Here is a 144,179-nt window from a genome sequence, read left to right as displayed (position 1 = left end):
AAGTGTTTGATCTGGGCAAGTTTACTCTTTGCTGATCTTAATTTCTCTCTGAAGACCTTGGGGGCGGGGGCATTAGCTCCAACCCAGGCATAACAACTCTTTGTTGGCAGTGATGAAAACCTGCAGGCTCCTCCAGGGAGGCCACCTTACCTACCAACATCAGTGCCTTTGTTCCCAGCAACACACTCTAGCAACAAGGGATTTCACTTTTGCTTGGGCAGCTGGCTGATCCCTCTTAGCTGGCTAACCCACTGTCCTAATAATCAATTCATCGAAAGTTACACCTCAACTAAATTTGACTTTATTCCTATCATCTTCCCCTTGCCTGGAACAATAGTGCAATTAATCTATTATTGGTTTGGAGTATGTTATTTCTTTATTGGCTTACTAAGAAACATTATCCTATATGCTATTGGCTTGTGAAATATTATAATTCCCACAGCAAACCTGTATTAAATAAATTCTTGCCAAGGACAATCTCCATTTCTGAGCATAATTTGCCACCCAGAAACAAGACAGAAGTAGAATTCAAGGATGCTAATTTGCCATCCTATGCTTGGAAAGCTATTTTTTAGACAGTATAGCCTTCTTCATCAGTGAAAACTAGTTGACCATACCAGTAAGCCATCACACCAAGGACACATTACAATAATTTCCAGGTTTTAAAGCAATTTGTTTGTTACAAAAAATAAGGAGAAAGAAAATAAGAAAACTAAGTAGTATTAAAGAGGAGGATTAAAGTTTTAAAATTTTATCATATTTAATATTCCTACCACCCAGTGTTCTCGTATGTCTCTGAGGATATTTTCCTCAAATTAGGTGATTTTAATAAAGCAAATGACATCTTGTCAGTAAAAGTAATATTTTTATGAATATTAATATAATTTCCAGTGGAATTATATTTATATAATTTCTCATTTTAGGAGATTTAATAGCCCTTATGACTAATTTCTTTCCCAGAGACTTCTTTCTATTAAAAAAAAATCAGTTTTTTCTAATGGATTGAATTAAAGTTTTTCTAAATCTCTTCAAGGGGATTTGACAAAATTATACATTTTTAAAACAGCCTCAATTTTTAGCATATATTTAACCTTTTAATTTTTTTAGCTTTTGCCATATTTTAAATGTTTGCTTCTAATAACATTTTTTAAATTGAACCTATTAAATCTGTTGGAAATTCCGGAAACTGAACAATGGTAAACAAATTATGAAAAGCAAAATAAAAGTCAAATAAAATTGAGATTATCCACAATTGAGCCTTTTTGGATAATCTGAGTCAACTTCAGACTTTCTCATCACTCTGTTCTAGTTGCTTTTAGATTATCAGTACACAGTATCTGACTATCACACAATATGAAGCATGGAAAGCACCTATGTATGTATGCTAAGTGCCCATTGCTCTGTGTGCATGAGTGAATCCCCACACCAACCATAAGTCTTGTTTGGAATATCTCTAATGTGTTGTGTTTACTCTCAAAGGAGTGAGAGTTATACATATTTAATATACAATAAGTTTGGGGTTTGGGTTTCTTTTCCAGTTTAGGTTTAGAATTTGATCGGGAGTGTCTAAAGGAAAAGTCAGTTTTATTATTTTTTTTTTAGTTATTGTGTGGAAGATGGAGATGGGCAAGTTGTCTCAAAATTACTTTTATTACCGATATTGTATTAAAAACTATTGGCATGAATATTTGTTCCTAATATTTATGAAATTTAGAGATTTAGAGAAATAGTGATCAAGTCACATTCTATTGATAGATTGGCATAGCAAAGATATTCAGGGTATATGGTTAGAGACCCAGGGTTTTCTCCTGCCTTACAAGCCACTTCTTCTGGGCTCTCGTCCTCTGCTTTTTGGAGTGCCCCAGAAATCCAACCTCAAAACTTCTCTAACTAGACTCAATCTGTAGGTGATCTTGTCTACTACCATGGTTTCAAAAATTATCTATAGTTTTCAAATGACTCCCTAATGTGCATTTCTAGTACAAACCATCCCTTGAATATAAGGCTCAGATACCCAACTCTCTCTATGGCATCTCCACTTGGTTGTTAAATGGGCATCTTAAAGTTAAAATATACAAAACTCTCCCCACAACTCTCTTCTGCTCCCAATATTTCCCACCTCAGAAAATGGACACCACCTAATTATTCAGGACCAAAACTTTAGAGTCAACATTACACCTTTTCTATCCCATCCTTTCCACTTCTCACTTTCTCACGGCCACAGCCACAGCCACAGCCACCACCTTTTGCCTGAACCACTGCAAATCAAAACATTGGTCTTCTTGCTTTCTATTCTGAGGTCTTCACACTACAATCCTCACTATAAGGATTACTAGCAATCTTTTCAAAATTTAACTGGTCATGTCAGTTTTCTGCTCTCAACACTTCTTAGTTTCTCATAAAACTTAGAAAAAAAAAAATCCAATGTCCCCCCCCGCCATGGTCTCCAAAGTCCTATATGATCTGATTTCCTGCCATTGTCCTCTCACTCACTCTTCTAGCCATCCTTTCCATTTTGGAAAACATCAATCATATTCATAATTCATTGCCTTTGAACTTAAGTTTTCATTGCCTAGAATATTTTCCACCAGATACTTATAAGGCATGCTTCCTCATTCTTTTTTTTTTTTTTACATCTTTATTGGAGCATAATTGCTTTACAATGGTGTGTCAGCTTCTGCTTTATAACAACGTGAATCATTTATACATATACATATGTTCCCATATCTCTTCCCTCTTGTGTCTCCCTCCCTCAATATTGTGAAAATGACTATACTACCCAAGGCAATCAAGAGGTTCAATGCAATTCCTATTAAATTACCAATGGCATTTTTTGAAGAACTAGAACAAAAAATCTTAAAATGTGTATGGAGACAAAAAAGACCCTGAATGGCCAAAGTAATCTTGAGAAAGAAAAACGGAGCTGGAGGAATCAGGCTCCCAGACTTCAGACTATACTACAAAGTTACAGTCATCAAAAGAGTATAGTACTGGCACAAAAACAGAAATATAAATCAATGGAACAGGATAGAAAGTCCAAAGATAAACCCACACACCTATAGTCACCTACTCTATGACAAAGGAGGGAAGAATATACAATGGAGAAAAGACAATCTCTTCAATAAGTGGTGCTGAGATAACTAGATAGCTACATGTAAACAAATGAAATTAGAACACTCCCTAACACATACACAAAAGTAAACTCAAAATGTGTTAAAGACCTAAATATAAGACCAGATACTATAAAACTCTTAGAGGAAAACATAGGCAGAACATTCTCTGACATAAATCACAGCAATATTTTTTCGATCCATCTCCCAGAATAATGGAAATAAAAACAAAAATAAACTAATGGGGCCTAATTAAACCTAATAGTTTTCAGCTTTAAGAATATTTTTCTCTTCCGTTGGATAAAGAAGATCTACAAAAAATCAACACTAACATCATATTTAATGGTAAGAAATGCAAAGCTTTCCCACTAAGACCAGGTAAGGGACAAGGATACGCCCACTTATCACTTCTTTCCAACATCATACTGGAAGTTCTAATTAATGCAATAAGACAAGAAAAAGAAAATAAAAATGTATACAATTTGGGAAAGAAGAAATAAAACTGTCTCTGTTTGCAGATGACATGATTATCTATGTAGAAAACCCAAAAGAATCACTCAAAAATAAAAAACCATCGTGGAATTAATAAACAATAATGGCAAGTTTGCAGAATACATGGTTAATATGTGAAATTCAATAGATTTCTTATATATCAGCAATAAACAAGTAGAATTTGAAATTGAAAACACAATACTATTTACTTTGGCACCCCCCCAAAATTAAATATTTATTATAAATCTAAAAAAATACATGTAAAAGTTCTATCTATATGAGGAAAACTACAAAACTCTAATGAAAGAAAACAAAGAACTAAATAAATGGAGAAATAGTCCATGTCCATGGACATAAATACTCATATTCTCAAGATGGCAGTTCTTCCCCACTAGACGTACAGATTCAACACAGTGCAAACCCAAACCCCAGTAAGTTATTCTGTGAATGTCAAGAAACTAATTCTGAAGTTTATATGAAGAGGCAGAAGACCCATAATTACCATAAACCTATAGTTATTTAGATAGTGTGATACTGCTGAAAGAATAGACAAATTAATGTAACAGAATAGAGGACCCGGAAATAGATCCACATACATATAGTAAACTGATCTTTGACAAAGTAGCAAATGCAATACAATGGAGAAAAGATAGTCTCTCCAAAAAATTGTTGTGAAAAAATTGGACATCCACATTAAAAAATTTTTTATTTATAAAATTTAACCCCAAATAGATTATCAACCTAAATGTGAAATGCAAAACTACAAATCTCCTAGAAGATAACATAGTAGAAAATCTAGATGATTGGGATATGGTGATGACATTTTAGACAACACCAGAGTCACAATCTATGAAAGAAATAATTGATTAACTGAACTTCATTATAATTAAAAGCTTGTGTTTGGTGAAAAACAATATTAAGAGAATGAGAAGACAAGCCACAGACCGGGAGAAAATACTTGCAAAAGATACATCTGATAAAGTTACTCTTATCAAAAATATGCAAAGAGCTCTTAAAACTCAACAAGAAAACAAATAACCCAACTAAAAGACCAGCAGATCTGAATAGATATCTCATCAAAGAATATATACAGATGGAAAATAAGCATATTAAAGGATATGTCATATGCTTATATGCTCCATATCATATGTCATCAGGGAATGCAAATTAAAACAGTAAGCTCCCATTACAAATCTATTAGAATGGTCAAAATCTGGAACACTGGCAATAGCAGATGCTAGTGACAATATGGAGCAACAGGAACACTCATTCATTGTTAGTGGGAATGCAAAATGGTGTGGCCACTTTGGGATACAAAACTAAATATACTCTTACCATACAATCCAGCAATCATGTTCCTTGGTATTTTACCCAGAAGAGCTGAAAATTATGTTCACACAAAAACCTGCACATGGATATTTATAGTAGCTTTATTCATAACTGACAAAACTTGGAAGCAACAAAGATGTCCTTCAGTAGGTGAATGAATGAATAAATAAACCGTGGTTCATCTAGTCAGTGAATATTATCCAGTGCTAAAAAGAAATGAGTTATCAAGCCATAAAAAGGACACAGAGGGACCTTAAATGCCTACTACTAAGTGAAAGAAGCCAGTCTGACAAGGATACACAGCATATGATTCCAACTATATGATATTCTGAAAAAGGCAAAGCTATGGAGATAGTAAAAAATTAGTGGTTGCCAGGGGGTAGTGGGGAGAGAGGATGGAGCACAGAGGACTTTTGGGGCAGTGAAACTATTCTGTAGATACTATAATAGAGGTAAAATGTTGTTATACATCTTTCCAAATCTATAGAATGTACAATACCAAGAGTGAATCTAATACAAATTATGGACTTTGGGTGATAAAAAATAAGTCAATGTAGGTTCATCAAGTTAACAAATGTGTTGCTCTGGTGCAGAATGTTGACAGTGGGGAAGGATAGGTATTGGGATGTGGGGTGCAGGCAGGAGATAAATTGGAACGCTTTATTCTTTCTGCTAAGTTTTGCTGTGTTGACAAAAATTCAATTAACTATCAAGTGAAAAAGAAAAAAGCAAATTTTATTCAAGCCAAACTGAGGATCATAACCTGGGAAGCAAATTCTCAGAAAGCTCTGAGAACTGTTAGAAGCCTGTTAGAAGTCAAAGGCACAGTCATAAACATTTTTGAGACATAGGATCATACATCGAAATGACATACTGATATTTTATGTAAAGTTCATTAAGGGTACATAGTTCAGGTAAACATGTACAAAGCAAGCAGCAAACAAGTCACCATGACCCCCTACAGTGCTGGAAAAGAACACTATTCTTTAAGCAATTACATTGCTAGCTTTGGAAGAAAGAAAAAAAAATCTTTACAGTTGAGCAGGCACTGCCATCTTTGAGGAGCTCTGGTTAATGTGTAATGCAGATGCACACTGCACATTAGGGAGGTAAGGAGGAGGCCCATAAAACACAGAGAGAGAATTTTATGTTTAATTTTTTCTTGTCCTGCCTTAAAATATAAATTTTATTTCATCAGTTGTGAATCTAAAATTGCTCTACAATATAAACCCATTTAAAAGGGGAAAAAATGCTTTTCCTGATATTTATAAGTTCCTGTCTTAAAACATACCCACACTTCTAGTTAATTCCCAACTAATCAGATAAAACCCTCTTTTTTTGATAATTGCATCCTATTCACATGTTCTTTCTTACATGACAGTGTACGCTTTCCTTCTAGGGTGCTTGAAGGTCTTATCTGGCATACTCTAATATCTATATTTGGCTTCAGCAGTACCTCTTGATAAAAAGCAAGAGAGGTTATGATAAATTTTTGGTCTCAATTCTTCCATTCTTCCTGTATTCATGCCTTTTTAATGTAACTTTGAAATTCTTCCTATAGAAGGTAAATATACTTCCTGCCCCTAGAGTTTGGACTTGGCCGTATAATCTACTTTGGTCAGTGAGTTAGCAGACTTGATGCAGGTTATGTGCTTGGCTGGTTGGGTCACCACCATTCTTCTGCCATCACCATGAGAAGAGGTTGAGAGACACATAAAGCAAAGCCACCCATCTGACATGAAATGTGAAGCTAAGCTACTCCAGCTGAGCTGAAAGCTTGTGAGCTAGACAGAATGTTCATGTTGTTTGCCACAGAAGTTTTGAGTTTGTTATGTAGTACTAATTGACTATTACACAGGCCAAGAGCTACTCTCTACTATCAACTCATATGCAACTCCATCCCTAACTGCATATATAAAACATAGAGTAGTCATTCAATTTATTCATTTATTCATGCATTCATCCATTTATATATTTAAAATTCTTATTGAGTTTCTACCCTGTGCCAGGCACTGCATGATTTAGATATTGGCTAGGAATGCATATAAGCATATACCTCAACTACGTATGTGGATGCACATATGTAAGCATATATGTGTGTGTATAAATTTTATGGCATATATGTGTATATACATGTGCAATTTTCTGATAACTGCTTATAACAAATTACAAACAAAAAGTGGCTTAAACCACACAAATTTATGATCTTACAGTTCTGGTGGTCAGAAGTACAAAACTGGTCTCGCTGGGCTAAAATGAAGGTGTCGATAGGGCAATATATATATATATATTTATTTATTTATTTATTTGTTTGTTTGTTTGTTTGTTTGTTTGTTTTGCAGATTCTAGGAGAGCATCTGTTTTCTTGGCTTTTTCAGCTTCTAGTGAATTCTTGCTTTCCTTGGCTCATGGCCTTCTTCCTCCATCTTCAAAGAAGTCAGCAGTGTTGGTCTGAGTCCTTCTCACACTGCCATCTCTCTGGTTCTTCTACTCATAAGGCCCCTTGTGATTACATTAGCCCACTCAGATAATTCAGGATAATCTTTTCATCTCAAGGTCAGCTGATTTGCAACCATAATCTACCTACACCTTAATTCTCCTTTGTCATGTAATCTAACATATTCATAGGTTCCAGGGATCTGGGTGGGTACATCCTTGGGAGGCCTTTATTTTGCCTATCACAATAAATAAAACCATAATAAATTCACATGTGTTGTCAGATTTCATCTGTATATCTTCTTTGAATTCTCTGAAAATAAGAATAAAAGTTTTAAAACATTTTTTAAAAAATACATAAAGCTATATATTAAATTCTTAGGGCCAGATGTATTTTGGAACTCAAAACTTTTAGTATTTAAAAGATAATTTAAAGATTGCAAACCAGTGATGTCTGCAGCAATATTCCATATTCAAGCACATTAGTCTTTCTGTGAGAAATGTATGAATATTCACCCCAAGTGGGATAAATAAAAACTATAAACAACCTCATAACAGTCGAGGCCAAGATTTGTCACTAAATGAATTCTGCTCAGGTCAGAATTTTGTTGCTATGTGAGCTATGAAAAAAACTTAGTTTTGAATTTTGGGGATTATAAAAGTGCAGATTGTATGTATGCAGAAAATACAGTAGAAAATATGCAAAAATATTAATAGTTGATTTCAGCTTGTTTAATATTTTCTGTGAGTTCCTAATTTTCTACAGATATTATTAATTTTTTTTTTTTTCGGTACGCGGACCTCTCACTGTTGTGGCCTCTCCCGTTGTGGAGCACAGGCTCCGGACGCGCAGGCTCAGCTGGCTCACGGGTCCAGCCGCTCCGCGGCATGTGGGATCTTCCCAGACCGGAGCATGAACCCATGTCCCCTGCATCAGCAGGCGGACTCAACCACTGCGCCACCAGGGAAGCCCTACAGATATTATTTATCCTTTGTTTAAGATAATTTATACTTTAATAAATTTATCAAAAAGTAAGCTCCATAGAAAAATTTATAACACCATGAATTTTCATAAGGTAAGCACATTGTGTAACCAGTACCCAGATCAAGGAACAAACCATTACTGAAAGTCCAGAGGCTCCTTTCTGCCCTGTAGTCCTTCCTCTAACACTACCACCTAAGGGGAACTACCCTCTGTTTTTATTATAAGTTTAGCCTGTTTTGAACTTTACAAAAATGGAATCATAAAATATATACTCTTTTGTGTCTGGCTTATTTGCCTTAATATTATTTGTGCAAAATTCATCTGTATTATTATATGTAGTTGCTAGGTTTTTTTTTTTTTTGACTCTCAATGACTTAGGTAGCACTTTATTTTCTAAATATGCATGGTTTATTTATCCATGTTAGTGTTAATGGACATTTGAGTTGTTTCCATTTGAGGGCTATTAAAATTAATGCTGCTATGAACATTCTTGGTAAACATATGTGCACATTTCTGTTGAGTGTATACCTAGAGCAGAATTTCTACACTACATGGTTTCCAATGCTCAGCTTTAGTGGATACTGCCAAGCAGTTTTCCAAAATTATTGTATCCATATATTGTTTGTATAATCAGGAAAAAACAATTAAAAATATAAAACAAGGGGAAAAAATTCTGTTTATTTCCTAGAAAGAGCACTTGATTGTATCACCCATGATGTATATTTCAGTTCTGGCCCTGCACCAACTAACTCTGTGAATTTGGGCAAGTCACTTTTCCTCTAAGGGATGAGTTATCTTTAACAAGAAGTTTGGAATAGATGAATGCATGAGATCCATCCAAATCTGAGTCTATGAGAAAGAGTGGAACAGAGGCTCTGAAGTTATATGTGCTACTGTTCCAGCTTCCACACTACCCTGCAACCTCCCCTTCCAGGGCCTGGGACTATCTCTGGGGCTATTTTGTTATTTATGGTATCTTTTTAAAATGTTCAGTTCCCTTTGCTTTGCTGGACCAGTATACAGACTTTGAGGCACAATGATTTGAAATTTAAGAAGAGAAGCCAAAGATCAAGATTAAGGGAGATTTAGAAATGTGGCATGAGTATTAAAGTAGAACTACCTTCAAATTCCCTGGGAGAGAGAGACTCTTAAATGAATAAAGGTAACAGTGGCAATTTCTGAAAGTAGCACTGACAGGGTGATGACTAAAAAGGATTTGTGGGATTTAGCCATTTAAAGTTCACTCATCCTGGAAAAAGTAGTTTTCCTACAGTCCGAAGTCATATTATCTGAAAACATGAGTTCCCAAACATGCTTACAAATACAAATGTACAGCCCACGCCTCTGTCCCACTAAATTTGAATTTTTAACAGCTTGTTATTAGGCTACCAAGTAAATATCTACTTGTGGACTAGAATTTGGAAAACCCTAGTACAGTATAGAACTTCTAGAAGGAAAAAAGAGAATAAGAAGAAAGCATGGAACAGAAAGAGAATGCACAGTTGAGATTTTTAAAGTTTATTTTATTTACTCATCCATTCAATCTTTCACTTACTTATTCTGTAGATATTTATTATTGTGCAAGTTATGTGTTTGGCACAGTACTAGGTGTCAGGAATATAAATCTCAAAAGATAGAATTCATCTCTTAAGAACTTTACCATCTAACATAAGGGAGACAGACACATAAAGTTCATCCGGCAAAGGTTTATGAGGGTTGTGAAAGAACATGTACAGGATGTATGAGGCCCCTGAGAATAGAGGGAAGGATAGGAAAAGATAGGTGTTCTGGAGAGAGATGACTGCAGAACTGGAGGTGTAGAATTGAGGTAAATGTAGAAGGACAGTGTTTTGATCAAAACTAATCAATGAGCAAAAAGTTTCAGTTAAGCAAGATGAATAAATTCTAGAGACCAGCTGTACAACATTGTGTCTATAGTCTGCAATATTTTATTGTGCACTTAAAAGTTTGTTAAGACAAATACTGTATGCTAACACATATATATGGAATTTAAGAAAAAAAAATGTCATGAAGAACCTAGGGGTAAGGCAGGAATAAAGACACAGACTTCCTAGAGAACGGACTTGAGGTTATGGGGAGGGGGAAGGGTGAGCTGTGACAGGGCGAGAGAGAGTCATGGACATATACACACTAACAAACGTAGTAAGGTAGATAGCTAGTGGGAAGCAGCCGCATGGCACAGGGATATTGGCTCGGTGCTTTGTGACAGCCTGGGGGGGTGGGATAGGGAGGGTGGGAGGGAGGGAGACGCAAGAGGGAAGACATATGGGAACATATGTTTATGTATGACTGATTCACTTTGTTATAAAGCAGAAACTAACACACCATTGTAAAGCAATTATACCCCAATAAAGATGTAAAAAAAAAAAAAAAATTCTTAAGAAGGTATATCTCATATTAAGTACCCGTACTACAATAAAATAAAAAAAATTTAAGACAAATTTTTGTTAAGTACAGAAACCCACTCCAAATACTCCAGTTGAAAAGGAATTTACTAAAAAATATGGAAGAAAATCAATCTCTCTCTGCAGAACAAAACAGCTTGGCCTCTTGAGAGTGGCACATTGATGTATTCGCTCTCTCAACCTCTTTCTCTAAGGCAACATCGTCTCTCAATTCTGCTTCTTTCCAGTCGTTTCACTTCTCCTCCTTAAGACTCTTAGTTTCTGCTTTGCCATCATTTCAGTTTCCATGATGCTTTGGCTTGCTGGTGCCAACTAAACTCACTTTAAATGATCTTTCTGTCCCCATGACCACTTCTGGTTTTGTCCCTCTCCATGTCTGTTTTTGTACATCCTAAGGTTGTTTGGTACAGCCCCTTCATATCCCAAATCCAAAATCCTGGGAAAGAGAATCCTATTAGCCCAGTTGTATCAGTTACCCATCCTGATATAGTCAGCTATGCCGAGATGGAGCAGGGTCTCTGGATATATAAGACTTTTTTTCTTCCGTGAGTCATGCATTCTCATGAGAAGGGCTTGCAGGCAGGCAGGCAGGCAATGATAGGCAAGTTGGTATTTATCACTTGAACAAAATAGGGAAAGAGAAAATAAATGATGACACAAAAATGACATAGAAGAGCATGTTCAAGAAAATCTAAGCACTTCATTATGATTATTTAGAACAGAGAATGCTTAAGTATTTAGAGTAACTAGAAAATCGGTAGAAAAGACTGAAAGAAAAAGTACTGGTCCAACTCTCCACATTTTATTACTAAAGAACAGTATCTATCATAAAGTATCTCTTCCTGAAAGGGCAGGCACCAAAAGAAGTAGCCCAATGAATTTGCATGAAAAAGAAAAAGTTGTGAAAGATGGCATTGAGAGTGGGATCATTTGTATACCCTACACTAATTCTTTGATTATTTGCATGTGGTTTTTGAGAACTGCCTGCTCATTCCACTGATTAAGATGCCAAATGTGGTGTTCAGAAAGTATTTTCTTTCTACTATTGTGGTTAAATTTGACCCTGGATTATAGTACTTGTTAATTTGTTATTTAGTGTCTATGTCTTGTTAGTTTTTAACTAAACAGAATAAGTTTCTGGTAACAAGAGAGAACACCTCTGCAGAAACACACATCAATATTTCAGAGAATGTGAAAAAGTTTTGAGGGTACAAACCACAGGGGGCTTCCTCTTTCTTAGCCCTGCCATAGCAATAGACAAAGTTTCGGTAATATTGCATACATTAGTTTTTGGGCCAATGTGAAATAAATTAACCTGCTACATTATTGCTCTGGAGATTTCTTTAGCTTGTCCAGGTAGTAGATAAAATAGTTTCTAAAGTCCTTCAAATGTACACTTGCTGGTCTGTTTTTTAGTAAAACTGAATGTCATAAGGGAAGGAACTATTTGCCTATACTTTATCTTAATTCTTTTAAATATCTCTATTTGAAAATTGAAAATATACAAATTTAAGTAAAAAGACTGGGAAATATTAACTGCTGTATTATTCCTACAAAAGAATGGATTTCTTCCATCATGTTTCAATTCTGTTTTCATGTTTCAATTCTTCCATCATGTTTCATCACTGAATTTGATTACTAATCACTAAAAGTTAGATATGGGATAGACTTGGATCCTACTTTACACTAGAGTTTATGTTGTTATTAAGTTCACTTAGGCCTTGAAATACAGCCTTCTTAGTAAAATGTCTCTGAGCTTTATTTTAATTGCTTCATTATGCAAATAGTTTCTCTCTTTCCAAATTAATCCAATTTAAAAATGAATTCTTAGCCCAATCTTCAGCATAGGGAAATCCAAACTATTTTATTTTTATGTATAGGCACTTACAATAATTTGTCCTTGGGGAGGGATGTCAGTTTTTATGCCCCCCTGCTCTTATTCCACATTTCTCCATGACAGAAATCATGACTGGTCCACACTGATTGTGTCTGGTTGAATTATGACCAACTCATCAGCTAGATTACTGACTTAAAGATGGATGAAGGCAAATTGAGAGTTTAGAGAAGACATAAACATATTTAGATAATTCTGGCATTTGCAGAATCATCTGCAAGCAACAATGATTTTGCTGCAACCTGAATTCAGGAACACTTCACTGAGTAATAATAAGAAAAACACTTATCTGTAAACCAAAGGCTGTATCTGTCATAATTTTCTTCCTGTAGATGTGTAATGCATAAATACTAGGTTCAACATTTATGTTTCCTCCCTTGTCCTTTTCCAATTTATTCTCTGCGTAGCATCCAAGTTCTATAAATATATACATACAGACAAATTATAATTAGAATAAAATACAAAAGCCATACTTTTACCTGTAAAACCTTACATGTTTGGCAACTACCTGTTCTCTGGCTTCATCTCAGGATACTCTTTGCCTTAATAAATTAAGTGACATGAGCTGATTTTCTGGGTTTTGAAAATGCCAAGATTCTCTTACGTTGTTTCTTCTGCCCATAATGCTCTTCTCACTATTAGCGTGGCTGGCACTTTCTCATTTTTCAGGTCTCATCTCAAACCTTATCTCGAAGAAACCTTATGTTGTGGCATATTTAAAGTAAGTTCCTTTTTATTTCCTTTGCAATCACATCTTATAACCACCCATGATTGCAAGAACATGCTTATGGCACGTTTGCAGAGCAAGGCACAGAGTAGATGCTCAGTAAAAAAATTTAACGAAGAATAGATAATAATTATGACAAGCATAAGCAGAATGAGCATTTGTCTCTTTTCCTGAGATACAATCATTCCTAATAAACTGTCAGAATAACTTATATAAACAAGAACAGTTTTTGCACATAATTTCCTTCATAATATTTACATTCTTCACACCTATTTCTTTTGAAAAAGATTAAAATGAACTCCAATAGTCTGATGAAAAATTCTTCTCATAGTCCAGAACTGGGACAAAGTTTGTGTCGTCACATGTTCTATACAATTCTGTATAAGATGATTAGAGCTATAAAATTTAATGTTTCCTTTTGGTAAGACAGCCAAGTAGCTCAGGTATGAACTCTGGTATAAGTTTTCTAGGCTTCCCTTCTTTCCTCTGGGTTTTTTTATATTTTGATGATCTACACCTAATATTCTGGTCACCAATTATAGTGTGTGGAGGTTTTTTGCTTCTTCCCATACCTAGAACAGCACTATTACAATCACTGACCCTGTAGAACTATATATTTGGTCAATCATTTCAAGTCGCCTAGTCATTATTATTTTTATTGAAGGTTCAGTCCAAATTACATATTTGGTAATGCAAGAAACAATAATCTTATAAAATAGTCAGAATAAAGTAATATAGTAGTACTACCTTATAATAGTAATAAGGTCATAAGTAACAATTTAAGCTAAGAACTTCCATCAGGTGTGACCCAGCATCTCCCCAGGCCATCTGACCAGTCTGTTCTGCACCAATTGCTATCATTGAGGAAAATGATATATTGGCATTGTACATAACGTTCAACAAAGATGTCTGAACATACAAGGTGAGTGGTTGGCCATTGTGACCCCCTACAGGATTGAGAAAGTAATGTTATCTTCTAAGAAGTTACATGGCTGGTGCCAGAAGAAAAAAATTGATCATTACAATTGAGCAGGTGTTTTTGCCATTGGAAAGATCTGGTTAACACATAATGCAGAAACACGATGCACACTAGATGGAAGGGAGGAGAACAAATGGGCAGAGAAAAAAATTTGTTTAAATTTTTCTTGTCCTGTCTTAAAAGATGAATTTTTATTTCATCAGGCCCTATTCCTTCTTCTCTCTCTCTCACATCTATCAGGACTTTGTTCAAACCACAACATAATGTGTTTATACTTTTATTGAAAGTTCTTGTAAGTAATTTTATTGCAAGAAGATGGAGATTAAAGTTAAGTCAAAAAAAAGAATTATTTACTAAAGGCTTCATGTACACAACAGTAATTTAGAACACTCTTGAAAAACTTCTAAAGTAATAAATAAATCTCTCCAATATACAGGTATAGATTTAAATAGCATATGGAACTATATGGAATTACATTTCTTTGACCATATTGACTGACAAAACCAGTCATTAAGTATGATTATACTAAGACTTAACCAATTCCCTTACATAAAGTGCTTACATGATTTTTATGTTGTGCCATAGGTTATTAGCTTCCAAGATGCTTCTGAATTTTAAAAACAATAGCTTACATGCTATTCCAAAGGAATATTTTGAGCTTCGACCATGTCACATGGCTCACTTCTCTTCAATATTTTGGTGAAGGGGAAATCAACTTTATATATAAGTAACTCTATTATTGGGAATGTTTACCAAAACAGGTACAGTAATGTGACCTTGGGTACTCAAATTGCATGCCTCAAACCTTTCAGGCAGGCTATACATTCTTGTTCCTTGTAAATTAATTGAATATGCATATTATAATGGCAATGTCAAACACTGAAACATGCAGGCTGACACCAAAAATAGATCTTATTTTTATTGAAATATTCAAGAACTTTTGACATGTGAATGGATAAGAGGGCATGGTCAGGGCAATAAACCACAGCTTACAGTGCTGAAGGGCAATCAAGGCAATAGTGTGGTAAGAGCTGATGCTCTACAAACATTGTGAGTTATTGTCACACCGTAAGAGTAAATGTTCTATAATGCTGTGGACTTGTATCATGTCATATTGGGTCTTTTAATCTCTTCAAGTTTACAATAGCAATTGTAATATTTCAAAGTGTGAAATGAGCACAGAAGTGTTGAGAACCTAGTATAACTTTCTTATAAAAAGAAAAAAGCCACAGTCTGGGTATTTCTCTGAAGTACAAGTGAATTTTATTTCAAACCTTTGTGTAGTTAAAGCCAGACATTAATCCCTTTATGCCTCATTGTCTCCAGAGAATTCCTTTTGCCAAACTCCATCCAGCATGTGTCAAAGGAAACACCCAAGAGTAACATCACTTTTTTTTTTCCTAGAGATTTTAAAGCACATTAGAGACATCATATCATTCACCAATAAATACTCGAGTATGTATGTCTAACAGATATGGATTAAAAAGAAAAATATAATCACAACATAGTTATCCCTCCATATCCGTGGGGGATTGGTTCCAGGACCCCTGTGGATACCAAAATACCCATATGCTCAAGTCCCTTATATAAAATGGTGTAATACTTGCATAAACTTACACACATCCTCCTGTATACTTTAAATTATCTCTAGATTACTTATCATACCTAATAAAATGTAAATTCTATATAAATAGGGGCTGGCATGTGGCAAATTCAAGTTTTGCTTTTTGGAAATTTCTGGAATTTTTTTTTTACTATTTCCAATCCAAGATTGGTTAAACTCATGGATGTGGAACCAGGTGATAGTCATCCTGGCAGGTGTGAGGTGATATATCATTGTGGTTTTCATTTGCATTTCTCTGATGATTAACAATGTTGAGGATTTTTCAATGTGCCCATTGGTCATCTGTACTTGTTCTTTGGAAAAATGTCTATTCATGTTTTCTGAATCAAGTGTTTGTTTTTTTGACATTAAGTTGTATGAGCTGTTTATATATTTTGGATATTAAACCATTGTCAGTCATATCATTTGCAAATATTTTCTCCCATTCAGTATGTTTCCTTTGCTGTGCAAAAGCTTTTCAGTTTAATTAGGTCCAATTTGTTTATTTTTGGTTATTGTTTTGTTTTGTTTTGTTTTTTGCTTTAGGAGACAGATCCAGAAAAAACTGCTATAATTTACATCAAAAAGTGTTCTGCCTATGTTTTATTCTAGAATTTTTATGGTTTCTCTTCTTACATTCAGATTTTTAATCAATTTTGAATTTATTTTTGTATATAGTGTTAGAAAATGTTCTAATTTCATTCATATGTTGATTTTTAGTTTTCCCATCACACTTATTAAAGAGACTGTCTTTTCTCCATTTCTTTTCTTGCATCCACTGTCATAGATTAATTGACCATAAGTGTGTGGGTTTATTTCTGGGTCCTCTATTCTGTTCCATTGATCTATATGTCTGTTATTGTGCCATTACCACACTGTTTTGATTAATGTAGCTTTGTAGTATAGCCTGAAGTCAGGAAGCATAATAACTCCAGCTCTGTTCTTCTTTATCCAGATTGTTTTGGCTATTTGGGGTCATTGTGTTTCCATACAATATTTTAAATTATTTCTTCCACTTCTGTGGAAAATGTCATTGGTATTTTGATAAGAATTGCATTAAATCTGTAGATTGCCTTGGGTAGTATGATCATTTTAAGAATATTAATTCTTTCAATCCATGAACATAGTGTGTCATTTCATCTATTTTTGTCATCTTCAATTTCTTTCATCAGTGTCTTATACTTCTTTGAGCACAGGTCTTTTACCTCCTTAGGTAGGTTTATTCCTAGTTATTTTATTCTTTTTGATACAATTGTGAATGGAATTGTTTTCTTAGTTTCTCTTTCTTATGGTTCATTCTTAGTATATAGCAATGCAACAGATTTCTGTATATTAATTTTGTGTCCTGCAACTTTACTGAATTCATTGATAAGCTTTAGAATTTTTTGGTGGCATCTTTAAGATTTTCTCTGTATAGTATCATGTCATCTACAAACAGTGATAGTTTTCCTCTTTTCCAATTTGGATTCCTTTTATTTCTTTTTCTTCTCTGATTGACATGGCTAGGACTTCCAAAACTATGTTGAATAACAGTGGCGAGAGTGGATATCCTTGTCTTGTTCCTGATCTTAGGGGGAATGCTTTCATGTTTTCACCATTGGGAATGATGTTAGCTGTGGGTTCGTCATATATGGCCTTTATTATGTTGAGGTAGGTTCCCTCTATGCCCATTTTCTGGAGAGCTTTTAATCATAAATCGATGTTGAATTTTGTCAAAATCTTTTTTTGCATATATTGAGATGATCATATGGTTTTTATACTTCAATTTGTTGATGTATTTTTATTCTTCAAATTGTTGGTCAGTCAATGTGCAAATCACATTGATTGATTTGCAGATATTGAAAAATACTTGCATCTCATCCCTGGGATAAATCCCATTTAATCATGGTGTTTGATCCTTTTAATGTATTGTTGGATTTGGTTTGCTAATATTTTGTTGAGGATTTTTGCATCTATGTTCACCGATGATATTGTCCTGTAATTTTCTCCTTTAGTCTGGTTTTGGTATCAGGGTGATGCTGACCTCATAGAATGAATTTGGAAGTGATCCTTCCTCTGCAATTCTTTGGAATGGTTTGAGGACAAATGTTTGTCTTCTAAATGTTTGGTAGAATTTACCTCTGAAACCATCTGGTCCTGTACTTTTGTTTGTTAGGAGTTTTAAAAATTGCTATTCAATTTTATTAGTGATAATTGGTCTGATTGTATTTTCTATTTCTTTCTGGTTCAGTCTTGTCAGGTTGTACATTTCTAGAAATTTGTCAATTTCTTCTTGTCCATTTTATTGACATATAATTGTTCATAGTATTATCTTATGATCCTTTGTATTTCTGTGGTGTCAGCTGAAACTTCTTTTTCATTTCTGATTTTATTGATTTGGCCCTCTCCCTTTTTTGCTTGATGAGTCTGGCTAAAGGTTTTTTTAATTTTATTTACTTTTCCAAAGAACCAGCTCTTCATTTCATTGATTATTTCTATTGTTTTTTAATTCTTTATTTCATTTTTTTCTGCTCTGATCTTTATGATTTCTTTTCTTCTGATAACTTTGGGTTTGTTTTTTCTTTATCTACTTCTTTTAGGTATGTATTTAGGTTGTTTGAGATTTTTCTTGTTTCCTGAAATAAACTTGTATTGCTATAAACTTTCCTCTTAAAACTGCTTTTACTGCATTCCATAGATTTTGTATTGTTGTGTTTTTATTTTCACTTGTCTGCAGGTTTATTTTTTTCTTTGATTTCTTCAGTGATCCACTGGTTGTTTAGTAGCATATTGTTTAGCCTCCACCTGTTTGTGTTTTTTGCAGTTTTTTACTTGTAGTTGATTTCTAGTGTCATAACATTGTGGTCAGAAAAGATGCTTGATATGATTTCAATTTTCTTAAATTTACCAGGACTTTTTTTAATGACCTAGCATGTGATGTATCCTGGAGAATGTTCCATGTGCACTTGAAAATAATGTGTATTCTGATGCTTTTGGGTGGAATCTATTAAGTCCATCTAGTCTAATGTGTCATTTAAAGCAAATCTTTCCATATTGATTTCATTTCTGGATTATCTATCCATTGATGTAAGGTGTTAAAGTCCCCTACTACTGTATTACTGTCTATTTCTCCCTTTATGTCTGTTAATATTTTCTTTATGTATTTAGGTGCTTCTATGCTGGGTGCATATACATTTACAATTGTCATATCTTCATAGATTTGTCTTTATATAACTTTCTTCCTTATCTCTTGTAACAGTCTTTGTTTTAAATTCTATTTTTTGTGATATAAGTATTGCTACTCTGCCTTTCTTTTTTTTAATTTAATTTAATTTATTTAGTTTTATACAGCAGGTTCTTATTAGTTATCTATTTTATACATATTAGTGTATATATGTCAATCCCAATCTCCCAGTTCATCCCACCACCTGCCCCACAATTTCCCCATTTGGTGTCCATACATTTGTTCTCTACATCTGTGTCTCTATTTTACTCTGCCTTTCTTTTGGTTTCCATTTGCATGAAATATCTTTTTCCATCCCCTCACTCTGTCTTTAGATATGAAGTGAGTTTCTTGTAGGCAGCATATATACAGGTCTTCTTTTTGTATCCATTCAGCCACTCTATGTCTTTCTACTGGAGCATTTTGTCCATTTACATTTAAGGTAATTATTGATATGTATATTCTTATCAACATTTTGTTAATTGTTTCATTGTTGTTTTTTTTTTTGGTAGCTCTTTTATTTCCCTTTCGTCTTCTTTTGTTCTCTTCTCTTGTAATTTGATGACTATCTTTAGTGTTATGTATGGATTTCTTTTTCTTTTTTGTGTGTGTATCTATTATAGATTTTTGATTTGTGGTTACCATAAAGGTTATATATAGGAATCTTTATACATACATGATTGTTTTAAATTGCTGATCTTTTAATTTTAAATGAATTTTAATGACCCTGCAATTGTACTCCCCTCCTCACAATTACTGTTTTTGATATTGTATTTTACATCTATTTATTTCATATATCTCTCAAATGCTTACTGTGGATACATATGATTTTACTAATTTTGTCTTTTAACCTTCCTACTAGCTCTGTGTGTGGTTGATTTACTACGTTTACTGTTTATTTGCCTTTACCAATGAGCTTTTTCCTTTCATAATTTTTGTTTCTAGTTGTGGCCTTTTCTTCTTCACTTAGAGAAGTCCCTTTGACTTTTTTGTAAATCTGGTTTGGTGGTGCTGAAATATTTTTGCTTTTGCTTCTCTGTAAAATTTTGATCTCTCCTTCTCATCTGAATGAGAGACTTGCTGTGAGAGTATCTTTGGGTTTAGGTTTTTCCCTTTCATCATTTTAAATATATCATGGCATTCCCTTTTGGCCCACAGAGTTTCTGCTGAAAAGTCAGCTGATAGCCTTTATGAGAGTTCCCTTGTATGTAAAAATTCTTGCCGTTCCCTTGCTGCTTTTAATATTCTCTCTTTATCTTTAATTTTTGCCATTTTAATTACAGTGTTCCTTAGTGTGTTCCTCTCTGGGTTAATCCTATTTGGGAATCTCTATGCTTCCTAGACTTGGAAGCCTGTTTCCTTTCCCAAGTTAGGGAAGTTTTCAGCTATTATTTCTTCTAAGCATGTTCCTCTCTCTTTTCTCCTTCTGGGACCCCTATAATGTGAATGTTAGTGCACTTGATGTTGTCCCAGAGGTTTCTCAAACTGTCCTCATTTCTTTTCATTCTTTTTTTCTTTTTTCTGTTCAGCATCAGTGATTTCCACTATTCTATTCCATTCCTCTATAATCATTTAGTATACTGTTGATTCCTTCTAGTTATTTTTCATTGTAGTTACGGTATTCTTTATCTCTGTTTGTTTTTTCTTTGTATTTTCTTACTCTTTGTTTAAAAATTCTAATTTCTCACTCTGTGCATCCATCCTTCTCTCGAGTTCTTTGGTCATCTTTACAATCATTACCCTAAACTTTTTCTTGGGTAAGTTGCCTATTTCCACTTTACTTCATTCTTCTCCTGGGGTTTTATCTTATTCCTTCATTTGGAACATGTTCCTCCATCACCTTATTTTGCCTAACTTCCTTTTTTTTTCCTACATATCTGGTAGGTTGGTTACATTTCCTAACCTTAGAGAGGTTGCTTTCTGTAGGAGATGTCCTAGGCATCTCAGCAGCACACTCCCCTCTTGACATCAGAGCTATATGCTCTTTGCGGTTCCTCTTATACGGGCTGCATCAATTCTTATTTTCTGGCAGGCTGACTACTTTGGCCAGTCTGGTAGGCTTGGTTGGCCCTGGTCCAGTTTTTTGCCTGGCCTTGCCTTGTGTGGATGTTGACAGCCATTGTGTGGTAGGGCTGGGTCATGATGCAGCTGGCTATAGGACCCTGGGGGGCCCTGGGGCTAGTGCTGGCTCACTGGTGGACAGAGTTGGGGTACAGGAGACCACAGGGCTGGTGCCTGCCCACTGGTTGGTGAAGCCAGATCCTAAAGCTAGTACCAGCCTACTGGCTTGCAGAGCCACATCTTGGGGTCTGGCCGCAGGGTTTCCAGAGGTGGTGTCAGGCTGCTTATTGGTGGGACTGGTTCCTGACACAGCTCGCTGAGGGGCCTATGGTGTTTTGAAGCTTGTGTTGGCCTGCTAGAGAGTGGGGCCAAAGCCCAGCCAGTCTCAGGGTAGGTGCTAGCCTGCTGGTAGGTGGGCTGTGTCCACAGGCTTCAGGTTTGTGGCTGTCCTGTGGTCTGTATCTGTCCACTAATGGGTGAGGTTGGTCCTTTAGCAGGCTAGCTGGTGGGCAGGACCAGGAATTCTGGGGCTGAGGACTGCTCGCTGGTGGGTGGAGCTGGGTCCCAGGTCTCTGAAGGTAAGACCCTGGGGGCCCCTGGTATAGTGCATACACACTGGTGTGTGGGGCCAAGTCATAGGCCCTCTGGTGGGCTGGGCCATGTCCAGGGGTGATTTGGGCTCAGGGGATCTTAAGGCAGTCTGCCTGATGGTGGGTGGGGCTATGTCCCAACCCAGTTAATTGCTTAGCCTGGGACATCTCAGTGCTGGTGCCTACAAGCTGTTGGGCAAGGGTGGGGCTAAGTTCTGAGTCTAATAAGCTAGAGAAAGTATTCTAAAATGGAGATTGCCAGAACCAGTGTCCATGTGGTAAAACAAGCTCTCAGAAATGGTTGCTGCCTGTGTCTATGTTCCCAGAGTGAGCTCCAGTTGCCTCCTGCCTCTCCAGGAGACACTCCAGATCAGCAGTTAGGTCTGACTCTGATTCCTTTCAAATTACTACTCCTGCCCTGGGTCCTGGAGCATGTGAGATTTTGTATGTGCCCTTTAAGCGTGGAGTCTCTATTTCCCCCAGTCCTCTGAGACTCCTGAAAGTAAGCACCACTGGCCTTCAAAGCCATCTTCCAGGCACAAGACCTCTAAACAGGGAAGCCTGATATGGGGTTCAGACCCCTTACTCTTTTGGGAGAAATTCTGCAATTCTCCCATTTGTGGTCACCCTCCTAGGGGTATGAAACTTAACTATATCATGACTCCTCCCCACCTACCAGTCTCCTTGTGGTTCTTTCTTTATATCTTTAGTTGTAGAAGATCTTTTCTGGTAGGTTTGGATTTTTCATCAATAATTGTTCTGTAAATAGCTGTAAATTTGGTGTGTAGTGGAAGGAGGTGAGGTCAGGATCTTTCTACACTCCCATCTTGACCTCTCCTTCAAATACTTGATTCTTTCCCTTTATCAGTTTCTAGAAAAACCAACTGGTATCTAACAATTATCCTAAAGTTGCTAAAGAGATTTTTTTAAAGTATCATTATAAACCCATATATTATATTTTATATTTATTTCAGTGCATTTTAATAATTATTGTTTTGATGCTCAAGCTGATCTATCTTTGGCCAATTTAAGCCCTTTCAAACTGGTTTCTGTGCGTTTTTGACATGATCTCAAGAGTTTTGGAAAGCTTCCTTGCTTTCAGAAATGACAAGATATCTCAGATCCATGTTTTACATTTAGTATCCAGTTAAAGAATCTGCCATTTCTCTAAGGAGACCTTGTTCCTTTTAGTAGGAAATGTTTGAAGATGAAAATCTGTGCACAAGGTATATTTTTTTCTACTAGTTGTTATTGCTTCAAGAAAACTGAGTGGACAAAACTAGAAAATATGCATGCTTTTAGAATGAAGAAACTAAATTCTGAGTTCATACTGACATTTCCAATTAAAAATGAAAAAATAAAGCGTTTTTGCCTAACTTATTTCATTTCATATTTATATTGCATACCTTTTAACATTTTATCTCTTAAATTTGCTATGAGATATATGTTTTTCTGTGGAAAAATAATAATGATAGAGAGTAAATACTGTTTAAATTTGGAGCATTTGATTTGTTGGTATTATGGATAATTCTGTTGTGATCTACCCCTTCCCTACAGATGACTTACTCATCTTAATAAATGATACTAAAACCCTAATATCTACCTTTGATTCCTTTCTCTCTCTTACTCTGTATCTAAACTATTAGCAAGTCCTACAAGCTTTACTCCCAAAACATATTCTAAATCTATTTACTTCTTCCATTTTTAATACTACTACTACTACTGCTACTACCACTAACTGCCAATCATTAGTTAGCTTTTGCTGCATAGCAAACCACCCAAAAGCTTAGTATCTTAAAACACCAATAATTTATTACTTTTCACAATTATGTGGGTTAAGTGGGTGGTTCTTCTAGTGTGGGCTGGTCTGGCTAGGACTGAATGATTTAGAATTATCTTGCTTACACATCTGAGGCCTTACATGGGATCGCTGGGATGGTTGGGATGACTGGAACACCTGTCCTGGGTTCATTCATCATCTTCAAGCATGCAAGTCTGGAGCTTGTTCATATGATAGTGGAAGAACATCCAGGATCAAGATGGTAAAAGCTCTAACAGACTAGTTCTTTTTTCAAGCCTCTGCTTGTAACATCAAAGCTAGTCATCAGGTCAAACCCAGATTCAAGGTCAGAAGAAATAGGCTCCACTTTTTGATGGGAAGAAAGGTAAAGCCTTGTGGCAAAAGTTGTACAAAAAGGGATGGGAGGAATCTGTGACCATTTTTCAGTCTACCACATCACATGAGGCTAAACCACTACTATTTCTTATGTGGGTACTTGCAATAATACCTTGCTTCCACTTTTGCCTTTATGCAAGCAATTGTCTGTATATGAATCAGTCTGCTATTTTTAAAATATAAATCAAAACACATCATTTCTTTTTCTAAACACTGTCAAAGATTTCTTATCATATTTACTTGGTCTTTGTGCCTTATGTGATCAGTCTCTTGCCTTCCTCTTTGACATAATCTCTACCACTCTTCCCTTAGTGCATTGGCCTTTCTCTTCCAAAATTAGGACACTTGCTCTCCCTGTTTCTTCTACATAGAATGTTACTCACTTTTATCTTCACATAGATGGTTTTTCTTGTTATTCAGGTCTCAGAGAGAACTTCCTATGTGGCATAAATATCAGTAGTGCACACCTCTCTTTGCTAGATATTTGGAAGATTTTACTTCCAGACTCTGCTGGAACAGCTTAAGCACATTTGACCAGTTCTGATCAGCAGACCATGAGCGAAAGTAAAATGTATCATTTCTAGGTTGAGTCCGTGAGAAGTGTTCTAATCTCTCTTCTCAGGGTTCTAATCTCCCTTCTTCCCTTTCTGTCACAATTGAAGAGTCTCATGTTGAGATGGCAAAGCATAAGATTAAAGTAGCTTTAGTTACTAAGGCAATACATGAAGGATTGCTGTCCTGGAGAGTTTATAAAACCCAGGGTGGACTTCGGATGAGTGAGAAATAAACTTGTGTTGCTATAATACACTACAATTTTGGAGTTAATTTGTTATTATAGTATCCTCTTCTGTCCTGACTGACACACTAAGAAAAGTTTTAAGTAGCTGCTTCATCATGTTCTCATTCTCTGTACTAACAATCTGTTTCACTTTCCACATAACTCCTAATAATATTCACTTATATCTTGTTATACTCCCGCTTATCTAGAATGTAAACTCTGTATAAGGAATCTTAACTGCTTATGAATCATTGTATTTCCAGGGCTTAGAATAGCAGCTATTCAGTAAATATCTATAGAAGGGATCAGTATGGTGTCTATTACATAGCACTCTTTGGTATACCAGATTGGATTACACAGCTGTGCATGAAAAGAAACAAAATAAAACAGGTGAATTCTCGCCCAAATATATTGTGGGAAATTTATAGGAATTAAATGATTTTTTTGACACTTCATAATTATAGAAGTGTGTAAAGACAACAAGTAAAATGCTCATTTTATTATTAGAACCAAGTGGACACATAGGCACAATGCAAAACTCTTCAGCCTTGGAGAGAGTAGAGAGATGCTAGGAATCTGGCAGAGTTCCAGAAGGACAAGAAAAGGAAAGCATAGAAAATAAATATGCTAGAAGTATTTCCCTGATACTCACTTACTTCTTTTCTTTTCTGAGACAGCCATACCCTAATTGACCATACACTTGGTATTAAGTCCACTGAATTAACTCAAAATAAAGAGAATAGAGAAGACAGGAGAACATTGCCTCCTTAACTGACCTCTATTTCCATCCATAGAGAAGGAACTATTTCACACATGTCACCAGGACAAGTCTGGTTAACAGTGTAAGAGCAGCTTACATCTCATTCTCATTGTTCCTAAAGCATGTAGCTCTCTCATGAGCCTCATAAGAAATAGTGGCTAATGCTTTGTGAAGATTCTGGCATCATTAAGAGCTCAATCTCTAATTCAGTTGAATATGATTCTAACCTGCATGGAAAGACCAGTCCATTAATGACTGGAACCCTCAGAGCAAGCTCATTTTCTTTGTCACAAGACTCCTGAGCTCATGTGAATCAAGGAGCATGGGTGGACAGTTCTTTCAATGTCCATGAATAATCTGTAGAAGCAAAGAAATTTCCTGAGCATTCTCTGACAGAAGAGCTATTGCCTAGGGCAATAAATATACTCTTGGAAGGGGAGGTTCAGTGTTGCCTAAGTCACATACAAATTAACAAAATTACCTAACTGAGCTAAAATGTGTTTGGAAATCAAGGCAGACAACAGGCAGAAGAGGAAAAATTGGTTAGTAAAGAGCAGAATCCAAAACCCAAAGAGACACAGACAGAGAAAGAAAGGGTGGGGATAGGAGGTACTAAAGTAGCAAGGTGAATCCTCTAATTGAGATGCTGCTGTGTGCAAGTTACCAAGAAAGAAATCCAGTGCTAGGAAAATAAAGGATGTTTTCTCAAAATTGGTAAAGAAGGTGAGTTCATTTCAGGAACAAGGTGAAAGTTCAGCTATCGGAGTCTAATTCAGCACGAGACTCACAACAAAGATGTAGAAAGTTGAATGGGAGCTGCTTAATCATTGGTGCCTGGTAGAACTTACCCTAAAGACTGTGCAAGGCTGGAGCTAAAGGTAGGCATCAAGTAGCTCCAGCCCTGAGGAAAGTAGATAGAGGTTAGGAACATGGCAGAGTCTTAGAGAGACAAAAAAAGGAATGCAATAAGAATGGCAACAAAGCTCTTTCCATGTGACTAGGGTTTTCACAGGAAACGCCGAATATCAAGTATATCATTTGATTCTTACAACCACATTATGATTTAGGCAGTGTCTCTATGTCACAACTAAGTGGAATGTCTCTCCATTCCTTTTTCCCATACAGTAACAAATTTGGCATTTCTTTACCCTCAAGTTTGGATTTCTAAACATAAGTGAAAGTGAAATTGGCTTTTGATAATTCTGGAAAAATATCAGATGTCCACATAGTTTTAGCTGGATTAGTTACCAACCAGCTTAACAATAGGATTAAAATGAACAAAAATTATTTCCAAACAAATTTTGAAAATATAATCATAGAATATTGTCTATGGAACACAATAAAATTATTATAAGTGTAGCTGAAAATTTTTATTTTCTTATAATCTACTTTGTAGAATAATGGCAAGTGCCACATTTAGAGCACAGTAGAACATTTTGTTGCCCTGTATTTCTTCATCTTCTCAACCCCCAAAGCTTGAAATATTTCTTTATGACAAAACTCAGTTATGATAATGCCTCTATCTAATATCTTTTCAAATTACTCATGAAATAGTTATTTCCTATATACTTAGGAATGTTATTTTCGTCTCTGTTTTCTCAATTTCTAAGTTGAAATAAAGTAAGCAGTGTGGAAGTCACTTTACAAAACTGCCATAAGATTGACCTGCAGTGTTAAGGAAAGGTAGAATAATAACACTGATTGAAAAACAGATGTTTATACATTATACGTATTTCTCATCCTATCCTCAAACAAACCTATGAAGCACATATTTTTATTAGTCCTATTTTACAAGTGAGAAAACTGGGGCTTAAAACAAGGTTAAATAAGCTATAGAATGACTATAATAAAAAAAGACAGACAATAACAAGTGCTGACAATTATGTAAAGAAACATTGCTTGTGGGAATGTAGAATGGTGGCTGTGGGTTTTCAAAATCTTTCTGGTCTCATGTCTTAAACAATAGTCTGGTCATACTGCAGTAACTTTGCATGTAGTATGCAAAGATCTCATGCTACTTTCTAGGTAGCTCTTACCCCGTAAATTGACACGACTCCATTTCATTCACATCTCTCCTCGAATATCACCTTAACAGAGAGGTCTTTCCCAAACATCTTGTCTAAAAGATATGCTCTCTAAACTTTCACCCTGCTTTATTTTTTAATAGCTCTTATCACCACCTAACATATATATTTGCTTACTGTCCTCTTCATGGACTACTCCTAAACAAGTGGAACTACATCAAACTAAAAATCTTGTGCACAGCAGGGAAACAATACCTAAAATATGTAAGGGAAATACATACCTCAATAGCAAATAATAATAATAATAACCCAATTGAAAATAGGATAGGGACCTTAACAGACAATTCTTACAAGAAGACATACAAATGGCAACAGGAATATGAAAAGGTGCTCAACCTCACTAATCATCAGGGAAATGCAGATCAAAACCACAATGAGCTATCACGTCACACATGTTAAGAAGAATATTATTAAAAATAAAATATAAGGGTTGGTAAGATTGTGGAGAAAAGGGAACCCTGGTACATTGTTTGTAGGAATGTAACCATATGATTCAGTAACCTCACTTCTAGGTATTTAACCAAAGGAATATAAATCAAGATCTTGAAGAAATACTTGCCCTCCCATGTTCATTGCAGCATTATTCACTTTAGCCAAGATATGGAAACAACCTAAATATTCATCAATGGATGAACAGATTAAAAAATGTGATATAAAAACACAATGGGATATTATTCAGCCTTAAAAAAGAAGGAAATCCTGCCATTTGTGACACGGGTGAACCTGGAGGACATTATGCTAAGGGAAATAAACCAGACACAGAAAGACAAATACTTTATAATCTTGCTTTTATGTGGAATCTAAAAGTCAAACCCATAGAAACAAAGAGTAGAACATTAGTTGCTAGGACCTGAAAAGAGAGGAAAATGGGAAGGTGATGGTCAAATTGTACCAATTTACAGCTGTGCGAGATAAATAAGTTCTGAAGATCTACTATACAACATTGTACTTCTAGCTAACAATAATGTATTGTAAACTTAAAATTTACTAAGAAGGTAGTTCTTATGTTAAGTGCTCTTACTACACATACACACAAGTAATGATAATAAAGGGGGCAGGAGGAAATGTTGGGATGTGATGGATATATTTATTTCCTTGATGGTGGTGATGGTTTCGTAAGTGTACACTTTTCTCCAAATTCATCAAGTTGTATACAATAAATATGCACATCCTTTTTTTTTCAGCTTTATTTGGGTATAATTGACTGGCCTGCAAAGTTTCTGCTGAAAAGTCTGTTCATAATCTTAGGGGGTTCCCTTGTACATAAAAAGTTGCTTTTCTTTTGCTGCTTTTAAGATTCTCTTTTTGGAGAGCGCAGGGAGACGACTGGGGTTGGCAGCGTGAACACAGCCTGCAGGGGGCTAGTGCACCACAGGTAGCCGGGAGGGAGTCCAGGGAAAAGTCTGGAGCTGCCGAAGAGGCAAGAGACTTTTTCTTCCCTCTTTGGTTCCTGGTGCTCGAGGAGAGGGGATTAAGAGCGCCGCTTAAAGGAGCTCCAGAGACGGGCGCGAGCCATGGCTATCAGCGTGGACCCCAGTGATGGGCATGAGACTAAGGTCGCCACCAAGAAGCCTGTGTGTGAGCACAGGTCACTCTCCACACCGCCCCTCCCGGGAGCCTGAGCCTGTGCAGCCCGCCACTGCCAGGGTCCCGCGATCCAGGGACAACTTCCCCGGGAGAACGCACGGCGCGCCTCAGGCTGGTGCAACGTCACACCGCCTCTGACGCTGCAGGCTCGCCCCGCATCGTGCCCCTCCCTCTCCCTCGACCTGAGTGAGCCAGAGACCCTGAAGCAGCTGCTCCTTTAACCCCATCCTGTCTGAGCTAAGAACAGATGCCCTCAGGCGACCTACACACGCAGAGGTGGGGCCAAATCCAAAGCTGAGCCCCGGGAGCTGTGCGAACAAAGAAGAGAAAGGGAAATCTCTCCCAGCAGCCTCAGGAGCAGCGGATTAAACCTCCACAATCAACTTGATGTACCCTGTATCTGTGGAATACCTGAAGAGACAACAAATCATCCCAAATTGAGGAGGTGGACTTTGAGAACAAGATTTATTATTTTTTCCCCTTTTCCTCTTTTTGTAAGTGTGTATGTGTATGCTTCTGTGTGAGATTTTGTCTGTATATCTTTGCTTTCACCATTTGTCCTAGGATTCTATCCAACTTTTTTTTTTTTTACTTAAAATTTTTTTTATTATTTTTTATTTTAATAACTTTTTTATTTTATCTTACTTTATTTTCTTTTATCCTCTTTCTTTCTTTCTTTCTTTCTACTTTTTCTCCTTTTATTCTGAGCCGTGTGGATGAAAGGCTCTTGAAGCTACAGCCAGGAGTCAGTGCTGTGCCTCTGAGGTGGGAGAGCCAACTTCAGGACACTGGTCCACAAGAGACCTCCCAGATCCATGTAATATGAAACAGCAAAAATATCCCAGAGATCTCCATCTCAACACCAACACCCAGCTTCACTCAACGACCAGCAAGCTACAGTGCTGAACACCCTATGCCAAACAACTAGCAACACAGGAACACAACCCCACCCATTAGCACAGAGACTGCCTAAAATCATAATAAGTCCACAGACACCCCCAAACACACCACCAGACATGGACCTGCCCACCAGAAAGACAAGATCCAGCCGCATCCACCAGAACACAGGCACTAGTCCCCTCCACCAGGAAGCCTACACAACCCACTGAACCAACTTTAGCCACTGGGGAACAGACATCAAAAAAAACGGGAACTACAAACCTGCAGCCTGCAAAAAGAAGACCCCAAACACAGTAATATAAGCAAAATGAAAAGACAGAAAAACACACAGCAGATGAAGGAGCAAGATAAAAATGCACCAGACCTAACAAATGAAGAGGAAATAGGCAGTCTACCTGAAAAAGAATTCAGAATAATGATAGGAAAGATGATCCAAAATCTTGGAAATAGAATAGGGAAAATGCAAGAAACATTTACCAAGGACCTAGAAGAACTAAAGATGAAACAAACAATGATGAACAACACAATAAATGAAATGAAAAATACTCTAGATGGGATCAATAGCAGAATAACTGAGGCAGAAGAACGGATAAGTGACCGGGAAGATAAAATAGTGGAAATAACTACTGCAGAGCAGAATAAAGAAAAAAGAATGAAAAGAACTGAGGACAGTCTCAGAGACCTCTGGGACAACATTAAACGCACCAACATTCAAATTATAGGGGTTCCAGAAGAAGAAGAGAAAAAGAAAGGGACTGAGAAAATATTTGAAGAGATTATACTTGAAAACTTCCTTAATATGGTAAAGGAAATAGTTAATCAAGTCCAGGAAGCACAGAGAGTCCCATTCAGGATAAATCCAAGGAGAAACACACCAAGACACATATTAATCAAACTGTCAAAAATTAAATACAAAGAAAACATATTAAAAGCAGCAAGGGAAAAACAACAAATAACACACAAGGGAATCCACATAAGGTTAACAGCTGATCTTTCAGCAGAAACTCTGCAAGCCAGAAGGGACTGGCAGGACATATATAAAGTGATGAAAGAGAAAAACCTACAACCAAGATTACTCTACCCAGCAAGGATCTCATTCAGATTTTTTTTTTTTTTTTTTTTTTTTGCAGTACACAGGCCTCTCACTGTTGTGGCCTCTCCCATTGTGGAGCACAGGCTTCAGATGCGCAGGCTCAGTGGTCATGGCACGGGCCCAGCTGCTCCGCAGCATGTGGGATCTTCCCAGACCGGGTCACAAACCCATGTCCCCTGCATTGGCAGGCAGACTCTCAGCCACTGTGCCACTAGGGAAGCCCTCTCATTCAGATTTGATGGAGAAATTAAAACCTTTACAGAAAAGCAAAAGTTGAGAGAGGTCAACACCACCAAACCAGCTTTACAACAAATGTTAAAGGAACTTCTCTAGGCAAGAAACAAAACAGAAGGAAAAGACCTACAATAAAAACCCAAAACAATTAAGAAAATGGGAGTAGGAACATGCATATCGATAATTGCCTTAAATGTAAATGGATTAAATGCTCCCACCAAAAGACACAGACTGGCTGAATGGATACTAAAACAAGACTCATATATATGTTGTCTACAAGAGACCCACTTCAGACCTAGAGACACATACAGACTGAAAGTGAGGGGATGGAAAAAGATATTCCATGCAAATGGAAACCAAAAGAAAGCTGGAGTAGCAATTCTCATATCAGACAAAATAGACTTTAAAATAAAGACTATTAGAAGAGACAAAGAAGGACACTATATAATGATCAAGAGATAAATCCAAGAAGAAGATATAACAATTGTAAATATTTATGCACCCAACATAGGAGCACCTCAATACATAGGGCAATTACTAATAGCCATAAAAGGGGAAATCAACAGTAACACATTCATAGTAGAGGACTTTAACACCCCACTTTCACCAATGGACAGATCATCCAAAATGAAAATGCATAATGAAACACAAGCTTTATACACATCCTGTATATTAAACAGGATGGACTTAATTGATATTTATAGGACATTCCATCCAAAAACAACAGAATACACATTTTTCCCAAGTGCTCATGGAATATTCTCCAGGATAGATCATATCTTGGGTCACAAATCAAGCCTTGGTAAATTTAAGAAAATTGAACTTGTATCAAGTATCTTTTCCGACCACAACACTATGAGACTAGATATCAATTACAGGAAAAGATCTGTAAAAAATACAAACACGTGGAGACTAAAATATACACTACTTAATAACGAAGTGATCACTGAAGAAAACAAAGAGGAAATAAAGAAATATCTAGAAACAAATGACAATGGAGACACGACGACCCAAAACCTATGGGATGCAGCAAAAGCAGGTCTAAGAGGGAAGTTTATAGCAATACAATCCTACCTTAAGAAACAGGAAACATCTCGAATAAACAACCTAACCTTGCACCTAAAGCAATTAGAGAAAGAAGAACAAAAAACCCCCAAAGTTAGCAGAAGAAAAGAAATCATAAAGATCAGATCAGAAATAAATGAAAAAGAAATGAAGGAAATGATAGCAAAGATCAGTAAAAATAAAAGCTTGTTCTTCGAGAAGATAAACAAAATTGATAAACTATTAGCCAGACTCATCAAGAAAAAAGAGAGAAGACTCAAATCAATAGAATTAGAAAGGAAAAAGGAGAAGTAACAACTGTCACTGCAGAAATACAAAAGATCATGAGAGATTACTACAAGCAGCTCTATGCCAAAAAAATGGACAACCTGGAAGAAATGGACAAATTCTTAGAAAAGCACAACCTGCCAAGACTGAACCAGGAAGAAATAGAAAATATGAACAGACCAATCACAAGCACTGAAATTGAAACTGTGATTAAAAATCTTCCAACAAGAGGCTTCCCTGGTGGCACAATGGTTGAGAGTCCGCCTGCCGATGCAGGGGACACGGGTTCGTGTCCCAGCCCAGGAGGATCCCGTGTGCCGCGGAGTGGCTGGGCCCGTAAGCCATGGCCGCTGAGCCTGCGTGTCCGGAGCCTGTGCTCTGCAATGGGAGGGGCCACAACAGTGAGAGGCTCACGTACTGCAACAACAACAACAAAAAATCTTCCAACAAACAAAAGCCCAGGACCAGATAGCTTCACAGGCAAATTCTACCCAACATTTAGAGAAGAGCTAACAACTATCCTTCTCAAACTCTTCCAAAAGATAGCAGAGGGAGGAACACTCCCAAACTCATTCTGCAAGGCCACTATCACCCTTATACCAAAACCAGACAAAGATGTCACAAAGAAAGAAAACTAGAGGCCAATATCATTGATGAACATAGATGCAAAAATCCTCAACAAAATACTAGCAAACAGAATCTAACAGCACATTAAAAGGATCATACACCATGATTGAGAGGGACTTATTCCAGGAATGCAAGGATTCTTCAGTATATGCAAGTCAATCAATGTGATACACCATATTAACAAATTGAAGGAGAAAAACCATATGGTCATCTCAATAGATGCAGAGAAAATTTCGACAAAATTCATCACCCATTTATGATAAAAACCCTCCAGAAAGCAGGCACAGAGGGAACTTACCTCAACATAATAAACACCATATATGACAAACCCACAGCCAACATCATCCTCAATGGTGAACAACTGAAAGCATTTCCACTAAGATCAGGAACAAGACAAGGTTGCCCACTCTCACCACTCTTATTCAACATAGTTCTAGAAGTTTTAGCCACAGCAATCAGAGAAGAAAAGGAAATAAAAGGAATCCAAATCAGAAAAGAAGAAGTAAAACTGTCACTGTTTGCAGATGACATGATACTATACATAGAGAATCCTAAAGATGCTACCAGAAAACTACTAGACCTAATCAATGAATTTGGTAAAGTAGTAGTATACAAAATTAATGCACAGAAATCTCTGGCATTCCTATACACTAATGATGAAAAATCTGAAAGTGAAATCAAGAAAACACTCCCATTTACCAGTGCAACAAAAAGAATAAAATATCTAGGAATAAACCTACCTAAGGAGACAAAAGTCCTGTGTGCAGAAAATTATAAGACACTGATGAAAGAAATTAAAGATGACACAAAGAGATGGAGAGATCTACCATGTTCTTGGATTGGAAGAATCAACATTGTGAAAATGACTCTACTACCCAAAGCAATCTACAGATTCAATGCAATCCCTATCAAACTACCACTGGCATTTTTCACACAACTAGAACAAAAAATTTCACAATTTATATGGAAACACAAAAGACCCCAAATAGCTAAAGCAATCTTGAGAATGAAAAACGGAGCTGGAGGAATCAGGCTCCCTGACTTCAGACTATACTACAAAGCTACAGTAATCAAGACAGTATTGTACTGGCACAAAAACAGAAAGATAGATCAATAGAACAGGATAGAAAGCCCAGAGATAAACTCATGCACATATGGTCACCTTATCTTTGATAAAGGAGGCAGGAATGTAGAGTGGAGAAAGGACAGCCTCTTCAATAAGTGGTGTTGGGAAAACTGGACAGGTACATGTAAAAGTATGAGATTAGAACACTCCCTAACACCATACACAAAAATAAGCTCAAAATGGATTAAAGACCTAAATGTAAGGCCAGACACTCTCAAACTCTTAGAGGAAAACATAGACAGAACACTCTATGACATAAATCACAGCAAGGTCCTTTTTGACCCACCTCCTAGAGAAATGGAAATAAAAACAAAAATAAACAAATGGGACCTTATGAAACTTCAAAGCTTTTGCACAGCAAAGGAAACCATAAACAAGACCAAAAGACAACCGTCAGAATGGGAGAAAATATTTGCAAATGAAGCAACTGACAAAGGATTAATCTCCAAAATTTACAAGCAGCTCATGCAGCTCAATAACAGAAAAACAAACAATCCAATCCAAAAATGGGCAGAACACCTAAATAGACATTTCTCTAAAGAAGATATATAGATTGCCAACAAACACATGAAAGAATGCTCAACATCATTAATCATTAGAGAAATGCAACTCAAAACTACAGTGAGATATCATCTCACACCAGTCAGAATGGCCATCATCAAAAAATCTAGAAACAATAAATGATGGAGAGGGTGTGGAGAAAAGGGAACCCTCTTGCACTGCTGGTGGGAATGTAAATTGGTACAGCCACTATGGAGAACAGTATGGAGGTTTCTTAAAAAACTAAAATTAGAACTACCATACGACCCAGCAATCCCATTACTGGGCATATATCCTGAGAAAACCATAATTCAAAAAGAGTCATGTACCAAAATATTCATTGCAGTTCTATTTACAATAGCCAGAAGTTGGAAACAACCTATGTGTCCATCATTGGATGAATGGATAAAGAAGATGTGGCACATATATACAATGGAATATTACTCAGGCATAAAAAGAAATGAAATTGAGTTATTTGTAGTGAGGTGGATGTACCTAGAGTCTGTCATACAGAGTGAAGTAAGTCAGAAAGAGAAAGACAAATTCCATATGCTAACACATATAGATGGAATCTAAGGGGGAAAAAATGTCATGAAGAACCTAGGGGTGAGACAGGAATAAAGACACAGACCTACTACAGAATCGACTTGAGGATATGGGGAGGGGGAAGGGTAAGCTGTGACAAAGTGAGAGAGTGGCATGGACATATATACACTACCAAACGTAAAATAGATGTTAGTGGGAAGCAGCCACATAGCACAGGGTGATAGCTCGGTGTTTTGTGAGCACCTAGAGGGGTGGGATAGGGAGGCTGGGAGGGAGGGAGATGCAAGAGGTAAGAGATATGGGAACATATGTATATGTATAACTGATTCACTTTGCTATAAAGCAGAAACTAACACACCATTGTAAAGCAATTATACTCCAATAAAGGTGTAAAAAAATAAAAAAGAAGACTCTTTTTTCTTAACTTTAACAATTCAATTAGAATTCTGGGTGGAGCCTCTTTCATTCATTTTTTATGGAAGTTTCTGAGCTTCCTGGATCTGGATGTCTGTTTCTTTTCCCATGTTTAGGATAGCTTTCAGCCATTATTTCTTTAAATAAACTGCCCCTTTCTTTCTCTCTCTTCTCCTTCTCGGACCCTTAAAATATGTATATATATAATTGTCCTCTTGCTGTTATCCCATAAGTTCCTTAAGCACTCTTCACTCTTTTTTCACCCTTTATTTTCTTTTTGCTTCTCTCATTGAATGAATTCCACTGCCCTGTCCTTGAGTTTGCTGATCTTCTCCTTCACTTGATCTTGTCTGCTGTTGGACCCTTCTATTGAATTTTTTAGTTCAATTACTGTATTCTTCAACTTTGTGACTTTTGTTTGATACTTTCTCATATTTTCTATCTCTTTGTTGAAATTCTCACTTTGTTCATATATTGTTCTTCTGACCTCTATGAACATCTTTATGACCATTATTTTGAATTCCCTATCAGTTAAATCACGTATCTCCATTTCATTAAGATATATTTCTAGAAATTTTCTTGTACTTTTGTTTGGAACATATTCCTATTTCTTCATTTTCCTTGATTTTTGTGCTAGTTTTTGCACATTAGTTAAAATAGCCATCTTTCACAGTTTTGACAGAGTAGTCTTTTGGAGGAGATTGGACTTGCCAATCAGCTGAGCCCAACTCCTGTCCAGACTGCCTTCTTTGTTCTTAGGATCTCCCAATAGTTTAAGGTGTGCCAAGACATGTCCATGTCCCAACAGGTAGGATTGCAGTCAGCACCTAGATGCAGGCTGATTAGAAACCAGACTCCCTGGAAGTAACCGGGAAAGTCTGTAGTTAAGCCCTTTCCAGGGACAAACTGAGAGATGGGTGGTTTTGCCTGCTTCTTCTATGCTGAGCCCAGGTATATAGCTGTTGGGGGCCGGTGTGGGGGATCGCTCCCATACCTTTTTAGAACTGTTTCTTTGTTTCCTATAGTCCTGTGAGACTCATGAATGTAAGCCCTATTGGCTTTCAGAGCCAACTGATCTGGAAACCTGTCCCTCGAATGGTAGCCACAGATGCTGGGGTGCCAGATGTGTGTACTAGCTCCTTCTAGAGAGATACTAGAAACTTGGCCTTATTGTTGGAGACAGCCAGAAGGAGAATGCAGAGGAAGTGTCTGCCAGCTTCTCTGGTCTCCAGGGAGGTCACAGCCAGGTCCTAGACACATGCTAAATTTAGAAGCCAGACTCTCAGACCGCAGCTTATACAGTATGCAGTTAGACCCCTTTCAGAGAAAGCCTGAGAGATGGGCTGCTTCATCTGCACTGAGTCTTGGGGGAATAACCATGGTGACTGCTAGTGTGCCCATCACTGCTTCTTTGTTTGCTATAGACTGTGGGTCTTGTGGATGCACACCCCACTTGTTTTCAGAGTTCAGTGTTTTGGGGGCTCAGCCTCAGGTCAGAGTCTTGAAAGTTGGGCACCACATGTGTGGTCCAAACCCTCTGCTCCTCAAGGAGAACCTGGGAGTTGGGGGTTCCCCCCAGATTGTATGGCTCTGTACTGAGTGGGGTCTATGACAAGAGTGTATCTCAGCCTTTCCTAATTCATTTCACTGTGAATATTTTCTTGTTTATCCAACGTGTAGGAATCACTCAGCTAGTTTTTGAATTTCTTTCAAAAGGAATTGCTCCCTGTGTAGCTGTGCATTTTGTACATCCAAATGGAGAAGGGAAGTTAGGAGCCTCTTCTGTCACCATCTTACTCAATTCCATGTACAGCTTTTTACTTGACAATCATCTCTCAATAAAGTGATATTTTTCTAAAGTATATGTAGGACTATGAAATATATAAAGGCAGATGAGGAAAGGAGTGTGACCGGTATATGTGGGATGAATTACAGGTGGGAGAGAAATATTAGAATAGTCAGAAACATTGATTGAGTTTTAAAGGTGTTCTGACAAAATTATAATTCTAGATTTTGAGTATTCAAAATACTCAATTCTGCATTCTTCATTTCTGCATTCTTCCCCTATTCAATTCTCAGGCTTGAATGTTACAAACAATTGATCCGTCCTAGAGAATGATGCTAAATTTCCTTAAGCAATGCAGAATCAGTTCCCTAGGATCAGACTCTGAGATGGATATTAACAAAGAGTAGGTTTATTAGGGAATGCTCTTGGAATCCAAAACTGTGGAAGAGAAGGAAGGAATCAAGACTGGATGGAGGGAGACGTCAAGCCATTATGTGTCTTCAATGGAAGGCTCAGTCAACCTTTCAGGGCATTCTTATGATGCAAGTTGTGATGAGAGGGCCAAACCTTTCTACTGTCCATCAGTCACTGGATGCTTCTCTTTTCTCCAGAAAGGGGATAGGACATTGAGGATTGTGGCTTTCTTTAGCTGAGGCAATCCCTGAAGGAGGCAGACAGCTGAGAGCAATCTTCTGGCAGGACTCTCAAAAGTTGGGAAAATAAATCCTTTATTTTTGAAAGGGAATCTGGGCAATGCCTCACAGTATCCCTCACAATAAGCTTAGTTTGGTGATGACTGAATTGCAGCTGCTCTTCTAGATGTTTCTGTAACCAAATGAAACAATATGGGCTCCAGAACTTTGTTTCCAAATATTGGTTTGGAATCAATATAAATATTGATTCCAATTTAGTACCTGCTTTCTAATCTACTGAATTGGAATGTCTCGGATGAAGTTCATAAATCTATATTTTTGCAAAGATCCCGAATGCTTATGCTATAGACTATCCATAGGCCTTCATTTTAGAATCATTTGTGGCTCCATAGGCAGTTGTGGCTCTGTAATTCTGGCAAATAGTATATTAATAAAAGTATATGTACAACTTCTGGGTCTTGCCTTTAAAAGGAAGGCACATACATTCCCCTTCTCCCATTCCCCTTTTTTTGCTGATTTGAATGAGGCTGAAATGCTAGGGTCTGAAGGGAACCATCATGAGCTACAGATGGAAAATAAAAGATGCATGTTGAGAATGTCAGAGAAACAAGATAGGAGATACTAGGTGAGTCATACTTGTTCCAGATCACATACCCAGTCTTGTGCATGAGGGAGAAACTTCTGTTTATTTGTGTCACTTATTTTGGGTTTTCTGTAATCAGTTGAATTCCTAATAATACAGAGATGGTGGGCCATCACTTCCAAAGTGAAGGACATGCTGTTGTAAATTGTTCCCCTATACTAGGAGATAGACCCATTAGATTTTGGAAATATAAAACCTATATGGATGTCTTTCTTAAGTCTTTTTACTGGATGACCTAAGAGCTTCTAACTCTAGAGGGACTTTGACCAAATAAACAGCTGTTTGGGTTATCAAGTTTTTGGTGAAAACTGCCTTGATTTTAACTGTTACAACTTGTGCTGATCTAATGGTTCTAGAAGAATCTTTAGCAGAAGAACAAAACTTCGGGAAACCAATGACAGGTTTTAATATAATCATAGCAATTGCTTTGGGAGCAAGGCCACATCAGTATCTGGAGTACCTATGCTATTTTCAACAAATACAAGCTTTTTACTGGTATCTAGCAATAACAGGTAACCATGACCAAAGCCCCTCATCCTGGACTGGACATTTTCTTGTCTATATAGCTATGAAGTTAGGTATTCCCAGCAGAAGTCATATATGTAAGATGGGTGCCCCATGACCCATTCAGATCTCAAAGGCAAAAGTCAGATCCATGAGATGGTTTCTTAGTACCTACAATATGATACCACTTATCTGGCTGTCACCTTTGTCTGAATTTATGCCTATTGCTTGGAGGGGAGGACTAGCTTATGACCAGTTGGCACAGGATGAAAACACTCAAGGCTGGATTACCAAATGACCCCAGTATCAATGAAAAGTAAGCTCTATGTGGTATTATAGTCTATCTCAAGCAATGGCATGGATGACAACTGGAAAGGATATTTCTCATTGGCTATTGTGCTTAGTAGAAGGTTGGCTCAAAGTAAGGATTTACACTGATTTCAGGGAAGTAGCAGATTATTGATAGAAATAACCAAGGACTCAAAAGAAGCAAAATTGGAGGATGACACAAAGAAGATTTAGAGAAATCATTTGGGTCACCAGAATAGATCCAAGTCTGAACATAAGTAAGCATATATTTACCAGAGATTCCTTACCAGAATTTTCATGCAAGAATCAGATAATAAACAGTATGTGTTAACTATGGTTATCACAGTTTATGGTTGTCAGTAAGTCTTCTTTCTCATCTTGGCCAGTAGTTGCTAAATGAGTGTTGGTTTATAAATTGGCCCCTGTACACAGAGGGCAAGGAAAGACTGAAGAGGCAGACCACTACAGATTGGTAGGTGGTAGGTTTTAATTAACAAAGGAACTTACTTACAAGACTTGTCTTGGGCACCACAAGACAAGTGGATCTCTGCACCCACCTGCCAGAATCTTAAAAGATTATATAGAGGCCTTAATTGAATTCAGTCACATATACCATTCAGATGGTCTCAGTAACACCTCACTATCTCAAGGCTATGTCCTTGGGGTAGCTGCTAGTGAGGGGAAGGTAAGTAGAACACGCATTCAAAGGACAGGGAAGTGGGTAAGGTGCCTCCAACTGCCGCAGCACATCCACAGATCAACTGGCCGTCACGTACTCTTGATGACCTCCTTCAACAACGAGGTTCATGAATAAGGTAGAAATTGTGGCAGGGAAGAGGTGATCTATGGGCTCAAGAGCCTAAGTTTCTACCACTAAAGCCAGTATGAATACCACAATGTCAACAATAAAGTGATCTTCTTTTTTGGCCTCATCATGGAGTGCCAGTCAGCCACCTGGTAACAAGTGGACAACTTTGATCCTTCTCAGTTGGGAAGAGATCAGTACTTCTTTTCTCCAATATAACCAATTGTTGATTTGAATTTTCTTTTTGTGTTTAATATGCTTCAGGAAGTACTGCTATCCATAGCTTATTGAATATTTTATTCACTACCATGAAATGATGCACAGCACTCCTTTCAACTGAAAAAAATTTGTTTCAAAATGAAAAAAAGGAAAGGAAATAGGTGCATACAGTATCAATGAAATTATCTTGCCTATTATTCATAGATGGTAAACCTTAAAGACTGGCCTATTGAGAACTCCTCTCTAACACCAGCTGAGGGATACTAACTTGTGAGATTGATATGCTGATTGCACTATGTGACATAACAGATGAACTAGAAATCAAGATTTACATTCTCTCCCATTTGTTCAAAGTCCCTGCTAGCCATTTTGGGTCTTTTGTGACTCTAGAACAGCCTTTCTAAGCAGAAAATCCATCTCTGTCATTATATTGTCTGGGATGATCAATTCTGACTACCAAAGGAGAATAGAGTTACTGTCATGCAGTAAAGGCTGAGATGTAGGTGTATAGTTGATTCTGTGTTTAATATTCTCTAAGGTAAAAGATATTGAACAACTCTTACAACCTCATCCATTTGGATTTTTAAAGACTCAAATTTGCAATATTTTGCCAAATGACCAACTCGGATATAGACTGAGAGGAAGAAAAACCTGGAACCAGTGACAAGACATGGAGGAAAGCCGAAGGCCTTGGGACCAAATTTAAAAGTACCTGTAATATCCACCTGTATTTAGTTATTATTCACCTTTTGTTGGCAGTTACCAAGATCCTAGTTACCAAGAAACCTAGTTTCTTCACCCACCATTGGACATACAGTGTTTGATGATAGTTAAATGTACCAATAATCCAAGTCATATAAAAAGGTGAGTAGTACAGAAGTGGATTATGATAAATTGGGTTTGGGAAGGGAATAAGAGTGCTAGTAACTATGCATGTTTTGCATATGTAAACAATGTTGTGCAAGACACATTTGGAAATATACGTATAGGAAGAAGGGTATGAGTGTGAGGCAGCAAAGTGTAGAATGTACTGAAGATGACAGTCATGATATTATTGAACCTCAACTTCTTCTAGCTAACTGCCTCAATGATATGCAAAATACAAGTAAAAGAGTGGGTTGGGGGAGTGACATTAATTTAGTTTTGGTCTTGCTTAATTTGTGGTACCTACAGAATATCCAGTTAGAGATGTAAATTCAGAGTTCTATCAATGTAGTTCTATCAATGTAATTCAAAGAAGAGTTTGGGGTTGGAGATATAGATTGGAGGTCCTCCATGTATAAACACATCTGCCTATGTTAGTGAAATTGTCTAAGAAGCCTCAGTAAAATGAGAAGAGGAACAGGATACAACTTTGGAGAACTGAGATTTAAAAGACTGGCAAAAGTGAAGGTGTCCACAGAATGTAGAAGTACTAATTTAAAATGATGTCACAGAAACAGCAAGGAAAATGTTTCAAGAAAGGAAGAGTGAAAATGATATCAGATCCTACAGAAAAAAATCATAAGAAGGCCATGGGTGTTCTCAGCAGAGGGAGTTGTCATAGAATGAAAGGGGTGATGAACAAAATTTACATTTTCATAAGTTTAGCTGTGAAGGGAAGGAACAAAACAGGAAAATGGCCTCATCCAGATGAAGAGTAGAAGGTGAGTACACTGGAGAGCCATGATATGACTCAGTTTCTCCTTGACTTCTAGAATTCTCATTGCTACCAAATAAATACACATGTTCCCTAATTGCTTGAAAAGTTGTATTTATTTTTCAGATCCAGTCAATAAAAGAACAAAATGACTCATAATGGCAACTCACATTTTGAGTGACATAAAATGTTTAGTTATTCTCATTATTTGAGTCATTATTTTTGTTCACGTACAAAATAAATACCTGGTCTGTTACAACTGGAAAGGTAATGCTATTTACTATTAACTGACTGTTGAGGTCATAGATTGTTGGCACATGTCTAAGCAGGAACACGTCGTGATGTGCCTGTATCTGTAAGGTATTGTATCGCCATCAGGACAGTCAAGAACAATTTCTCTGAACTCATAGTTTTCTTCTTGGCAGCAAAGGCATGAATTTTTCAACTGAAATTTATTATAATCATACCTAAAAAAAAAGAAAATTAGGTAATAAATAATTTCAGAATGTCTTCTGAAATAAATTGACATCAATGCTCAAATTCTAATTGTCTAAGTGATTTAGCAAGTCTTCCAACCAACTTATTCTTTCCCTACACCTTGCATTTCCCCCTTTACTGTAAACTTCTGGTATGGATTCATTAAAATTGGTATGTAAGACCAAAAAAAAAAAAGAAAATGAAAAAAGTCCAAAATGGAGAGATTTACCATTTCATAATTAGAGCATTATGGTGCAAAAAATATAAACAAAAGTTTTTAAATATACAATTAATATCAAATTATTATTCTCCATATATTAATCTACATATAAAAGTGTACAAAAGGAAAAATATGTAATATATGTTATGTCTAAAATGTAAGCAACTTTTTAAAAAATCACTTTTTAGCAAGAGTATTTGCTTAAGTAATCTCTGTAATCACTATATGAAAATAAATACATTTGTCGTAAATGTATTACGTTTGACTTATTTAGAAAACTACTTCAAAATGATTAATTACTATTTAAAATGTTTATTTTGATTTGCAGATATTAATATTTTCATTTTAATCAGGTCCTGATCATTAGCTCTCATGTAAACATTTGTCCATGTAATGTTTTAAACGCTTAATTTTCTCCACAGTGTTCCAAAATTAATGCACAGTATACATTCAAGGAAAAACTTACCTGAGAGTCTTTTTGCATTCCCCTGTGCATCTTGCCATCTCAACTTTTTTCTTGCAACCATTGTAGTTAACAGTCACATTCACAGGTGAAGATCTGCAATTAGTTTTACCTAGAATAACAGAGTCAAAAATGAGGTTCAACATTAACAATTTCTAAGTCTCAGTTTTCTTAACCATAAAGTAGAGAATAATAACAACAAATACTTCACAATGTTATTGAAAGGGATTAACTGTCTCAGCATCCAGAACAAGGTACCTCGTTAATACTCAATAAATGTTATTATTATTCTATTATTACTATCATAGGAGAAGAAAGAATAAAAGAAGGAGGAGGAAGGGAAGAAGGTAGAAGGAGGAAGGTAGAAAGAGGGAAGGAAGAAAAGACAGAGAGATGGTTGTTTCTGATATCCATTTTCTCATTGCTGATCATCCTTATGATCTAATACAACAATTTACAACATAACCTACTGATGTTAGGAGAGCAAACTAATTTTTGTCCATGAAAATTAAATTTTCTCCCTTGTAAACATCACTGGTTTTTACCGGGAAGAATGCTGCAACCAACATGCGTGAGAAAATATAATACTTTGTATTAGTTGTTTGTGTAATTAATTGTATGCATATGGTTAGATTACCTGTTGTGTTAAAAACACAGGAGACTTTCTATTAATGATCTGCCATTTTGTTTTAAAGAAACACTAAATCTTTGTCAACAGTTTACATTTCCTCCGTATGTGGAACTTGATTTTACTTACATGTATAGCAGCAGTTATTTGAATCATAGACTCTGGCTTCCTATAGGGGTATGAGAAAAAGAAACAGGCTGAAAAACCTCTGTATTTTCCTATAAATAATATAACATTGTTAACATATTGAAATAGCATCACAAAGGGGGAAATGGAACAGATAGACACGCTGATCTCAGATCCAGTCAGCACAGACGGGAGAGTATAGCAATAAAAATGAGACTACTGACACCAAATTTTTTCAACAGTAGTCAGAAAGGCAAAAACAATGTTTAGGTTCTTCTTTAAAATAAAATACCAAAAAATAAAAAGTTACTCCTTCCTATTTGAATTGAAAAAAAATACTTTCACAATAACATTATTACTTGACACTAAGTTTCTCATGGGCAGGATTTTCGTCTTATAAATTATTATACCCTCAAACTTATCAATGTCTCAAAGTAAAAACTCAGTAAATGTTGAAAGCCAACACTGGAGTTCTAAAATAAAACTTTAAACTATATTATCAATTATAGCTTCAGAAAGAAAAAATAGTTAAATTTAAACCTTCCTTAGTAATTTAAACTTAAGCATTCATTAATACAAAACCCTCACCATATTTTCAGGGGATAAAAATTGTGGCACAAAGAGAGATCTGAACAGTACGTATTTATGTGATTATATTAAAAAAATATGTTCTGTTACAGAAAATGATTAAGCTGAATCCATGAACCTTGAAAAAAACAGTTTTTTGTTTGTTTCAAAAGCAGCAACATGCTTTCTACAGTAACTTACTTCTAGACTAGCACTAGATTAAGTTTTATAGAACCTGAAAATATATATTTGATATGAAAAGTATACTTGGCAATAAAATGTGTATGACATAACTGGAATGGAATCTACAGGAGATGTATAACTATTGTCCAGGCACAAACTTTTCCAAATAGGAAGAAGACAGGTTGCGTTTATATTTAACATGAGAAGTGAACCTTGTTGTTCACTGCTTAAGAAGATGACTTACTTCTGCACACCAAGTCTGCTTTGGGCAGTCTTGTACCACCGCAACGAAACCTGTGCTGTGGCAGAAGTAGGAGACACATGGGTTGCTGGGGTCACCAAATGAAGCACCAACCTGGGAGGTAGGGAGGGGGACAGAACAAATGAGTATTCATCTTGATTTATTTTTCAGGTTGACAATAAAACCTGTAATTCTTTTTTCAAATTTATAATGTTTAGTGAATTTCCAGAGGCAATTTCAGCCATTAAATTAATATTTAAGAAAAGGTGATTAAAGTCTTCTACTTCCATGAATAAATCAAAGGTCTTCACTGAGAGCACAGAATGTGTCAAGATTCTCAATCCTCAAATTAAGATTCATCTATAGTAGCTCTATTATATTTTTCAAGGATTTTAAAGAAAAGTCCCAAAAGATATTTTCTATCTTTCCTTGTGTTCCTGTGCTTTTAAAGCTCTCTAGATTGCTTTATAATTACTTTATGTTTAAAATTCAAACATCAGTTTGGGGAAATTCCATTTATATCAGGCCCTCAAACCACAAGTAAACTTTCTGGTAAACTGAAATTTTATTATTTCAACTATTTTGCATAAAAATGATTAGAGGTAAAACTTTGTTCTTTAAACATCGTCTCATTTTATATTTCAAAACTGTCATAGATTCTCAAGTCAGATAACTTTTGGAAACTAAAATTTAAGAAGCCCAGGTAGAAATGTGAGTGTAATAAATGAGTTATATCAAATTAAATTATTATTAAATTATAGGCTCTGTTTTATGTATTTCCTAACATACCACATATTTTATTTTATATTTAGATTGTTGTAATATTTAGTATCACCAGTTCAAATTTATTAATATCAGTTTGAGAATCATCTGGTTTTTATGGCTTTGTGATACTTTTCCTAGAAAGTTAAATTACTTTTCAATATGTCAAATCAATTGTCAAATCCAGCCCTGAATATACTGTGTTGCTATATCCCTATAGTAGAGCTCTAGTCTTTTGGGTTTTCGTATTTGATCTCTGACTGTTCCGCCATCTGATCTTTCTGATTATAATTACAGTTTAACTCTCTTCACTGATTTGAACATTGTATGTCTTCTCCATTTGGTGAGACCCATGGGAAATTTTGTTCAGAAGCTCCATTGCTAGGTTAATGATCAAGTATATTGCCCCCTTTTGAAGCAAGTTATGGTGGATATTGCATTTGACCTTTCTTTTGAAAGGAATATGGGAAAGAAATAAATTCCACTCCACCATTATCTATGATTTTTTCATATTAGCCGAAAGAGCCTGCATTTATTCATAATTATATTAATAAAAGTATTTTAAAGTAGAAATGACCTTACCGCATAGTCGATATTCTTAAATAAACATGTTCTTGGTTCTGAAAAATAAGTACATATTTTACCCTAAGATAAATATTATAATTTTTTATTTACAAAACAGAAATTGTATATGAGATCATATTTACCAACCAATAAGGAAACACTATAATGTTTCTTCCCATAACACCATCATCTCCTTTTAACCTACTGATTACGTTCTTAACTGGGTTTCCCCTGTTCCAAAGATAGTAAGCTTTAAGAGGACAAGTATTGATTCTGCTTTATTTATCACACCCATCAAGCATTTGACTCATATTAGTAGCTCAATAAATATCTCTTGAATGCGTGAATAAGTAAACAACTATTCAATTCAAGTAATGTATTATGGATACATACCACAGTACCCGATTTCACAACAGGTATCATTAGCTTTGAACTTTACAAGCCTCTCTTCAGTTTTGCATGTGGGTGGAGAAGGACACTCCTTGGGTTTACAGTCTACGGTCTTTGCATTTGTACAGGTGCATCTGTGGCAATTGGCAGTCCATATGTCTCCAGGCTACAAAAACAAACCAAGTTTAGACTTCTATTTGAATACAGGAATGACAGCAAATTTGGATTAAAGTAGAGACAAACTGTGTACTTACAGACTTCTTTTCTCCTAGTGGACCATGACAAACTGTTAACATGAAATGACAAATGCTAATTAAATTCGGCAAACTATAACAGTCAATTATCTGTAATAACCACCAGGTTGACCAATACTGAATTGGCACTAGTATTTCAGAGATACAGAATTATGAAGGATTGTAAGGTGCTTTAAGGTGGATAAATCACCTCCCCCTACTCTGAGCAAACTGTCTTTAGCAAGCATATATATAGTTCCTATTTTTACAATCCTCAGAAAGGATAATTCTTGACCTCTCCTGTCAGTGGTCAATAAATCTTATGGATACTGTTTTACTTATTGTTTCACTTTCTGACTTCTGTCTCCACAATCCTAAAAGTCACCAAGACCTCATAATTACCAGTCCCAAGCACTCTTTCTCAGCTTTTCAAGTTCCCTACAATAGCTGACATTTTTTTACCTCTCACCTTGGAAACATTCTTCCTTCAGATTGAACACTCTGAAATTCCTGTTAGTAGCACTTCCTCCTCCCTCTCATTTTGTCTCTATTCTTCCCACTGGTACATTCCTCCATCTTTACAGTATCTACTGTAACATCAAGTGGATGACTCTCAAACTTCTAGCTCCTGTATAAACATCTCTTGTGAGCTACGGACACAGATCTCCCTTGGCCTAATAAACAGCACCTCGGCAGATTTAAAAGAAACTCAGACACGTGCACAAAATGTGCACAAAATAGATTGAATCATTTTTCCCCTAAAACCAGTTTTTCATCTAAGCTGGCCACCTCCTGTTACGGGCTGAACTATGCTTTCAAATACTTAAGCTTAAAACTTAGAAGTCATCTTGATTATTTCCTTTCCATCATTTGGCATTGAACCAATTGCAAAATCTTGTATCTTTATCCTCACTTGAATCCCTTCCTTTCCTGATTTTACTTGTTACAATACTACTCCAGGACCTTAGAATCTTTTTTTTTTAACATCTTTACTGGAGTATAATTGCTTTACAATGGTGTGTTAGTTTCTGCTTTATAACAAAGTGAATCAGTTATACATATACATATGTTCCCATATCTCTTCCCTCTTGCATCTCCCTTCCCCCCACCCTCCCTATCCCACCACTCTAGGTGGTCACAAAGCACTGAGCTGATCTCCCTGTGCTATGCGACTGCTTCCCACTAGCTCTCTATTTTATGTTTGGTAGTGTATATATGTCCATGCCACTCTCTCACTTTGTCCCAGCTTATCCTTCCCCCACCCCGTATCCTTAAGCAGGATCTTAGTATCTTTGACCTAGCAGAATCTGGCTTTTTTGGGAAGTCTGACTCAGTCTTCTTTCTGATCCAGTCAATTGTCTGTGTCATAGGTAGAACAGTTTTTCTAAAGCCTACTTTTCATCTCATCATTGCTTCAATTAAGAACTTCTGATACCCCTTACAGTCTTGTAAACTAAATACTTTATTTTAGCATTCTGCCTTCTGAGGTTGCCATAACATATCTCCAATCTATCATCTCGACCTTGTCTCACTTCTTTCATTTACATACCCTGAAATAGCCTACTTATTGTTCTCAAATTCCAATTCTCTAATGAAATACACGAGAATCCTTCCAAAGTATACAATATATGTAATATGTGTGACACATAACATGTGCTCTCTATATAATACATAGGTCACATATTTCACTGTGAAATTTATTTTCAGCCTTATATGAAAATTACCTATGTTTCTTTGAAAATCTCCCTTCTCCCACTATATCCTAAGATCAGAGAATGATTTTTTTGGTAACTTTTGCCACTTTGTACAAAGCACATCACATTGGCTTGATAATTTTAGAGGAACTCAAAGTCCTCTAAAAGTATTGAACTCTGGTTATGCCTAATTTTTCTTCCTAAAATTCAGTCCTCAATAAAAGCTGGAATTATTTAGCTTCAAAAATACTATCGAGTAGCAATATTTTGATCAAGGTATCGTATAGTTACATGAAACACTTTATTTAGTAAACTCTATTTTGACTAAGTGACAAGATGCATTTGTTTGGTTTGGCTTTATTAGTTTGTGTGTGACAAAACAAACTATCACTCACTATTTATTTGGTGAATAAAAGCTAAATTCATACACTTCAAGTTTTCCTATTTTATCACACTTCCATAGCTAGTGACTTTCATTGGCATGACCTCTGAAATTTGATTTACAAGAAAAACCATTAATGTAGGATGATTGATTTTCAAGTGGAGGTAAGCTTACCTGGAGGCGGTGGAAGTGATACTGGACATCCTGTGTAAAAACAGACACCTCATATTAATCTCTAAAGTTACTGGAATAGGTTTGGAATAAATATAGTTTTCTAATCACTGAAAGCACTTGACCACATTGCTAGTTTTACAAACAGACATATTGCCATCAATCTTCCCTTTCTACTCCTCATGGCATTTGATATTCCACCATTAGAAAGTGTTTCCTTTAGATTTCAAATTTTAATGGGAGGAAAATATGAGAATCAAAAGGCAGAATGAGAATCAAGGTAAACTTCTCTTCAAAATTTCTCAGAAGACAGTTCTGATAAATAGGACAATAAAATGTATAATCAAACAAGGAAAAGGATAACTCAGATATAGAAAAGATATAAGTATTATTAGTTGCCTGGTTTTAATCCTTTAAGAATTTTTATCCTCTTTTTGTCTTACAATATTTTAATCTTGTTCTGTCTCCACTCCCACAAAATGCTTTAAACTGCTTACTATTTTTTGTGAGGCTTCACTTATCACAAAGTTTCATCAACCTAACAATCCACTCCAATTGAAATTCTATTTCCAAACTGCTAAAATTCAGATTAATATTTTTATTCTCTCTACCAAGCAGAAGGCTGAACTAGAAATAACAGAATATTTGAGAAGAACTTAAAGTTTCTTTATGTTTGAGTAAAAGGACCCCAACAAATAATAGGTACAGAAAAACAGAAAATAATTAAATATGTGCAAGTTTGGAGCATAAAATATTTCTCTTTACTAAGGGGACACTAGGCTAATTCTCAATTATAAATGCTTAACAGATTACCAGAAACCAGCAACAGCAGAGAGAAATTGTGTTTAGGCATAAATATAGCAGAAAATTTTCCCTACCCAGAATTTCCAGTTCATTGAAAAAATTTGTAACGGGAGGAATAAGATACAATCTCATATGCTCCACATTGCTATCAGAGCAATTTTTCTAAGACCTATCTGATCATATCATTCTCTTAACAAAATCTTTAAGGAGACCCCATTTATTGTAAGGATAAAGTCTCATTTAAGTTTGGAAATAAGGTCCTTCATAAACATTCCTTTGCTTACCTATCTAATCTCATTTCTTCCCTGAACCTCATACAAATATTACCAATACCTGGTTGATTCCTGAAGTCACTCATGCTGTCTCAAGTCGTTGTCTTTTTAAGTGCCATTTGACAGGAATTCCCTCCTCACCCTAGCCAATATTGAAATCAATGATCTCTTCCCTAATGCCTTCATTCAACCCTACCAACTAATAAACAGAAATTAACGGTCTCAGTGCACTCCCAGGACCATAATTGCTGTGCACGTGTTTGAGAAGCATTAAATACACTATAACGATAGTATCTGTGTAGATAATAATCTCTTCCAGGCTTCCCTGGTGGCACAGTGGTTAAGAATCTGCCTGCCAATGAAGGGGACAGGGGTTTGAGCCCTGGTCTTGGAAGATCCCACATGCTGCAGAGCAACTAAGCCCATGTGCCACAACTACTGAGCCTTCATTCTGCAACTACTGAAGCCCACGCACCTAGAGCCCGTGCTCCGCAACAAGAGAAGCCACCGCAATGAGACGCCCATGCACCACAACACAGAGTAGGCCCTGCTTGCCGCAACTAGAGAAAGCCTGCACTCAGCAACGAAGACCCAAGACAGCCAAAAATAAAAACAAATAAAGAAATAAATTTATATTAAAAAAATAATCTCTTCCCCCCCCACACACACAAAATAATAAAATGGCAAGGGCTGCTACAGAGTCTAGCACATGTAAGGTATTAAAGAAGTGTTAGTTGAATAACAAAAAAAATCAGTACTTTTCCCATACTGACCTGTTTTATTTTCATTTTCTTGATCTCCTGTTGCTACTACAGTGGTTTCTGTAAAAGGATAATGCTGTCATTTTATTTATTAGATATCATGTACACATATCAAGTTTCTGTGTGTATGCATGCACGCACAAATGATCACACACATTCACGATTAAGGAAAGCTTCGTGTGGAAGAGACAATTCATTCCAGTGCATTTGGGTCATTTCATTTTACCTGGGTAGGACACTTTGGGGCTTGTTGTGATTCCATTTGACACTGAGGTGGAGCCTGCAGAGGGAAATATTTAAAATTTCAGGAATGCAATTTCATAATCCCATTCTCAGAGATTTCAAGGTCATAACTAAGTCTTCCAGTGAGGTGTTCTGCTAAAAGCCTAACCCAAAAAAATCCTGGAGGAAAAAACAAATCCCTAGTTGAACTTCAAAGTCATACTCCAAAAGGAAATGTAGGATAATCTTCCTGGCCTTTCTTTGCTGTTTCTTTCCCACCACTCCTCTCCTCCAAACTCAACTCCTCATATATAATCACAGGCACACTGATCATTGAAGGGTCTGTATTGCTAGCATTCATCTGTTTGCATTCCAGTTCCAGAGGTTTCCTTGACTCCTGTGGAAGCAGTGACTGCTAAGAGAGGCACAAACGTGGTGAGTAGAGGGATAAAAAAGCTAGAGTTTAACTTCAGGTAAGCTGCCCTGTCTTCTAAGATGCCACCAAGCAAAGTTCATTTATTATTATTTGACCTACCTGTGGTAGAAATTACAGGAGCACTGGTTGTTTCAGATGTTTCCTTGGAGGTAACTAAAATGAATAGGGAAAGAGCAGTGAACTTTTTCTGGTCTCAGAAGAGTGTGTCTGAAGACATCTTCACAAAGAATAAGAGTCTCAAAGCACCTGGAGTGTACTAGTACACCTACTAATGCTGGTTCATGCTCCTGCCATTGAAACAGGCCCTAACATAGAAACTCCTGGCTCAAAGAAGAATTGAGTATTTTCCTATGACCCTGGTAGCCTTATCATTTAAGGGCCCCCTTCTCTTAATGACAAAAACTATTTTCACACTTAACTATTTTGCTTCCTATATCCTGGTTTCCTGGTTCTCCCATATTAGTTTTTTGGGGAGGGTTGTAGGAGTTGTTTATATATTTTGGATATTAACCCCTTGTCAGTCATATCATTTGTAAATATTGTCTCTTATTCAGGAGGTTGTCTTTTGTTTGTTGATGGTTTCCTTTGCTGTGCAAAAGCTTTTAAATTTAATTAGGTCTCATTTGCTTATTTTTTTTATTGGTGTGTAGTTGCTTCACAATATTATTTTAGTTTATACTGTACAGCAAAGTGAATCAGCTATATGTGTGTATATATATATATATATATATATATATATCCCCCTCTTTTCTGGATTTCCTTCTCATTTAGGTCACCACAGAGCATTGAGTAGAGTTCCCTGTGCTATACAGTAAGTTCTCATTAGTTATCTATTTTATACATAGTATCAATAGTGTATATATGTCAACCCCAATCTCCCAGTTCATCCCACCACCACCCCTTTCCCCTTGGTATCCATACTTTTGTTCTCTACACCTGTGTGTCTATTTCTGCTTTGTAAATAAGATCATCTATACCGATTTTTTCAGATTCCACATATATGCGTTAATATATGACACTTGTTTTTCTCTTTTTGACTCTTTCATGGTCCATCTATGTCTCTACAAATGACCCAATTTTGTTCCTTTTTATGGCTGAGTAATATTCCATTGTATATATGTACCACATCTTTATTCATTCATCTGTCGATGGACACTTAGGTTGTTTCCATGTCCTGGCTATTGTAAATAGTGCTGCAGTGAACATTGGGGTGCATGAGTCTTTTTGAATTATGGTTTTCTCTGGGTATACGCCCAGTAGTGGGATTGCTGGGTCATATGGTAGTTCTATTTTTAGCTTTTTAAGCAACCTCCATACTGTTCTCCATAGTGGCTGTATCAATTTGCATTCCCACCAACAATGCGTGAGGGTTCCCTTTTCTCCACACCATCCCCAGCATTTATTGTTTGTAGATTTTTTGATGATGGCCATTCTGACCAAGATGGTGGGGGAATAGGAGGATGGAGAGTTCATCTCTCTCCACAAATGCATCAGTAGTATATCTACAGATGGAACAATTCTCACAGAACACCAGCTGAACACTAGCAGAAGACCTTGGACACCGGAAAGGACAAGAAAGATCCCCGCATAACAGGGTAGGATGAAAGAAAGAAGGGAAAAAGAAAAGGAGAGGAAGCAGGATGGGATCTGTGCCCCTGGTGGGGAGCTGAAGCACAGGAGAGGCTCCCACATCTGGGGAAGACCCCTCACTGACAGGGAAATCAGTTGGGACAGAAAGGGAGCATCTGAGGCTGTTGAAGGAGGGTGTGTGGCAGACAGGACACAGTGACACCTACACAGACAGTCCGCACCATAACCCTGCATGCCCCAATCTGGGACGTGTGTCTGCCGGTGCACATGGGGGCTGAGAGCTGAATGTGGGGATTGGAGAGCAAACCTGGGGGGAGGACTGCTGTTGGCTGCAAGGAGACAGCCTGAGGAGATAGGAGGGAGGTAATTTGTAACCGGGAATGCTTCTGGAGAAAATCATTTGCCTATTTTTGTTTTTATTTCCTTTGCTTTTGGAGACAGATCCAAAAAAATATTGCTATGATTTATGTCAAAGAGTGTTCTGCCTATGTTCTCTTATAGGAATTTTATGGTTTTAGGTCTTACATTTAGGTCTTTAATCTATTAGAACTACCATATGGCCCCACAATTCTGCTCCTGGATATATATTCAAACAAAATAAAAACACAAATTCAAAAAGATACATGCACCCTAATGTACAAAGCAGTACTATTTACAATAGCCAACATAGGGAAGCAACCCAAGTGTCCATCAACAGATGAATGGATAAAGAAGATGTAGTAAGTATATATGTGTGCATGCGTATATAATGGAATATTACTCTGCCATAAAAAAGAATGAAATTCTGCCATTTGCAACAATGTGAATGGACCTAGAGAGTATTATGCTTGGTGAAATGTCATACAAAGACAGAAACTGTATGTTATCACTTACATGTGGAACCTAAAAAATAAAACAAACAAATGTATATAGCAAAATAGAAACAGACTCACAGATATAGAGAACAAACTAGTGGATACTAGTGGGGAGAGAGAAGAAGGAAAGGGCAAGATAGAGGTAGGGATTAAGAGATACAAACTACTGTATATAATATAGGTAAACAACACGTATATATTATACTTTCAGGGAATATAGTCATTATTTTGTAATAATTTTAAATGGAGTATAATCTATGAAAATATTGAAGCACTATGCTGTATACCTGAAACTAATATAATATTGTAAATCAACTATACTTCAATAAAAACAGAAAAGAAACATAGTGCCCCTATCTCCCTGTCACTGTGGGAAGGTAGGAGCCTAACTTCATTCTATAAGCACCAATTAGCAAACACAGATCACCAAATCACAGAAACCAACCTCTCCCCTAACGCTGTCTAGTACTTTCCCACTAGCTAACCCCAGCACTTAAACACTCTCCCACCTTTTATTTCAGCAAAGTTAAGTTCAAAATCTCAACCTATTGCAATGTTCTTGACTCCTATTTAATAATCTTAAAGTCTTTTTTGCCCATTTAACTCCATTTGGTACAATTTTTCTTTTACAGTTCAAGTTTAATATTCATAGAGATAAATATCCATTTTCTGAAACAATTGGGTGTTAAAGGGAAGAAGAATATTGAACATGTTAACTTCACTCTGTCAGTCATTTCCATTACCTTGGCTGGAACTTTCTGAGACACCAGTAATTTTGCTTGATATCACAGCAGTGCCTGCAAAGTCAAATGAAGGACATTTCACATCAGACATACCTTCTATAGGTAGCCTCAAAGATCAAAAGCAGGAAGAGAAAGTAAATCAGATGAAAGTCTAGGCCAATGCTGCAGCTAGCCCATAGAGCAACTTTATGAAGTAAAAACAAACTAACAGAAAAAAAACCCTCTGGGCAGATGAAACCCCATGGATTTATAACTTGTTGAAGAAATGCTGGCTGGATTTCAGCTTCTACTCCTCCCTTTAGTAGTGTGCCCTTGTGCACTTTTACACACTTACCTCGGGGCTCTGGTTGGAGCCCAGAAACTCAGAGCAAGAAGACAACCTTAGATGGCTGGAAGAGGACATTCTCTACTGAGATTCTGCCCTATTTCCTGGCCCTTTATCTTTACCTTCAACATTCCCCTAGGTTGAAGCAAAGGCATAGGAGTCAGTAACTGAGAACTCAACAGATATGAACCACTGACACTTACTTTTTTGCATTCCAACTCCAGTGCTAGTTCCTAAGAAAGGCAAAGAAGACTAAAGTCAGGACTGCTGTGTTGATGTTACAACAGTCAGTAAATTCCAGAGAAAGGCTCTTATTTTTCTAGGCTTAGCTACTTAGAGCCACATATTAAATATTTACTTGCCTGTGTTGGAACTTCCAGGAATACCTGTTGTGCCAGAGGCTATCCCAGTGGTACCTGTAGTAAGAGAGAAGGATAAGCCTCACAAAGCCTTTCTCACCCTAAGAAGAGTGTGGTATTGACAAGTGTTCCTGTTTCTCTGAAGCAGTAGAAAACTGTTTAAAATTTTTTCTTGCACAAAATGTTAAGCCTAGCATATTTTCCTGTGCACTTTCTCATAACTGCTTGGTCAAATAAAATATAGGAGGAAAAGTCATGCTCCATAGATCTTATTTCTCTAGATCTAGAATCATCTAGAATCTGATATTAAATGAGAGAATATCTGTCCTCTATTTACATGATTTACTTCTAGTGACTTAACTCCCTGGTTTTCCAGCATCAAAAAAAAAAAAAACAAAAACAGAAAAAAATTGTCTAAACTTGTGATCAAGGATTAGGCATCTCAACCAAAGCCTTAATTAACAAATTTAGTTGTGTCTATTATAGTGATCTCCATTCACCTTCTTGGCTACTGGTGACTCCTACTGATTCCAGGCTATTGCCTGGCAAAACAAAAGCAGTGAAATTTCAAATAAAGAATGTGCTTAGAGAATTAAATTACATCTATAGTATGTTCTCTAGAAAAAACCAGGGAGCTAATCTAGGCTGGCCTTATGATAGGCTATTAAATTAAAAGAAACCATTTTTAAGTCATGCTAATTTTCATTCACAACCTGTATGTAGTAAATTCAAATGAAAAAATCATTGAGAATCCAAAATCTGGCAAAACTCACCTGATGAAATTCCTGCTTCAGTGTTTCCAACATATTCTTTAAAAGTTGTGGCTTCTGTAAGAGCAAAGGAGGAAAAATTGAGAAGCTTGAGAGGTTGAAAATATGAAAATTATATAGCAGTGTATGATCTTCTCCCTATGACCACTTAAAGGAGAATTCCTTTTACTATTTGACTTACCTGTTTTGAAACTTCCAGGTGAGGATGTCCTAGAGCCTGTCCCAGTGGTACCTGGGATGGGAGAGAATATAAAGAGGAGGAAATGTGCAGGGATGTCTTTCTTATTAGATGGAGATCATGGTTTAGGACAAATCATGTGTTTCTGTAAAAGAATGCATTCCTTCTCTAGGATTCCTTGTTCCAAAAGGTGAAATAAACATTTTTTTTATTGATCTGTTTCATTTCTTGTGGTAAACTCCAGTCTTCTGGGATCCTTCTTTTCTAGAACTAGTATCATGGAGTTGGGTGCCTCTCCCATCTTCACATTTTTAACTTCCCCAACTTCACCCATTTTACTTCTAGTAGATTGGCTCCCTGAAATTATGCTAGTGACTCCTGAAGGTTAAAAAATGGAAAGGATCAAGAATCTTGAAATTTTAATTAATTATTTCAAGACAGTTCTCCCTTTTAATTTCAAAGTTTTATAATTGTAAGGCTAGGCTCTCCGAAAAACAAAATATTAAAAACACATATGTCCCCTGCAAATTCTGGTTGATCCTGTTTGATTTGACATTCTGAATCCCAAAATTAGAAGCAATCTAGTCTCCAGCACTCCAAAACTTTGCCTTATGGATTGGACTTAACCATACTGGCAATTGTTGAGCCCCAACTCCTCCCTTTTTCAGGTCCCTTTGCCTTTGCCCACCTTTGTAGCTCAAGGAATCATGTTTCTGTTTATTTGTCTTCTCTTCTCACTCTATATGCCCATCATAAGGAAACCCACCAGCATCCACAGTTTCAAATATCATTTGTAAGTGAATGACTTGACAAATCTCTATCTCCAATGCAAGCTTCTCTTCTGTGTTCTGGTCACATTTATCACTCCTGCTGAGCATACTAACTGGACACCTCAGAGCATCTTAAACCCAAACTGTCAACATTTGACCTCACTATATCTTCTATCAGTTATAAATTTTTTCCTTCCTCCTGTATATTCCCAGGTGCGATAGTTGTGCCAGTAGTCACCCTCGTGGTAACTGAAATCACAAGAGGAGAGAATCAATTTATGATTCCCTTTTACTAGGGTTTCAAAGTAGTATTTGGTTTAGCACAAATTATATCAGAAACTTTCTTGCCTTAAGTGTGGCTTCTATTATGCCATTTTATTACAAATGTACAAAAAAGGCAATTCACACGGGGTAAAATATAGGGCAGTTAACATCCTAACAATTTGTACCCAAAGAGAGATTCAGGTAGAATAGAATTCCCCCTAATTTTATTATAGCCAATGTGATATACTTTAAGATGAAGAGAAAAATAATTTTTGACTGTTATTACTCACCTATTTTAATTCTACCCTGGGTGGTTTCACCACTTCCCAAAGAAGTTGTGGCCCCTAAGTGAAACAAAGAAATACTAAATACTGAAGACTCATGTACTCAGAAAAGTTGGGTGGTATCCACTGGGTATGGTAGGGAATGTGTGTTTTTGGGTGCAAGAGTTGAAGGGAGGAGGCTATCTCATTACTGAAGTTCTTTATACTCCCCATTAGGTTATTGCTTTACCTGTGTTAGAGTGTCCAGATGCAACTGTTGTGTCAGAGACTACACTAGTGGTACCTGAAGTAGAAGAGAGAAACAGAGAATCCCAATAGTGATGTATTTAACATCCCGAGAAGAGCATGGCCAACAAGATCTCTGGGACTTGAAAGTAGAAGACTCTTCTTGGGGTTGTCCTGTCAAAAGTAGGTGCATTCTCCATTTTTAAATTCAGGGCAACAATAAAAACATTGGCTCATGTCCAGGCCTTGATGATTTGCTTCTTAAGGTTAAATATCAGAGGTCACTGGGCCTCTCCCATATTTACCTATTTCACTTCCAGGACTTGGCCTCTCAGATGTGCCAGTGGTGGCTCCTAATGACAAGAAATAAAAACAATATTTGTCTAAATGCATTTAATTGTATAAAGTGAATAAATTCATAACATCCAAAATCAAAAATTTAATAGAACTAAACTTCCAGAGTTACTTCCATCATCTCTGCTTCCCTACTTATAATTATATGGACATATAATGCCTCCATCTCACACCCAGGTAATAGCTTGAATGTCAAAAAGGGAATCCTTTCTGGACTTCTCTCTTAAGAATTACAGTATAAGGTTTATCCCAGAAGAAATGATATAATTTTCATAAATACAAGCTTCCTCCTTTTCTTTGGTTATGCTTCCTTCTCTGAAAGTTGTAGCTTCTAAGAATGAAAAGGTAAAGAGTAGTGAAATCTAATAGAAAGTCATAAAAAGGCATCATGTGTTATTGCTCTAGAACTTGCCCCAAGAAAGAAATTATAGCACCTGTTTCCCCATTGATTCACCTGTGTTGGAACTCCAAGGTGAGATGGTACTACCACGATACACTCCAGTAGTACCTGAAAACAAAATTGAATGGTATTTGAGAGATTACTACAAGCAACTATATGCCAATAAAATGGACAACCTGGAAGAAATGGACAAATTCTTAGAAATGAACAACCTTCCAAGACTGAACCAGGAAGAAATAGAAAATATAAACAGAACAATCACAAGCACTAAAATTGAAACTGTGATTAAAAATCTTCCAACAAACAAAAGGCTATAACCAGATGGCTTCACAGGGGAATTCTATCAAACATTGAGAGAAGAGCTAAAACCTATGCTTCTCAAAGTCTTCCAAAATATAGCAGATGGAGGAACACTCCCAAATTCATTCTACGAAGCCACCATCACCCGGATACCAAAACCAGACAAAGATACCACAAAAAAAGAAAACTACAGGCCAACATCACTGATGAACATAGACACAAAATTCCCCAACAAAATACTAGCAAGCAGAATCCAACAGCACATTAAAATGATCATACACCATGATCAAATGGGATTTATCCCAGGAATGCAAGGATTCTCCAATATATGCAAATCAATCAATGTGATACACCATATTAACAAATTGAAGGAGAAAAACCATATGGTCATCTTAATAGATACAGAGAAAATTTTGACAAAATTCATCACCCACATATGATAAAAACCCTCCAGAAAGTAGGCATAGAGGGAACTTACCTCAACATAATAAAGCCATATATGACAAACCCACAGCCAACATCATCCTCAATGGCGAACAACTGAAACCATTTCCACTAAGATAAGGAACAAGACAAGTTTGCCCACTCTCACCACTACTATTCAACATAGTTTTGGAGGTTTTAGCCACAGCAATTAGAGAAGAAAAGGTAGTAAAAGGAATCCAAATCAGAAAAGAAGAAGTAAAACTGTCACTGTTTGCAGATGATGTGATACTATACATACAGAATCCTAAACATGCTACCAGAAAACTACTAGAGCTAATCAATGAATTTGGTAAAGTAGCAGGATACAAAATTAATGCACAGAAATCTCTTGCATTCCTATACATTAATGATGAAAAATCTGAAAGAGAAATTAAGAAAACACTGCCATTTACCATTGCAACATAAAGAATAAAATACCTAGGAATAAGCCTACCTAAGGAGAAAAAAGACCTGTATGCAGAGAACTATAAGACACTGGTGAAAGAAATTAAAGATGATACAAACAGATGGAGAGATATACCATGTTCTTGGACTGGAAGAATCAACATTGTGAAAAAGACCATACTGCCCAAAACAATCTACAGATACAGTGTAATCCCTATCAAACTACCAATGCGATTTTTCACAGAACTAGAACAAAAAATTGCACAGTTTGTATGAAAACACAAAAGACCGTGAAGAACAAAAGCAATCTTGAGAAAGAAAAATGGAGGTGGAGGAATTAGGCTCCCTGACTTCAGAATATACTACAGTAATCAAAACAGTATGGTACTGGCACAAAAATAGACATATAGATCAATGGAACAGGACAGAAAGCCCAGAGATAAAGGAGTCAAGAATACAGAATTCAGAAATGACAGCCTCTTCAATAAGTGGTGCTGGGGAAACTGGACAACTACATGTAAAAGAATAAAATTGGAACACTGCCTAACACCATGCACAAAAATAAACTCAAAATGGATTAAAGACCTAAATGTAAGGCCAGAAACTATCAAACTCATAGAGGAAAACATAGGCAGAACACTCTATGACATAAATCACAGCAAGATCCTTTTTGACCCACCTCCTAGAGAAATGGAAATAAAAACAAAAATAAACAAATGAGACCTAATAAAACTTCAAAGTTTTTGCACAGCAAAGGAAAGCATAAACAAGACCAAAATACAACCCTCATAATGGGAGAAAATATTTGCAAATGAAGCAACTGACAAAGGATTAATCTCCAAAATATACAAGCAGCTCATGAAGTTCAATATCAAAAAAAAAAACAACCCAGTCCAAAATTGGGCAAAATAACTAAATAGATGTTTCTCCAAAGAAGATATACAGATTGCCAACAAACACATGAAATGATGCTCAAAATCACTAATCATTAGAGAAATGCAAATCAAAACTGCAATGAGGTATCACCTCACACCAGTCAAAATGGCCATCATCAAAAAATCTACAAACCATAAATGCTGGAGAGGGTATGGAGAAAAGGGAACCCTCTTGCACTGTTGGTGGGAATGTTAATTTATACAGCCACTATGGAGAACAGTATGGAGGTTCCTGAAGAAACTAAAAATAGAACTACCAAACAACCCAGCAATCCCACTACTGGGCATATACCCTGAGAAAACCATAATTCAAAAAGAGTCATGTACCACAATGTTCATTGCAGCTCTATTTACAAGAGCCAGGACATGGAAGCAACCTAAGTGTCCACTGACAGATGATGGATAAAGAAGATGTGGCACATATATACAATGGAATATTACTCAGCCATAAAAAAGAAGTGAAATTGAGTTATTTGTAGTGAAGTGGATGGACCTAGAGTCTTTCATACAGAGTGAAGTAAGTCAGAAAGAAGAAAACATTTGCCATATGCTAACACATATATATGGAATATATAAAGGTTCTGAAGAACCTTGGGGCAGGACAGGAATAAAGATGCAGATGTAGAGAACAGACTTGAGGACATGGGGAGGGGGAAGGGTAATCTGGGGTGAAGTGAGAGAGTGGCATGGACATATATACATTACCAAATGTAAAATAGCTAGCTAGTGGGAAGCAGCCGCATAGCACAGGGAGATCAGCTCAGTGCTTTGTGACCACCTAGAGGGGTGGGATAGGGAGGTTGGGAGGGAGACACAAGAGGGAGGGGATATAGGGATATATGTATACATATAGCTGATTCACTTTGTTGTACAGCAGAAACTAACACAACATTGTAAAGCAATTATACTCCAATAAAGATGTTTTTTAAAAAAATTGAATGGTATCATTATGTCAATTTTATTCCTACAATAAGAAGAGCGTATTCTAGAATAGAATGGGGAAACTACAGAATTCTTTATTACGTTAAAATGTTGTTTTCAGGGATAGCTTTTTCCAGAGTTTTTAATATTTTTTTCTAATGTAATATTTCATCCCAATAAAAATTTGGTGGGGGGAAGGTGCAATGTTGGGTGGTTGTGGGAGTCTCAATGATAACTATTCCTTTCTCTGGGATCAATGTCAGTGAAACAAATGTAGTTTCCTTTACTTATCTGTTTGAATGCCAGTGACTTCACTACTAGATCCCCCTAGAAGAATGAACAGTGAAGGGTTGATTGCCCATTGAATTTTCATCTGGGTAAAGTATTGATGTTACTGAAATTTTAATGTGCAAGAAAAGTTTAGACATGTGACAAAGAAATCTAGTGAAATAGTGTGGTAGTAGTAACAGAGGAGCATAGCTAAGTGGATGGACCTTGAAGCCAGATGGCCTGAGTTGAAATCTGCTGTTTATTTGCTGTGTGACCTTGCACACTTTAGTTAATATCTCTGAGCCATAGATTTTCTTATCTGTGAAAACAGTAGTACTTACCTCACAGTTTGGTGTGAGGGAAAAGAAATAATAATAAGTTGTAGAATAGTTCCTGGCACATAGTTAGTGTTCAAAAGAGTTAGCTATTATTGCTATTGTAAGTGAAAAGTGGAGAGGTTATGAAGCTTGTGTGCTGACATGTATATATTCCAGTTTCTGTGGTCCCACTGTCTCCAGAGGGTGTACTAGCTTCTAAGAGAGAAGAAAAGTAAAAAAAAAAAAAAGTAAGATGAAGAGGACTTAGCATTCTGAGAAAAGTTAAACATTCAGGAAAGTTAAGCATTCTAAGAAAAAACTTTCTTGATAACAGCACCATGAAAGATACTTTACTAGTAGAGATTTTCCTGTGGAGAATTCTCTCCAGTTGGTTGGCTCACCTGTGTTTGAACTGCTAGGTTCAAGTGTAGTGCCAGAAGCTACCCTTGTGGTACCTGCAACAAAAAGAGAAGTGGTGACTTTTCATCCCATGGGGGACTCTGATCATCTTTTGGGCTTTTTCAAATGCTTGTGAATTATTGTGTTCTCTTATGCATAGTTTTAATTCCCAAATCAAACAAAGATGCAAATTCCTCAGCATAGGAGACCCCTCTTCTGGAATTTAATGGTAGTAAGATAGGGGTTATTCATGCTCTGCTTTCTTGTTCTTCTGGCCCCCTTCCCACCATAGTCACCTAATGTGTTTCCAGTTTCTTCATTTATTGATACTCCAGTGGTAGCTCCTAAGAGGATGAAAATAGGAAAACTTTTGAATGTAACATAGATAGTTATTGGGATAAGCACTGCACATTTCAGCCACTTTTGTACTCAAGGAAGAATCTAATGAACAGAGGTCAATTTTCTGTGTTCATTGTAGCCTTCTGTTTACCTGAAATAGAACCCTCTGGGACTGTCTTTCCATCATTTAATTTCGTGGTGATACCTAAAATGGCAAATAGAAAAAACTTTCTAGATATTTATCGCTTCTACTTTCATTTGCAGGGATCTACATGTATGAGGCTGGACAACGGAAAGAGAGGGACTTCAAAAATCTGCCCAAATTGATTCAAAATCAAGTAACAAAAGAAAACATTGTTGATCTGAGATGAGAGTTCCTAAAAAGTTCCTCCACAAGAAACTGTCCTGCAAGAAACAAAAAGCACGGTTGACCATTGAACAAGGTGGGGGTTAGGAGTGCCGACTCTCTTCATAGTCAAAAAATCCATGCATAATTTACAGTTGGCCCTCTGTATCCACAGATACTCCATATCCATGATTCCACATCCATGGATTCAACCAACCACAGACTATGTGGTAACAATAATATTTACTATTGAAAATAACCCACATATAAATGGACCTGTGCAGTTCAAACCCACGTTGTTCAGGGTCAACTGTAATTTATCAACCAAAATTCTCACACACACATACACAATAATTCTCATCTATTTTCCATTCCACTACAGAAGTTCTAATGACTCCAGTGGAAGTTGTGGCTTCTGTAAATAAAAAAAGAAGAAATGGATAAAAGAGGATTTAGGAAGAAGGGAAAATAGGCTATGATGTTCTTATGTGAGAAGATCAGTGTGAAAGACATTTTTGCCTCCTTATTTCTAGAAAGGATGCTTTCTTTACAGCTTGTTAGCCTACCGATATTGGAACTTCCAGGTTCAACAGTGGTACCTGAGGCCATACCCTTGGTACCTGAAATGAGAAGGACATGGGATTATCATACATAATCTTCCACATCGAGGCAATCTGAGTATCAAATCAATGTATAAAAATAAATGTATATTTCCAGGGCCATATCATTCAGTGTTACATTGTGCATGGCAGCTTCCAGAAACACTGTTCACAGAGACCGTTTTGTCCAGATGGCAGACCTGTAAGCATGCCCTTTCACTGGCCTTTCTACTCCTGGATTGAATCACGTGTGTTTTTCTCGTATATCAATTACTTCATTCATTCAACAAATATTTACTGAGCTCTGTTGAATACTAGAGATTCATCACTGAATAAATGAAGACTTTTTACTCAAGAAGCCTATTTTCTAGTCGGCCTACTTAGCAAATATAACACAAAATTTTCAGCTAAAAACAGAGGAAGTTTTTCCACATCTACCTGCTTTACTTTCAGTGACTTGATTGTCTGATGTTCCAGAGAGAGTTACTAATGGTTGAAAGCAGGAAAAAGATTCTGTGTATGTTATGACCTTTAATCATTCATGGAGGCAACCAACCATTAGGCAATTTAGAATTTAAAGCTCAAGATACAAGTCAAATGGGAGGCAAAGTTTTCTAAGTTCATTTTAGTCATCCTTTTACCTGAGACAGAACCTTCTTGGACAGTGTTGACTCCTACAGTAATGCCTGTAATATCCAGTGGGTTAGTCTTCCAGGGAATTACTACTCTTACTGCCCTCTTCAGAAATCCACACCACAGTGCCAAGCGTGGGAAAAGGCTGGTCCAGAAACCAGCTGGGGGTTGTGAATCAACAGTATTTTGGGCCCTGCATATTGGCTGGAGGGCCTGCCCTTCCTGTACAATCTCTCTGATCCAGAGGCAAACTCATGATGGTTCTCAACAGCAATGCTAACATCTGGGAATCCTAGTTCTCACTAATTTCATCACAATGACTCTGAGGCTTTCTAAGGAAGTTTTAGACTCTGGAAAAAAGAAATAAGGAAAGTGGAAAATATGTTTGGGGATACATATTTCTCCCTGAGGTTAGACAAGGGATGATTGCCTTTGTATCTATTCCATTACCAGTGCTGGAACTTCCAGATGTAATAGCTGGGCTGGAGACTACACCACTGGTACCTGAAATCACAAAGGAAAAGGGATTATATGTCATTTCCTTTACGTTCAAAGAAGAGCTAAGAAGAAAATCATTATGTTTCTTTTCAGTCATTGAGGTCCTATTCTAGGATTCCTCACATATCTTTCCACAAGTACATTTCTTTCAGAAAAAAATTAAGTAAAACTATATTTTCACAATAGAAGTCCTCTTATTCTGAGTATTGGTAAATACCAGGGAGATATTTATATTTTCTCATGTTCACCTGTTTGACTCTCAGAGACCTGGCTCCCTGGTAGAGCAGTCTGAAGAGAAGACAAGACAAAGAGATTGAGTGAGAGACAGAGAGAGATTTAGAGAGAGAGAGAGAGAGAGAGTATTCTGCTGTATATGAATTCAGGGATTTGGGACAATATTAACACTCTGGAATTTGGAAGCTCAGACAAAGATTTCCATAGGGCAGAAATCACTCTGCACTCTGTATTATTTCAGCTAGAAGGAATTGACAAAAAAAAGAGAATTCTTTTTGGATTCTGGCTAATATGCTGGTGATATTTGTAATACCAATGGAGAAATCCCATCTCTTCTTTAGACTTGAAGCAGTGAAGCTCAATTCTGTATTTAATGGATTTTCAAAAAGATTTTATCTCTAATAGCAAACCTATTTTGACTCACTTGCAGTGTCCCTAAATTACACACAAACTTTCTCAAGGAAAGCCTAGAGAGTCCTAAAACTGATGGCCTCAAATCACAGGCTCTTTGTTTTCACCTGTTTGAGCTCCAGTTCTAGTCTCTTCTGTGGAAATTGTGGCCCCTGAGGGAAGAAATAGGATAATGATGAAGTCTGGGAATTTGGAATACTGGGAAGAGATATTGGAGTATTTTTTATTATAGAAGCCCTAAAAGTGAGATCATGACATCTGAGATTAAATATGGGGAATTTCCTTCTTGCTAACCTACCTGTGTTAGAAATTTCAGATGCAATGGTTGTTCCAGACAATTCTCCAGTGATACCTAAAATGCAAAAAGTAAATGTTGCAGTACAGCATTTCCTCCTCAGTTCATCTTGGAATCATCAGTGTGGCCCTAAAGCACTGGTATCCTTTTCTGAAGACTGTCTATGAAAAAAATGGAAAATAAACAATTTTACAGCATTTCATTTCTCAAGTCAGCTTTGGATGGATGTGTTGCACCTGGGGTTCCCTTTTACTATGTAGTAAGAGGAAGCAGCAGTAAAAATCACCCTTACCTGTTTTACTTCCAGAGACATATCCACCTGGTGTGCCAGGGGTGCCTAAGTGAGGGAATAAAGTATGGTTTAATCTTTGTAAGAAAGAATCTTTGATATAACTTGGAACATTTTGATAATCAGTTGCCTTCATGAACTTTTCCATTGAGGGGAGATAGAAAATAAATAATAAACATCATGCATAAGTATGGGAGAGATGATAGACAGCAGGCTATGGCAGGAAGGCAAGCTGGGTAAGGAGGATTGGAAGTACTGGGGGAAGGGGTTGGGATATATGCAATATGTATGCATACCTTTTTACAGGAAAAAAAAAATCTTTGTAAACCAGAACACTGAGGACAGCTTGATTGAGACATCTGTGGTCTTGGAATTCCCAGGAAGAATAATTACCCGGGTTCATATGGTACAGTATTGTTGAAGAAGAGGACTGTCATGGAGAGGATGTACAACTAGTTGACCCTAAAGCTAGACCCAGGCAATCAGTGACACCTCGCCCCATTCCCTGGCCTTGGAACTTACATTCTGACCACAGTTCCCATAGTGGGAGTCATTTTCAAGGATGCAGCCTGGAGAGAGCAATGTGTCATTGAAACCTTCAGGATGGTATACGTGACTGAACCCAGTTAAGGCCTCTACATAAACTTTTAAGATTCTGGCAGGCAGATGCAGAGATCTACTTGTCTTATGGCTGCCCAACACAAGCTTTGCATGTAAGTTCCCTTGCTTGTTAAACCTGCTACCCAGCAACATGGAGTGGTTTGCCTCTTTCTTCAGTCTCACCTTGCCCTTTGTGGATGGAGTCAAGTTTCAGATTTCACCCAGGAAGCTCCTGAGTTTTTGAACCAACAAATATGGCAAGTCCTTCCATCATACTCCTTACCATTCATTTGCTCATTGAAGTGATCCAAATAAAGAAATAATGAGAACCTAGGCCTTGGACTGAAAAACTCACCTCCTGGTAGTCCTCCTTGGGAGGTCTCACTGCCTCTTGTGGAACTTGTGGCTTCTGAGAGAAGAAAAGAAGAAAGGAGTAAAGATTTGGGGTGTGGACAGGACATTCTGGGCTTCCACAGTCTATATCTCCTGAAGGTCCACGTTTAGGACTCCTGACCTGTGTTGGCACTTCCAGGTCCCAGAGTTTTGCCAGAGATGCTCTCAATTGTGCCTGAAATAAAAAAAAGAAAAAAAAAAGGGCTGTGGTCAACTTGTTGCACATCATGAAATGGGCATAGGCTTTTAAAAAAAACTGTTTCTCCCATATACCAGTGAATCTATATTTCTCTGGACTTCTTAGTTTCAAGAGATTCTCCAGGTATTTCCTTCAAAACATATCATTCCCTTCTCAAATTTATGGAGAAAGTCCTCCAACACTGAGACCCCCTTTTAAGGTCTAGTTAAAGGAAGATAGATTTGAGGGCAAATCACCTGTATAACTATCAGGAATGGGCCCCGTGATGCCCTGATGAAGGCTTGTTAGAACACAAGCAAGAAAAGTTGGAGTGTCTGAACTGAATTTATTGACGTCAAATATTGAACATCTGCTAAAATTTTGCCCAATATGCTGAATATGGAAATTCAAAGAGTTTTGATATATTTCAGACAAGACTTTTTATTAGGAAGACATTAGAAAGTACAAATAGTGACTCAGCCGTGCTCACCCATGATTATTCCAACTCTTGATGTTCTACTTTCTTCTACAGAAGTTGTGGCCTCTGAGAGAGGGGAAAACGAAAGAGAGATGATTAGAAACCATGCAAGGACCATGGAAAATATGTGGTAGTTCTCCTACACAGGATAGCACTGGAGTAAACTCATCATAGCTGGATCCATGGAAGATTTCCTGCCATTTTGTCGACTCACCTGTGTTGGAACTACCAAGGGCAACAGTTGTGCCAGGAATTACCTCAGTGGTGCCTGAAACACAAAGGGTCTAAAGTCATCACAGTGACTTGTGTTTTCTCCTAAAGACCTGTCTCTAGAAGAAATGTGCTATATCAAAGGGTCCTTTCACTGCTTCCTGATGAGGTGAGAGTCATAAACCTTTTCTATGACAAATGCCATTAAAAAAGCAATCAAAATGTTCCCAAGTTGAGGCAACTTTCTCAGACAACCCATTTATTCCAAGACAGGAAAACAAGGTGGTTTTTTCCCAGGTTCACCTGTCACACTCCCAGTTGCTTGACCTCCTGGTACTGCAGTGCTATCTACTGTGGGCCAAAAACCAGAAGAATATTTGAATGCGCCAAGGAAAATACTGAATATCATTATTGATTATTTGAGCAAGAAAACCTTTATATAGATAGGCCTGTTCACATTGCTTTCTCTTCTTCCTAGGTGTGTAATATTCCTTGGTCCCCCTGATGTGTATGCCATCCCAAGGAGAAACCCCTCACACGGATTACACACCAGCCCATCTTTAGAAAGTTACATCTGTGAGGCTAGATGCTAGTATTGAAAGTTCTTCCATAACATGTTAAATCTAAGAAAATCCTAAAAGCCAATGAAAACTACTCTGCAGGAGATCACAACTCCCAACAGGCAAACCTATGGAGAATCATAATTCATGCTAAACCCCAAACTATGAGCAACCCATTTGTACCAGGTCTGAGTCCAGTTCCAGGTGTGCCACTGCCTCCTATTAATCTTGTGGCCTCTGAGGAAATAAAGTGATGAATGATGAGTTCTGAGGATTTGGAATATTAAGAAAAGAATGATGCTGATATTTTATCAGAACAGGTCTACTAACTATATTATGAGGTTAATTAGCAAGATTTCCTTCTTGTTAACCTACCTGTGTGGGAACTTCCAGATATGGTTGTCTTAGAGAATTCTCCTGAAGTACCTAAAGTGAGAAAAATAAAGGGATCAACACAGCATTAACTCCCCAGTGAATACTGAAGTAGCTATGCAGCCTTGAATCACTGGAGACCTGTCCTGCAGATCTTTGATTCTGTAGGAAATGAACCATCAATTACTCCCACAGTTTCCTTTCCTGACCCACCTATTGATCATTATTGTTATTAGAGTTCCCTTTCCATAGAGTCATTGAAAGTGAAAGGAGACCTTATGTCACCCTCACCTGTTTCACTTCCAGACCCTGGGCTCCCTAGAATGGTGACAGGGCTGCCTGAAGGAGGAAAAAGGCAGATGAAGGGTTCGTCTTTCTAAGTTTTACTCATCAATTACTTGAGCTAATTTGATATTCAGATATTTAAAATAGATCTCCTTGACTCTAATACTCTGATAAGGTTAACTTATTTAGTCCATCTTACCTGACATGGAACTCTGTGAACTACTGCTGGCTCCAGGTAAAACCATGGTGATACCTATTAAAGCAAATAGAGTGAAGCCTCAAAATAAGTATACATTTCATCATTCCACTAGTATGTATTAATCATCTCTTCTGTGCAATATTGTTTTAGGCCCTTGCATATATCAGCAAGCAGAATATTCAAAGATCCCTCCCCTAATGCAAGTTACATTCTAGCAACTGGAGACCAACAGTGAACAATAAACATAATAAATAGGTCGATGTGATAGATGTTAGTAAGTGTTATGAGAACATGGCAAACCATATAAAAGGATAGGGGACTTGGTAGGCAGGGGCTGGCTAGCAGTCACCCTCATTCATGCCATTCAACAACTAGCTCTGCAAGCCCATGCCTCTGGAAATCCAGATGGAGATATCTGAGGTCATGGAATTCTTAGGCAGACCCAGGTTTGTGACTCTGGCATATTGTGTTCCCAGAGGAAATTCAGGCCCCTTTCCTTTGCCCACTTTCACACTAATGTGTTCACTGTATTCACACAAACAGAGATTTGATGAAAGTCCCAAAGCCTCAGATTAAAAGAGCTCACCTCCTGGAAGTTCTGGTTGGGTGGTCCCACTTCTTCTCGTGGAAGTGGTGACCTCTGACAGAGAAAAGAAAGAAAGGAGTAAAGACTAGGGTGTGGGAAAGTACACACTGTGCTTTTGTCAGAATATATCACCCAAGGTGCCACTGTCCAGATACCTGTGTTGTAACTTCCAGGTTCCAGAGTTTTTCCAGAGACTCTACCTGTAGTACCTAAAACAAGAAAGGGTCAGTGGTCACTAGCTCAATTGCTGTTCACCACGTGATTTAAATAGGAATCTAAAGTCTCCATGCAATAGCAAACTATAACCCTGAGACTTTTAGTACAAGTAAGTGATCCATATATGCCCCTTGTAACATGTCTTTCTACAATTTTACTGAGAAAGTGCTCAACTATCAGGTCCCTTTTTTTGGAGGGGAGATAGGAAATTTCTCTCTACATTACCAGTTTATCTATCCTAGTTTGACTTCACAATAGTCTAGTGAAGGCACTTATAAGCTCAGGAAATAAGGAAACTGTCTTGTCTTGTTTTTCTGAATTTGCTCAATATAACATATATAAACAGTGCAGATATATTTTCATAAGATTGTTTTTGTGAAGGTATCATAAAGTTCAGGTATTAGCTTAGCAGGGCTCACCTTTGGCTATTCCAACTCTGGTTGTTTCACTTTCTCCTTCTGTGGGAGAGAAGGAGGAAAGAGTTAACTGGAGAATATTTAAGGATCACGGAAAGGATATGGCAGGAGGTCTGCAAAAGATAGTAACAGAGGAGACATCTAATTTGTGGGAGGACTGTGGAAGATTATATGTCACCTTGTTGACTCACCTGTGTTGAAATTGCCAGGGGCAACAGTTGTGCCAGGGGCTACCTCAGTGGTGCCTGAAACACAAAATGAAATGTAGTCACCATGGTGCTCATGTTTCTTCCCTAAAAGCATGCTTCTAGAAAGAACCTAGGTATATCTTCATAGTATCCAACTGGACTGCTCACTGACTCTTCTCTGTTGATGAGCTCTGTGTAGTTTTTCATTAACCATTTTATTACCAAAGCAATAATAGTGAAAATGTTCTCAACCAGAAATACACTTCCTGGCATTCTACATCGAGGAAACAGGGTGGGTTTCTCCCACCCTCTCCTGTCTTACTCCCTATGACTTGGCTTTCTGATGCTACATTGGTTTCAAAACAGAAGCCATGAGTGTGCTGAGAACTTGAGACACTGGGAAAATACTGTGCTCTTCATCACTTCCTTGTGAAAAGCATACATCTACGTGGGACAGACATGTTTCCTAGGTTCCTGTAACTCTTCTCAGTTTCTCAGGAATACAAAGTTTTCTCACTCTTCCCTTGTCAAAGCTTATGATATATGTAAATCCACAGGAGAAGTGTTTCATAACAATTACTACAATCCCAACTTCAGGATTACAGCTACGACTCTAGACTGTTATTAGCAACTTTTCAGAAAAAAAATTCAAAACTGAAAAATAATTAATTTGCCTAAAATGCAGTATTGGTAGAGTAAATATGAACTGTTCTCCAGAAATTCTCTCTAGGACATCCTGTGTCATAATTAGTGGTAATAACAAGACAGGAGCTGCTCCTTCTCACCTGTCTGGAATCCAATTCCAGCAGTACCAGTATCTTCTCTGGAAGTTGTAGCCTCTGAGGTAGAAAATAGGAGAACAGTAAATTCTGGGCATTTGGGATATGGGGAAGAGGCATTTAGTATTATTTTTTCACAGCAGCCCTACAAAAAGCTTCATGTCCTGAGTGCCTATAGCAGTGTTCTTATTATTATTTCAGCCTTACCTGTGTTGGAAATGCCTGTCTTAAAGGATCTCTCAGGTTTCTGGTAGTAGGTAATGAGTGACAACAGAGTGATGCATATTGAATGGTCCCCATTCCACAAAGGTAGAATCTAGTGGATCAGGTGGGCAAGTATCAAAATCAAACACCTTATCAGATAAGGACCAGAAAGGGATTTTATACCAGTGAACAAAATAAGAAAAAAATGTCTGTCCTCATGGAGGTTATACTCAAATGTAAATGCTAAAAGAATGCAGAGGGGGAACAATTAAGAAAAAGTGGAACATTCTAAAAAATAAATTTCTTTTGCATATCTTTTAAAACTGTTAAATTTAAAAGAGACACCAGGATGCAATAAAAGCTAAAAAATTTAATGGAAATGATAGGTGACAAATAATATGCTGAGAAATATGGAACTGCCTTTTTATTTAATAAAGAGTGTATTTCTAGAGTCATTTTTGTTTATTTGATTGACTCTGTAAGTTTGTACACAACCAGTGCAGAATTTAACAATTATATATAAGATTCAATGTCTTTGGTATGATTTAAGAAGGTATAAAAATAGAAAAAGCAAGAGCCCTATGCTACCAAAATCTAATTTGAAGTTTATGTTTTATTAATCTGATAAATTAAGACTTCTACTATCATATTTTTGATTCTAGTTACTGTAACACCATTTTTTTTCAAATCCACATTTATAATGTGACATTTTTTCATCTGTTACTTCAGGCTGCTTAAATGGCACTAAATTTAAAAATACAAATATATTTATAAATGTACATTTTTATTTAACTCGATTCATACAGATTAATTTGTATTAGGTTAAAATTTGAGAAGAATATAACAGTCCCTTAGATATTTTTCAGTGTTCAAGTAGAAAAATTAGAAATATTATTTCAAGGCACATTGTGAAAAAGCATAATTTTGTCATTTTAATATCAACTTACCTACAACAGGTTCTGGTGGAATTGCATTATTGGAGCCTAATAAAGAAAAATTAAATTCATGTTTCAATTAAATAATATATTTGAATTTTATTTTTAAAATTCACCACAATGGGGCTTCTCTGGTGGCGCAGTGGTTGAGAGTCCGCCTGCCAATGCAGGGGACACGGGTTCGTGTCCCGGTCCGGGAAGATCCCACATGCCGCGGAGCGGCTGGGCTCACGAGCCATGTGCTCCACAACAGGAGAGGCCACAACAGTGAGAGGCCCGTGTACCAAAAAAAAAAAAAAAAAAAAAAATTCACCACGATGTTTCAAATGCCATGATATATAAATTTTTTTATTAAAAAACAGAAATATATTATTTCCACAAAGACTCATCTTAGAAATTCTATTCAGGGTGAGAGATCTCTTGGGAGATAAATTGTAAAGTGCTCTTTTAAGAAATCATCTATGAGTTACAAATTATCAAACTAAAAACAAAGGCATTGCCCTTTTCCCAAATAAAATGTTTACACATATGTAATTCTTCTTTGGTTCCATTTAAAGACTAAAGTCTTGAACTTGGAAAATGCAAAAAAAAAAAAAAAAAGATAAAATACATACGGTGCCCAGGAGTCACATATTAGTAACTATGGAATTAATTTATAATTATTATGTTCAATATATAATATGAAGCATGGCAATTCATTTAGGTTAGCATAACCATAGATTAAACAGATAATATTATACATTTAGTCTGAATCAAATTATCAAATTAATTATTTTCTAGTGATTAGTTTGTAAAATAATTTTACATAAGGGGAGTTTGTAAGAGTAGTTAGAATAAACATAGGATAAATCTTTACCAGAAAAAGAAAGAATAAGCAAGCTATTCTTTAAATATTGGACAATTTATTCACTAAAACCTAGGTTCTATTAGATAACCTGCAAATTGAGAAATGAAGTTTTTCCCACTATATTCGATATGAGTATATTGGGTTGGCCAAAAAGTTCATTCGGGTTTTTCCATATACGATGCTACAGAAAAACCCGAATGAACTTTTTGGCCGACCCAGTGTTACTAGTCTAGAAACTTGATAATATATTATAGGCTTGAATAAATAGTCCATTTATTGTTAAGAAAAAATTGTCTTATAAGTATTTGTGAATTTTATGTCATGTTGTAATAACTGTAAAAAGAAATAAAGAGATAAAATTTTGATTTGCAAAACAATAGTATTATAGTTTTCATAAATGCCTCAAATCTTGTGATTTCAGAATGGCAAAATGCCAAAGTTTCTCAACATATTAAAAATGTTATACTTCTTTTTATTATCTGCTGCTGTAGCTTTTATAGTTAGAAACGGGGAAAATTTAATCTATGTAAATATTAAATGCAAGCTTTCATTAATGGGTCACTAAGGATCATTGTATATTTCCTTAGTGAAGGATGCCCTTGTGGTAAAGAGCACACTGTGGAGTCAGTAAACAATGGATAAAAATATTGTCTCCACATGTAAATTGATACAGCCACTATGGGGAACAGTATGGAGGTTCCTTAAAAAACTAAAAATTGGGCTTCCCTCGTGGTGCAGTGGTTGGGAGTCCACCTGCCGATGCAGGGGACACGGGTTCGTACCCCGGTCTGGGAGGGTCCCGCATGCTGCAGAGCAGCTGCGCCTGTGGGCCATGGCTGCTGAGCCTGCGTGTCTGGAGCCTGGGCTCCACGACGGGAGAGGCCACAGCAGTGAGAGGCCCACGTACAGCAAAAAAAAAAAAAAAAAACTAAAAATAGAACTACCATATGACCCAGCAATCCCACTACTGGGCATATACCCTGAGAGAACCATAATTCAAAAAGAGTCATGTACCACAATGTTCATTGCAGCTCTATTTACAAGAGCCAGGACATGGAAGCAACCTAAGTGTCCATCGACAGATGAATGGATAAAGAAGATGCGGCATATATATACAATGGAATATTACTCAGCCATAAAAAGAAACAAAATTGAGTTATTTGTAGTGAGGTGGATAGACATAGAGTCTGTCATACAGAATGAAGTAAGTCAGAAAGAGAAAAACAAACACCATATGTTAACACATGTATATGGAATCTAAAAAAAAAAAAAAAAGGTTCTGAAGAACCTAGGGGCAGGACAGAATAAAGACACAGAAGTAGAGAATGGACTTGAGGACACAGGGAGGGGGAAGGGTAAGCTGGGACGAAGTGAGAGAGTAACATTGACATATATACACTACCAAATGTAAAATAGCTAGCTAGTGGGAAGCAGCCACATAGCACAGGGAGATCAGCTCGGTGCTTTGTGACCACCTAGAGGAGTGGGATAAGGAGGGTGGGAGGGAGATGCAAGAGGAAGGAGATATGAGGATATATGTATATGTATAGCTGGTTCACTTTGTTATAAAGCAGAAGCTAACACACCCATTGTAAAGCAATTATACTCCAATAAAGATGTTAAAAAATATATATTGTCTCCACTATTTGTTTTGCTGTAGAACCTGGACCAAGTTATGTAATATCTTTTCTAAGTTCTTCATGAGTAAAATGAGATAACAATATTTATTTAAATAGTTAAATAACATAATAGATTTTAGGGCATTGTATTATTTAACTGGAATTATTATTAATTATTTTGCCATGTTTAATTAGCCAGTGAGCATGAAAACAAGTCAAAAAATACATCTCACATCTCCTGCTTACTTACCAGTAGTAGTGGATCTTTCTGGTGCAATTGTTGAGCCAGGGGTGGCTCCTAAGGAATGTGAGATTAAAAGAAGAAAGTCATGAGCAATGTTCTTATTTTATTGGGACACTACCTGGACATTTAACAATTTAACTACTTTGAGTCCAGATGTTGCAGTTGCAGTACTGGTCTGAAAACACCTAACAAAATATCCAAGGTCCTCAATACCAGATAATTTGGAGCAGATTTTCTGATTTCTAAACTTATAATACACTAATATCCAATAATGGATATTTATGAGATTTATCAAAAAAACTTATGTTGGGTTGTAACTGGGGCCAATAGCTTCCCTTCCCACTCGCCTGATTTTCTGCGTGTAGTTGATCTGGTCATGCTTTCACCCACTTCAGTAGTTTCTCCATATGGTTCTTTAGTTATGTCTGGTTAAAAGGATAACTGACTATTATCTTCACATGGTTCATTTTGTAAAAATTATAAACTTACTGCCATTTAAGTAAATTTCAAATTTAGATGTTAATAATAAACCTAGAACACCTCTTAATCATTTCTCAAAAAATGTGGTCCTTGCTTAAATTAACTTAAATCATTATTGTAATTTGGGCCTAAGGCATGCTCATATTGGACCACCAAAAGAGCACCCTGGTGAGTCTTGCCTGCTTGGTTCCCAGCAGAAGTGGTTCCAAAGCTTGATGCTCCAACTGGGCCTCCACTACCAGCACCTCTGGTAGCTCCTACTGATCTACTGATTCCACCTGGTCACAAAAGAAGTAATAGGGATGAAAACATAACCTTCTTAAGGGGTCTGAGGAATCAATTTAAAACAATAATATTCTACAAAGTTCCCATCTTTGAGTTCTAAATAGTATAATTCTGATAAAGTAATATAGTTCAAAATTAGATCTCTATTAAATTAAAATTATTTATATTATTGTCTAAATATAGCTAACTTGTCTTACCTTCATATGTGGTAACCTCACTTCCTGGCCCCCAAGTTGTCCTCCTGGCCCCTGTGGTTGTAAAAGTTGATGATCCAGTTGTTCCAGATCCTTCAACTGGTGTCCCAGTTGTCCATGATCTTCCAGTTGATGGTCTAGTTGTCTTCGATCCTTCAGCTGATGTATCAATTGTCTCTGATACTCCAATTGATGATCCAGTTGTCCCTGAACCTACAATAGATGTTCGTGTTTTCCACAGCACTCCAGTTGATGGTCCAGTAGTCCCTAAACTTACAACAGAGATTTTAGTTGTTCTTGTCAATCCATCTGGTGATGCAGTTGTCCCTGATCCTTCACCTGAGGGTCCACTTGTTCCTGATTCAACAACAGTGGTCCCTGTTTCTCCAGATGATGATCCAGTTGTCCCTAAACCTACACTGGATGTTATTGTTGTCCTTGTCACTCCAGATGATAGTGCACTTGCGCCTGAACCTATACCAGATGTTCTAGTGGTTATTGTTAGTCCACCTGCTGATCCAGTTGTCCGTGATGCTTCAGCTGATGATCCCCTTGCTCTTGATTCAATAACAGTGGTCCCTCTTTCTCCAGATGGTGGCCCAGTTGTCCCTGAACCTACACCAGATATTATTTTTGTCCCTGTCACTCCAGATGATGGTCCAGTTGTCCCTGAACCTATAACAGATGTCCTAGTGGTTATAGTCAGTCCAGCTGTTGATCCAGTTGTCTCTGATCCTTCAGCTGATGATCCACTTGACCCTGATCCTATAATAGTTACCCCTGTTTCTCCAGATGACGGACTAGCTGTCTCTGAACCTACAACAGATGGTCTACTTGTCCTTGTTACTCCAGGTCTAGTTGTTCCTGAAGCACCAGCTGACAATACAATGGTTGATGAAGTTACATCTCCTGGGCTTGTTGTCCATGATTCTCTAGTTGATGCTTCCATTGTCCCTGAGCCTACGACGGAGAACCTAGTTGTGGCAGTCAGGCCAAGTGATGATCCAGTTGTCCCTGATGCTCCAGATAATGGTGCAGTTGTCTCTGAACCTACAATGAATGTTCCAGTGGTTCTTGTCATTCCAGGTGTTGATCCACTTGTCTGTGATCCTTCAGCTGATGATCCACTTGCTCCTGATCCTATAACAGTGGTCTCTGTTTCTCCAGATGGTGGTCCTTTTGTCCCTGAAACTACACCAGATGTTATTGTTGTCCTTGTCACTTCAGATGATGGTCCAGTTGTCCCTGAAACTACAACAGATGTCCTAGTGGTTATAGTCAGTCCAGCTGTTGATCCAGTTGTCCCTGATCCTTCAACTGCAGGTCTGGTTGTCTCAGATCCTATAACAGATGATCGAGTGGTCTCTGAAACTCCCGCTGTCCTTGTGACTCCAGGTGATGGTACAGTTGTCCCTGAACCTACAGCAGAAATACCACCTGACACTGATTCTCCAGGTGATGATCCAGTAGTTCCTGTTTTCCCAGTTGATGGTCCAGTTCTCCATAAATCTCCACCTGATGATCCCGTTGTCCCTGACCCTACAACACTTGTTCCAGTTGATGCTGATCCTCCTGGTGATAATACAGGAGTCCTAGTCACCCCAGATAATGGTTCAGCTGTCCCTGAAATTTCAGCATAGATTATAGTTGTTCCTGTAACTCCAGCTAATGAACCAGTTGTTCCAAATCCTTTAATTGATGTTCTAGTTGTCCTTGATCCTCCAGATGATGGTCCAGCTGTCCCTGATACTTCAACTGCTGGTCCTGTTGTTCCTGAACCTACAATAGATGTTCGTGTTTTCCACAGCACTCCAGTTGATGGTCCAGTAGTCCCTAAACTTACAACAGAGATTTTAGTTGTTCTTGTCAATCCATCTGGTGATGCAGTTGTCCCTGATCCTTCACCTGAGGGTCCACTTGTTCCTGATTCAACAACAGTTGTCCCTGTTTCTCCAGATGATGATCCAGTTGTCCCTAAACCTACACTGGATGTTATTGTTGTCCTTGTCACTCCAGATGATAGTGCACTTGCGCCTGAACCTATACCAGATGTTCTAGTGGTTATTGTTAGTCCACCTGCTGATCCAGTTGTCCGTGATGCTTCAGCTGATGATCCCCTTGCTCTTGATTCAATAACAGTGGTCCCTCTTTCTCCAGATGGTGGCCCAGTTGTCCCTGAACTTCCAGCTGATAATCCAGTTGTCCTGGTACCTGCAAAAAAAGTTCCAGTTTTGCCTGATTCTTCAGCTGATGTTTCAGTTGTCGATGATGCTTCAGCTAATGATCCAGTTGTCCCTAAACCTACATCAGGTGATTCAGTTGATACAGATCCTCCAGGCGATGATTCAGGGGTCAGTGTTGCTCTAGATGATAGTGTAGTTATACCTGAATTTACAACAGAGATTCTATTGGTTCCTGTCACTCCAGATACTGAACTAGTTGTTCCTGATCTTTCAATTGATGTTCCAGTTGTCTCTGAGGGTCCAGATAATGATTCAATTGTCCCTGAACTTACAATAGAGGTTCTAGTTGTTCCTAACAGTACAACTGTGGATCCAGTTATCCCTGATCCTACAACTGATTGTAAACTTGTCCCTGATCTCATAACAGTCGTCCCTATTTCTCCAGATAATGGTGTAGCTGTCTCTGAACCTACAAAAGATGACCCAGCTGTTCCTGATCCTCCAGGTATTGATCTAGTGGTGACTGATCCTTCAACTGATGGTAAACTAGTTCCTCTTCCTATAACCATGGTCCTTTTTGCTCCAGATAATTGTGCAGTTGTCTCTGAACTTACACCAGGTGGCCCAGTTGGTGCTGATCCTACAGGCAATGATCCAGGAGTCCCTGATGCTCCAGATGAGGGTACACTGGTTCCTGATCCTATAACAGTGGTACCTGTTGTTGCAGATAATGATGCACTTGTCTCTGAACCTACAACATATGGTTGACTTGTCCCTGACTCTCCAGGTGTTGAACTAGTGGTGGCTGATGTTTCAACTGATGACAAACTGGTTCTTGACACAATAACAGTTGTCCCTGTAGCTCCAGATAATGGTGCAGTTGTCTCTGAACCTACAACAGATGGTCCACTTGTCTCTGATCCTCCAAATATTGATCTAGTGGTCGCTGATCCTTCAACTAATGGTAAACTTGTTACTAATCCTATAACAGTGGTTGCTCTTGCTCCAGATGATGGTGCAGTTGTCTCTGAACTTGAACCAGGTGATCCAGGGGTTGGTGATCCACCAGGTAATGATCCAGGGTTCGCCGATGTTACTGACGAGGGTAAAATGGTCCCTAATCCATAAATAGTAGTCTTTTTTCCTACAGATAATGGTGCAGTTGTCTCTGAACCTACGCCAGGTGGTTCAGGTGCTGCTGATTCTCCAGGCAATGATCTAGGGGTCCCTGATGCTCCAGATGAGGGTAAACTAGTTCCTGATTCTATAACATTAGTCTCTGTTGCTCCAGATAAAGATGCAATTGTCTTTGAACTTACACCACGTGGTCCACTTGTCCTTGATCCTCCAGGTACTGATCTAGTGGTCCCTGACCCTTCAACTGATCGTAAACCAGTTCCTGATCCTATAGCAGTGGTCCCTGTTGCTCTAGATAATGGTGCACTTGTGTCTGAACCTACAATATATGGTCCGCTTGTCCCTGACCCTGCATGTATTGAACTACTGGTGGCAGATCTTTCAGCTGATGGAAAGCTGGCTCTTGATGCAATAACAGTGGTCCCTGTTACTTCAAATAGAGACACAGTTGTCTCTGAACCTACAACTGATAGTCCAGTTCTCCCTGATCCTCCAGGAATTGATCTAGTAGAGGCTGTTCTTTCAAATGATGTTAAACTGTCTCCAGATCCTGTAAGAGTGGTGCCTATTGCTCCAGATACTGGTCCAAATGTCTCTGAACCTACAACAGGTGGTCCAGTTGCTGCTGATCTTCCAGGTGATATTGCAGGGTTCCCTGATGCTCCAGATGAGGGTAAACTAGTTCCTGATCTTATAACATTACTCCCTGTTGTTCCAGATAATTGCTGAGTTATCTGTGAACTTAAACCAGTCAGTCCACTTGTCCCTGATCCTCCAGGTAGTGATCTAGTGGTCCCTGATCCCTTAACTGATGGTAAACTGGTTCCTGAACCTATAACTGCAGTTCCTTTTGCTCCAGATAATACCGCATCTGTCTCCCAAAAAATAACATGTGATCCAGTTACTGCTGATCTTCCAGGTGATGGTCCAGTGGTCCCTGATGCTCCAGATGAGGGTAAAATGGTTCCTGATCCTAAAGCAGCGGTCTCTGATGCTCCAGAAAATGGTGCCATTGTCTCTGAAACAACACCAGGTGATCCAGTTGCTGATGATCCTCCAGGTGATGATCCAGGGTTCACTGATGCTCCAGATGAGGGTAAACTGCTTGCTGATTCTATAACACTAGACCCTGTTGTTCCAGACAATGACACAGTTATGTCTGAACTTACGCCAGGTTGTCCATTTGTCTGTGATCCTCTAAGTAGTGATCTAGTGGTCCCTGATCCCTCAACTGATGATAAAATGGTTCCTGATCCTATAGTTGCAGCTCCTGTTGCTCCAGATAATGGTTCAGTGGTCTCTGAACCAATACCAGGTGGTCCACTTGTTGCTGATCCTCCAGGAGATGATAAAGGGGTCCCTGACGTTCCAGATGAGTGTAAACCTGTTCCTGGTCTTATAGTGGCAATTCTTGTTTCTCCAGATAATGGTGCAGTTGTCTCTGAACCAAGGCCAGGTGGTCCAGCAGCTGATGACCCTCCAGGTGATGATCCAGGGGTTTCTGATACTCCAGATGAAGGTAAACTTGTTCCTAATACTATAGCAGTAGCCCCTGCTGCTCCAGATAATAGGGCAGTTGTGTCTGAAACAATACCAGGTGATCCAGTTGCCGATCCTCCAATAGATGATCCAGGTGTCTCTGATGTTCCAGATGAGGAAAAACTGGTTCCTGATCCTATAGGAGCTGTCTCTGTTGCTCCAGAAAATGGTGCTGTTGTCTGCAAACCAATACCAGGTGGTTCACTTGCTGCTGATCCTCCAGTTGACAATCCACATGTCCCTGATGTTCTGGATGAGGTTAAAGTGGTTTCTGATCCTATAACATTAGTCCCTATTGTTCCAGATAATGGCACAGTTATCTCTGAACCTACTCCAGTTGGTCCACTTCTCTCTGATCCTCCAGGTAGTGATCTAGTGATCCCTGATACCTCAACTGATGGTAAACTGGTTGCTGATCCTATAGCTGCAGTTATTGTTTTTCCAGATAATCCTGCAGTTGTCTGTGAACTTACACGAGGTAGTGCAGTTGTCCCTGATCCTTGAGGAATTGATCTAGTGGTCCCTGTTTCTTCAGCTGAGAGTAAACTTGTTCCTGCTCCTATAGCAGCAGTCCCTGTTGCTCCAGATAGTGTTGCTGTTGTCTCCAAACCAACACCAGGTGATGAAGTTGCTGCTGATCCTCCAGTTGATGATCGAAGGGTCCCTGATGCTCTAGATACTGGTAAACTGGTTCCTGATCCTGTAACACTAGTCCCTGTTGCTCCAGATAATGGTGCAGTTATCTCTGAACTTACACTAGGTGGTCCACTTGTCCCTGATCCTCCAGGTAGTGATCTAGTGCTCACTGATCCTTCAACTGATGGTAAACTGGGACCTGATCCTATAGTTGCAGTTCCTCTTGTTCCAGATATTGGTGCAGTTGTCTCTGAACTTACAGCAGGTGGTCCAGTTGTCCCTGATCTTCCTGGTATTGATCTAGTGGTCGCTGATTTTAAAACCGATGTTAAACCTGTTCCTGATCTTATAGCAGTGGTCCCTGTTGCTCCAGATAATGGTGCCGTTGTCTCTGAACCAACACCATGTGGTCCAGTTGCTGCTGATCCTGCAGGTGATGATCCCGGGGTCCCTGATGCTCCGGATGAGGGTAAACCTGTTCCTGATCCTATAACATTAGTTCCTGTTGTTGCAGATAATGGCACAGATATCTCTGAACTTAGACTAGTTGGTCCACTTGTCCCTGATATTCCAGGTAGTGATCTAGTGGTCCCTGATCTCTCAACTGATGATAAGCTTGTTCCTGATGATATAGCTGCAGTTCCTGTTGTTCCAGATAATGCTGCAGTTGTCTCTGGACCAATACCAGGTGGTCCAGTTGCTGCTGATCCTCCAGGTGATGATCCAGGTTTCCTTGATGCTCCAGGTAAGGGTAAACCCATTCCTGATTCTGTAACTATGTTTCCTGTTGCTCTAGATAATGGTACATTTGTCTCTGAACCTACACCAGATTGTCCTGTTGTTGCTGATCCTCCAGTTGATGGTCCTGGGGTCCAAGATGCTCCAGATGAGGGTGATCTGGTTCCCGATCTTATAACAGTGGTCCTTGTTGCTCCAGATAATGGTGCACTTGTCTCTGAACCTACAACATTTGGTCCAGTTTCTATTGAATTTCTACGTGTTGATCCAGTGATCCCTGATCCTCCAGATGACCATAAACTGGTTCCTTTTCCAATAGTAGTTCCTGTTGCTCCAAATAGTGGAGTGGTTGTCTCTGACCCTAAAACAGATGGTCCAATTGACCTAGATTTTCCAGTTGTCCCTGATGTTCTCATTGATGGTTCATATGTTCCTGTCACTGCATCTGATATCTCAGTCGTTCTTGATCCTCTAACCGATCGTTCACTTGTCTTTGAACCTAAAGCTGATGATGCAGTCGCCCCAGAATCACCAGTTGATGGTCCAGTAGCCCCTGATACTCCAATTGATGATCCAGTTGTTCCTGATCCTCCAGTTGATGTTTCAGTAGTCCCTGTCACTCCAGTTGATGGTACTGTTGTCTCTGATTCTTCAGCTGATGATCCAGTAGTCCCTGTAACTCCAATTGATTGCACAGTTGTCCTTGATCCTTCAGTTAATGGTACTGTTTTTCCTGAGACTTCATTTGATCGTTTAGTGGTTGCTGATTCTTCTGTTGATGGTCTAGTTGTCTCTGTCACTCCAGCTGTATAAGAGAGACATGAAGACACATAAATGAAATTACTTTCCAACCAATCAAATTCACAAACAAGGAATGCATCGAAGCACTAAGATGAAGTGAGGTGATATCCAGCATCTGGGGTTCTAATTTTAGACTCCCTGGTTAGCAAATGCCTCTCTGAAAAGATGTCATTAATTTTGAGCTCTGACAAGAAGCAGACAACTATGTGAAACTCTAGGGGAAATATCCTTACAGGCAGTGGGATCAGACAGTGCAAAAGACTGAAATGAGCTGTTTATGCTAGAGAAGCAGAACTAGATGAATGCATATGGATCATGGGAGGTTAGGAGGAGAACACTAGAAGGTGAGGACATGTACATAGGATTGGGCAAGTTATTGTGAATCAGGGGAGGGAAATTGGACATTTTTCTAAATGCAATGGAATATAATGTTATGCCTTGGAGTGATAGATTTACATATATTTAAAAATTTCTCTTTCCACTCTGTAGAGAATGTATGGTAAAAGGTGTATAATAGAAGTTGGAAGACCAGTATGAGGTTATTTCAGGAATCCAAATGATATATAAGTGCCTAGGGCTAGAGTGGTGACAAAGGAGATTGAGAACAGTGGATGGATTCAGGATATGTTCTAGAACTAGCATTAATAGGACTTGTTTGTATTGGGAAGTGCAAAATTAAAAGAGAGGCATCAAGGAAAACTTTAAGATTTTTTCCTGAGTAAAACGAGTCAGTTATGGTACCATTTAGTGATATGGGAAAGACTGATAGAACAGGTGGGAGTATGAAAGAAAATCAAGAATTCTGTTTAGCTCATGCTAAATCTGCGATTTCTATTAGACATAAATGTGGAAATATCAAGTTATTGATTACTCAATCTAGAGATTACTCAATCTAGAGATCCAGAGAAGCCAAGACTGGGGATATATATTTGGATATCTAAATCTAAAATGTCTTCGAAAGTTTCTTATAGCTGACTTCCTATGGATTATGCAACCATGCCCACTAGGCCTGTCTTGTCTCTGATTACCAGAAGCTTCTTTCTGAGCTCAATTTAAGGGAACTTCCCACCCGCCAAGTCATGCTCTTGCATTTTTCTACAGACTAGTTTGCTATCTACCAGCTAAAACTGTGATTGCCTCTGAAAACTTAACTTTATTCTCATTCATGCAACTTTGAATTAGTATTCTGTTTGAGTTCTTGAAGCAATTAATTCCACCATACCTCATACCCTGTCATTCTTTGACACTGAGTAAAGCCTACATTTCAGTTTCCTCTATCATCTGTGGCATTCTAAAGTCATGCTGGGCTTTGTCTCTTTTATTCTAAACTCTTACTTCTTCCACAGCCTGTTCTCTATCACAATTACTTTTACCCTGTCCTCTGGAATCCACATTCAATGATTTTAAAAATTCTTCTATATGCTTAACTGTTTTACAAAATGCTTCTACTTCCTCCTGGGCTTAACCTAATGGACTTAATTCTGCAACAACCTGTCATAACTCAGAATGCTCCAAATCTTTATCTGAAGAATTCTAAAGGACCAAATGAGGATGGAGGCCTTGGATTTGTAGAGATATGGATCTACACAGTGGTGTATGTGTGTGGATGCAAAGCTCCACTACTTGAGTATAGCAACAAGTAGCCTACTCCCTCCCACATCTCCAGTTCTTCTGGAAGGTGCTCTTTCACATAACCTGTTATTTTTACTTCATTTATAAGAATAAAGCTCTTAATCCTTTACCAGACTGTGAGTTCCTATTCATCTATTTACTTATTCACCAGATATCCACCAGACACTTATCAAGTCAGTCATTCAGCTAAGTACTGGGAATACAGCTGAAAATAAGAAAAGGCAAGTTGACAAGATCTTTCTATACTTTTGACAGAAATTCACCATGTTGGTGGCCTATGTAGTAATGGTGAATAACTGGATGAAGAATCAACAGTGTAGGCCCTGTTTTGGCCTCACAACATACTCATCCTGTGACTGAAGTAAACACATTAATTTTTTCATAAATAAAATGTAAATAATTCTGAATATACTGTCAATTGCTCAGGGCAGTTGTATAATTCAAGTAAGTAAATGTATGTGACAACACTTTGTCCATTTTACACTTAGTGCATTTTTTTCTGCTCATCATTTTTTATTTTTGCTAAAACAGATTAAGGTGACTCACAAATGATATTATACAATGGTTAATGATTGCCTCATATCTTTATTTTTATCCATTAAGTTGTATCAATATATTGGGTAAAAATCAAGGTATAAAAACAGTATTATTTTATTCTACCAATTATATTTCTCAAACACTTTTTTTTGCCTATTTCATGAGAAATATTCATCAATCCTATTTGTTTGTTTTTAGTCTCTATCTTTAGTCCTTCGAAACATGTTAAGTATTATGAAGCACAAACGTTGTTTAGTATGGGTTGAGCTTTGAGCAAGTGAGGTATTGTCATGTCCCATTTGCAAATTCTAGAAAATAAGGCATTTTTAAACCAATGTGTAGAGATTTTAGGGAGCAAATTGTTTTCTGAATTTTTAGACAATTCAGAAGCCAATGTTATTTATTAAATTACTCTCAGAAATTGGGAAATCTGTTCATCATGGTTCTAGATCACTTTTCTGTTCAATAAAGAACTTATGGAAAAATATATTAATATTTTAAACTACACTTTCTAATATTAATGAACCGTGAAATTTTTCCAATACTAAAGATAGTGGATTTTTGCAAAAGACTGCAAAATGAAAGACTCTAACTTTAAATTTGAATATCCTTGTTAATGCCTGATAACTTTTAATATCCAACAGTCTATTATTCAAGAAAGAAATGAATTTATTGAACTCAAATATTTCTGTAATGGGAAAATTATATTAACAATCAATAAAATGCAAAAATAACTAATATTGTTTTATAATTATTTAGTACTTTCAATCCATATTTATTTTTGCTTGTTGTTGAAGTGATTTTGTGTAGTGTAATGCAGATCTTAGATAAAGAAATGGAAATAACTGCATGGGAAATACATCCTAAGAAGTCCCTAACTCAAAGACAACATTTAAGGACCAAACAGAAGATGGTCACTATTACTTTTTTACTTAAATCCACTATGATTGTATCAAGTAACATTCCAGTGATTTCTAAATTGGCCATATAAGAATATCAGATTTTAAATGCCACATTAGTCTTCTTTAGTAATGGAGAACACCTGAACTGTCAGATCACTGTCACACTCTGTGACACTAGTTGTACCACCTGACGTTCCAGGTGTACCTGTTATAAAGGGAAAAAAATGGAAAAGTCTCATTCACAGAATTTCTTAAACTATGAGATAACCGATTCTGATTTAAATTAACTTCCAACTAAAGATTACAGAAGCGTCTACTTTTCCATATCAATAATAATTATTACCCTTTATACATTTCAAAAAAATGTGCTTTGACATACATTTATTCATTATTTCATTTGATCCTCATCACAATGCTACTCAATAGATTGCATTACTCAGTTTTTACAGATAAGAAAACTAAGGTAATAGAGGTTAAATGATTCACTCACTTAATTGCATGATATTGATTCTAGGAGTAGTGTTTGCATATGGACACTGCTTGGGCAAGTTGTTTATTTATTTTTCTTTTTTCACATCAGAAATGATTATTGAATGTTTATCAAATGGCTTTTTTAGCCTCTTTGTAGAAAACTACTTGTTTTTATTTCTCTTAGAGCTATTAGTACAATGAACTATTTTAATGATTTTGTAATTTTGAAAAGCTTTCATTGAAAGTTAATAAGAATTATTATTAAACATTATTTTAATACACTTTTGGATTCTAATTTTAGCCACTTGTCTTTTGCTATGCAAACTCTTTAGATGCTCATTTTTTTTTTTTGCTTTTTGCTTTTTTATTTCTCTTTTGATAGTTAGAAAGGTGTTTTCTGGTTTTCTGCGGTACGCGGGCCTCTCACCGTTGTGGCCTCTCCCGTTGCAGAGCACAGGCTCCGGACGCGCAGGCTCAGCGGCCATGGCTCACGGGCCCAGCCACTCCGCGGCATGTGGGATCCTCCCAGACCGGGGCACGAACCCGTGTCCCCTGCATCAGCAGGTGGACTCTCAACCACTGCGCCACCAGGGAAGCTCAGAAAGGTTATATTTTATAGTGTTTTTTTAATATAATCCCATTAGCATCCTCCCAATTTTCTTTCAGATAGTGTCTATTGGTTGTCCCCTGTGGGCAGCAATAAAATTAACTCATAATCTCTTCTTTCCTTGTTCTCTTTCTCTTCTGTAGTTTCCAATTTAAGTAAATACCATTTTCTTTCTTAATGCTCATGTTTTTACTTGGTCATTTATACTTGGACGTTTTTACTTGGTCAAATATGTAACACTTATCTTCCACCTTTCTTTCAAACTTTGTTATAGTTTTAGAGCTACAGTTAAAAATAGCGTTACAATCTTTTTGCTTGTTTTCAAGGCATCTTTTTGCTGCTTAACACTCCTCCAGTGATTTCATTATGAAGGGCTCATGGCTATCTAATTCCCTGAATTCTTTCATATTCCTATAGCTTTAATACTTGAATTACATTTAGTTAGCTATGAAAACCTTGGCCCACATTCTCTTTCCTTAGGTATCTAAATGCTACTCTACTCTTGTCTAATGTTAACCTGATTTTCTTTCTCTTTTAATAGCTGCCTTTTCCCTCAACATCCAGAACATTTCTTTATCTTTCAAGCTTAACATTTTTCTAAAATAAGCCACAGAATTGACTGTTCATGAATGATTCTTCCAGGTAGGTCCTTTCAACGTGTAGATTTAAAATTTTTTTTTATTACAGGAAACTTAATCTGATTTACAATTTTAAATATAAGTTCTATTTCATTGCCTTTTCTTCTCCAGAAACTGCAATTATATATATATATATATATATACACACACACACATATATATATACATATATATAATATTTTTGTCTGTTTCCTATAACTATGTCCTACTCTGATCTACTTTACCTTTTTTAAAAGTGTCTGCAATTTTTTTGGGGGGGTGATATTTCCAATTCTACCCTCTAATCCCTTTCCCATACGTTCAGTCATTTATTCTCTGTTGGGTACCTTGTTATTTGGTCTTTACTTTCAAGAAAAATTTTCTTTTTTTTCAATATCTCTCCTTAGTTTTCATCAATTCCAATTTAACATCTTCCTATTATTTATCTGTTTTTACCCTGAGTTTTTTAGTTTATAATTTTGATGTCTCTTTATATCTTCAGTTGTTTCTTTATTTTAAGTTTGTGTTAATGTTATGTTTTTCAAACCGAGCAGAACCCAGATGGCTCCCCCAAGTACAAAGGCCCTTCCATGTCCCCTGCCTCTTGTTTGTAGAAAAGCCGAACTCTCCCAGGCCTCCCTGAGTCACAAAAGAACAAGTTCAAGCAGTTAATGATTAGGGAATAGAGTCACAGAATCTTTCAGTGTCCGGTGCACATTCCTGAGTTGTTTTACAGATAACTATGACTGCCACCAGAGGGAAAAAGCTAACTTCATGATGACCAGAATGTACCCATGACATAGGCTGGCCTATGTCAGCCATCTATGGCTAGCACAATTCCAAGAACTGGCCTCAGGAGAATGGGATTAACATTGTTGCTCATAATAATCTATATCTTTGAGGGTATCAAAATAATTATAACTTGCTCTGCCTGCATATGTAAGCAGGCAATTAAAACTTTCAGCAAAGAGATGCTACAGACCCATGTCAACATCTTCCACTCTAAGAATATGGTGCCATATGTCAACATGAAGAAGTTACAGAACATGGACCTTCACCCCTAATCCCAGAGAAATAGAATGATGTCTGACAGTGGGGATTTGTAAGAAGCTCCTTTGCCCCTTTCCTGTTGCCTGTTTCTGTTCCTCTCAAACCTTATAGAAATGAGATCACTCGGCAACATTTAACTTAACTCCTGACTTATGCCCTAATGAATGCACATAATACCTTGCCTAACCTGTTGATTCTTTCCCTAGATTAAAAGCAGTAGGAATGAGGGCTTCCCTGGTGGCGCAGTGGTTGAGAGTCCGCCTGCCGATGCAGGGGACATGGGTTCGTGCCCTGGTCAGGGAAGATCCTACATGCTGCAGAGCGGCTGGGCCCATGAGCCTGTGCGTCCGGAGCCTGTGCTCCGCAACAGGAGAGGCCACAAGAGTGAGAGGACCACGTACCACAAAAAAAAAAAAAAAAAAGCAGTAGGAATGAAGAATTCTGTAGTTAAAGAGTGACTAGCTTTCTACCCCCAGACTCCCCCTTAGCAATTCTGCAGGCAGACAATGCAAGCAAGAAAACATCTGAAGAAAGATCATGAGGAGTCAGGCATTCTGCATGCAATGGAGAATGATACAGAACCTAACATTTTGCCTCAACGATTCACTGATTCTTTCCCTGTTTTCCCTTTAAAAACTGTCATGGCCAAGTAGAATCTTTGGAATTGGTTCTGGGACATGAGTCCACCTTCTCCTCAGATTGCTGGACTTCTGATTAAAACAACTTTTCCTTTCTACCAACACTTGCCTCTCAATATTGGCTTTCAAGCAGTGAACAGCCAAACCTGAATTTGGTAACATTTTAGTGTTCCTCTGCTTTATGACTAGATTTTTAGAATTTGCTTGCTATTGCTGAAAATTTCTGAAAATGTATACAAAAGAATAGTTTAAAATAGATATTGGAATTTAATTTTTTTATGCCTTTTTATTTTTGCATTGTGTTTTCCTAAAACAGCAATAGCAGGAGATCCTATGCAGTGAGGGCACAGAGGCTTCTGTGAGGTTCATCAGATTTCTAAGATCAAGGGCTTCCTCTTGTTACATTGAAGGGAAGATTCTTTTATAAGTGGAGCTTTTCCTTTTTCTGTCTTCTAATTTTTAATTATTATACTGTTTTCTTGAGACCCTGAGCATTTTTTTTTCTTTTTCCATTGACATTCATTCTCCAAGGATTCCTTCACCTTCCAATATGCCTCCTTCCCCTTTACAAGCAGTTGCATGCCTTCCCAAGACTGCCAGTTCTCATTCCATGAACTCTCCAATCCTTTCTTTCAAACTCGCATTCACAAATGCTCTGACTTGCCAGATCCCAGATCTCTCAGTATTCTCTAATCAAGGTGAGGACCTTTCCTTTTGGAGGTGAACCCAGTTGATGCTACCTACATTCTACCACTATTAAAGACCTCTCTATACTTCCCTTTGTTCTGATGCTCTGACCTGAATCTTGATTCCTCTATGAGCCCCAGAGCGCTCTTTTCCAGTCTCGAGATTTTAGTCTTCTCTAAATATTCTAGATATGGGCTCTGTGTTGATATTTCTGGTTGGTGAAAGGAGGTATGTTTAGCTTCTAATGTATGCAGCCACCATTTTCCTCTTTTTTAAAAAAATTTTTTTCACAGGTTCCTTGAGTTTAAGTGCTTCTCAATCCTAAGAGCATCAGTGCACATTAAGGATCAGATCCTTAGTCCAGATCAGACACTGATGAGGGAGGTGTGGTTGGGAACTGTTAAAAAATCAGGTCCAAACTTGCCTGATTTCCCGGGACTTGTGGCTCCAGTGCCTGGTTCCCCACGGGTGTTGCCACCTCCAGCTCTGGGGATTGCTCCAGGCAATACCCTAGGCAAGGCTTAATTTTATAATGGGAGAAAAAAGCTAGCTAATTAAAATATAAAATTGATCATTTTATGAAGATGGCCTGTGTAAGAACAAATAAAAATTTTGAATAAGAGGCTTAATTCTCTCTATTGAAAATAAGGGAAGAGACTTCCCCTTTCCTTTTCTTAGAGTATATACTTTAGAATATCTGTAAATGCAAGTTCTTTTCAGTGTCTTTGAAATGTATGTAAATCTTTCAAAAAAACTAAATAAGCCTCTTGTCAGCTTAATGACCCAGAAATGTCTTTCTCAAGGGCTTGAGCACTATCTCTTTGAAACGTAAACATCTAAGAAGACAGTGGTTCTTCCCCCTCCAGATACAAAACTTCCTCCTATCATCAAGATAGAAGTTTATTTTTCTGTTGTATAAAACCAGTTATTAAATAACCAGATGGTCACCCAATTGCCAGGTGAATTTAGAATGAACTATATGTAATAAATGGTGCTGTCAAGTTCTCTTACTTACGGACTATTTTTCTGGAGAACATGCATGTAGCAGATTGTATTGGCTTGGTGAGATTTCTTTCTGTCTTTATAGATCTTTAGTGAATTGGCTATAATTTGCATCACATTCTGGTTTAATGCTTATTCAATAATAAAACTGTTTTCTTTGTCTTCTACCTTTGTGGACAGGGTCTCTGTGTTGGGAGATTTTGTTTTCAATTCTATTTCCCCAACACCTGAAATATGATTGCTGTTTATTCCCCTGAAATTGAATACATCCCTAAAATTTCACTCAGTTTACTTATGTTTTGAGTGTATTTGCTCAAGTTAAAGTGTATAGTTATAGACAAAGAATGTCTCCTGCCATTCCAGTAAACAAAGAATGTTGCCTGCCATCATGCCATCAGCTACTGCGGCCTCCCCCACCAACAGTGCGCCCTCAGGGGAATTCAAGATGGAGAAAAAGAGGATACTGGCCCTACATAGTTAAGATGAACACCTAAGGAATAATTTCAATGAGCCTAGACTCTTGTATCTTCCCATACACAGAAAAGCACTAAAATCATTAACTTGAGATGTCTGATTTTTTTATGATTAGCTGTAATCTTTTGATGTAAGACTACATGTATTGTATTCAGCAAAAATCCTATATATCTTGGCTCCTCCCTTACCTCTTCAGAACAGTTCCTCAGAGCTATCTGAGAGGCTGTATCATGGGCTATAGTCCTCAATAAGGTCCCTAAATAAAACATAACTCACAACTTTTAGGTTGTGTGCTTTTCTTCAGTCAACACAGTCATAGTGTACTGATCATAATGTCATATTCTTTTCAAAATAGAATAATTATTTTGCCTTTAACCCCAACAAATCAGTTCTCTTACTAGAAGGTCCTCTTGAGTTCCCACTTCAACAATTGTCACTGAACATTTCCTCGATTTAGATTATCTTCTATTGGACATGGTTTTTGCCTTTGTGTGTATATAAATATTCATTTCTCCTGATCAAAAATCAAGTTCTAAGAGAATAAGTATCTTACTCTTCTCCTCTCCTACTTTCTCTAGGGCACCCAGTGTGATGTGGGCACACATCAATAAATAACTCTTGATTTATTTCTGATCTTCATCAGTTTTGACATCACACAAATAATAATAATTAAATTTTCCAGAAAACCTTGCCTCTGACAAAATTTTAAGTAAAGAACTCACATTTCCATTGTCTGGTTTTATTCTGATTATGTTCATTCAGTACCTGCTGCTCCAGAAGTGTTTTCACCAGCAGCTCCAGTGATGGCAGCATTTTCCCCTCCAGTTGTTCCTAATTGAAAAGAACAATGGTTCTCAGTGGACATTGGGGTTGCCAGATATAGCATATCAAAATAGATGACACCCAGTTACACTTGAATTCTAGATAAACAACAATCACATCCCAATTATTGCATGGGGCATACTTATACCAAAAAAATTTCTTATTTATGTGAAATTCAAATTTAAATGGCATCCTGTGTTTTATCTGGCAACTCTACTCTACGTAGATGGTTGTAATGAAAATGCTCAAACTACCCATATTCATTTGTCCTAAAATTATAACTGTTAAATCCATAGCCATTGCTCAATTCACCTAAATTCCTCATGAGAACTTGGAGTCTCAGCTCCTGATGGAGCACCACCAAAGTGTCCTGGTGACCTGCACCTTGACTCTGAGCTACCAGTTGGGCTGGAACCATGGAAAGGTGGTCTAGCTGTGATGCCACTGCCAGTTCCAGTGGTAGTTCTAACAAATTCTCCTGTTACACCTGATAAACAGTATTGGGAGAGTATATATATTATTATGACAATCCAGTACTGTAGTACTTTTGAAGGGAAGATTTGGAGAAACCAGAAAAAAGACTTCTTGAAAATGTTAATCATGTTTATACTATTCTACATCCTACATCTTTTGTTGGATGGTATGTTATCAACTAATACTAAGTGCAATCAATTGTATTCTGATGAAAGACTGCCCTTTTTGACAAAAGTCGTGGCCTCAGTGAGATCCTCTACTCACCTAACTTACCTTCAGATTGTGTCACTTCACTGCTTGGTGCTCTAGTTGTTTCACCAGCTGATGATCTGGTAGTCTCTTTCAAAATAAACAATATATATCAAATTACATATATATATATATATATATAAAAAGATCTTTAGTTAAGCGAACAGAATATGCTGTTCTCTGTTTTCAAAAGACTTGTCACACTTATATATTCCCAGTTCACTCTTTCCAAAAATTGATCATAAGAACCATCTGGGTTGCTTATTAAATATACAGATACACTAGCCCAGTGATTCTCAGCTCCAGCCTATACATTGGAACCAACTGTAAGGCTTTTAAAAATTACTTATGCCTGGGTCTTTCTTCCAGGAGTTCTGATTCAATTACTCTGTAAAAGCCTCTTCAGTATGTATTTTCAAAAATCTTTCTAGTCAATTCTTATTTGTAGCCAAGATTGCAAACCATTACTTTAGCCCCATTTCACATTCACAGCCTCAGAAGTCCAAAGGCAGGAGTCTTAGAATCTGAAACATAACACGCTTTGCTATAAATCACCTCTGAGCTAATGTTAGCGAAACACTGCCATTAATCCCATAAATGCAGGGATAGTGAGGTCATGAATATGTGCATTTACTAGTAACTAATAACTCAGAAGTGCTGGCTACTTCCCTAAGGTCAGTAAGAAGATGCCTCAGACTTCCCATTTCAATACCTGCTTGGCCTCCCAGGGTTGTGCCTGGGGTAGGTGAGTTCCCACTTGTGCTCTTGCTTCCATGCATGGTTGTGAAACCCTCTGATACTCCTGGGGTCCCTGACACAACAGCAGGGAATGAGCATTACTTCCATTGTTGCCGGATTCTACATACCACTCTTCTCTAATGTGACAGAATTGAGGTTTCTCACATAAAAGACAACTTTAAATGATCCCTATGATTTCTGTGACTAGATGGTCTTATACCACATAGAGCTTAATCTTTAGTTCAACCTGCAATATGTTCAGTGCCATTTAACAGGGGTTAAGGAGCACATCCTGATCTGCCTAATTTCCCTGGGCTTATTGCTCCTGTGCTTGGTTTGCTGGGTGTGCCGTCTTCCTCATCTCCTGTTGTTGGTGCAGTAGGACCCCTGTTCCTGCTCATAAAGAATAGCAGTTTGAAAAATAACCTAGACATAAATCAACTCATGTAATCCTATAAAAATCCTCTGAGGCAGGTAATATTACTATTCTCACTTAACAGACATGGTTAAGTGACTTGATCCAGGTCACCCAGGCAATCTAGACCTAAGTTCATACTCTAACACATGCTTCTCAGAAGATCTGTGGTAAAAGATCAATTCTGTAAAATTTTCAGTCTTCCATATTGATGCTTTGGAAAAATGCCGTGAAAGGAGAGAAATAAAATTAAAAAAAAATAAATCCATACACAACATAAGCTTTTATTCAACAAATATAAAAATTGCTGTGTCAAATTGCCATGTTTCTAAATACTTGTTTTCTGTTTCTGTTCTTATCACTTCATGGACCAGTTACAAACAGTTCTGAATTGCACTCATTGGCAGAGCAAACTTTGAGAAGCCCTGGACTGACTTGTCATTATCACACAAATAATTCCCATTCAAATTCTAGAAAATATATACTAAATAGTCATCACCCTCAAATTTCAGTCAATTCACTGATCTAGTTGGAATTAAATAGTTTCTTAATTTGTGCTACCCTAGCTTACATCTTTCAACACATTATTTTTTATGCAAACAATATCTTATTCCAAAAAGTTTTTGACAAAGATTTTAAATTGAGAAATTTACTAAGGGAAAATAAATGTAGGAAAAATAAAGTCAGGCCATCGATTAGTTAATAAATGCATAAAGAGAAATTCCATGAAAACACTATAGAAATGGCTTTTAATGGTATATAAAGGAGTTTTGATTTATCCTAAAAGCAATCTGAAAAGTTGAAAGATTTTAAGTAGTGGAGTGGTATGATGACAGTTGAGGTTTTGTAGGTTCATTCTGGTGTGGTATCAACTAAAGTGTAAATTGGGAGGGAAGTGGGAAAGGGTGGGAAAGTTCTCAACATTGACAAGCATCCATTGCCTAAAGGGCTTGTTAATACACTGTTTGCCTGGCTGCACACTAAGAGCTTCTGATTCTAGGCAGGTAGGCCCCAAAATTCTGTGCTTCTAAAAAGTTTGCAGGAGCTGTGGATGCTGTTGGTCTGGGAACTGCACTTTGAGCATCACTGTATCAGAGGAAAGTGAGCGAGGTGGGTGCATGTAAAGACTAGGTGGAAAATGTTTAACATCTGATCAAAAGCAGAGGCAAATGTGATGCACAGAGGAAATTTAAGAGTTATTCAATATTTAAAGTCACTAACTTGCAGCATAAGGGACAGGGTGAACTCAGGCTTGTTTGTTTTTAATCAAAATCATCTACACTTAAAGAAGTCAATAATATTTTATTCATGAAACCAACAGTAGTTGAAATTTAGTCAGTGATGCACAAGGGCAAGCATACTCTCACTGACTTCTCTTGGATGTTTGCTCTTAGGCACAGATCGCAGAATTGTGGAGCTATGACAGAGGAGGCTAAGGGTCTGGGTTCTAATCCTGCCTCTGCCAGTTTTGAGAACTTTTATTATTTTCTTCCACCTGGGAAAAAAGACACATATTTCAGCATAATTCAGAAATTTCAGTGTGCCATAGAAATGTCACTAATATTTTGTTAACATATAAATATTAATTTTTGAATTTTTCCCAAAGTCATCCAGATAACATAGTGCTGACACCAGACCTCTGTTATCTAATGAACTCAGAGTACAGTTGTTCTTGACTTGAAAAGGAGAACTGCTTGTGGAAAGAAGCTATGGACTCATTTCTTTGTCTCACCTGCTCTGAAGCCTATGTCACTTGTGCTTCCATCTTCAGCGCCTGTGGTTGCACTTACTGATCCTCCAGTTGACCCTGATGAAGGTAAAGAAAAAACAGTTTTTTTCTGTTAAAAAAGTGCGTGCTGTCAACTCTCAAGGTAATGGGTGTATATGATTATAACATGATATTCAATAATAAAGTAACTTGTGCAAAAACTACGGAGTCTACATTTTAATTACATATAAAGAACATCCAAATCTGATTATACATAAGTCAGATACATTTATTTTGTAAAATATTGCAGTGAGCAGTATTGCCTGAAACCAGCTGCTTAGGAGTGGCTGGTATATTTGTTCTGAACTTAATTTACCTGATATAAGCCCAGGACTGGTGAAGGTGGGGCCCACTGCTCCTGTGGTGCCCACACTTCCAGCTGTGGAGGTGATAGGCACTGGAGTTCTAGTAATACCTGAGAAAAATATAAAGTGAACTTCTCATCTCAAGTTTACTTGGCCTTTAATACCAATGGGTGATTTAACTGTTCAGTCAATTCCTACTATAGAAAAGAGAATCATGAATCCAGTGACTTTCTTCAAAGAGTCCTTAAGATTTTTGTTCCGTTATTACTTTCTTACTAAGATTTTGGTTTAGTTCTTGCCATATTTTTTTTTAACAAAGTCATGTTATCTTTTCCCACAAAAGAACTTGGGAAGAGGTAGGTCTGAAATTGTTGATATAGCAATAAAAAGTATGGATAAGCCTCTACTAACAGGAATATATGAGAATCCACATCTACTTGTCTTCATGGTTTAATTACCAAAACTGATAGATAAAGCATTTCTGTTCTCATTAATTTTGACATCCATAACCATTACAATTTCAGTTGATTTTTCCATTACTTGCAGATGAACATACACACTAAAGTACTTGATGTTATGAATTACTGTGTATCAGATTCTTTGTTGCCAAGACATAAATGATAATAGAAAGAGCTGTCTTTACCAAAATATTGATAGCTCTGTGTATTACAAAGTAGTAATCCACCCTAACAATTTTCAAAGTGACTGTGTCCATTTATTTTTACCTCATGATAAAATTAATAATTTATTTTATTATTTTAACCTCATTTATTTTTCACCTCTCAATAAACTTAATAATTAAAATAAAATCTTGCAATTAATTTCCCAGCTACTGCTAAGTTTTTTGTTTACTTCTAAGAACCATTTAAATTTTTATAAAATCTTTTATAAATTATTAATTTGCCTTTTTTCTTCAATGGATTCTATTTTACTTAATATAAATTTGAAAGATAATCTTAAGGAGTATCTATAACATTTACCATAATAAACAACACATTCAGTACTGCAAAGTTTATTTTTTGCAAAATATCTAATTCCTGAAAAAAGTTAAAAATACATAAAATTGGTTTTAATTAAGGAAGCAGTATATTTGTGATTAATTATTAAAAATACTAAACTCCTCTGCTAAAATTTAAGTTTATTTACATAATGAATTATTCTTTAAAAAATTGTAAGTAGTAATAAATTTGACTTTATTGAGTATTTATTATGTATTACACAAAGCTGCACTATCACATTTACTCAAGTCCTGTAATGTAGATATTATATTTTTCATACTTAAAGAATGAGAAAACTAATCTTCAGAGTGTTTGACAGACTAAAACTAGGGTCGTACAGCTAGTAAGTAGAAGAGAAGAGATTCTAGTTCTTATTTATCTGCTTCTGCTTCCCACTACACTCAGCTGGCTCTCTGTAATATCCTGGTACAATTATCTTCTTTCTATGATTGATGCAATTTTAGAATAAGCACATTATACAAACAAATAAAATTTATATACAACTTATATAAATTCTGATAAAATTTAACTTTTTGAGACAAGAAAGATGCATTTTAAGATATCAAATTGTTATGTAACAGAAACCTACATTTTAATTATATGAATTAGTATCCCATTTAACAATGAGCTATTTTTAGTTTTAATAGAGACTTATTAAATAAGTTATAAATTTATTAAACTTATTAAATAAGTTATAAATTTATTAGAAACTTATTAAATAAGTTACTATAAATTTTAACACAAGTCCCAATTTGAAATTGGAATCTGCAATTATATGCTACTACTTCAATAACTGATTTAAATTAAATTTAACTTTTTTTTAAATATCAAAACACAAAAGCCTTAAGACTAGAATCTAGAAAACTATGCCCTGGATTTAATCCTCTCTCTGCTACTTATTACCAAGTGACCTTCAACACACGGCTTAACATTTTGTGCTTCCATTTCCTCATTTGTAATTGAGGAAAATAATGGTGCCCACTTCATAGAATTCTATATCAAATGAGATAATATGTGTCAAATAATTATAATAGTGCTCAGTAAATATTAGCTCTGTGTCAAGATTTGTCAAGCTAAACAGGAAAAAAGCATAATTGAATAATTTTTCTTCTAAAAATAACATACTTATTGCAATGGTTGGCTAAGCATCTCTCAGGGCATTTTAACCCTTTGAAAGCCTTTACTGTACAGAAAATAAAATAGATATATAAGGCATGGAAAAAAACTTAAGCTTTGCATATTGCTTCCTTTAACTTCCTTTAAAGTTTTAAAGTCAAATACATCATAAATCCTCTTCTGAGCACCCAGGCCTTTCTCCTTCTATCTGGCAGGAATGCCTTTGATCCATCCGAGAAGGTCATTTAAATTTATGGAAGAAACTTTAAAATAACTTGTACAAGTTATTGTACAAGTTATTTTCAAGTTATAGGTGAGAAACAAAAACAAAAAAATAACTAATGGCCAGTGAAAAGTACTTAATACAGGGAAGTATTTGATCTATTACTTGATCAAAAGTACTTCACCCAGGGAACAAGATAAGGGAAAAAAGGTACCCTTCTGCACAGTCTTTTTTTGAAATAAATCTTACCTATTCAAGAATCATAGGGTTTTTTTAAAATACCACATTGATATCTTAAGACAATGCAGAAAATAAAAATAGAAGAGTTTTGGCTAAATTAAATTAACCCATTAATCATATTGGTTCAATTCAAAAGGACAAATATATTATCCAAAATGAAAGTACATTTAGAACATTGAGACTATAAACCAAATTTCTGGGTAAAATGGGTTCTCATGTCTAAGAAAGAAATCCTTCCATCCATCGTAGACAGTTCATGGAGAGGCAACACATGTTCAAAATGATGTGTCTTCCTAGCTATATTATATCTGGAAATATTACATTTCATTTTTCAGTGTCTATTTAAATATTCTTAGTTGAGGCATACTATATTTAGAAAGAAACAAGAAACTTGCTAGTGATGATGACTAAACTCTTATCTTGGGATCCATTTTTCTCATCACTGATCAAGAGAGCTTCACCACTAGAAAGCTAAAAACCAAAAATCATTATGTAGTTATGAATTCATCACAACTTGTCAAATGCTGTTCAACTTTTAAATCACTGATGTCAGTAAAAGAGATGGGATATGACTTTCAAGCCTTCACTTTGTGCAAGGCAATTTCTCCACAAAAAGGATCCTTACTTCCTTTAAAAAATGTTATAGATAATCTGATTTGCAAAGCAGAAATAGAGACAGAGAACAAACTTATGGATACCAAGGGGGAAAGGGTAGGGTGGGAGGAATTGGGAGATTGGGATTGACACATATACACAATTGATGCTATGTATAAAATAGACAACTAATGAGAACATACTGTATAGCACAGGGAACTCTACTCAATGCACTGTGGTGACCTAAATGGGAAGGAAATCCAAAAACTAGGGGATATATATATATATATATATATATATATATATATATATAGCTGATTCATTTTGCTATACAGTAGAAACTAACACAGTGTGGTAAAGTAACTATACTCCAATAAAAATTAAAAAGAAAAAAGGAAAAAAGTGTTCTAAAAGCAAGCACTTTAAACTGTTGTATTTTTACTATGGCGTGATGCTTATTGGATGAATTTATAAAACAAGTTTTTTTTTAATTATGTTGATGTGCCTTAAAATGAATTACTTTATTCTTACATGAAAAATGAAGATCAATAGAACATTAAACTTGGCTTTTTTAAGAGCTTCAAAATAAGACTATCAATAAACATACTCGTCCTTCTGAGAGTCTACTGATTGCCATCCTCACTTTAAGTAGATTCTTATGATACTTCAGTCACCAGCAAATGGACATGTTATCTCTTATGACTGTTAAAATTCAAAAATGTCACATTTAATTCTCAACATTTTATACCCAGTCCAGGAATCTATAGCACATGTTGAAGTATAAAATTTATGGTTGGTGTGGTTCCAGAGGGGGGACCTTCAAGATGGCAGAGGAGTAAGATGTGGATATCACCTTCCTCCCCACAAATACATCAGAAATACATCTACATGTGGAACAACTCCTACAGAACACCTACTGAATGCTGGCAGAAGACCTCAGACTTCCCAAAAGGCAAGAAAATCCCCACATACCGGGGTAGGGCAAAAGAAAAAAAGAAAAAAGCAGAGACAAAAGAATAGGGACAGGACCTGTACCTCAGGGAAGGAGCTGTGAAGAAGGAAAAGTTTCCACACACTAGGAAGTCCCTTCACTGGTGGAAACGGGGGCTGGGCAGGGGGAAAGCTTTGGAGCCATGGAGGAGAGTGCAGCAACAGGGGTGCAGAGGGCAAAGAGGAGAGACTCCCTCACAGAGGATCGGTGCTGACTAGCACTCACCAGACTGAAAGGCTTGCCTGCTCACCCGCCAGGGTGGGTGGGCACTGGGAGCTGAGGCTTGGGCTTCAGAGGTCAGATCCCAGGGAGAGGACTGGGGTTGGCTGCGTGAAGACCGCCTGAGGGGGCTAGTGCACCACAGCTAGGTGGGAGGGAGTCCAGAAAAAAATCTAGACCTGTCTAAGAGCCAAGAGACCATTGTTTTGGGGTGCACAGGAGAGGGGACTCCTTCCCCATCTGCCCACAGAGGGTAGAGCACTGCCTAAATGAACTCCAGAGAAGGGTATGAGCTGTGTCTATCAGCTCGGACCCCAGAGACAGTCAGGAAACACTAAGGCTGCTGCTGTAGCCACCAAGAATCCTGTGTGCAAGCACAGGTCACTATCCACACCACCCACCGCCCCCCTGGGAGCCCATGCAACCTGCTACTGCCAGGGTCCCATGACCCAGGGACAACTTCCTCAGGAGAACACATGGCATCCCTCAGGCTGTTACAACATCACATCAGTCTCTGCCACTGCAGGCTCACCCCACATTCTAGTTATGACTACTGTACCCCTCACTCCCCCTGGCCTGAGTGAGCAAGAGCCCCCTAATCAGCCACTGTTTAACCCCCTCTTGTCTGGATGGGGAACAGATGCCTGAGGGTGAACTACTTGCAGAGGTGGGGCCAAAACCAAAGCTGAATCCCAGGAGCTGTGTGAAAAAAGAAGAGAAAGGGAAATTTCTCTGTGCAGCCTCAGGAGCAGCAGATTAAATCCCCACAATCAAATTGATTTACCCGGCATCTGTGGAATACCTAAATAGACAATGAATCATCCCAAAATTGAGGCAGTGGACTTTGGGATCAATTGTAGACTTGGGGTTTGCTGTCTGTGACTGATTTGTTTCTGATTTTTATGTTTATCTTAGTTTTTAGCACTTGTTATCATTAGTGGATTTGTTTATTGGTTTGGTTGCTCTATTCTTTTTTTTTTCATTTATTATTTTTTATTTTAATAATTAAAATTTTTTTTCTTTCTTTTTTCTCCCTTTTCTCTTAGGCCTGGTGGCTTACAGGGTCTTGGTGCTCTGGCCTGGTGTCAGGCCTTAGCCTCTGAGGTGGGAGACACGAGTTCAGGACATTGGACCACCAGAGACCTCCCGGACCCATGTAATATCAGTTGGCGAGAGCTCTCCCAGAGATCTCCCTCTCAACACTAAGACCCAGCTCCACCCAATGGCAAGCAACGTCCAGTGCTGGATGCCCCATGCAAAACAATTAGCAAGACAGGAGCACAACCCCACCCATTAGCAGAGAGGTTGCCTAAATTCATACTAAGTTCACAGACACCAAAAAACACACCACCGGATGTGGCCCTGCTCTCCAGAAAGACAAGATCCAGTCCCACCCACCGGAACACAGGCACCAATCCCCTCCACAAGGAAGCCTACACAAGACACTGAACAAACCTCACTCACTGGGGCAGACACCAAAAATAACGGGAACTATGAGCCTGCAGCCTGCAAAAAGACCCCAAACACAGTCAGTTAAGCAAAATGAGAAGACAGAGAAACACACAGCCGATGAAGGAACAAGGGAAAAACACACCAGACCAAACAAATGAAGAGGAAATAGGCAGTCTACCTGAAAAAGAATTCAGAATAATGATAGTAAAGATGATCCAAAATCTTGGAAATAGAATGCAGAAAAAACAAGAAATGTTTAACAAGGACCTAGAAGAACTAAAGAGTAAACAAACAATGATGAATAACAAAATAAAGGAAAATAAAAATTCTCTAGAAGGAATCAATAGCAGAATAACGGAAGCAGAAGAACGGATAAATGACCTGGAAGATAAAATAGTGGAAATAACTATCGCAAAGCAAAATAAAGAAAAAAGAATGAAAAGAATGGAGGACAGTCTCAGAGACCTCTGGGATAACATTAAACGCACCAACATTCAAATTATAGGGGTCCCAGGAGAAGAAGAGAAAAAGAAAGGGATGAGAAAATATTTGAAAAAATTATAGTTGAAAACTTCCTTAACATGGGAAAGGAAATAGTCAATCAAGTCCAGGAAGCACAGAGAGTCCCATACAGGATAAACCCAAGGAGAAACACATCAAGACACATATTAAACAAACTATCAAAAATTAAATACAAAGAAAAAATATTAAAAGCAGCAAGGGAAAAGCAACAAATAACATACAAGGGAATCCCCATTAGGTTAACAGCTGATCTTTCAGCAGAATCTCTGCAAGCCAGAAGGGAGCAGCAGGACATATTTAAAGGGATGAAAGGGAAAAACCTACAACCAAGATTACTCTACTGAGCAAGGATCTCATTCAGATTTGACAGAGAAATTAAAAAGTTTACAGACAAGAAAATTTAAGAGAATTCAGCACCACCAAACCAACTTTACAAATGCTAAAGGAAATTCTCTAGGTAGGAAATACAAGAGAAAGAAAAAAACCTACAAAAACAAACCCAAAACAATTAAGAAAATGGTAACAGGAACATAAATCTCGATAATTACCTTAAATGTAAATAGATTAAATGCTCCAACCAAAAAACATAGACTGGCTGAATGGATAAAAAAACAACACCCACATATATGCCATCTACAAGAGACCCACTCAGACCTAGGGACACATATAGACTGAAACTGAGGGGATGGAAAAACATATTCCATGCAAAAGGAAATCAAAAGAAATCTGCAGTAGCAATTCTCATATCAGACAAAATAGACTTTAAAATAAAGTCTATTACAAGAGACAAAGAAGGACATATCTATTGATCAGGGATCAGTCCAAGAAGAAGATATAACAATTGTAAATATTTATGCACCCAACATAGGAGCACCTCAATACATAAGGCAAATGCTAACTACCATGAAAGGGGAAATCAACAGTAAAACAATCACAGTAGGGAACTTTAGCACCCCACTTTCATCAATGGACAGCTCATCCAAATTGAAAATAAATAAGAAAACATAAGCTTTAAATGACACATTAGACAAGATGGACTTAATTGATATTTATAGGACATTCCATCCCAAAACAACAGTATACACTTTCTTCTCAACTGCTCATGGAACATTCTCCAGGATAGATCATAACTTGGGTCACAAATCAAGCCTTGGTAAATTTAAGAAAATTGAAATCATATCAAGTATCTTTTCTGACCACAACGCTATGAGACTAGATATCAATTACAGGAAAATAACTGTAAAAAATACAAATGTATGGAGGCTAAACAATATACTACTAAATAACCAAGAGATCACTGAAGAAATCAAAGAGGAAATCAAAAAATACCTAGAAATAAATGACAATGAAAACATGACGACCCAAAACCTATGGGATGCAGCAAAAGCAGTTCTAACAGGGAAGTTTATAGCAATACAATCCTACCTCAAGAAACAAGAAAAATCTCAAATAAACAACCTAACCTTACACCTAAAGCAATTAAAGAAGAGCAACAACAACAACAAAAAAAACAAATTTAGCAGAAAAAAAGAAATCATAAAGATCATATGAGAAATAAATGAAAAAGAAATGAATGATATGATAGCAAAGATCAATAAAACTAAAAGCTGATTCTTTGAAAAGATAAACAAAGTTGATAAACCATTAGCCAGACCCATCAAGAAAAAAATGGAGAAGTTTCAAATCAACAGAATTAGAAATGAAAAAGGAGAAGTAACAACTGACACTGCAGAAATAAAAAAGATCATGAGACATTACTACAATCAACTATACGCCAATAAAATGGACAACCTGGAAGAAATGGACAAATTCTTAGAAATGCACAACCTTCCAAGACTGAACCAGGAAGAAATAGAAAATATAAACAGACCAGTCAAAAGAACTGAAATTTAAACTGTGATTAAAAATCTTCCAACAAACAAAAGCCCAACACCAGATGGCTTCACAGGCGAATTCTACCAAACACTTAGAGAAGAGCTAACATCTATCCTCCTCAAAGTCTTCCAAAATATAGCAGAGGGAGGAACACTTCCAAACTCATTCTACAAGGCCACAATCACCCTGATACCAAAACCAGACAAAGGTTTCCCAAAAAAAAAGAAAACTACAAGTCAATATCACTGATGAACATAGATGAAAAAATCCTCAACAAAATACTAGCAAACAGAATCCAACAGTATATGAAAAGGGTCATACACCATGATCAAGTGGGGTTTATACCAGGAATGCAAGGATTCTTCAATATATGCAAATCAATCAATGTGATACATCATATTAAAAAATTGGAGGATAAAAACCATATGATCATCTCAAAAGATGCAGAAAAACTTTTGACAAAATTCAACACCCATTTAGGATAAAAAAAATCCTACAGAAAGTAGGCAAAGAGTGAACTTACCTCAACATAATAAAGGTCATATATGACAAACCCACAGCCAACATCATTCTCAATGGTGAAAAACTGAAAACTTTTCCTCTAAGATCAGGAACAAGACAAGGTTGTCCACTCTCACCATTATTGTTCAACGTATTTTGGGAAGTTTTAGGCACAGCAATCAGAGAAGAAAAAGAAATAAAAGAAATCCAAATCAGAAAAGAAGAAGTAACACTGTCACTGTTTGCAGATGATGTGATACTATATATAGAGAATCCTAAAGATGCTACCAGAAAACAACTAGAGCTAATGAATGAATTTGGTAAGGTAGCAGGATACAAAATTAATGCACAGAAATCTCTTGCATTCCTATACACCAACGAAGAAAAATCTGAAAGTGAAATTAAGGAAACATTCCCACCATTGCAACAAAAAGAATAAAGTACCTAGGAAAAAACGTACCTAAGGAGAGAAAACATCTATGTGCAGAAAACTATAAGACAGTGATGAAAGAAATTAAAGAAAATACAAACAGATAGAGAGATATACCATGTTCTTGGATTGAAAGAATCAATATTGTGAAAAAGACTATACAACCCAAAGCAATGTACAGATTCAATGCAATGCCTATCAAACTACCAGTGACATTTTTCACAGAACTAGAACAAAAAATTTCACTATTTGTATGGAAACACAAAAGACCCTGAATAGCCAAAGCAATCTTGAATAAGAAAAACAAAGCTGGATGAATCAGGTTCCCTGACTTTAGACTATACTACAAAGCTACAATAATCAAGACAATATGGTACTGGCACAAAAACAGAAATAAAGATAAATGGAACAGAATAGAAAGCCCAGAGCTAAACCAACGCCCATATGGTCACCTTATCTTTGATAAAGGAGGCAAGAATATACAATGGAGAAAAGACAGCCTCTTCAATAAGTGGTGCTGGGAGAACTGGACAGCTACATGTAAAAGAGTGAAATTAGAACATTTCCTAACACCATACACAAAATTAAACTCAAAATGGATTAAAGACATAAATGTAAGGCAAGATACTATAAAATTCTTAGAGGAAACCCCAGGCAGTACACTTTCTGACATCAATTGCAGCAAGATCGTTTTTGACCCACCTCCTAGAGAAATGGAAATAAAAACAATAATAAACAAATGGGACCTAATGAAACTTAAAAGCTTTTGCACAGCAAAGGAAACCATAAACAAGACAAAAAGACAACCTTCAGAATGGGAGAAATATTTGCAAATGAAGCAACTGACAAAGGATTAATCTCCAAAATATACAAACAGCTCATTCAGCTCAATATCAAAAAAAAAAAAAAAAAAAAAAACGAACAACCCAATCCAAAAATGGACAGAAGACTTAATAGGCATTTCTCCAAAGAAGATACACAGATTGGCAACAAACACATGAAAGGATGCTCAACATCACTAGTCACCAAAGTGACTATCACCAAAGTATTACAAGTTCCAAACCCAAAGTTAAACTGCATTTTGCCCAATACGCTCTTGAATGGACATAACTGAAATACTTGCAACAAATTATAGCTTGCAACAAATACATGAGTTAAGAAAAATAAATTAACTTTTATTTCTATGTTTTCAAGTCATCTCCCAGTATAATCATGATTTCAAAATATTTACTTCACAGGAGATCACATTTACTTCTTTTTCATTCCACTTGTTCCAATTATCATCTAAAAATATCAAGCTTTGGATGATTATATTTAACTAATAAGCATACAATACCTATTGTACGTTCTAATCATATTTCTAACTTAAATCACAGGAGTATAATGAAATAATATTTTGACATATTTTCTAGCAACTGTTAATTTTATTTGTTTGTTTGTTTTCTTTGAGGTACGCGGGCCTCTCACTGTTGTGGCCTCTCCCGTTGCGGAGCACAGGCTCCGAACGCGCAGGCTCAGCAGCCACGGCTCACGGGCACAGCCGCTCTGCAGCATGTGGGATCTTCCCGGACTGGAGCACGAACCCGTGTCCCCTGCATCAGCAGGCAGACTCTCAACCACTACACCACCAGGGAAGCCCAATAACTGTTAATTTTAATTTGAAATTTTATATCAGCATATTTACCAGCATATCTTTTGCTGGCACAGATTCATGTGAAACTATAAATGATTATCCATAAAAAGACATCAGAAATACACAGTTAAACCATAATGATGATTTTACCTGTAAATGTTGAATTTGTAGGAGCAGTTTCTGAAATAATCATAAATTACTATTATTGACAGGAATGAAAAATTGTGAAAAGAAAATCTAAAACTCAAGTTGCCTATGAGTTATCTGGCCTTTTTTATTTCACTTCTTGCAATTTCAAATGCAAAACAGGAGTCGTTTATATATTCTTTGGAAGCTTATTGAAATTTCTTTTAAGATATATGTTGCACATGAGTAATCCTTCAAGTATTGAATTCTATCTATATAATCCTCACCTTCCACTCCATCCCTTTATTAAATTATTTTAGTTGATGTTTCACTCCCTTAATTCCCAGAACCTACAGACAGGCAGGAGTGTGGCAGGAGAATTGCCCCATCTACCAGTGGTTCGAAGTGCCTTGACAGCATTGGTTTTGAACTGACTCAATATGAACAAATACCCTGAAACGGAATAGTCTCAATCCACTGAGAAGCAGTCTAAAGCATTAAGTACTTACTCCTCTGCTGTTGATGATATGAAAAGATTCCAAACCCTTTACCTCATCTTTCCTAAATTGATTAGAGTAAAACATAGTGACTCACCACTGCACTCCAACTCTCCTGCGATGCAATAGCTGAAAGTTAAATTATAAACAAAAAATAAACAATCAAAATAAAAAACAAGAATTAGGTTGAAATTTTTAGCTCCTAATTACATACATCTCCCAAATTTAAAATAACAAATTGTCTAACCGTGAAAATCAAAACAGAACCAAATAAGAGAACAGTAAATAACTGTTTCCCCAAGAGCATGCTGTGGATTCAAACTTTTTTTTTGTATTTTTCATGTACTGTTTCCTAATCTTTTCACTGAGGAGTTCTTGGGACCTAAAGGAATGTTTGGAGTCAAGCTGTAAATTTAGTTCTTAGATTTTAAGTTTCAAACATGACTTTTTTTTGATGGCCATGCCGCTCTAGTACAGACCTCCCTTCTTTACTTCCATGTCACTGTCTGAAAGCCTATAAACATGATCTTACATTTATGGAATGAAAACTTTCTTTTTACCCAAAAGTACATAGTGACATTTTCTGTTCTGTCTTATGCACTAAGTATAAGATTTAACAAACCATTTGTTGATATGTGGATTTACTGAAAACACAAAATAACCAACATAAGTGATATAAAACTGAACCTAAAGCTGACCTTCCCATTTAGAAATAACAGTTAAAAACTATATTCACTGATTTTTTTCTTAATTGTTTTCTAAATAAAAATGGAAGAACCAGAAATACTGGACAGTTAGAGAATTTACCATATTCTCCCACAGTTATCTTGGATCACTCCACCAGCAGGTATGATGTCATTATAGAAGCAGCTGCACTCAGACAAACTGACGCATTTCATGGTGTTCTCATCCAGGAAGGGAGCACTGTCTGGGCACTTAGCATAACAGCCTGTGTGTAAAAATGACCCGCAGTTCATCTCTATTTGCTGAAACTACATTGTACCTTTGTAAACTTACTTCAATGGTTCCATGAACTGAAGTAGATAATAGCAAAACAACAGCATACTCTTAGTGAAAAATATATAAAATTGAAACAGCCACTATGGAGAACAGTATGGAAGTTCCTTAAAAAACTAAGAATAGAACTACCATACGACCCAGCAATCCCACTACTGGGCATATACCCTGAGAAAACAATAATTCAAAAAGAGTCATGTACCACAAAGTTCCTTGCAGCTCTATTTACAATAGCCAGGACATGGAAGCAACCTAAGTATCCATTGACTGATGAATGGATAAAGAAGAGTGGCACATATATATAATGGAATATTACTCAGCCATATAAAGAAATGAAATTGAGTTATTTTTAGTGAGGTGGATGGACATAGAGTCTGTCATACAGTGAAGTAAGTCAGAAAGAGAAAAACAAATACCATAAGCTAACACATATATATGGAATCTAAAAAAAAAAAAAATGGTTCTGAAGAACCTAGGGGTAGGACAGGAACAAAGACGCAGATGGAGAGAATGGACTTGAGGACACGTGGAGGGTGAAGTGTAAGCTGGGACAAAGTGAGAGAGTGGCATGGACATATATACAGTACCAGTTGTAACATAGCTAGCGGGAAGCAGCTGCATAGCACAGGGAGATAAGTGAGGTGCTATGTGACCACCTAGAGGGGTGGGATAGGAAGGATGGGAGGGAGACACAAGAGGGAGGAGATATGGGGGTATATGTATATGTAGAGCTGATTCACTTTGTTATACAGCAGAAACTAACACACCATTGTAAAGCAATTATACTCCAATAAAGATGTTAAATAAATAAATAAAGATGTTTTGTTAAGAAAAATAAATTGAACAGGATTCAGACCCTCTTGCAATGAATATAAACCTGAGAAATTAGAAATTTTGGCTGATTTAATTTTTTTCTAATATGTTTCCTAAAATATTTTAAATGATTTACTACTTTAATGACAGCACGCTGTTGAACATAATGCAAGACTTGGATAAATATGGGTCTTGAAATGTGAATGCCAATTCCAAATATCTACTTTCACAAGGGTAGACAAAGATAACAGAAATCATAATAAAATGGGCTGAAAATATCCCAAAGCCTGGGATTTAACACAGATGTGACTTTTGGAAAGTTTCTGTATCATCTTGTTTTCTTGTCACTTCATTCTTTTTCTCTAAGATATGTAATGCTAGGAATAAGGTAATTTTTAACTGTGAGATATAGTTAATTGGCCTCCATTCAAGTGAGACTATATTATATGTTGCATTCTGAAACTACATTCTCAACAAACTACCTTGTCTAATGAAATGTATAAAGATTGCCAATGCGATCAGATCGCTATGTTCTCCCTATCTCTCTCTCTCTCTCTCTCTCTCTCTCTCTCTCTCTCTCCTGTTAAATAGATAATTTATGTCTAGACAAAATATTTCTAATGTAGAAATATTAATATCATATTAAGATAAACAACTATTCATTAAATTACAAAATGTAAGATACTGAATTGTCAGTATCCTAAAATATTTTCGTTTTAAGGTATCAGTATAATTTGCGTTTCTTCATGGAAATTATTAAAATATGTCTTACCTTCTAAAACTGCAGAAAACTTCTGGCCAATTACTCTATCTTTGCATGTTTTTGCAGTCAGTGTACCACAAGGTTTATAATGCCAGCTGCATTCCCCAGGTGCATTATAATAATCACAGTAGACAGCTATGATTGAATTATATCAAATTACTTGCATTCATTACATGACAATTTTCACCTTTCATTTTCCAAAGCATTTTTATAAGAGTTTTTGAATGAAACTAACAATAAACAGAACTAAAGTATATCATTCTGTCTTATCAAGTCCCTTTGGCTTTATCTAAATTGCCATATGAGCAAAAACAGCTTACAAAAAAAGGAGGGAAAGCATATAGAATCAAAATAGCACTTTTCTTTGACATCTCACAATAAGATTGGTTTGAGGTGGAAGAGTAAATATTAATTTTCCCATTTTTTAGCTATTTTAGGTCATAGTCTATATTCATGGTTTTAATGTCTAAGCTTAAATGAGAAAAATAAATCTCCAGGGAAATTAAGCTTCTTTAATATGTAAATAACAGTTCCCAAATGAGGCAACTAAAGATTTCAATATAATATATAAAGCTGTACATAATAAACTAAATAAAATGAGGATTCAATTTCAACATTTCTCATTTGACACATTATCTCTTATCATACCTTCCTTTGGAAGGAAATGTGTTGACTAATTTCTACTAAAGTTACCACATTCCACACATAACAAAATTCAGTTTATATTCATTTAACAGTTTATCTTGACTAGAACTCTGCAGAACTTTTCAAGATGATGTGTGAGGACTTCACCCAAAAGTGATATATGAGGTAAATATTTAAGAATATATAACTATACCAAGATAGGTAAACAGTTCATTGTTCATTTAAGTATGAATAAGAAATATTTTCCATCAATATTCAATTTTCCCCTGTGAACAGAAGAACTTTTGAAACTAAAAAAGTTGAATTTGATGTACTGTGCCAGGTGCTATACTTTTTTAAATAGGTATTTTTTTTCAATCATAAACAAACATTAACATGTGTTTAAACCTGTCTATGCCCAAGAATATGTATTTTATAGAAAATATGAGGAGAAGAATGGTTGTCTAACAAAACAATTCTGTCTGATTACGTTTTAAAGAACAACAACATATGGACTTACGACAGAGATCTGGTTTCCTCCATGTAACACATACTCCAACCGCACTGCATGCTTCTGCATACATCGCCACAGCTGTGCAGAATCCCAGGTACTTCCCCTCCATGTCACATGCACAAGCTTCTTCAACACATGCATCATAGTACGTACTGGGGTCCACCTAGGAAGACCATGTTAAAGCAAAAATAGAAATGAGATTTTCTTTTCTGATAAACAAGGAAAATAAGAAAACAATGAACAGACTGGGGAAACAATATAACCACACCTGAAAGAGTTAAGCAATCTTGGTTATTCTTTAGCTGTTACTACTAACAAACACTTGTAGCCTTGTCCTTCACAAGGCTAGTTACTCTCTGACTCCATATGAACTACCCTTTGCACCTGGCATTTCTTCTCCCCTGCACTCCCTTGTAGCGCTATTCATTTCAGAAAGAAGGTCACAGGCAATAACTTCAGGGACACCAGACCGGGTTGCTGAGCCACCTGACACCAGCTTTGGCCATGAATTTGCAGAAAAAAAGACATGCAAGACCTTAATTACTTTGAGCCTTATCACCTACCCCAGACCATGAGCCCCAGGCTATATAATCTTTCCCTGTTCCCCAGGGAAGGGGAGCACAGTTCTTGAGGCACTAGCCTGCTGTGTTTTCCCCTTTGCCAGGCAAAGATTAAAGCCATTTTTCTCATTGCTCCAAAACTCTTGTCTCTGTATTTCTTTTCACCATCGGTGCACAGAAAGCCAAGATTTTTGGCATCAAGCACAGCACCTGAGTACCTGAGAGCAAAACCCGTGCCTGTCATTGCTCTCAGAGCCCCACTACCTTATTGTGGCAGTCTCTGAAGGTGCTGTCCCGGATGATCTCACATTTCCGCACAGCCCAAGCTTTACAGTATGGGTTTGAGTCACATGGGAAGGTTTGAGCTACTGTGTCTGAACATTCTTGACTTGTTTTCCAACTATTTCCAAATTCCAGTGCTCCAGCAGCTACTGATGAGTATCTCGTTGTGAAATCATCCTTAAGATCGCCATTGTTATTTCCGCAAAGACCACACACTTTGCCCTATATAGATCAGAAAGGGAACTTTAAAAGTGAGTTATGCTAGAGATATATAGAGAGATAGATAGGTATGGATAGATAGACATATGATAGAGATATTAAGATTGTGTATATTATAAATCTATTTTAAATTCCAAATTTTGAATGGAAACCAGAATCTGTGGATAAGATTCTGCTCCCATTTAATCCAAGATATCCTATATTTCAGTATTGACCAAGATAAATGCCTTAAGAATTTAAAAATAATTATATTCAGTAGCTTCAAATCATACAGGAGTATACTCTTAGGTTCTTAGAATATTTGTTCCAAGGATTACATTAATTCTATCTATACACCAAGCAACCACATATGGCTAAACTAGAATGCTTCAGGTTTATTGCATTTATTTTTCACCAAATTCTATCATCTTTGATTACATTTAATACTTCACGTAAGGTTGAATAGATGTGGAACCTTGTTCTATAACAAAGACTACCATTCTCCCACTTTCCACATTTGAATATGTCTCTAATCTTCAGCAGCAAAAATGATTTTGCTTCTATTGTTATTTGCTTCTGTTATATTATTATATATATGAATGTGATATACATACATTCCAGCGTGGATCCAATAACACAGAAATTCTTGTATTTTTGTCCCAAATTATGGTTATTCCACTTAAAATTTTCAAAATCAAGTACAGGCCAACAGTATGAACAGAGTATGATTTTCCACTGAGTTCACATTCCTTACTTTCCGTAGTTTTGACTGCTGTGATTTTACCATCTTGCAAGACAATATTCTGATCCTATAAATGAAAAGATAGACTTACAAAAACATTAGTTTTATTTGGCGGTGCATAATCTGAGAGAAGAAGAAAGTAAAGAGAAACAGTACTGTACCTGAAGAACAACTATAATTTTTCTTGAGCATGTAAGCCCATCTTCACAACACGGGACGCTTTCAGTTAAAATACGGAATGTGCCATTTTCACGACCACAATAATCCTTTAAAAATTAAATGTTAATAATAGTTTATTTATATCAGGGACATGGAACTCAATTACAATGTTTGTATCAGACAAACATTTCTTAGACAGTGACCCCTTATAATCAATAAATTACCATATGTTTTGTTATGGAATTTCCAAAAGACAGTGGTGTAACTGTGTTATGGGTCTGTAGCCTTTGCTGAGTCCAAACTAGTTAACTTGTTTTGACTGAGTCCTTTTCCCATTACCTCTATACAAGTTTAGAATTATACCATAGATGTATATATATTTAAATTGTGTAAGTCTTAGATTTATTTCTAGGCTCTGCAAATAGCTAGATAAGATGTGGGGGCTTTTTCCTCAGTGATTTATATGAAATTTGATATTCAATCAAAACTAATGCAAAACAATCCAAACTTCACCCATTACATGTTACTTAGGAAGCAGTTTAGGTGTATGGAACAAGCATGAACTCCAGAATCAGACAGATCTAGGTTGAATATAGCATTTTCTGCTTAGTAATTCATGTTGCTTAACCTCTCTAACCCTCAATTTCTTCATCTCCATCATAGGAATAATAATATAAGCCTTTTATATTTTAAATGATTGAATGTAATAAAATATATAAATTCGCTTTGCAAAAAGCACTCGAGAAAATGTAACTGTTATTGCTAATAGTGCTGTTGTTAAAATAATGACACCTAACATTTATTGAGCATTTAGTATGTGCGCCAATATTTTCTCTACTTTGGTTTCAAGTAGGGGCTATTTCCATCCCCATTTTATAGCTGAGGAAACTGAGACACAGAGAGATTAAGGAATGTGCCCAAAGTAAGTCATACATCTGAGAAATGGCAGAGCCAGGAGTGAAATCTAGGTCTGCTGCCTCCAGACTCATTTTTACATTATGTTACATTTTACTGCCTTTGAGAAACATATAAGGGGCCATTTTTTTTTTAATTTCACATTTTGAGAATAAAATACTCCAGAGTTCATCTACAAATAAATAATAAGTAAAGAAAAATTGTGATAAAATACACTTGCAATTACCTCAATAAATGAATACTGGCAGAGACCATCAAAGCTGTAACTTTTTCCATCAAAAGATCTAACATGACCTTCCCCATAGATATGGCAGGTGGTTTGACATTCATTTTGTGTACAGTTCCAAGATCCTTTTATGCAAGTACTAAAAGAGAGCAATGATACAGTGTGGTAATTATATTACATCAAGATTCATATACTCATATTGTTTTTGTAAAGAAGCACAAAACAATGTTTCATATTGGTTTAAATTTTGCAGTTTCTTCATTATCTGATGTTCATCGTACATAATGCTATGTAAAATTTCTATTTTAAAGATAGCTTTTTTTCTAACTACATTTGACCATTATTTTTCAAAATATCCCAGAGTATGACTTCTTTCCCATAAAAATCAGAGCAGATTGTCCACTTTCAAATATCCAAAACAAATAAAGTAGTAATCTTTTATTATGCACCATTTGTTGCAGCCAACCGAGGTGACACTTCCTTGGTCATACTCTTGTCCACCAAAAGAACATGGGCAGTCATCAGGGAAGACACAGTTCCCTTTAGAATTTCGAACCATTCCTACAGGACAGTAGCATCCACGCTTGCAAGGCAAGTTCTCCTACAGAAATAAATATAAAATATACACCATGGGGCACTAGTCTAAATACATCATATTATCAGTTTTAATTGACAATGCAGAAATATACCAAATATACATTTAGAGTCAACATTTGACAAATCAAAATGACACACAGAAAATAATATGACCTTCTAATTACTTTTCATTGATGTTTTAATTTCCTTCTTCACTGAAACAAAAGTTTTAAAAAACTAAACTCTACTGCCATGTTACTTACTTCAAAATTAGGTATGTTCCGAGTGCTACAGGTACTGTCAACTCTTCTCTGTGCCTTAGGATTCCTACAGTCAACATATTCAGCCCCTCTAGAACAATTCTCTGTGGAACAAGGGAAGCTGTTAATCAAGGGCCCCTTGATCTGCTTATTTTAACCAAAGTAGATATCTTAAGCATCATGATTTCAAAACTTACGTAGTGTTAAATCAATGGGAGTCTGGCAAAGAAGAATTCCATCTCGACATATGCTGGAAATAAAAGAAAATGATATATTTTTTTTTTAGGCTGTGCCGTGCAGCATGAGGAATCTTATTTCCCCAACCAGGGATCGAACCTGTGCCCCCTGCATTGAGAGAACAGAGTCTTAACCACTGGACCGCCAAGGAAGTCCTGGAAATGATGCATTTAAATAAAATTCCAGTGACAGCTTCTTAATACACTGTTACAGCAACTTTAACCTCTCATTCATAAACCACCTGTTTTATCACAAATAATAAGACCAATGAGACACAGTCCCCCAGAAGATGCATAAAATGTACCAAATTATAAGATATAATCCTGTATGTATTATAGAAATGTACAAGCAAGGTTCTTATGGACATACAGAAAACTTCATGGAAAAGATGGCTTGATCTTGATGAATGAGTAAGATTCAACAGATATTGCTGATAAGATGTAAAATGTGACAAAGGAAAGAACAAGGTACGTTCCAATGACTTGTTTGATAGAAGGCAGGATACATTACAGGGAGAAGTACTGGAAGTAAGTTACGGCCAGATTTCAGTTAGTCTCACATGCAAGTTTGTTTCTATTCTTTTTTTTTTTTTTCGCGGTACGCGGGCCTCTCACTGTTGTGGCCTCTCCCGTTGCGGAGCACAGGCTCCGGACACGCAGGCTCAGCGGCCATGGCTCATGGGCCCAGCCACTCCGCGGCATGTGGGATCTTCCCGGACCGGGGCACGAACCCGTGTCCCCTGCATCGGCAGGTGGACTCTCAACCACTGCACCACCAGGGAAGCCCTGTTTCTATTCTTTAAGCAACTGTCACCATAACAAAAGTGTTTGAGCAGCTAAGTGACACAGTCAGAATAGTGCTATAGATTTGATATTCTATTGGTAGTACAAGAAACTTGAGACAGAGACAGAGAGAGACAGGGCAAAGAACAGCCAAGTTAGCTCTCACAGTAGTGCCAATAAGAGGTCTTAGAGGTCTGAAACAGGATAATGATGAAGGCAACCATAATTTGGAGGTGCTGGCCTAAGTTTTATTAAAAAGGTAATGTACGGATTCCCCAGCATCTGTAGGGAATGTATCATTACCAAACCCCAACCAAATGTTTTACATGTTTGATGGAAAAGAGTTGATACACATCCTTTCCTTTAAAATGACCAAGAGAAATTATTCATTGCTAAGTGATATCTTTATGGAACTAAAGAAAAGAGAGAAGGTGCATCCAAAGTTTTTTTGGAACAACTGCTTCAATTTTGCAGTTATGTTTTTAAGAATTGCTATTTATTTGTATCGAATTAGAAATGTGGATAGACTACTTTGCCCAGACTGCAGAAATCACAACCTTCTTATCCATTACAAAAAGTTACAATTCTTCAGCACCTCCTACTTCCCAGGAACAAAGTTCAAACTCTTGAGTATGCCCTGGTCACTGCCTTCTTTTCCAGCGTAATCCTGTGCAGCAACAACCTGCATGTGCAATACTTTTTCAAACATTTCCTACATCAGTTCATTCTGTTTACTCCACTAGAAGTCACTCTTCACAACCCAATTTTGTCTGGAAGATTCATCCCTTAGGAAAACTGAAATGCTGGTCTCCTCTGAGAAGTTTTTTATCTCCTGCAGTAGCAACTGGCCCTTTTTGGTACCATATGATAGTATACAAACCTCCTTGCAATATCTGAGTCCAAGACAATGCTCACTCATCTTTGTAACTCCAGGGCTCAGCACAAAGCATGGCACACAGTAGATATTTATTGAATAACTCTTTGTTGAATGACAAATGCTGAGAGACAACTAGGAAACATTGAATATAAAATCATTTTGCATTGTCTGTATGTAGTAGCTTCTAGAATATTTTTTCTACTGTCATTTAAAACCAAACAAGAGTGGGATAAATCAGCGATGGCCATTACAGTGTAGTGAACATTCCAGGTAAAAGAGGTAATATCAAACTTTAATAAGAAATACAAAATTTTAAATATGATAGGTCTAAAGAAGACTTCATACTAGCAAAAGACTATTTCTCTGAAAAGCACAGTCCCTTGATTTCAAAGTCATAACAAGTATATTTGTAATTTCCATACCATTTATTGTCATCAATATGAATGAGTTTGCCTGGTTGTATGACCTCGTCATTTATGTAGCAGTCACACTGAGATTTTGGAACACAATTTCCTTCATTAGTCTGGTACATTCCATCAGGGCAAGTGCATCCATCAACTAGAACATCTTCCATATCGCAGCTCCTATCTCTCTCTGACAATGATCGGCAGGAACTATTGCAGGTTTTAACATTGTACCTGAAAACTAGGCCACTTGGACAAGATTGATCTGTTGGTATAGGGAAAAATAATCAACATGTAAATAACCAGGAAAATTAATAATCTTACCTCAAGTTGATGTTTATAGGTAGTATAGTGAATTAATCATAATTGAGATTATGAATAATAGAGGAAAAGGTACCTGTCCTTTTTTCATTCTTTTTTTCTGTCATTATTGAGACACTACTATAATGTTTACACATTCTGCTGAGAATAAAGCCCATAAACAAGATAGGCAGTACACTGCTCTCCTGTAGCTTATATTCCTGGGGAAAGGACAATTGTGCTGCATGCTAAAAAAGCAAGATAGGAAGCTCTAAGTGTGTACAGCTGGGAACCTGCACTTAGTGAAAAGGAGGGGGTAGATGGACAGCATGAAGACAGCCTGGAGAAAGGTAATTCTATGTCTGGTAATTCTATATCTAAATTACAAGAGAGGGAAATTCTTTCAAAAAGCAAGTAGAAGAATAGAAACTATAGGCCCAGAGACAAGTAGCCTTTAGAACTTGCACGACCCTTGTAAGCAGTTTGGTCTTTAGCCTAAAAGCAATGAATTGCCATTGACTTGTTTTAGACTGGAATGTCACATGATCAGGTTAGTTTTATTTGGTTTTACTTTAAAGATTATACTGATTTCTCTGCAGAAATTGGATTAGAGGGAACCAAGACTGGATATTAAAGGAGGTTATTGCAATCACCCAGAAGTAAAAGTGACAGCTTTTGAACTAGGTTGGTGGCAAAAGAGATGGAAAGATATGAATATATTTGAAAGAAATTTTGGAGGTGAACTTGGCAGACCTTACTGATTAACTGGATATTGGCTATGCAGTATTAAGATTTATCTATAGAGATGTGTTTCTACAAAAGTTTTTCTTTTTTGTAAACAAAGTACTTCTCTGAAGTCGTATTTGAATAGTGCAATAAACATTTTTTTCCATTAAATGAAGGATTTATCAGCTTTCTAATAAGAATTTTTTTCACTTTTTCTTTACTGAGTACAGTTGATTTACAATATTGTATTAGTTTCAGTGTACAACACAGTGCTTCAAAATTTTTATAGATTATACTCTATATTTATCACAAAATATTTGATGCATTTCCTGTGCTATACAATATATACCTGTAGCTTATTTATTTTATACACAGTAAATTTGTACCTCTTAATCCTCTACCCCTATATTTTCCCTCCCCTTTCTCCACTGGTAACCACTAGTTTGTTCTCTATATCTGTGAGTCTATTTCTTTTTTGTTATATTCACTAGTTTGTTTTATTTTTCAGATTCCACATAAAAGTGATAACATACAGGGCTTCCCTGGTGGCGCAGTGGTTGAGAGTCCGCCTGCCGATGCAGGGGACACGGGTTCGTGCCCTGGTCCGGGAAGATCCCACATGCCACGGAGCGGCTGGGCCCGTGAGCCATGGCCGCTGAGCCTGCGCGTCCAGAGCCTGTGCTCCGCAACGGGATAGGCCACAACAGTGAGAGGCCCGCGTACCGCCAAAAAAAAAAAAAAAAAAGTGATAACATACAGTATTTTTCCTTCTCTTTCTGACTTTAGTGTAATAAATATTTTAAAACAAAATAAGATTTTTTTTCTGGCCACGTGGCAAGAGGGATCTTTGTTCCCTGACCAAGGATCCAGCCTGTGCCTCCTGCAATGGAAGTGCAGAGTCTTAACCACTGGACTGCCAGGGAAGTCCCCAAAGTAAGATTTTGTAAACATAGTAGTTGAGTCCTTAGCTTACTAATTTATTTTTTCAAAATAAGTTATTAATATTTGACTATGAGTTAAAAATGCATGTCAGAACATTATTTATATTTCAGCATACAAAAGTTGAACAGAAACATACATTTATATATAAATGCATATATATTCTGTTCTTGTTAAAATATGAATGTATTTAATCAAGATAGAAGAAATAAACCAAGAAGTAAATATGCAAGGATTGCAAAAAACATTTTTTGAACAAACATAAAATCATCTTTGAAAGAACAAAGTACAGACTTGTAAATACACATGCTTAAAGTACACCTAGACACACACACTCACACATAACTTTTGTAAAATTGAGAAGAAAGTAGAGTTATCTAAAGCCTCTGCTTACCACAAAGCCCAGCCCTCCATCCTATCATGTAAGTTTCCTTCTCAGCACATGCTTTCACATAGTTGCCTAAAATCGTGCACAGGCAGTCTTGACTATTTTCACAAGTACAAGTATATTTTTTGCATTCCTTTAAAATAAGAAACAAATTTATATTACATTATGAAAATATTCAGAACAGGAAAACTGTGTATAACAAATCAGTTCATAACCACTCCTCTTCCCTGAAAAATGTATGTCCTTGAAACTTTTGGAATTACGTCTTTTCAAAAATATACAAAATAGCAAATCAATTATTAAATGAGTTTTCCAAGAACTTAGAAAAGACAGAAAAAGAAACTTATTCAAGACTTTTCTCATTTTGGGTTATTTTCCTGTACCTCTTTTTGTTTTGAGTTGGTATATCTAACAATTGAATAAATTAGTATAATCCAATGTTAAATTTAAACATATATCTTAATCTACTGACAATGGCTGCTATTTGAACATTTTTAATATCTCATGCTTCTTTTAATATTATCAAAATATTTCTCAAAAAAAGCTGTTAATATCAGACCCTCACATACCTCTTGATATGGTTTAGGGTCCACAACTGAATGGCAGGAAGCAAAAGGCCCACTCAAATCAAGAAGAATTCCACAGTGCCTTTCAGCAAACCTTTCTGGAAGAAAATTAATGAACCACATATTAGATCAAAACTGTCATAATTTTTTGATTAAAAGAGAAAGTGTAAATTTTTAACTTTTGTCTTTATTAAAACAATTGTGTTTTTAAAGTGTTTTGCTATAATTTTTTATCACTATATACAAAAATAACATGATATAATCAGAAACTATTTAAACTTAGAGGCAAATCTTTATTAGCTTTGGACTTTTATATTAAATCAGTTAACATTTTTCTGAAGGGCAGTTTCTATATAAAAATATGAATAAGGGAACCAGAGTATTTATTTACGTATCTTTTAATTTAAAATACATATTTATGTCAAATTATGAAATGTTAGTACTGTCACCCAAGTAGGTCAGATCAGTGTTTCTGAAGGTCATACATTAGGACAACCAATATAAATAATTCAGATATGCTAATTTTATTTTTAACTGCTTAATTGATATTTGGTTGATTTATAAATAACTAGTCTCAGATTAAATTAACAGAAGAGAAAATTCACAAAAATAGCATCTGAGTAGGAAATGTTTTGCTCAGTGATCTGCAGATTCTTAAGGATGATGACCATGACTAGGACAAACATTACTAAAATTTTTTTTAACTATTTGTTGATTGGCCTTTAAAAGTTACTGTCACCAGGAAGCAATAAAGGAAGATGACTGAACCTATTTAAAGGACATTGAGGCCAATTATGAGGCCAAACTTGCAACCAGGTTTCACTGTTTTTTTGTAAACATTATTAACATCTTATTAAAGTATAGTTTAATTTTCTGTATTTTATTTTATTAAGTTATATATAAAACACTGAAAATTGAGTCATTTACATATCTCTCAAAATTGTTAACATATAGTCTGCTTAACCTAAATTGGCTTGGTTTCTATGAGATATATATGTTTTTTACCTATGCTCATTTTTTTCATTGCAACACCACAAAACAAAATAACAACAATTAAAACCGTGAAATATGTATTACCATGTTGATGTTAATGCATTTACCAGCTCATCTTTTAAATCAAAACAAATAGATGAAACTTTCAAAAGGAATCGCTTTAGTAATTTTTAAATATTATTAAAAACTGATCAAATATTTGTTTCAAATATGCAGATTAATTTAGAAATAACTAATTAACATATCATCATAATACATCTTAACTTACCTTCCGTTGCATTCCATTACTTATGAAAGAAGCAACATAAAGTGAAGTATGTATTAAAATCAGCAATACTAGGGGAACAATCAGAGAAAGACTTGGACTCAAAACACTTGGATTACACCTTATTAAGAACACCCTATCTAAACTCCATTATCACCATCTACATTAATGGAGATAATAACCTCATCTATGTCCTTCATGAATATTTGTGGAAATAAATTGAACTAATAGGTATGAAAGTATTTGGTAAGCTAAAACATGAGCTGAATCATACAAGTGTACAGTTTTCCCATTAAGATCTATATTTGGGGTTTGGTATACATGATGGCAATGGTTAGGAGACCTGGATCTAACTATAGCTGCATCATTAAGTGTCTCAGTAGTTACGGTGAGTCTCGCTATTCAAAGAAATGATGACTTCTACAACTAAATAAAATAGGAATACTAATAAACTAAGTAATAGGTAAAGTCTCATCTAACCCTATTATTCTATAACCGTGGAGAAAACTGTATAAGGAAGAAAAGAGTTAGTACAGAAAAAGGCAGCTGTGTCTTTTCCTCCCTCCATTTCCCAATGAGACATGTTTTCTAAGAGTGTCATCAACCAGCCCGATTGTTTCTCCACTGTTCCCTCTAAAACTGGGACAGTACAACAAATGCTAGCTGAAACCAGGATTATCTGGTAGTCTCATATTATTACCAGAATAAGTTTATAATTCCAGTACCAAATATCTAATTACGGAGTTTGATGTTCAATTAACATTACCTTTTTCTATACTGACGCATGAAGCAGTGTTTCCTTTAGGACAAGGCATCATTTCCCAAGAATTAGCAAATGCCTGAGATGTCTTCTCTAATATATTCTGACTTGACATGAAATCATCCTCTGCTCTGTTGTTGTAGGAACCACAGAGTCCTGTACAGAGCACAAAACAAATTTTAGCATTTTCTCATCTTCTTTTTGGATTCATATTCAGTTCTTTGCTCAAATCAAAACATGTATAAGCCACCTGAGAGTATTGTCTTTCTTATCTGGACCCTTCTGACCCATGAGTTACATTTTTTTTCTGTGTATAAATGTCACCTTCTTAAGCAAAAGTATATTGCAAAAATTTAGACGGTTTTAAATGAGTAACTGTAGGATTTGCCATCGTTTCTTTGTTTTGTTTGATATTTGAACAGTATGTAAGAGCTGATTTCTATAACAGAAAAACTCAGTAAAAGAAATGTAATCTACGAGCAGAAAGACAAGTTATAATAGCTTGTATTTGAAACTTGATTTTCAAAAGATTTATATGTATAATATTTTCATTTATTCTTCTACAAGTCAAAGCTTTAGTAACATATATTAGCAAAATGAAATAACAAAAATTATCAAATCTCACTTAATAAATCCTTAATTTAAAAACCTTAAAAATTTTAAATTGTTGAAAACCATTAGGAAATAGATTTTGTAATAAATAAAGCTGTCCTCACTGTATGTTAGAATTATTTTACTGCAATATGGAAGGAAAGATTAAGTAAAATGCCTTATGGTCTAATGTCATTAATTGAGACAACTGAAAATTACACTAGATGGTTACAAGAGCGCCTTGGAAATAAAAACATATCTAGACGACTTACCTACAGTGTCTGTGAATTGGTTGGGTGGCATGGAAACATATAATTGCATCACAGGAACAATTTGTATTTGCAGTTTTCCATGAAAGTATGTTTCTGCTTGAAGGTATGAGGAAGATGCATTGGAGATCTGTATTTTTTCTGTTAAAGTAATAATTTATATTAATAGCAACAATTGACATATTAAACAGTTTTTGATTTCTTAAAATGCTTTTATACTTTAATAGATTTTAAAAAGCAGAAACATTTAATATCCTTAAAGATTGAATAAATTAATGCATTTTATATTTATTTTAAAATGTCATTATTAAACTTACCTGAATAATAATAACCTTGATTTCTAATCTTGTCATTTGTGACTGTTCCATCTCTATTGAATATGTATTTTTCAACTGGAACAAACTAATATTTAAAACACATTGTTAGTTCATATTAATTTACAATATTAATTCATTTTAGTGTAATATATGAACCTGAAATTTTTTTCCATAAAAGTTTAATTGTAATGGATTAATTTATAAATATCTAAAATATAGATCATTTTTAAAGCATTTCTTTTTTTTTTTTTTTTTTTGCGGTATGCGGGCCTCTCACTGCTGTGGCCTCTCGCATTGCAGAGCACAGGCTCCGGACGCACAGGCTCAGCAAGCCCGCTCCGCGGCACGTGGGATCCTCCCGGACCGGGGCACGAACCTATGTCCCCTGCATCAGCAAGCGGACTCTCAACCACTGCGCCACCAGGGAAGCCCTAAAGCATTTCTTATATCAATTCTTTGAGGAGGATTATAAAGGACTTTTCATCCCTGATTTGTAGATGAGGAAACCAAGACCCAAGAAGGTAACTTGGATTTCCAAAGGTCGAACCACTTGTAAGTACCAAAGATCAAGCTAGGTGACCTCCCCCCCATATAGGTCATCTCCACTTAAAATGATAATTCCAAATACATGAAATTCTAAACAAATATAAATGTCTTCTTAAATGGGCCATAGATTTTAATAATCGAATAAGCACATAAGGCTGACCTGTAATTAGCACATTAGTTATGTGTCTACGTTAATTTTGATATACTTAAGGATCCTTGGAACTATCCAGCTCTTCCAGAGACTTTACCAATCTTACTTATGCTTTTAATTTACACAGTAAAACCTCTCTTTTACAACCTGAAAATTCTGAATTTGTGGAGTAACTGATTCGATTTTGCTTTAGGAATCTGATTACTTACCGAATTCAAGAGGAGTGTAACACTATTTAAGCATGTTCCTGACTGACCACTTGGACATGGACGAAGCTCAACACTAACAGACCAATCTTTATCCTGTTAAAAAATGCATTTCATGTAAATGTTTATTAAAATGTCATTGAATATATGCTATTACTATGTGATTCATTCACAATGCATGTTTGCATTTCAAATATGCAAAAGGCTTACATCTTATCATTCTGCTCTGAAACTAGAAACCTAGTTCAGTCAATGGCACAGTCTAGGATTGGCCAAAAGCTTTACAGATGGTTCAAGTTTCTTGCATCTAAGACTATTTAAGTAGTCTATAACTGGTGGATTTTCATAACATTATTTTTTTTTTCTTTTAGCTTTACTTTTCGTCTTCTCCAAAGAAATTGTGCTGCATTATTGAGACTAATAGGACTTAGAGGGAACATAGCTTGTTTATTCTCTGGAAAAATCCATGATGTCAACTTAAATCCAATGAGAGAGGTATTTAATTTGTCAACCCATAATAAAAGTCATGCCAAACATTGACTTCAAGTTTTCATTTCAAGATCTAGGAATCTCTAATCTATAAAAAGCAAATATTCTATATATTTTGACATATTTCCCTCTCACTTTGCCCATCCCCTATTCTCATGGATTATGTGAGGAGTATTACAAAAAAGGAAAGAAGATTTGGAAAACTGGCTTTTGATAGCAGCAACTACATTTTTCAGATTACTGGTCATTGACCCACATCTCTCACTTCAGGAGTCACAAATTCTGCTCATCTTTGTTTCTGACCAGGAAGATTCAGTAAAATTTCCTGTTCTCATGCTAGCTAAAGGTACAAGCTACGAAATAGAATCCCCCTTTTATTGAACTTCGGATTACTTAAAATTTTAATATTGAAAAGAGTTTAAATGTAAGGATAACCTCTATCATACTGTTATATTATAAAAACTAAAAATAAATGTAAAAGAATAATGATGAAAGAGGAAGATCCTTTATGGAATGTAAAAGATAGTTTCATTTGAGGCACTAATGAACACATGCAAAGAAAAGTAGAAAAAGGAAAACTTTTCCCAGTGTATTTAGAAAATTATTAGTAATGAAGGAGATTTTGATTGTTTTTGTTTATCAAGAATTTCTAAGGAGCACAGGTTATAATCATTGTCAATGTCAATATGTGACCGAAAGCAGATACTGAAATACATAACCAATGATTGAAGGGATGTTTGTTATTTTTAATAGTAAATAAAGATGAAGATTGTGTTTTAAAATGGCTGAGAAATAGTTTGATGTATCAGTTTTCTCAAGTGTTGTACACTGTTACGTACATGGATGGCCAAAAAGTGACAGTTTCCATGATGATTGTATTTAACACCATCAAAGGTGGTAATCAAACTTCCTTCCACCTTACATCTTCCAGGACATAGCATTTTAGTGCAAGACCACTTTGCTTCTTGGCATGTGCTGTTAAAATGCAATGGTTATGTTAAAGGTCATCAATTATGTTTTCTCTATTGTGAAAATAAATAACACAACATTAAAAAATCATAACTTAATCTACGACATCTAGTTAAGTTTTCTTACACCATTTTCATTCCCCACACAACATCTCAGCTTTGATAAAATGTCTCATTGACCATGGTATCCTGGTATTTTAAAAGACTCTAATTCCATTGACCAAAATAATAACTTCTGCCTGCATTAAACATATAAAAACTTGTAAACTGGATTTCAGGAGTTTGTTTAAATGGAACACATTTCACTATTAGTATTAAAACACCTGTTACATGCCACATTATAGACCTGCGCTGTCCAATATAGTATAGAGACATAGCTACTGATTATGTGAAATGCGGCTTGTCAGTCCAGATTGAAATCTGCTGTAAATGTAAAATACACACAGACTTCTAAGACTTAATATGAAAAAAGATTGTAAAATCTCTCAACATTTTATACTAATTTCATGTCGAAATGATAATATTTTGGATATGTAAAGTACATGATTATAATTAGTTCCACTTGTTTCTTTTTGCTTTTTAAAATGGATCAACTAAAAGTGTTAAATTATATATGTAGGTCGTATTTGTGGCTCACATTATATTTCTCTTGGACAGCACAGTTCTACACATTCAATAAATCATAGCTCTTGTTATTCATAATTATTATTAATATATTATTACCAGACTAATAGAACATTGCCTATTTATTGAGAAAATATTACAGTATTAATAATATATTAGTTTTCATTTAGTCAGTTTATTTCCTCACAAGGACACAGTACATTCTAGAAAGTCCTCTGAAGTCCAGCAGATATGTGGAGTTTCAGAGAAAAGGCATAATGAGGAACAGGGAAATCTGTCTGGTCAGAATATTGTTCCTGAACGCAGAAGGAAGAATCAAGCTATTCAACTAAAAGAGAAATAATCTACACTAACGTTTGGCACATTAAAATCCTATCTGGAGGTTTGGAGAGCACTGGTTTAATGGAATACAATTAGCAAAGTTTATATTTTTGTTATTGCTGTTGCCTCTTCTTCCCTTTCTCCCCCTCACCCCATTCCTTTCCAGCCTTACCCAAAATTTGCAAAGCAACTTTATTTTCCTTATGTAATGTAGTAATGTGGATAAGCTTTACACCAATACTTCTTGTGGCCAAGGTGACAGAAAGTACCAATAAAATGTCAAAAGTATAGAATCTAAAAAAAAAAATCCTATCTGGATTAAATGTATCTTCACCAATGTAGCCTCATATAAAAATTATTTGAAAAGTGTTGGGTTGTTTCTAATTGTATATTTTTAAATATTCTTGGAAATTAGCATATTGTTTCATTATTGTAACCATACTTTTGTATTATGCTTTGCTCTGTTTTGCAACCACCAATCGGTTTACTATTCAAAACACTATTTTAGTTAGTAAAAAAACATTGTCTTTTAAAGATACAAAGAAAGCTCATATATTTTACATAAAACACAAAGCTTTCCTCAAAAATTGAAAGACAGAATATAAACACAGAAAATGCCAGAAGGTTGCTTTTTTTTTCTGAAAAGTTTATTTTACATGTGGATTTAGGGAATTACTTCAAATTACATTAAAATATTAGTATTATGTCACGATCAATAAAATGTAGACCAAAAGCACACACACATACCACTGAGAACCACAAGAACCTTCACGGATTTCTCCTGACTGATACACTTTTCCATTAGATTCACAGGGACAGTCAGCCTTCAACACGCATCTCCCTTTCTCTCCAATATCATCCAATAGATAACCTAGAGTACATTATATAAAGTTAATCTTGAAACTATATAAACATCAGTAAATTCTCAAGCAGTGTGTTGCAAAATCACTTTTGAGGTTGTTCTTTCAAGTGTAAACATGCACTTAAAATGATAATTTCTATTTAAGAAATTTGAGAACTGGCAAGAGTATAGACAATTTTCGGAGCCACAGAGCAGTCCTTTTGAGCCTAATACAGAGCTAGCGAATCATCTGTGTAGTACCATGGCCCTCAGGTATTGTAGAGACAGAAATGCACATTAACTTTAAAAGTCTCTCTACCCCTCCCCTGCAGTATGCTAGAAGGATGGATTATAAATAGGTAATAATTTGTTCATTAAATATCTTGTTAGAAACAAGATCACACTATAACTGAGTCACTTCATTTTCAATTGTTTTAGTGTAAATAGTATTACCTTCTGGGCAGGTGCAGCCACTCACACATTCAATGCCTTGAAAAGGAGCCACATTAGAACAAGTTGCAGGATTTGAGGGACCACATTCTTTGTAGATATGTTTTTCTGGGCATCTAGGTTTTTCTGGAGAAATATAGAAACATGTATACATGGAAAATAAATGCGATAAATACATAATATTCTAATGTGGATCTTTTCAAATGGGATTCTTTGAGTCTACTTTTCAAGATATGTCAGTTTTTAAAGATATTCAGTACTAAATTATGCCAATTTCCTATGCATTATTTTATGATACAATATTTAATTTGGAGGAAATGTATATTATATAGTATCATTTTACCTTACTTTGAAATTGATATTCTATTTGTATTTTAACTTATAAAGACTGAACTAAGTATAAATGAAAAGTATATTCATATTTGTATGAAACTCATTTAGGTTTTCTAATTTTCTGAAAAAAATAATTACTCATCAACATACTTTCGATAACTTTTTCAGTTATTTTTTACAGAGTTTTTACAGAATTTCACAGAATTATTCATTTTTCCCAGTGACTTTTACTGATTATAAAGTTCCAAATTAAGATCTTAACACAAAGCACTTGTAGCAAGTAACCCCACAAAATGGACCTCAGTTTCCTCACAGGTACGTGTCAGAGACAAGATTATGGTCTCTGAGGTTTCTTCCAGGGCTTAAGCATTTGAGAAGACTACTTTGAAACACATCCCAACTTTAAGTGCTATAGAAGCTTCCTGATTTGGAATCTACAATATATTTGAAACCTACCACAAACCACATCAGGATCGTCTCTCCAGGATACATAGGTGCCGGGACCATCTGATGAACAGAGGCGGGACAATTCTGCATAAGTGTCACAGGTGGACTTTTTGTCTCTACTTTGGCAGTACTCATCAATGCAGATCATTTTGTAGTTGTTGGATAAAGTGCCAACCTTTCCACATTTCTCAAAGTAGGTTCCAATAATTTTGTTACAATGCTAGGAAATAAAGCATGAAGTTTTAAGAAAACAAAGGAAAAATGAAGAATCAAATGAGTATTTTGGGAAAGATAAATTCAGAAATTTATTTTGCATAATACCCTGTAGCTTTGACAGGAAAATTCTTGAACACTGGTTGAAATGGGGAGTTTTGAATCATTACATTTGGTACAGTGACTCCTAAAAGAAAACTTCACCTCTGATACTTTTGATTGCTATATAAGGACTTCAAAATTTGTTGTACCGAAACTCATCCAAAATTTCTCTAAAAGTGACATGAAGTTTAGAACTTGAGAAAATGAAAGGGGTGAGAAAAGGAAAGTTTGTCAATGTCAGAGATTGGGATGGTGAATGATTGATACCACAATACACAGAGGGATATTGACCCTTTAACTGTCAGTCTGCTTATATCTGATGAGCAAAAAAATAAAATGGACTGATTCTGTGCTTTCTTGGTGGGGGCCATGTGAGTCTGCTCTGGAAACAACATATCTGTTCTCATGTTGTTTAAGGAAGTAAAGACATATTGTCAAGCACAAAAAGTTCAAATTTCAAAATATTTTAATTACCACATAGCTTTTTGCTATCTTAACTATGTTTGTTTTCAGAGAAATATAAAAGCTACTAGCAAGCAAATAACACAGTTTGCACCAATTAAGCCCCAGGACAACTGATAACATTCTCCAAGTGAGGTATAAAATTAAGTGAAATGAAATCTTCAAAGATTGTTTGTTTTTAATGTACTATTCTTTGTGTATATTTCTCACTAGATTACAGGTTTCTTTGGAGCAAGAAATAGAACTTTATAATCTCTAGGCTTAACACAATGTCTTGTACATAGTAAGTTCTTACTAAATACATATTGGCTTTAATATAAATTTGTATACTCATTCAACTAACATTTTTGAGCAACCAGGCTCACACACTGTGCAACTACCACAACAGTAAAACCTAATCTCTGTTATCACAGAGCTCATAATCTCTTAGGAAACATGAGAAAAACATGAGGAATTTTTATAGATCATAAGTACCAATGAGTGACATAGGGTAACAGAGGAAAGAGAAAGCAATTCTAACTGCAAAACTCAAGGAGCATTTCACAAGGAAGATAGCAGATGACCTTAGTTTGCTTTGCTAAAAGATGACAAGGTGGTTATAAATACAATACCCATTGTCAATTAAAACACAAGTCTCTTCTACCTATACTATTCATACATATCTTGGTCTTGAGAATTTTGTTCTAGATTGAAATAAGAATATGTGAAAATTCCTTCAGTCATCAAATGAGTGCAATCTACCAAATTCAACATTAAGAGTTTCTGCAAGTGCAGAAAATTCAGAATAAATGATGACTATTTTCAAGTGGTGTAGTCAAAAATATTATCTGTAACTTTTTCAGAAAGAAGGTAAAGTACACTGGAGATGACAATTCAGACTGGCTATCTGGGGCGAAAGTAAGGGAGTGAGAGCAGAAAGGAGTTCTTAGGAATGCACTACAGGGATTTCTAAACTGTAAGAGTCAAGTCAGTCCTTATTAAGAAATAATCATGGAGAGGTGAAGCATGTCAGTTTACAGACCAACTAAAACACTGTTCAAAGGAAATTAGAATTGTTACACTCATATATAGTAAATATCATTTTAAAAAAAACACTTATTTTAGCATCTACAGCTAAACTAAAGCAGAGAAACAGACCACAGGGACATTGGAGAGGAAGCAATGGCAAAATTCTAATAAGGTCTGAGTGTTAGAAAAGGATGTTGGCTATCCAAATTGAAACCAAAGGGAATATTGTTGAAATCTGCTATTAAATGAAATATATATTTCTTACATGCACTCCATCTTCACAAACTTGATAGCTTTTGGTAACAGCTTTGGGACAATTACCAGGAATTTTACTATTGTCAATGTGCTCATTAATATCTTCTCCTTGAAAAGAAAGCAATGTTAACTTCAAGATATTCATTTTATATATATATATATATATATACACATTATTTTCAAGATAAATATGGACTTGACAATATAAATATATTTTTTATTTTAACAATTTCTCATTCTATAGACAAATGCAAATTGTTAATTGTTAGATTTATCCAAATATGAAAAATTACTTTATAATTTCCTTTTGGGAGGCAATTTTCTTAGACAAAATGCATTGAAATCTTACCTGGAATGCTGTTGAAGTCACCACAAAGACCACAAGTTGGATACTGCTTGTGAAGAGTGAGCTTTAAAAAAAGGTTACGTGTATGTTTATAAAATATTGAAAATATCTCAAGACAAAGTTTAACCAAACCAAAAGACAGGCCCTCTTCATGTTCAATTTTACCTAAGCTGGTTACTTAGGAATGTATTACAGGGCCTTTTCTAAAGGATTTAGATTTAGAATTTGGCAAGATCCTGACTTCACTTTTACTAACTGTGTCTTTGGGTGGATTATTTAACTTTTATTAGCCTGAATTTCCTGAGTTCCATCATCTGTAAAATAAGATTAATAACCATATTTTAAATATTAGATAATCCTTAGTACAGTGCCTGATACATAGAGATTTCTCAATAAATCTTAGTTCTTATTTTCCTTATATTGTATTATTTTATAACTGAAAGTAAAGAACAAAAAGCACAAACTATAAGAAGATCATAGATGGACTTACCGAGAGTTTATTATTTTCATCCCACATTAAAGACAGGATTCCTCTACGGCTATTCAGAACATTATGTTCTCCATATTTCTTAATGTGAATCATCTTATTGTCATATGGTATCTGTACACTGAAAAGTATAAAATACAAGTACATATAAAAGGTGTAAGAACAGTATTATTACATCATGTTTTTTTCTGGTAATTCATGTTTCTATATTTAGTATCATAAATATAATACTGCTAATAAATAGTAAAGTTTTTTTTTCTGATCATTTCAGAAGAAGAGACACAATGGCTTTCATCTGATTTTGGAAAGACTTGTAAGGAACAATGAATAAATCTTTGAGGCTTTGGAGAAATGAACAAGAAGAAACTGGTCCATTATAAGAATAAAATGATTAAATAATTTGAAATGTTCACAAGCAGAATATCATGCCTCACTTTCTTATCCTGAAAAATATTCAAATATGTCATCCCTTCCAAATATAAATTGCTACTTCTAAAAACAATGGCCTAAGTTTTAATGTATTGTAAAAGCTCAAATTTTTATTTAGCATTAAGCATGCAAATGAAAATTGAAATATTCTATTAACAGTTTTGTTGAATATGCATGTTGCCCCAAATCTAGATATTCAAAATAGTCAAACAACAGAACTACTCTTTTTTTCCCAGCTTGTGATAGGAATAAATATAATATCTTATAATCCCACATATAGCAAAGTCTTATACATTTTACAAGAACTTATTATAAATATCAATATGAGCACCAAAATAGGAAAAGAGTACTATCTCTCCCCTAATAAACCTTTTATTTTCTTTTTGCTCAGGTTACTTCAAGTGATTCTATAGCCTTTATTCAAAACACTGTGACATTTACCTTTCTCCATTAACTAAAATGATATTGCCAACAATAGAGATGACATTACTGTCTACTATAACTGTTATTTTTTCAATCTCACTATCATTGTTTCGTTTGATCTCAATATTGAATTCTCCTCCAGATTCAACACAGTGACGGCAGAAACTATACGTGCATGAAGACTCAAAGGAAAATACACGGCCGTTGAAAGCTTTATATGCTCCTTTGCCCCAAGTAGAAACTTCACCTACAAAATATTTAGGGTAGAATATTCATTACTATTTAGAACAATTAATGTAGCTTCTAGTTTCGGTTTTTTAAGTGTTTATGTACCAAGAAAAAAAATCACTGAAAGGTACTATTCTCACATCCACCTTAAGTCTGTATTTTTCTTTCTTATATACTGCAAAATGTGCTAAAAGTAATATCTGAGTACTTGCAAATACCCAAAGTTGGCTAAAACAAAAAAAGTAAAACATCTTGTTTCCCAGTGGAAAAGGGAAATTGTCTCTACTATGGGAAGGGATATATGGAGGGAAGCTGTGGTCTGTTTGCTTGTTTGTTTTGCTTTTTGTAGAGCTAGCTTTTCTAATGTTGTCTGAGTGGGTTATCATTAATATTAAATAAGTATAAAGAATTATATTATTTCTCTATATACATATATGTGTATGTACATATGTTATGTGTGTGTATATACGTTATGTGTATGTGTGGTGGGTGTCTGTGTCTGTGTGTGTGTATAAAACAGATAGATGATGGAAAAAATTTTTAAACCAGTTTCAAATTTTCGATACTTTGAAACCTCATTAGGTACTGGTTGTCTTGGTCATATAAATATGGATATAAGTCAGAGTCATTTTTACTTACCAATAGTTGTGTTTGTTTCTGAGTATTTGGGGGTTGCTTCTGGAATATGGGTTCCTTTTCCTATTCAACACAATACATAGATTACTTAAATTACAAATATATATTGACTTTAAATATACAGGATATTTGGTCTTCTACATGGGAATTTAAAAGTTGGTATTGAAGGCCATCAGTGGGTTTTTTTTAATCCTAAATATATAATTTGATTTTGTGACAGCTATGATTTGTCAAAGTCATATGTATGATTATCTTTGAAGCCCATATTTTTTCTTGTAGCAATCAGCCACAATATGTTCAGAAATCATTGACAGTTTATTCATTTTGGGTCAGGTACAATTAATAACATATGCTGTATTCCTTACAGAACTATATTTTCAACTTCAAAAATAGAATATTTGTAGTCTATTTTTATTGGAAAATGCTACCCAAACAGGCCCAAGATAGATTTTATTAAATCAGCCTACTGTATAATACTAATAACTCAATCATCTATATACAAAAATAATCAGTTCTCCTGATCAAAGGGAAAAATTCATAACCTTGAAGATTTGTTTCCCATTATCATTTATTTCCAATGCATGGACCCTTTTATGCAACCAAGTAAACACATGAAGTCTTAGAGCAAGGTTTAAAAGCAAGCAGAATAGAATAGTAACAACAATTTTAAAAAGTGAACATTTTGATAGAATTTTAAAATATTTTTCACAATGCCATTTATGTATATCTTGAGGCCACTTCTCTTTGCCCAGGTTGAGTGATAATAGATTAAATTCTTAATTTATTTATAAAATCATTCTTTAAATACTATATCTAAAATGATAAAGGGGAAGTTGTATTGTTTTATTTAGGTTCTATTAAGATATAATTTAATCTTTCTTATTCAAAAAATTGTTTCAAGTATCCAATTGGTCATCTAAATTTTAGTACTGGAAGAGGAGAAGCACTTAGATGTTCAATGCTACATGAGAAACACATAATAATATCAAGGCCTAGCAAATCAATAATCAACAGAACATCTTACATATACATTATAAACACTGAACATTAAAAATCAAACTACCTGGAGTGCTGAGTAGTCCAGAAGTACTGTAGTCAGATGAGCTTGTGACACCTATTTAATACAAAATGATTAGGCTGTTTATGTGTATAATTTTATCTGGTAAAATATGAAAAAAATATTTTTAGATCTGATGTATAAACCATAGATCCAAGTTCAGCAATGGTATGCTAGCAGACTTAAAACCACGTGAAGCTATATAAGAAAAAAATATTATCAACTCAACAACCTGCTGGAGTAACAAAATTATAAGTCTCACTACTAAATGAACTGACACCAAATTACTTTATTCCAGATAAATTGCCTTAAAACTTGTTCAGGGAAAGAGAAAAGGGTTGTGTAGACAGGACTCCAAGTCTGATATTTCAGTTTCAACCAAACTTACTCCCACTTTGAATTGTTTTACACTTGGGAAACCTAGGTACCATTTCAAGATGTCAACTGAATAAAGGATTCTGCATTCACAGAAACTGGAAGTATTAAAACTATTAATCTAGATGAACTGAGATGTTCAATCTCAAGATGTCTGATATCAAGAGACATTAATGTCTCTGTCCCTTAGGAACAGAGACTGAGAGGATATCTGAACTACTGGCATCAGAGCCAAAGTCTTTATGTCTACCCCTAACAGATGTACTGCCACTCATTCTATCCCCTCCAAGTTCATTGATTCCAAATCCCTGTTGACCAAAAGCCCCTAATTTGGATTCTAAGTTTCCAGAGCTATCACCAAAAAAGGTATTACCATTTCTCAAATTGGTGTCACCTGCAGAATATAAAATGACTGTCACAGAGTATATTGAAAATATTTTATGATTCAGAAATTTGTATGCACAAATATGAGATATCAATACCTAGATCATTGGAAATGGATCCTTCAGATCTAATCACTCAATTTCCTTCAACTGTTTTGCTACTAAAGTCACCATCACCAAATGAACTCAAACCAGAAGCTCCAAAACCAAATACAGCATTGCCCTTCCCTGCTCCAAGTTCCTAACTAAAGACCCCGTTCCAACGGATGAAAAAAAATCAAGATGTTATCAAAATTCAATCTTTAATAATTAGTTAGTTTGTTGTGAAATGTTATTTAGAGAAAAGTGTTTCCACTACTTAGTTAATTTAATTAACTTAAAATTTGCCAGAATGAGTCTTTATTGGAATACCTGAGCTACTGACATCAGATCCAAGGCCTTTAAATCCAGCCCCAACAGATGCACTGCCACTCATTCTATCCCCTCCAAGTTCATTGATTCCAAATCCCTGTTGACCAAAAGCCCCTAAACTGGATTCCAAATTTCCAGAACTATCACCAACAAAGGTATTCCCAATTCTCAGACTGGTGTCACCTGAAGAATATAAAATGATCATCACAGAGCCTACTGAAAACATTCTATGATTCAGAAGTTTGTATACACAAAAATGAGATATCAATACCTAGATCATTGGAAATGGATCCTTCAGATCTAATCACTCAATTTCCTTCAACTGTTCTGGTACTAAAGCTGCTGTCACCAAATGAACTCAAACCAGAAGCTCTAAAACCAAATGCAGCATTGCCCCTTCTAGCTCCAAGTTCCCAGCCAAAACACCCTGTTCCAACTGATGAAAATATCAAGATGTTATTAAAAATTAATCTTTTCTAATTAATTTGTTGTTAAATGTAAAGAGAAGTATTTTAACTAATTAGTTAATTTAATTAATTTAAATTTTTTCTGGAATGAGTCTTAGTTGGAATACCTAAGCTACAGGCATCTAAAACCTATGGATTCACCCCCAGCAGATCCTTTACTGCTAATTTCACTCCAATCAACTCTACTGACTTCCAATCCCTTTTGACCAGATGTCCCCAAACCAAATGCTAAATTTCCAGAGGCACTGCTACTAAATCCAGCCCCTCTGCCTATGTTGGTGCCTATGTTCAGCTGTCTGCTGAAATTAAAAAAGATTGTCACCAGGGAATATTTAGGTACAACTTATGAGTCAATACTTTTTATGCACAAAACCTAAAGTGTAGTACTTAGATCACTGGAACTTGATTTTCCAAAGCTCCCTGTTTTATTTTTACCAAAGCTTTTTATTTTCAAGATCACTGACACCAACTCTGCGTGAGCCAGAATTACCAAGACCAAATCCAAATTAACCTGCCTTTTTACCATCAAGTCCAAAATCAAAAGACAAATGGAAACTTAAACTGTAATCAGGAGCAATAAACAAAGGATGTAAATCATTTGTGTTTTTTCTTAATAGAGTCTAGATCAGAATTCCTGAGCCTCTGAACTGAGAGCCAAAGCCAAAGCCCAGCGAGAACAAACTCCTTGCTCTTCTTCCTGTTTCCACCAATTTCCACGTCTTTTAAGATAAGTTGCTCTGACACAAAAAATACCTATACTTACTGTACTTTATTGACCCTCACTTCTGTCACTGACTTTAATTTCCAAATATAAAAAGCTATTTATCCACACCATTTTGTTTATTGAAAATATAATATAAAACAATATTGAAAACCATTTTGAAATAAAAATCACTATAACAAATTTTAACACTTTTGTTTTACTTATCACCTCCTAATTCTTGACCGTAGATATACACATTTGACAGTTTCAAACATTCTTGCATTCCTTTTCAAGACAATTAGTTCAAATATGAGTAATAGAACTTAAAAAGTCAAATTCATACAGAAACATAAGACCAAAAAGTTTCTGTTTCTTATGACAAAACTTGGGAACAAGAGAGTTTAAGTGGCTTTACCAAAGTCCACAGAAGGTTAGTAGAAAAGACTGGATAGAAACCGGATCTCTTCATTCCAGGTCCAAGTCCCTTCATAAAAGCATTCAATCTATTGTCCCTTCTAAAAGCATTCAATCTACTTGCCTCTTCACTAAAATGTTTAAATTGATTTCTGTTGAAGATAACACAGATCCTTTAAGAATCAAACATAGTTTAAAAATCTTTCCCATGAGTCCCTCCAACACTAAATCTGTATTGGTCAAAAAATAACCATCAGTTCGTCCTTTGTTAATTGATTGCTTTTTCTGTCAAAAGCAGAAACTAAGAAACAACTTAGAATACTTGTTTCACTGGCAGCAGAATTAGAGCTGGCTAATCCATTTACTGAATTCACACCAAATCCATTTGGCCAGACGGACCCCAACCAATTTTATTTTTATTTGAAGCAGTGCTGCAAATTCACCAGAGACACTGTTGGCAAGACCACTTGCTAAATTGGTTTTCTCTACCATACAAAAAATAAGCATTATCAGAGAACAGTTGCATTCATTCATATTATACAAGAAATTAACACATTGCTTGAACTAGGCCTTCATTATAGTTTTGAATGTATCATCCCCTCCCTTCCACATATCTTTCCATATATGATTCCACACAGTGTAACTAGGGGTGTGCATGGCAACAAATTTACCATGAAGTTTGAGAGAATTCCATAAGAAAAGTGAAGCACTAGGTTCATTTAAGATAAAGTTTCAATATATCCTATAGAATATGAGCAAACCATTCACACCTCAGTGTTGTAAACAAGAGCAAATATCTGTGTTAACTTATTAGTCATACTGAGCTTGTCAATCCCAAAACAGATGACTGAGCAGATAGGAAACCTTTGTGTCTTTCCTGAAGAGATTTCAACCGTATCCCTACACCTAAAACTGCTTCTCCCTTTTCAGTTATCACCACCTGGACTCAAATATTAAATTTTAATATAAAATATTGAAGTTATCTTCTTCACTGTATCTCCTTCTTTCCGACTTTTGCAGAGGTACAAAATACAGAAACTTCAGGGACCAGGCAAGTAATGGAAAAGTTTGAGTCAGCCAATAGGTAGAAGCATATTGAATCAGAGAGGACACGCCTCACCGAATGAAAATTAAAATTATTTTCCAAACAAAACAAAATTAAAGGCCACAAACAAACTGTCTAAAAACCCTACTTTATAATATTGCTTGGCAAACTGAGTATGCAATTTCAAGAGAGAATCTTGGTATAGAAAATGGATTGTGGTTGCCGACAGAAACATGAGAGATTCTGCACTAAAACTGGGTCCAGGAAGCATTTTAAATTATTAGTTTATAATCATAAAAATGATTGATCTTCACAATAATAGTAAGAAAGATAGCATAAGAAAATAAAAATTATCAGGAAGAATTTAATTTAATGTAAACTGCTTTGCCAAAATTCTCTTAAAACAGAATTCATCGCTCTCATTGGCACTGGAATTAGTGCCTTTAACTTTTCACTGTTACTATTAATGCCATGTGCTGCTAATAAAACAAAGATGATCAGATTATCCCAAATGAAAAAAGCACTTCTAGGTCAGTATTTTTCTCCAACAGTAACTGCTGGGGTGTCTTTTAACTCTAAACTGTTGGCATCCTGAGGTTCTCTCGACCTGTCTTCAGCTTCTCCTTGAGCACTAAATCCACTGTTAAAGAGTGAACCAACAAGAGATTTCTTTCTCCTGTTTGAGTCACAAAAGGATAAGCTACTGAGCAAAAAAGGACCTAATGCGAATAACAGAAGATTGTATTTGAAAACAGTATTGCTAGCACTATAAAGGGTTATTGGATTGTGACACTATAAAAAGCCGTATTTTATTTTGTGTAAGTGCCTTTACTCTGGTGGCACTTGGAACAACCTACACCCCTTATTGACTTAATCACTATGCCCATATCTTTTTGTCATAGTTCTAAGACTTCAAGAAAGAGATGAATAGAGTTGTGAAGATTTAATTGATGTGCAGTAGAAATTCTTCCTCTCATGGACAGGGCAGAAACCTCCCCATCTGCTTCATTGTCTACCGCTAAGCTCCAAGTTCCATTGTTCAACCCCCTCTCATCAAAATATTCTACCATGTTGGATCCACACTGTCCTTGGCTTAGTAACAGCTGATAAATTTAAAATAACATAACTGATTCTCTTTTCCATATTTCTACAAAGAAAAAAAGATGAAAGCATTTACTCATAAATTAACATTTACTCACCTCCAAGTCTTAGCTTAAATGTCATCTCAGTGAGGCATACTCTGACAGTGTAAATTTGCAACCCCCATTTTAATCCTCCCAATTATCATTATATTACTCTAATTTATTCCATAGAAATTGTCACCCTGTAGTATATCATGTTTACTACTTATAATGTTTATTGTTTATGAACTGTCTCCTCCTTCCAGATTTTAAGCTCTATAAACTCAAGATTTTTGCCTGTTTTATTCACTGGGGTATTCCAGATGTCTTGAAATGTGCCTGAACCATAAAGGACACTCAATTAATATTTATTTAATAAATGCATTCATCAACAAAGACCTTTTGTTAAGGTAATATACACTGAATTACATGAGTTATTTTGTGCTTTCTGTCATACCATTTATGTTTTTTTAAATCTCTATGATAAAATTAAAGTACTTTAGAATTAGGCCTTAATAACTATGATATTCTTGTAAATTTGTGGAAGACATGCATTTTGGTCACTAACTAGACAATAAAATAAAATATGTGATTTGTAAGCAAAACTTGAAGACTATGTAAGAGCAAATACAAATAAAAATAAGAGACAATTCTCTCTGTTGACAATAAGGGAAGAGAGACTCTCCTCATTTTTAGATCATTTACTTTAGAAAATTGTGAGTTCTTTGCCTACATCTTTAAAATGTTTGTAAATCTTTTTAAAGGTTATATAAGCAACCCAAGAATGTTTCTTCGAGGGATTGGTGACCATCTTTTTGAAATGCTGTCATCAAGGGAGAGAGCTCCCCTATGTCCTAGGTGATATGAACATAACTTCAGCTGGTGTCTGGCTCCAAGCACAAACCTACCTCTTTTATGATTTTTAAAGATACAAGAAAGTACTTTTTTTCTTATAAAGGCAATTAGCAAACACAGGTGGCTACCCCAACTACCAAGCAAATTTAGGACAAACCATGTGTGACAATTGGTGATGTCAAGTGCTCTTACTTGAGGACTAGTTATTGTTCATCTTGAGGACAGGTATGTAGTGAGTTGTATCTGCCTGGCTGTATAAAAGGGTGAGATTTCTTTCTGTCCTTGCAATCTCTCCATCAGATTGCCTGTGACGTGTATCACATTCTGGTTTAATGCTTATTCAGTAATAAAACTGTTTTCCTTCTCTTCTACTTTTGTGGAGAGGTTTTCTGGGGTGACAGGAGATTTTGTTTTATCTTTTTTTATTTTTGTTTTTATCTTTCCTCAACAACTTCTTTTGTTTTTATCTTTCCTCAACAACTCTTGAACTTCTTAGCCATTTTCCATGTTTACAGCAAAATTATTTTTCTATAGCAAACAATATACAGGAATAAAATATTAATGATTTTGAGAATAGTAATGAGTTAGTCTACTATGTAGTTGGATGAAGAGGCCCCCAACATTTAAAACATCATGAAATTATAATATTTACTTATTAGTGTTTGGTTTAGGAGGAATTCAAGTGCTGCTTAAATTACAGCCAATTTGTATTATTATGTTATTAAGTAATCCTCAAACCACTATTACATTTACAACTCTTCTCCATATAGAGCTTTTTTCTTTTTCTGAGCTTGCCCTCTACCTGCCTTACTTCACTACACACTCTTCTCCTTTCCTCTTTTATCCTCTCTCTCTCACTGTCTTTCTTCACTGCCATGTACTTTTATAACTGCATCTTGAAATCTAAATATCTCAGTCTGATGGAAAAGCAGAAAGAAATAAAGCCATATTCAGTAGTGGGAAATATATGAGCTTTTGAGTCAAACTCATCTGGACTTCCAAACTTGCAATCAGAATGGCCTTTGATAGGACCTCCCTTAAACTCAGACAAGAGGGGTTCCTACTTTAAGCCACACAAGTTTCACTCTGGCCTTCCTTGAGTCATGGTCCTCCTTAGAGGGCAAAGAATACAGACGTAGGGTCAGGTGGATATGCTAACCCAGAGCCAGGACCATCTTCCCTCCTCCACTGTAGATCATACTAAAGCCCTAGGGCCCTGTAGTCTCAAGCATGTTACCGTCTTTCTCAAGACTGTCTTTCCAAGGTTAGACCACATCACAGGAATGAGAACCCCTAGGCCTGGGGGGATGGCCAGGAGGTGGCTGTTTATAGGAAAAGTAGATGGAACTGAGACATGCAGGTTAGGGTATCCCTCTATGTGTGTGACAAAGCAAGGAATGGAAAGGGCAATGGGACAGGAACATTGGCAAGGGTACTGCCCATCCCATTCTTGGGTTGAATTCCAGTGATCTGAAAATTCTGCATTGGTATCAGGCCTTCCAGGTTGTCACAAATATATTTTTGTCAAGGTGGAAGAAAAAACACATTTTAATTAGATGTTTTTCTTTTTATTTATGCATATGCTATGTAGACATTCATTTTTATTCTTGCCCCTGGCTGTGCCCTTGACCTGTCCTTGGATAAATTATTTAATACTTCTGAAACAAAGTTTCCTTATCTATTAAACTGAGAGTACATAATAAATGAGGATAAAACAATATCTACTTCATAATATATTTATTAATTAAGTAAAAGAATTAAATGAGATGAAAGCACCTCTCACAGTGTCTGGCACATAAATAGTCAACAGTCAAAAGCCACATATCTTTTAATATATTTCATTTTCTTCACCAAACTTGTCACATCAAACTCATGCAGATTCATTTTATTTCACTTATTTAATTCATGATAAGTATTCACTATATCCATCATACCTCTCCTGAGTTTAACCTCACAGATATATTAGATCCTTCATTTTGTTGGACCAACATTTCTTCTGAATTTATTTCCTCATTCTATTGTTGAAATGAATAGCCTGGTATCTTAGCCAGTGTGCCATATTCGTTTCTACTAACTATTTTATCCTTCTCATATTTTACTATATAAAACTTATTCAATATATAAATATTGCCATTGGGGTTACCAGTAGTAATGGCCAGTTGTATGTACCACATCTTAGATGTGTAAAAGTATCTTACTTGCCTTATCTCTTTTAACTCTCTTACTCTTACTCTTTAACTCTTGCCTTATCCCTTT

The 144,179-nt window shown here is 36.3% G+C and overlaps 2 protein-coding genes across 2 annotated transcripts; both read right to left on the bottom strand.

The window, feature by feature from the left end:
- Positions 1–42,872: 42,872 nt before the first annotated feature.
- Positions 42,873–133,406, bottom strand: MUC19 (mucin 19, oligomeric). Its single transcript, XM_049694431.1, has 71 exons — positions 133,380–133,406; positions 132,893–132,953; positions 132,554–132,651; positions 130,513–130,723; positions 129,727–129,849; positions 129,180–129,303; positions 127,359–127,494; positions 126,034–126,126; positions 125,128–125,212; positions 124,814–124,951; positions 123,957–124,106; positions 121,936–122,030; positions 121,373–121,499; positions 119,032–119,278; positions 116,911–116,963; positions 116,717–116,817; positions 116,327–116,478; positions 115,878–116,016; positions 114,739–114,843; positions 114,450–114,644; positions 113,620–113,859; positions 112,802–112,958; positions 111,667–111,792; positions 109,872–110,013; positions 109,162–109,193; positions 108,592–108,621; positions 97,659–97,757; positions 97,307–97,381; positions 95,134–95,232; positions 94,099–94,185; positions 93,642–93,707; positions 77,229–84,263; positions 76,926–77,024; positions 76,273–76,320; positions 73,569–73,604; positions 72,424–72,477; positions 71,642–71,695; positions 70,974–71,027; positions 70,819–70,872; positions 70,233–70,286; positions 69,752–69,802; positions 68,821–68,874; positions 68,072–68,125; positions 67,913–67,966; positions 66,672–66,725; positions 65,681–65,734; positions 64,565–64,618; positions 63,804–63,857; positions 63,316–63,369; positions 62,622–62,654; positions 59,356–59,412; positions 58,853–58,900; positions 58,552–58,605; positions 58,329–58,382; positions 57,964–58,023; positions 57,335–57,382; positions 57,008–57,058; positions 56,557–56,598; positions 55,373–55,426; positions 52,285–52,338; positions 52,114–52,161; positions 51,754–51,810; positions 51,540–51,587; positions 49,694–49,723; positions 47,465–47,496; positions 47,214–47,376; positions 46,839–46,876; positions 45,494–45,608; positions 44,507–44,542; positions 43,753–43,861; positions 42,873–43,056 (listed from the first exon to the last, which is right to left on the bottom strand). The coding sequence occupies exons 1-71, from the start codon at positions 133,404–133,406 to the stop codon at positions 42,873–42,875; spliced, it is 12,999 nt and encodes a 4,332-aa protein (XP_049550388.1).
- A 232-nt stretch (positions 133,407–133,638) lies between these two features.
- On the bottom strand, positions 133,639–141,171 carry LOC101275564 (mucin-19-like). Its single transcript, XM_033412372.1, is given in 11 exon segments — positions 133,639–133,717; positions 134,247–134,475; positions 135,096–135,155; positions 136,156–136,206; positions 136,775–136,918; positions 137,319–137,501; positions 137,590–137,766; positions 137,915–138,084; positions 139,027–139,187; positions 140,497–140,666; positions 141,147–141,171. Coding segments are annotated over 11 exon segments (1,449 nt in total).
- Between the last annotated feature and the right edge of the window lie 3,008 nt (positions 141,172–144,179).

Source organism: Orcinus orca, chromosome 11 (assembly GCF_937001465.1).
Source record: "Orcinus orca chromosome 11, mOrcOrc1.1, whole genome shotgun sequence".
Taxonomy (NCBI): domain Eukaryota; kingdom Metazoa; phylum Chordata; class Mammalia; order Artiodactyla; family Delphinidae; genus Orcinus; species Orcinus orca.
Note: the sequence above shows the minus strand (reverse complement) of the source record. Positions and strands in the feature narration are given on the sequence as shown.

What these genes read in the sequence shown, in the direction of transcription:
- MUC19 (XM_049694431.1), bottom strand. Translation starts at nt 133,406, where the DNA reads ATGTGGGATGAAAATAATAAACTCTCG. An exon ending in GCCAGTATTCATTTATTGAG is followed by an intron (nt 114,844 to 115,877) that starts GTAATTGCAAGT and finishes TAATTTTTAAAG; the next exon opens with GATTATTGTGGTCGTGAAAA. An exon ending in ACCTAGCAGTTCAAACACAG is followed by an intron (nt 62,655 to 63,315) that starts GTGAGCCAACCA and finishes TCATTCTTCTAG; the next exon opens with GGGGATCTAGTAGTGAAGTC.